The sequence below is a fragment of the Varanus komodoensis genome, unplaced genomic scaffold (assembly GCF_004798865.1).
Source record: "Varanus komodoensis strain SLA01 unplaced genomic scaffold, ASM479886v1 scaffold2, whole genome shotgun sequence".
NCBI lineage: Eukaryota > Metazoa > Chordata > Lepidosauria > Squamata > Varanidae > Varanus > Varanus komodoensis.
In genome coordinates this window covers 34,014,195-34,136,090 of record NW_025335568.1, presented here as the reverse complement: position 1 = coordinate 34,136,090, position 121,896 = coordinate 34,014,195, and the positions used below count along the sequence as shown (strand labels likewise).

Here is a 121,896-nt window from a genome sequence, read left to right as displayed (position 1 = left end):
TACATGTCTATTTGAAACAAGTGTGCTTGGGATCGCTGCCACCATCTAATGATTCCTCCCATTTTCAGTTGTTCTGTTTATTTTTAATGTATGTTAAATTTTTATATTGTGTATCAGCACTGTGCCTTATTTCACAGGATATGCTCAGAAAGGCAAGATTCACAACTTCACAGGCCACCAGAGACTCCTATATAGCGTGTACACTTCTTCCTGAGATCAGGCTAGCCCATAAATGTACCCTCTACAGGAGTGAAAACACAACCATTATGTTGTACATTTCCCCCACATCATCTGAGAATTTCTTATGTAGAGTTAATTGCAATATCAATGTGAATTGATACATTTGACCAGTTGCTACATAAATATCCACTCGTTTCCCTACAACAGACTAATAGGTAATTTTTTAAATGATTTTGAAGCCAATTTCTCCAGCATACTATTATTCTTTTCCAAGTCACGGTAGTTGTTTGCAAAAGCAAGTTCAGAAGGTCCCTATTATGTAAACTAAGCAAGAGCACATTCTAAAATGGTTAGTATAACCATAAACACATTACGGACAATAGGCCGTGCACAATACTAGCTACAACCCAACACATACTCAAATGCAGTGGGTTTTAAGTACCATCTAGAAGATTAATAGAAATATGCAAATACTTTGTTCCACAATATTTTCTTTAGGAATGAGCTAGCACATTTAAACTCAGAAATGCTGAATAGATTTCTCCCTTTTCTACACACTTAAAAGAATATGGAGACTTCACTCTGATACCCACTGACCTAAGAGCAAGGCACACTGAATTCAGGATTTGTTTCTGAGTGGACGTGCGTAGGTTTCCAACAAAATATGGTTTAAAGAACAAGTGCCCATACCTTGTTAGTAGCAGTGGATGCCACCTGTTCATCAGATCAGTTTTTTCATATAAATCAAAAAGGACATGCACACATCTGGTACGTAGTGAAATGTTCCGTATTTAAGGACATTGCATAATCCAGATAATTTGCATGAAATAGGAACACAAGATAACACTGGGAAGAGGGAACTTCTCAGTGGTATAGAGTTGAGTAACTTAGGAAACCAGGGAGTTGCTGTCTGCTGGATATGTAGATTTGCCAACCCCTGACAATAATGGAGCAAAATGACTCCATTGGAAAACTCAACAGTGGCCACAGGATTGGAAAAGGTCAGTTTACATTCCCATCCCAAAAAAGGCAATGCCAAAGAATGTTCAAACTACCGCACCGTTGCGCTCATTTCACATGCTAGCAAAGTGATGCTCAAAATCCTACAAGCTAGGCTCCAGCAGAATGTGGACCGAGAACTATCAGAAGTACAGACAGAATTTTGAAGAGGGAGAGGAACTAGAGATCAAATTGCCAACATACGCTGGATCATGGAGAAAGCTAGGGAGTTCCAGAAAAACGTCTACTTCTGCTTCATCGACTATGCCAAAGTCTTGTGTGGATCACAACAAATTGTGGCAAGTTCTTAAAGAGATGGGGGTACCAGACCATCTTATTTGTCTCTTGAGAAACCTATATGCGGGACAAGAAGCAACAGTGAGCACTGGACACGGAACCACTGATTGGTTCAAAATTGAGAAAGGAGTTCAGCAAGGCTCTATACTGTCACCCTGCCTATTTAACTTATATGCAGAGCACATCATGAGAAAGGCAGGTCTAGATGAATCACCAGTTGGAATTAAGATCGCTGGGAGAAATATCAACAACCTCAGATATGCAGATGATACCACTCTAATGGCAGAAAGTGAAGAGGAACTAAAGAGCCTCTTGATGCCAGTGAAGGAGGAGAGTGCAAAAGTTGGCTTAAAACTCAACATTAAGAAAACTAAGATCATGGCATCCATTCCTCTCACTTCCTGGCAAATGTATGAGGAAGAAATGGAGGTAGTGACAGATTTTATTTTCAAGGGCTCCAAGATCACTGCAGACAGGGACTGCAGCCAAGAAATTAAAAGGCGCTTGCTCCTGGGGAGGAAAGCTATGGCAAATCTAGACAGCATACTAAAAAGCAGAGACATCACTCTGCCAACAAAAGTGCATATAGTCAAGGCTATACTTTTCCCAGTTGCAATGTATGGCTGTGAAAGTTGGACCATAAGAAAGGCTGAGCACCAAAGGATTGAGGCCTTTGAATTGTGGTGCTGGAGCAGACTCCTGTGAGTCCCTTGGACTGCAAGGCGATCAAACTGGTCAGTCCTTGAGATCAACCCTGACTGCTCTTTGGAAGGCCAGATCCTGAAGATGAAACTCAAATACTTTGGCCACCTAATGAGAAGGAAGGACTCCCTGGAGGAGAGCCTAATGCTGGGAACAATAGATGGCAAAAGAAGAAGGGGATGGCAGAGGATGAGGTGGCTGGATGGAGTCACTGAAGCAGTTGGTGTGAGCTTAAGTGGACTCCTGGGGATGGTGGAGGACAGGAAGGCCTGGAGGAATGTTGTCCATGGGGTCGCGATGGGTTGGACACGACTTCGCGACTAACAACAACAACAACATAATGTATTTTATCTAGCTAGACTGCTTTTGGTGAAAAATTATTTTTACTGTGATACACTGGTCCATATCTGGATTAAGGATAGCAATCTCTTTCATCCTCTAGATATGAATGACTAATATGAAGTTATATACTGAGGATGTGATTCTATATCAATTTTTAAAATTTTATTAATTAGATGTATATTCCGCCTTTTTCTTTTAAAGAACTCAAAGTGGTTTACATACAACATTCTCTTCCTCCTGCTCTCAGTCTTATCCCTACAACAACCACCCTGTGAGATGATTTGGGCTGAAAGGCTGTGATTGGCCCAAAGTCACCCAGTTGGCTCCACATGGCTGAGGTGGGACTAGAGCCCAGACCCTTAACCACTATACCATACTCGCTCCTTTTGAAGTAATGCAATTATGTTTTGTCTACCATGTGAACTGCTTGGTTATGACAAGAAGGAAAGAAGTAAGATCCAGACAATAATAGACCACCTAAATCATTGGGATTTAAGTCAGATATAACTAATGTAAATCCTACTGATTTCAATGGATCTACTGTAAGCCATGGCTTAACTCTAGAACCAACCTGATGTCTCCTCCTCTCCACTCACACAAACATAGCAGTTTTATTAGTAAATGAGTAGACACCAGAACACTATTGTAAATGTAACTCAACAATAAAAAGATCCATGACACTTTTATTTCATTAAGAGAGATATGTTTTACAGTCATTCTTCACTTCACCCAACAGTTCATTCAGGCACATATCAAAGTTTATTTTTCCCAATACAGCCTTGGACAGACATACCCAATTCAGGTATAAGGTAACAAACATTACAACTTACTCACATGTATGGTCATTTAAAAGTAAACCCCACTGGTTTCAGTGCAACTTGTTCCTAGGGGGCATTAGACTGAAAGTTTCATCTCATTTCATATCTTTGCAGAAAGGGATGGCTTCTAACCTGAACAGAAACATAAGTGCCCCCGATTTGTACCACATCATATTAAGCCACATGCTCTGTACATTATCCACACAGGTGTAAACCAGTTAAATCACAAGTACCAATACAGAATCAGTTTTCCTCAGAAGAGACTTCGGACATGAAAACTTGTAGTTTTTAAAACATTCAGTGACAAGAGAGAATGAGTCAACAGGCAGAATAAATCCTATTATGGAAAGCACCTTATACAGGACATGGCTAAAACAGAACACTGCTAGTGTCCCTCTGTTAGTTGTGCAATGTACTTCTTCAGACTTACTTCAATGGAACATACGACCGAACAAGAACAGATCTTTATTTGCATCCATCACCTCTAAGTGTTTAGTCATATGCATGCACTGTACCTGTGGGGAAAAATGACACCTTGCATGCAACCACCGCTGGTATTAATTTACTGTTTAAGAATCAAATTTGTTACACATATTGATTTTTACTAGGAAACTTCTGGAATTGCACACTGGGAGGCAGTGACACATGTTATCAATCAATTCTTACATCCCCAGTTATGACAGAGCCCTTAGCTAGTGAACAAAGTTGTTAAAATTGCTATAGTAAAAGACCCACAGTTTAAAGAATCTAAAGTTCAAAATATTTTCTTTATGATTATCAAAGAGAAACTAACAACATATGCAAACTTTTAGACTTATATGAACATTTACATAGACGGTACCTATAAAAATACCTTGTGTCAGCTCTACCAGTCCTTTAAATATGGTAGACTGCCAACATTTTAAAAATAGAATGGTGTGGAACATACTCCTCTCAGAGATCACACAGGGAAGTTAAGGTTAGCAATGCTTAGCTTATTTTAAAGAAATTTGTAACGGTATTCTATTTTAGACATTCTGCACTGCAGAATTGCCAATTTCTATAATCTTTGCTACAAGATTAAACATCTAGAACTGTAGTGCAGCAATACTTTCAAACATTTACTTTGCTATAATAAATTACATGTTGGCAAAAAGATGGAGACACCATTGGTCTGCATCCTACTGAATGTGAGCGGGAAAGCTCAGTACGCTCCTTTGTATGGTGCAATGTTTAACACAAGGCAGATATAACTATAACCTTAAAATTGAGGATGCACTTTTTTCAGCTATCGTTTATAGAGAAGCACCAAATACTGTGGCAGATTGAATATCAGGCTGTTCTTATGATTTAGTTTCATCCACCAAAGATTCTAGACAGTATCATTTATGTTTATGTAAGCAGTTTGACTTTATAGTTTTCATCACACTCCTATCACCATGGTTTTGGCAGAAAGCAAGGAAGCTTCAGAATCCATTTTTCCAACTTCTGTTAGTATCATATGCATTGCTTGGATTTAATCAAAGCTGCTGTTACTTTTTGCTTAAGATCAAGAAGTTTCAGACATTACATTGAGTGGATACGCAAGCAGCCACCTTGCCATGGTTCTACCATCATGTCCAAGAAGGAAAATTGCCAATAAATTCAGTATGAGGGTTTGCAAAATTTCCCTTGTAGTTTAAGGAACATCCAGGATAGCATCTGAAGCTTCTTTCAGAACCAACAGTAGTGTTTATATCCATGGTTTTAGAACTACATTATTTAGATCAGTTCCAAAATAATGGATAAACCATTTGAGAAACACACCTTAGCAAGATTTGTTTATTTGGCAGTATTTTAGTTTCACAGTCACAGCAGCATCTGAGGGCCTGCCCCAATATCCTTGTAGTTTGAAGACAAAGTGCTAGTGACAGAAGCCAGGCCATCACATTTTATAAAAATTGCTGACTCTGAAACAGACATTTTGTGATGTTAGTGACATTTCCACTTTTTAAACCATTTCTTTATAATACTATTATTTTCCTCCCATAAAATAAAAAGTATTTTAAGTGTTAAACTATATGGATGCATGTGTGATTTTCTAGACACACATTTATTGGCTCTTTTAGAAAAGGGAATTGTTAAGTGACATACTTGCCAAACAGAACATAAGAAAGTTTCTAAGAAATTCTGTAACAGACTTCAGCAAATAATGCATGTGCTTTTAGATTTCCAAGTGTTGCCTTAGTGTACTGACTTTGCATAAGCCCGCACAGGCACATACATTTAATACTCAGTAACAGGTAATTCCATGTACAACTGTCCTATCTTACCCCACTGAGATCTTCATGCACATACGCGGTAATGTATCCACAGGTGTACCAGGGAGCATGCAAAATTGTCTAAGCTCCTGATCTCTGGCTTGGAGCACGTCTGCTCCGAAGTGCTGAGAGATCTGATTCATAAGAACATAGCACAAGAATTTTTTTCTAGCTCTCTCAAACGTTTTCTTGAGAATGAAACATACCCTGCATCAAGAAAATTTATGGTTAAGCACTAGCACTAATCTTCAGGGGAAATTCAAACAGCAGATGTTATCACCAACTCAGATCCAACATGCAAGTCTGTGCCTTCAGCATCCCTTTCAAAGCCAATGTGCCTCCCATTGGCAAGAATGAAGAAAAACCCCTTCCACACCCCAGATAAGGAGAAAGTCTTGCTACAGGCATGAGACTACTGTTCTTTTGTAATGATTCAGCAAGAAACTATTTCATTAACATCTTTACAAATTAAATATCCAGTTTTAGCTCAGCTAGACAGCTGCTCAGAGCCCTGTCTCACAACAAATTCAAGTTGACTTTCAGCACTTCCCCTTCTAGGGCAGTACATTCGACATGTAAAGCATGTTCAGAAAAGAACACTTAAATGTATTAAATGTAGGCATTTAGAAAAGTGTTAGATGGATTCAACCTTTTACTAATTAATGGCACAACTTTTACTAACTTTAGTAATCACAAATACAGCCTATAATGTTGTTATCCTTTGATATTTTAGGAGAAATATTTATATTTTGTATGGTTCAACACATGCCTCTTAGGGCCAAAACTGGATGTTCAAGGTAAAAATGAAGTTCTCAATGCTATGCTTCACTTAATATGCAAATACAGAGAGATAACACACTTGCAAGGAGACTGCAAATAGTTGCTTAACTCTTTCACTTAACTCTTTCCCTCAGCTCCTTCCTGGACATTTCCCCTCTGCCTGGTTTTTCATTTTCTCCAGCTGCACTCTTAAAACTGCAAAGCTGAGGAAAAATGTGGGAGCAAAGGAAAATTGGGAGGTGCAGGACAGCTTGATGATCCCCAATTGTTCACCTAACCTTTTGTATAAAAGCCACTCATACCTGTTTTCCTTTTAATCTGTAAACATACACATAGGACCACACATTTGGTGAAAATGCCTAATGTGGCTCTTGTAGATACAGTTCTCACTGTGTGATAAACCACTTCCATATCTAAAAAGTTACCTCCTCCTATATAGATTTTCTATGCATCTTTTCAAAATTTCTGCAACATGTTTTCTCCCAATGTTTTCATTTTCTGTGTGCAGCAAATGTAACCATATTAAGGATCGTGTCACCATGCAGACCCCATCACACTGAAGCCCAAAACATGATTTACCACTTCAGTGAGAACTGAGCTGTACACACTCCAGAAATAGCAGCTCCTGGGTAACCAGAAATAAATTTGATCCATTTTAAAATAAAAGAGTATATTAAGTTCACTGAACCTCCCACTCCAAAAATCATTGCATGTATAGTCCTGGAGAATGTTTAATTCAAATCTCAAAAATTCTATTAAGAAAATTTATCCTATTTAGCCCAGTTTCTATTTAGTCATTAAAGGCCTTGCCTCTCCTAAATTATCTTAAAAAACTAAACAAAGCGAAAATAACCATCATCCTGGCAACTGATATATTACCAGAGGCACCACCTACCATGACCTATTCAGGTGTAACCAATAATCTTTATTCTAACCGAACACATTGGATTTAGGTCTGAGTTTGAAAGAGGCTTTCAGGGACTTTTCTTCTTGTCCTTCTTCCTCTGTATCACCCCGGAAAGACGGGGTCGTGTGGATGATTTGTGTCCGGAACCGGATTTTATTGAGCCGGGGTTTTATCCTGCCGCTGCCGGAGATCTTCCTGCTGAGTTCTCTGCCCTTGCCCGGGGCTCCCACGCCCTCGCCTGACTCCCCTTCATCCCCGTGGTGGAGGTGGGAGAGCTTGTAGGTGATGAGGTTGGAGGGGAGGACCTTGGAAAGCCTCCAGCGGCCGCTGCCGTTGGGCGCGGCGCTGTCGGCCTCCACCTGCAGGGCTCCGACCAGGCTGCGCACCTCCTCGGCGGTGCCCTGGCCCAGGTAGTGCGAGGCTTTGCGGCCGCTGTAGTCCCGAATGTCCACGTCGGCGTCGTAGGCGCCCACCAGCAGCTTCACCACCTCCAGGTGGCCGTGCACGGCGGCCAGGTGCAGCGCCGTGTAGCCGCTGCTGGTGCGCGCGTTGATGTTGACGGGCAGGCGGTGCCGGTGCGCGAAGTTGACCAGCAGGGCCAGCAGCTCGTGGCGCCCGTGCTTGGCGGCCCAGTGCAGGCAGGTGAAGCCCGTGATGAAGTCCCGCTTGGACAGCAGCGCCGGCTCGCAGCTCAGCAGCCCCTCCAGGCTCTCCCAGCGCCCGTCCGAGGCGCACAGCATCCACGCGTGCTCCAGCGGGTCCAGCGCCACCGACCCCCCGCCCGCGCTGCCGCTCTCGTCCTCGGCCGAAGAGGAGGCCAGCGAGGCGCTGTCCGAGTCTCCCCCGCCGCCGCCGCCGCGGCTGCCCCCGCTGCCGACGCGCGAGGGCAAGCCGCCGTGCTTCATCTGAGGGGAGCTCCCCAGCACGCGCTCCCGGAAGTTCTTGCGCCCGCACCTCGGGGTGTTGGTGATGGGGACACCGCCCAATGTGGCCGAGGAGGCGGTGCTGGCAGGCGGCGGCGAGCGCTCTCCGGGCTGGCCTTCTCCGCTGTCCCCACGGAGCTTCTCTTCAGCCTCGGCCGCTTCAGCGCCCTCCTGCTCCGTAAACCGCGGAGCGCGGCCTTTCTGCTGCTGCTGCTCCTCCTCCTCCCGACTGCCGCCCTCTCCTCCTTCTCCTCCGGGGCTCTCTTGGCCCGGCTGAGGCACCTGGCAGGCATCCGGCGAGGGCGCCTCATCCTGCGAGGGGGCCGAGTGTCCACGCTCCTGGCCCGGAGGGTCTCCCGCGGGGGTAGAAGCGCCGGGGACGCTCCCCGTCGCCTCCTCTTCCGCCCCCTCGTTCAGCGGCTGGGCAACGACTCCCGTCTCTGGGGCAGCATCCGCGTCTCGGCGGCAGCCGCTCCTGGTGCTGCTGCCATCGCCTCCACCTTGAGACTCCGGCGGGGGACGCGGAGGCTCCACGGCCAGCTCGGCGCTTGCGGACGCGTCCGTAGCAGCGGCGGCTTCTCCTGCCGCCGCCGCCTCCCCCGCGTGGGCTCCGGGGCTACTGCTGCCGGCGCCGCCGCGGTATTTCTTGCGCAACTGCACATACTTGGCCCCAGAGCCAGGCTCCTGGCGCACGGTGGCCACGGCGTTGACCATCTCCTTAAAGCGCTCGCGGGATCGCGCGCGGCGCTGGGGATCGGGCGAGTTGAGGAAGCCGCGGAAATGCTCCAACAGGTCCGCGTTGCGCGCCCGGCCGCCCCGCTCGGCCAAGAAGCGCAGCACCGCCTCCTGGGTCAGCTCCAGCGGCGCAGCCATCGGAGCCAGAGGAGAGCGGGCACCCGTCCTCGCGGCCGCCCGCGTTCAGCGCGGAATCCTCCTGCGCCGGCTCCATCGCATCGCTGCTAGCGTCATCCTGAACCGTCCCCGCCGCTTTAGCACTCGTCGGGCGGCGACATCGCAGGGCTCAAATCACGACTCCGTCGTCTTAACCGCTGCCGCCTTCTTTTTCCCCCCGCCTCGCCTTCATTATACTCCGCCAGGCGCTTGTCTCCTCCTTTCCCACGTGACGAGGGGAGGTGCCTATTAGCAGAGCTTAAACTTGCGGATGGAGAAAGCGGGGTGGCCCCCTCAGTAGACGGGCTTAATTCCTTCCAGTGAACGAACAGCTCTAGCCACACCCCTTTTGCCGTGGTGGGCGGGGCTGCTCGCTGGGGACCACGCCCCCCGCCCGTTTTAATATCCTCCCGCCCGTTGTCACAGGCTCCTCCTTGGCCAGCATCGTTTTCGCCGTCTCCTGGCGAAAGGCGATTGGCTGAGCTGTCGTCCCGCCTCTTTCCTTGCGAAGCCGCTCCCCGCCGCCGGTTGCATTCCAGCTGTTGGGATTGGAGTGGGGAGTCCTGCCGTCGCTCCTGCTCTCCCCCTTCCCTCCCTCCTTCCCTCCGCCTGTCTGCTCTTTGGCGCGCGTTGCCCCCTCCCCTCATGTCATGGCTTCCTCGGATGTGGCCCGGCAGATGGTAAGTCCCGCGCCAGCTGGGGAGGTGGGTGGCCGGTGGGGCCGTGAAGACCACCGAGGGCCACGGCCCGCCTGCATACTTCCTTTGGGAGTGAATTCTAACCTCTCGGGCTTCCTCGCGCGGAAGGAGGCGCGGGTTTGGTAAACTGCCCTCCAGGAGCGAGCGAGGCGCGCCTCGGTCCATTGATTTCCCTGAGGGGAGGGTTTGGGTTAGGGCTGTAAACTGACCTGAGAGCAGGGCTATGCTGGGAGTGATTTTCCTTTCCAAAGCCGCCTTTGTGGCTTCTCTTTCTTGGGCTGTCCTTTCATAGCGCCCGTCAGATCCCCGCTCTATAATTCTGTTCCTGTCCCCGTCATTGTCAGAAAAGTTTTTTCCAGGATTCCCAGCTTTCTGAAGGGAAAACAGCTCTTTTCCTTAATATGGGAACCCCCAAGGTCTTGTCATGATCTCACACAGACCAAAGCTGTTCAGGAAGCATCCTCATTCTGTGCATAAGAGGTTCTGCTGACCTGAGTAAAGACTTCACTTTCAAGTAAATGCGCCTAGGATTATGCTAAGAGATTGCTATAGAATGACACATAGTAAGCTCATATAAGCAATCCTGAAGGACATCAACCCTGACTGCTCTTTTGAAGGACAGATACTAAAGCTGAAGCTCAAATACTTTGGCCACATAATGAGAAGGAAGTATTCATTGGAAAAGAGCCTGATGTTGGGAAAGATTGAAGGCAAAAGGAGAAGGAGATGGCAGAGGATCAGATGGTTGGATGGTGTCACTGATGAAATGGACATGAATTTGGGTGAACTCCAGGAAACTGGAGGACAGGAGGGCTAGGCATACTATGATCCATGGGGTCCGTGAAGAGTTGGGCACAGTTGTGTGACTGAACAACAACAATAAGCAGATACCCTTATGTGGTATGCATATTTTTATTGTCCATGTTCATATACTGCTTGTTTGCCATTGGATGCACACTACAAATCTTTGCTACCTCATCATCTTTTTTCTGAAACACTTCTGGCATATTAAAGAGTACTAGATTTATTGTGGCATCACCTTGCTTGTTCTGGAGCCCAGCATGCTTCAATAGATGCACATTCTTGCCACTCTTTGGCTTCTCTGAGACCTTTTTAGCATTTCTCCTGCATTGCTGCCATAGATCCTTAGCTTCCCACTCATAATTAGCTCTTCCTGATATACTTGTTCTAGGATTAATGCCTGTTGCTTCCTGAGATAACACATCAGCTCTTTTCTTCTAGCCTCTCTATATGACTTCTTGTATCTACTGGGCTTTTTTGGTGGGTGTGTGTGGAGCAATACCAACCACATTGATATGAATAAAGGAATTACAGCACACCCCTGTGCAAACTTGCATGGTAGTAAGCCCCATTGAACATAGTGGAATAAACTAAAGATGCATAAGATGATGTTGTAAATGCTTTATTCAGGTCTAGTACCTCACAGTATGAAAATGTTAATTACCACTTCTTGATAAGGATGTCACACTCAGGAACCTAAAGAAGTTATGGGTTTCTGAGAAAAGATTTATAGTCTCCGTGTTTAGATGGTCTTCCTTCAGTTATGGATTTTCTTTGAATTAGCCGTTTAATTTTGTAAGTACTGATTTGAAAAAAAAGTTTAGTGCTCAGCTAATCTGTGCCATATACATGGAAAACTCAGGTTGTTTCTGCATGGTTTTATTCTCAAAACTTTGAGACTGTGTATCATTTCATAAGTTTCATTGAACTTCGTTGAATTTTCTTTTAAGTATGCACAGGAACAGACAGAAATTCTTTGTATGCCTACTTGAGAACAAAGTAGATGGAAACCATTTTTAAAAGATGGTTTTCTATTTGTTAAAAAACCTCAGTTATAATACCTTTAGTGATGTGGGGTGGATTTTTTTTTTTTGTTGCTATATTTCTCCATGGAAAAATTTCCATGCATACTGTATATGTCTGTTTTTTTATCCACAGTCATCTAGACCACTGTGCTACTATCAGTCATGTTAGATGGGCTAATATGGGATATGAACTAGTATAATTTTTTCTCTAAGTCAAACATCAGCAACCCTAATGCTCAGTTGCCTGTAGGGGATTTGAAAAATAAGCCCCTTTCTGGCTCCCAGCTGGACTGGGACCAAACTTACACATGGTGTATTTGCTCTCTGTTGCTAACTTCAATACCAAACTAAAGGGAAACTAAGACAGTGATTACTATTTGTTTCACTTAAGAGCATGAGAAGTGCTGTGTTGGATCAGACTTATGAGGGTCCGGAATTCTGTTCACACAGTGGCCAGCCAGTTGCCTGTAGGATCTCACAAACAGGACTTGAGTGCAATAGGTTCTGCCTAAGTTCCCAAGCCTGTGTCCATACAGCCACTTCCATCCTTTAATGGAGTAGAATGTTCAACTATGTGTTCTGAATCAGATCTTTCACAACTTGAATTGAAACCAATTGAGTGCGTGGCTGGATTCAGACAACATGACAAGCATGGTGGGTTTTTACCTTTCTGGTCTGTTGTGTTGTCTCAACCCAGCCACTGGTATTTCAGTCATGGTTTTTCTCCATGGTAAGTTTGGCCTTTAGAAACCATGATAAGAAACAATGATTTGTTGATGGTTGTGTTGTCTGAACTTAGGATCATGGTTTCTATAGTCCTGGTATGCAGCTACCACAGAGTCTTCTGGAAAGAGTGGCAACTTCAAGTACCACTCTAGCCATCCAGCTTCTATATGTGGACCGATGATAAACAGCCAGGTGACACAGGCAAGGAATGATGCAACTTGAGGTTGAATTTCAGGTACATTGACTGATGGATACATACCAACAGTGGGAGCAAGAAAAGCATGATCAAGTAGAAAACACTTGACTGTTTGTTGGGTAGATCATGGTAAAGTGTGAACCATGGTAATTATGCAGGGTTGCTTCTCGTGTTGTGTGAATGCAGCCAGTGAGTGAAGCTGCAGGTGCTACGGTTACCTCAGCAAAAGAAAATTATACTGTTGATATAAGACATACTGGCTCTTTTTGTGTATATATCCTAACAGTGTATTCTCTGAGATGTAGTCATTTTTGTTAAATGTAAGCAAACATCATGATGTATATACTATTGTCTTTACACTTTTACAAATATTTCAACTCAGTTATTTTCATATAAAGCTTTGAATGTGTTTTAATGTGACATTTAAACTATATTGTTTGGCTAATGTAATTTTCTCTTGTTTCAGTTCCACTATTTTGTAGCTATTGGGAAAACTTTTGATAGATTTATACTGTACATAAAATTGACTCTGATGGCATTTTTAGTTCTGTTTACTCAATGTGAAATGCTTTCAGTGCCAATTAAAGGAAAATGTGTGTGGGGGAGTAAAAATGAGTCTTTCACATGCTAAATCAGATAACATTATTTAGAGCATTGGGAAATTTTCCAGTTCTGCTTTTCCTGGGAAACCCAGTATCACTGAATACTGCTCAAAAACACATAGTTAATAGGAAATCTTAACTGAATGCAAAATATGTTAAAGTCTGCATTTCTCTTAAGGCCAAATTATAACCACCTTTCAAACATTGTTATGTAAAAGGGGGAGTAGTAGAAGAGGATTGCTATAAAATGACGAAGTTGTGTGCCTAAGTACTCGGGTGTGCAGCAAATTTGGATGTATCCTAAACACTGCCGAATAAGACTGATTTTAGAAAAATTCAGGAGATGTCCAAACTGTCCAAACTGAAGCGGGAGGTGCTCTGAAGCAGAATGAATGAAATCTCAAGCCTCTTGAAACTTGGTTGGTGATTTGGAAATTAGGAAGGTCACAGATAGACAGTGTATTTCTAAACAAAGATACGTTTCCCTGCAAACTCTTCAAGTGAGGAAAACACCATGGTGGGAAGTATAAGGTCTGGGGCATTGGCAGCAGGCATGGACAGGCAGAATGTTGGGACCAGGGCACTTGTGCCAAGTAGGGTTTGGTGACAAGAACAGGTTGATGCCAGGGGGAAATGCACAGTCCAATATTGAACAGAAAGTTAGCACAGTTCACAAAACTGATCCAGAAGTCAGGCACCGAGTGGGAGGGTCAGTTGTGTTTGAGAGTAGGCAAGGCTGGGGGAAAACGGTCCTTTGCTGGGGCAGCTGGAAGCAGGAATAACAGGAGCAGGAGCAAGCAGGAACAAACTGGAGTAAGGCATGATGATGCAGAGGGCCAGACCACAAGAGCATCATAGTGATAACTTGTGTTGCTGTAGCAAGGAGCAGCAGTGCAAAGAGACCTTTTATGTTAGTTCCCACAGCCTTCAGCTGCACCACATAATTGCCCCTCAGCTGGTCCAGATTCTGCAGACACTTTCATGGTTAGCCAGGCCCTGGGCCTGACAGAGAGAGAGAATTGGTGTGTTTTTGTTATTGTAAGCTTCCAGCTTTACCACAGCTCTCCTTTCTTCCAGTTGTAATGGTTTTGGGGAGGATGTCGATGCAATGCATCAGAGGCTGCCTCTGTGTTGTCACTGTAATTTGTGACTCAGTGTCTGTGGTGGCCATAGCAAAGCTCAGGGCATCCAAAAAATTGTTTGAGAACCAACCCAAGCTTGAAACGCCTGCATCCACTGCTGCCTGTACGCTGGGTGACTGATGCTGACACCAACTTCCCAAGCAGGTTTGTGGAGTTGAGTCCCCACAACCTGAGTCAAGTTTTCCCAGCATTTTCTTCATGGCTATCTGCACAGGAGGGCAGGGCACAACCTTCTTGCTGAAGGTGGGGTCTGGCAGTTGCTTCAGTGTACAGTAGGGGCCTATGCAGAAGCTTGAGGCAATCAGGGAGGAGAAGAACTGATCTTGCCATCTCTGCTGCTTTTGCTCCTACTGCTCAGTTTAAAGCCCAGCACTGAGCTCAACTTCTCATCCTGAATTAAAGAGCAAGGCAGACAAACACCTCTTCTCTGCCTCAAGAAAAAAGAGGGAGTGAATACTCTGGAAAGTTTACGAGCAAGTAAGGTTTTATGGTTGCATAAAATACTGTTCCAACACCATGTTGTATCCCATGTTAATCTAAATTAACTCCCATTGATTTCAACTGGTCTACTCTAAGTAGGACTGATACTTATTGTTTACTTGACTTGTGGTTATAGCACTGAATACAAGCCAACTTTGTGTAAAACAGTTGCGCAGCAAATTTCCCACAAAAAATGCTTTTTGAAAAACTCAGAATTGTCAAGATGCAAAAACAGTTACACTCATCTGCCTGCAAATCATCCCTTCAAAATTGATTGCTCTGGTTGTAATAGTGATGCAGGTCTTCAAAGATCAGAAAAGTTAAAAATGTCTGGTTTCCAGTGATGCTGAATGGTAGAGATGAAGCTTTGGATTTTGCCCTGAGTCATATAGGGTGGCCTTCAACTGAATTAAGCTGTTTTCTTGATCAGGATCTGAATCAAATCAGGAATCATAGAATCACAGAATAGTAGAGTTGGAAGTATCTCATTGGAGCTACTGAGCCCTTATGTTCTACAGTGTGTTTGGTTATTGCAGGAGAGAATTACAGCACAATCCTATACATGTCTGTGTAGGACATGTAATAGTATAAAATGGTGTTCGTCTCAGGTCTATCCTGAAATTTGTAACATTATATGTGATGATTTAATTCCAAATCCAAAATTATCCTTGCTTTGAATTTTTGGTGAGGGTCTTAGTGAGGGACTTGCTTCCTTAGAACATTTATTATTGGCAACATGGTTGGAGATTGTGGATAAGCTAAAAATATAATTCATTTACACTTGCTCAGTGGTATGAAGGGCATGAAATTTAGCCTTGATGAACATATTTAATATGTTCAGTGTCTGAGGGACAAACAATTGGATTCATTTATTGAAGTGTGTTCTTACTTAAATAAACAATAAATTATTTTGTATAGTATTTCTCAAGTTTACACAGATCTTTTTTTGAAGAACTATGTAAATACTATGTGATTGTTGTATGAAGAGTTGTCTCCTTAATGACAATATTCAGGTTTGGTTGTAATGTGTGTCTTGAATTTCCTGGATTTTTTTGGCATTTTTGTTTTCATTTTGCTTAATTTATTAGTATTATTTCTCTGAAAAATACAATAAAATATCATTAAATAGTTTTCTTTTAATGGTTTAATGCACAGATATAAGTATATTAGGATTGCAGTCTTAAGCACGTGTATATCTCTTCCGTAAAAATCATCAATTGGATTTAAACACACTTAACCTTGTCAACATCAGCTCAATAAGGCTTACTAGTCACTGTGCCAAAAACTTAAATATACTTACTTTGTATAGATCATGCCCATAACTTTTCCTGGATTATGCCAAGCCTCTGAAATCAGGCTGGATAGAAGATAGAATATCAGTTCACTTTTAATGCTACATAAGCCAAATGGAGATTATCAAATATAAACATATCAACTTAAATTGAACAGTACTGACCCAATTCAGGCATAACTATAGATGATATTCCAGACACAGGTGAGCTCAGGTTTAGGCTTCATGTGCTTTCTGTCTTACAGGTTGCAACAAACCGCACTTTGCTATTGCATGCAAATTTGTTGTATTTGGACAAAATAGCAAACTGTGACTCCTTGTAAGCCGCAGTGCAAAGCTTCCTTATATCTTCTCCTCCTTTGCAAAGAAGTGAGAGGGGGCTGAGGGACATGAAAGCTTCTATGTGCTTTGCTTGCTTGCAGCAGCACGTGATGTCTTATTGTTGGATCTGAAGGCTACAGCTTCACTGTAACTGAAATACATTTAAGTTTGACCAGGGTATGAAATAGGCAATTCTTGTTCTAATTAATTTCTCATGATAATTTCTCATCTTGTGAAGTAATGGGCAATATTACTGTATATGAAGTTAAATGAAATGTTCATTTAGTTCAGTAGGAACTGCATCATAGTCTTCAATTCACTATACATTATACCCGATGGGCACTCAGGTACTTTAGATTTTTATTCCCATCAGCCCTGGAAAGCATTGCCAATGGTCAGCAGGGATTCTGGGAGCTGTAATCAAACACATCTGGTGGGCACCAGATTAGGGAAGGCTGAGAAGTATCTGTGGAGGTTGGGGGAGAGAGACTAAGTATAACTGTGTGTGTTGCAGTGCCTTGCAGAAATACTATCCCTTTTTAATATTTTTGTATTACAACCTGGAATTGATTTATTTAATTGGCACTGTTACCACTTGAGGTATTCAAATATTCAACACTTTGAAGGTGTAAAATATTTTTTATTCTGACACAAAAGTTAAGTAAACAAAATCTGTCACTTCTTGATCACACAAGTATTCACTGCTTCTTTTGTGACATCCCTGAATAGGCTCAGGTGCAACCCACTGACTCTGGAAGTCAAATGTAGTATTGTAAGCAGTTGATTGGGCTCTGCCAGGGAGCTTTTTCAGTGCTGCATAATCTCAGACAAAAAATGAACATTTTGGCTGCAGAAAATTAAGAGTGGTGCAGACAGTACTAATTGCCCTGAGAACATCATCCCCCATGTTGAAACATGGTGGTAGCAGCATCATGTAATGGGGATGCTTTTCCTTGGCAGGAACTAGAAAACTGGTCAGGATTCAGGACAAGATGAGTGAAGCCAAATACAGAGCAATTCTAGAGGAAAACCTGTTTCAGTGTACAAGGAACTTGGGACTGGGGAAAAGTTCATCTTGCAGGACAATACATCGAAACATACAGCCAAAGTAATACTGGAGTAATTTAAAAACAAGAGCCTATATGCCCTGTCAAAGCCCAGACCTCAGTCTGATTGAGGATCTGTGGGAAGACTTGGAAGTTGTAGTTTGCCAGTGGCCCCATCCCAGCTGACAGAGCTGGAGCAGTTTTGCTGGGAAGAAAGGGCAGCAGAGGCCCTTCTCCGGGAACCTTATGTGAATGATATTAGGAGGGTGAGTACCCGGAGGAGGGCTTTCTTTAATTTAATTGCGGTGGTGCCCCACCTATGGAATGCGCTCCCCAGAGAGGCCCGCCTGGCACCGTCGCTATTTGTTTTTCAGCGCCAGGCTAAGACCTTTTTATTTAAAACTTATTTTAATTGTTAATTTATTGTATTTATAGAACTTTAAATTTTTTAAGCCAAGATGTCACCGGGGTTTTAAATTTAATTGTATAATTGTTATATTTATATGTTTTATTTATGTTGTGAGCCGCCCCGAGTCTTTGTTGTGATAGGGGCAGCATAGAAGTGTTTTAAATAAATAAATAAATAAATAATGGGCAAACGTTGCAGGATCCAGATGCACAAAGCTGACAGACTCAGGAGGCTCACAGCTGGAATTGCTGCCAAAGCCACTTCTGTCACGCATTGACTCAGCGAGGTGAATGCTTATGCAAGCAAGCAGTGCCACTTGTTTTTTTGTTAACCTTTGTCCCACAGTAAAAAAAATATTTAGTACTTTTGCAGTGTTGAGTATCTTGTGTACTTCGACTGGTAACGATGCCAATTAAATCTATTTCAGTTCAAGGTTGTAACACAACAAAATGTGGAAAAGTCAAAGGGGGTGAATGCTTCTACAAAATGCTGTATATATCTATTATGTGACAGAAATCTGTGAAGGGTGTTTTTCCTAAAATCTGTGCTGGCTTTATATTGGGATATAAAAACCAAGCTGGTATTATTTAGTAGATTATAAAAACAAAGAAGGCATTTTTATATCTGGTATTCTGGCAATATTTGGAATTCATGTATTGAGTTGTTTTTTGCATAGATTTGAATCTGATTCAGTTGTACTGGCTTTGTGTAGCTGCTCCACCCATAAGATGACTAACTGGTGCCAGTTTGAAAGGACAGCCTTGAATAAATAAAACAATGCCAGAACTTTTAGTATTTTACCCTCCCATGTTTGGTTTCAACTGTTTGTTTAGCAATGTAGTATGAGGAATGTCATGTTTGATTGTACTTTGAATGTATGCAGTGTTAAGGTATAACATACCTCACTGTGAGTTCGTTTTTGTCTATTAGAAAAGATACATGATAGAAGGGTTATCTTTGTTGCCCGTGGCAAATGATTTGAGGAGTTTTTTGTAGATTCTATGAGTGTTTGAAATAGAATGTGCTGCATACAGATGTCTGTGTTTGACTGTTACGTATGCTTTCTATTATGCTTAGAAGATGTTAATAGAATTACTGATATAATTCATAATACCAAAGGCAGAAAAATATTACATATGATTTGTAGCAAGGATATTTTGATGTTCGGTCTTGTAAAGTCTTCAATGATTTCAGTATCTCTTGCTGACACTTGAGTCACTTGAGTTTCCTGATTAAAACTTGCATCTGCAAGTATCCTCTTTGGCAGAAATTCAAGGACACTGGGAACTAAACCGCTGGGAGATTTTGATATGAGTGTTACAGCATTGTTTTGACTTGAAGAATGGTTACATCAAGGCAGTTAGCCATATCATGGCATCCTGTTGTTGCAAAAATGTTGACTTCAGTTCCAAGTGAGCAGAATGTAGTACCCTTATTGAACTTTGTTTCTGCTAAGAGTTAAGTGGCGGCGGCAGGTCCTTCTCCTTCTCCTTCTCCTCCTCCTTCTCCTTCTCCATTTTAGTTTTTAAATGGGTAAGAACAGAGGAAATTTTCTCAGAGCTAGCTGTACTTTTCTAGAAAAGGCACGCAAAATACTTGCCTTAACTACATTTGCTTTAATATGCAGAAGGTTCTAATGTCAGGAATTCAAGTTTGGCTATACTTGTTCTGGAGAATAAGTTCTGGAGAGCAAAGTGGGTTTGTTGCTGAAAGTGTTGTTGGTGCTACCCTTCTTCACTGGCAGCATGAGGCAACTTTGCTACCTTTGACTTTTCTAATCCCCTCAGCTCACTCTTAATAATGCAATCCTCCATCTTATTCTTAATGCTTATGGCAGGGGTGAGCAATATACTGCACTTGGTTTAATTCTAAGACCCCTCTTCAAACAGTCAGTTCAGATCTCTGGCAAGAGTGATCTGCCCCACAACAAGTAGCCTACTGGATGGAGGCTGGGTGGGTGGGGGAGAGAGAGGCAAAAGGAGGCGGCAACAAGAGAGAAGGGCTTAACCCTACCCTGGCCCTACCCAATTTTGGATTAAGCCTCCCCACCCCTGCCCCAATTAACCCAGAAGCAATGTAGCTCTTGCCTCAGGGGCGGGGAAGATGCTGCACCTGTGCCCTACGGAAGGATTTTTTCCTGTAAGGGCATTCCTCTTTTTCTATTTAAAAGTTTGTTATCTTGTTTAAATAGCTTCTGTCTCCCTCAGCTGTTTGCTGTACAAAGGCTTAGAAACATCACTCTGAAGTGGGCTGTGTGGGAAAGTCCAACACAGCCATTTCTGTCATCATGGTGGTTGCAAAAAGTGGAGTCATGAAGGTTTCTCTCCAGTACGCATTGGGACTTCTCCATGCAATCCTGTGCAAGGGAGAGGTTCGTAGGAGGGAAACAGCTCAGACCGCCGCTACATATGAGATATGAAATGGGCCTCATCTATAATCCTATACACACCTACTGAAGGATAAATCTTGCTGAACACAGTGGGTCTTACTCTTAAGTAGATATGTAAAGGATTGTATTATGAACCTAGTAAGATAACCTCTTGGAACTAGATTTGTATAGGACTGAAGCGTTAAGTGGGTTTTTGAAAAGGAAGAAAATGCTGTCTTTTAGAGTGGTCAGGTACAGAGGTTTAAGTAAAGAAGCCAGTACTGTATGACTACAACTGCTGTAGTGTCATCTTCCAGATAAAAAAACCAGAGTTTGACTCTTGAAATTGGCTCTTGCTGAAGGTAAAATGTCAGTTTATCTTACTTGAACGTTGGTTGTTAGCTCTTGAGATATCATAAGTGGTGCAAACTGTTTTTCATAGATACATTTCAAGACTGAAGTTAATATATCACAAAAGTAAGTCTATGCAGCCTGCTAAGTAATTTTTACAACTATCGTAGAGGTTCTGTGAGCTAGAAATGTAAAGTTTCTCCTAAGTCTGTGAGATGGAATGCTGTAGAAAGTAGCGCTGTAGAATGTACTACTTTAGCTGTCAGTCACGAGTGCTCCTTTTTTGGGCTAGAAACTGTTGTTACAAGAACTTGCAATGCAAACTTAAACATGTGTATTCAGAAATAAGTCTGAATGTGTTTGTGGGACTCATTCCCTGCTCAGTGTGAGTGGAATTGTACCTTTCCTCCCATTTTTTTTTAAATGAACTGTACTTAAGTGCATTTCCAGGGCTACTTAATAAGATTAATTGATCTGAAGCACCTTTTAAGCATTTATAACTTCAGATGACAAGCACTAATCTTAATAAGCATTCTCCTCTCTGTGTCTCTCTGCCTGCATATATAGAAGAGGCTGGGTTGGCTCAACACAACCAACACTCAGACTTGAGTATGGGTTGTATTGGAATGTAGGCTGTCACTGAAATATGGATGGTTGTGTTGTGTGCACCAACAAACTATATGTTGTTAACCACAAACTAATCCATAAACAGAACCATGGATTGCTGTGGGTTGTTCATGGTTAATAAAACATGGCTTTTAGCACAGCTGGGTTGATACAACATAGCTTACCCACAGTTCAACTGCAACCCATACTCAGCCTTGAATGTTGATTGTTGCATTGTGTGAACCAAGTTACTCTGTGTGTCTTGTGCTATAATATTTGTTTATCATTTTAAAACAAAAAAGCTTCATAAATTTTGTTTTTCCCCGTAAGCAAATTTAATTGATTGAATAATTTGCTAATAATCATATGATGAATCAATTGAAATATTCTTTAATCAGGTTGCAGCCCTAGTTCTTTCTTATTCCATTGTTTTGATATTTACTTTCCATTTTTAATGCTTTTTTCCTCAGCGCTATCAACCTGATATCAGAATGAGAGCACCATCTAATCCACCAGTAGATAATCAAGATGCAAGAAGAGTGAGTAAAGAATTAAATGGCTTTACATGGCATTGTCTTTCTATTGCCCTTCTGGAACAGAAGCAACAAAGTATCCTGTGACATCTTAAAGATTCACAAGTTTATTATGGCATAACTTATAGAAGATTATAGAAGATTCTTCTATAGAAGAAGAATCTATAGAAGAGTCTATAGAAGATTATATCATAATGCCATTTTAAGGTGCCACAAAATTCTGTGTTGGTTTTGCCACGACAGACAAATATGCTACCATCTGGAAGTTGTTACCATTACGGATAATATATGATAACTGTATTACAGAAACTTGGTCAGACCATGCTTTATGTGAATTATAGTAATTTTGCCTGGAAGGTAAACTAAACTGCCCAAAATGCAGAGTCAACTAAGATATATGCCTGGAGGCATCACACAGCATTTCCTGGCATTTCTACAGCACTACTTTCTACAGAATCCAAAAAATGTATGCATTTGGAATACATTAATGCATGGTTAGAGGCATTTTTAAAAGTAAGTCACTCCACTGCTTTTTCCAAGAGGTGTAAGCTATCAAAAGTGCCTTTGCCTTGCACCCAAACTTCCTCAGATAGGATGCCATAAAGTAGATGGTTAATAGCTTTCTGCATATATCCAGCCTCACATATTTTTAAGAAAGGATAAAAAGTATTCAGGCTCTGCTTTAATTTAGAAGGAGCCAATCACTCTTGTTCTAAACATGTTACCTAGAAGTAAGTTGTATTCATCGTAATGGAAACAATTTCATTTTAGTACACTAAACATTGAGTGCAAGATGGAAAGGTCCATAGAATGGAAAAGTATTGACATCATTTCAGCCTCAAAATTAGATATGGATATTTTTTAAATCAAATTCAGCCTTAATTTCCAAGGTGGACTCAGGAAATGTGCTAGTCTCCATTGAAAACTTCACTTCAGTTGAAGTCAAGTTGATTCAGAAATGGCTTACTGTGCAATTTTCCTGCATGGAAATAATCATTACATGGGGGGAAAGGTTCACATGAGTTCTCTGTGATATGCAATGTATTTTTGTGTATGCCATGGATATATACTAATAAAAATAGTGAGGTTTGTGCTCGAGAGCGACATCTCCCTCTGTAAGGGTGCAGACCTGATTGTGTGGGTCCGCCCCCGGAGCCGGATGGATCCGGAAGGATTCCTGAAGGCTCTGGGAGTTTCCGGCTGACAAGACGGGTGCTCCTGTCGAGGCTCTGGTTGAACTGTGGAATGGGGAGATGACCAGGGCTGTAGACACGATCGCTCCTAAGCGTCCTCTCCCACCGGGCAGAGCCCGCTCTTCCCCTTGGTACACTCCAGAATTGAGGGCAATGAAGCAGGTTGGGAGACGGCTAGAGCGTAGGTGGAGGAAATCACGTGATGAATCTGATCGAACACACTTAAGAGCCCACTATCGGGCCTATGCTGTGGCGGTGAGGGCGGCGAAAGAGAGACACTTCTCCGCTTCCATTGCCTCCTCACAATGCCGTCCGGCGGAGCTCTTTCGAGTGGTGCAAGGCCTGGTTCACCCAGGGCCAAAGGAAGAGCTGATTCCACCCTCAAAGGCCCGCTGTGACGACTTTGCCGAGCATTTTAGGGAGAAAATCGCTCAGATTCGTCACGAGCTGGATTCCACTATTGATTCAGAGGTTTTAAGGGAGACACCAACGCTGCCGTCTGGTCCAGAATTATTGGATGAATTTCAGTTATTGCGGCCCGATGATGTGGACAAGGTGCTTGGACGAGTACGTCCTACCACTTGCCTTTTGGACCCTTGCCCGTCTTGGTTAATAAAGGATTCCAAGCACGGGATTGGAACCTGGATCTTGGAAGTGGTTAACGCTTCTCTGAGGGAGGGTCGGGTGCCTGCCCCTTTAAAGGAGGCGGTAGTCCGACCGGTCCTGAAGAAGGCGTCACTGGATCCAGGGATGGCCGCTAACTATAGACCAGTGGCCAACATCCCGTTTCTGGGCAAGGTGTTAGAGCGAGTGGTGGCGGGACAACTCCAAGCACTCTTGGATGAAACTGATTATCTGGACCCATTTCAGTCCAGCTTCAGACCCGGGTACGGTACTGAATCTGCCTTGGTCGCCCTGTACGATGACCTGTGCAGGGAGAAGGACAGGGGGAGTGCGTCCCTGTTGGTTCTCCTGGACCTCTCAGCGGCTTTCGATACCATCGACCATGGTATCCTTCTGGATAGGCTGGCGGGATTGGGGGTCGGAGGCACCGCTTTGCGGTGGTTCCGCTCCTATCTCAACGACCGATTCCAGAAGGTGGTGTTGGGGGACTATGGCTCTGCGCCATGGCAGCTTTGCCATGGGGTACCGCAGGGTTCCATTTTGTCCCCTTTACTGTTCAATATCTACATGAAACCGCTGGGAGAGGTCATCAGGAGGTGTGGGCTGCGGACCCATCAGTATGCTGATGATACCCAGCTCTACCTCTCGTTTTCCACCAATCCAGGTGAGGCAGTGGCTGTACTGAACCGGTGCCTGGCCGAGGTAATGGGCTGGATGAGGGCCAATAAACTGAAGCTCAATCCAGACAAGACGGAGGTCCTGTTGGTTGGCGGTTCGGGCTTCGGAGAAGGTGACCTGAACCTTGTCCTGAATGGGGTTGCACTCCCTCCTAGGGACAAGGTCCGCAGCTTGGGAGTGCTCCTCGACCCGGAGCTTTCACTTGAAGCTCAGGTGACAACAGCGGCGAGGAGCGCTTTCCTCCAGCTTCGGCTGATTCACCAGCTGCGCCCCTACCTGGAGTACGACTGCCTTGCAACAGTGACTCATGCGCTGGTGACTTCCCGTCTTGACTTCTGTAACGCGCTCTACGTGGGGCTACCCTTGAAGACGGTCCGGATACTTCAATTGGTTCAGAATAGAGCTGCCAGGCTGCTGACGGGGACTGGACGTTATGTTCACATGACGCCAGTTCTCCGTCAGCTTCACTGGCTCCCCATTGAAGTCCGGGCCCAATTCAAGGTGTTGGTAATGACCTATAAAGCCCTAAACGGCTTGGGTCCTGGTTACCTGAAGGAGCGCTTACATCCATATTTGCCCAGTCGCCCCCTGAGATCGGCGGGAGAGGCCCTTCTCCGGGAGCCCTCTGGGAGAGAAATTAGGAGGGTGGCTACTCGGAGAAGGGCTTTCTCAGCGGTGGCGCCTAAGTTATGGAATGCGCTCCCCAGAGAGGTCCGCCTGGCGCCGTCGTTATTTGTTTTTCGGCGCCAGGCTAAGACCTTTTTATTTAAGCAACATTTTAAATGCTAAATACAATTGAATTTTATCTGGCCAGGGCGGCTTATTTTATAATGTGTGTTTTAATTAAGATTATTTTATATGGATTTTAACTTGTTTTATCTATGTTGTAAGCCGCCCCGAGGCTTCGGCGAATGGGGCGGCATAAAAATGTTTTAATAAATAAATAAATAAAATAATAAAAATTGTATAGAATTTCTTTCCTCTTGACCAATTCTGTATAAGCACTAAGATCTCTACTTCTGAGTTCTCCACAAATTGCTACAACTTAAAGTGGTGAGTGCTAGGTGTGGGAAAAAGACACCAAACCTCCCTCAAGTCCATTATACACATGGTGGCATGAAATGCAAAAAACCAGTATCCCATTCGCTATAAATATTGGGAAGAAGTGAGTGGGATTCTTAAGGTTTCTTTCATTTTCTGAAGCCCAGTATGAAGTGTGAGAAGAGTGGCTATCCTACCCTGACATTTTCTGCATGTTAAGATGACTCAGAGGAGGGAAAGAGGCCTTGTCTCACTTTGAGTTAAGCTTCAGGGAAAGCAGGGGTGGTGTAGGTCCCTTGACCAATTTCCCCCTCTCTAAAGCTCAGTGTAAGGTGAAAGACAGGAAACTGATTCCTGTATCGCTCTTGTTGCTGTTCTCTTCCCTATAGCCAGGTTCTATAGGACTTGGTGTTTAACTTAAGTTAAAACTCTGGAGAGGATTCCCTCAAGAAAGGAACACAGAAAAGATGTGTAAGCAGTGATGTGGGGTTGCAAATGTTCTGGAAAAGATTGCAGTGCTTTAATTTTCTGCCAAATTTTTCCCATAAATTTAATAAGTCAGTAAAAATAGATGTATGTCATTTGCAAATGCAACATTAGGCAAGCTTGACAATTTCAAAGTATATTTTTTCAAGTGATTATGCCTAGCCAGCAAAGCCAGTGGGTTGGGAGATAATGGAAGTTGTAGGCCAAAGCATCCTGAGAGCCGTAAGTTATTCATCCTTGCTCTGCTGCTTTGGAATGCTTTTTGATGCAGACTGAAAAATTTTCTATGTTAAGTGAACCTATGCAAATCAACTTAAATTGCATTTCCTGAAAAGCTCACATCAGTTTGTTTGAGATAAGAAGGAGGAAGAGGGACAGGAATGAAAACACTAAATAAATCTTGAAGGAGTGGAAAAACAAAATTCCACTTTTTGTTCATAGTTTTCATATGTTCATCTGGAAAAGCAGGTGGATGGAGGTATGAAAGGGGTGCAAGAAAGAACTTGGATGAAAGAAAGACAGAAGTTGCTATGAAGCGTCTTGATGCACATTTAACATGCCTATCCATAAGTTTCTAATGTTACTGAACCATGGTGGCATGTTTTTCTTTCATGTGATTAGTCTGAGATCTAAGTTTGTTGAAAACCATGTCTTTTCAATAAGAAATCTGGACATCATAAAGGAGCAGTCACCATAATGCTTGTGGAACTTTATATTTGTTAACTGTTTAGAGAGTTTTAACCCTGTTTTCAGGCTGTCTATCTACAGTGGATTTTATTTAGATGGGGAAAATTGAATAGATGATATATTATGCAAGCTCTTAAACTGTTGAGTGTTATCTGACTGAGACTCAACAGTGATTCTCTACTGGCCACATAGATATTGTTTTGCAATAATGAATTCAAATTTACGTTATTTTTTTACAGCAGAATTGCCGACCCTTACCCTTATCTGGTCATGTTGGTTTTGATAGTTTACCAGATCAGTTGGTTAACAAATCTATCCATCAGGGGTTCTGCTTCAACATTCTCTGTATTGGTAAGTAATATGAGTTATTTAATAAGTAATATGAGTTATATAACATGAGCATTATGAGTTATTTGTTCTAAATGTCTCTCTTACTGAAAGGTCTGAAGCAGTGAAGGTGACAAATTGTTACCATTTTCCAGGGGATATTGCCTGCAAGATAGTTGGATGGCAGAACTAAGCTCAACTATGCTTATTTCATTTAGACCCCAATCATTTTCAGCTTTTTAAGCTTCACTTTTAGTGATCTCTTAACAGGTTACTTCTCCTATTTGGTGAGCAGTAATTACACATTAACTGAATTTATATGACACAAAAACCTACCCTGCAAATAAGCCATGGTGGGCAGGTTGTTTTGAAAAGTACCCATGTTGACCCAACAAATGATTGGGTTCATTGAGGGGACTTTGCTGCTCTCCCCTTGTTCCTCCAGGTGGTATCCCAGTGGACACCATGTGACTGATAGCCATGATTGTGACCTGATTTCAGTCACCTGCAGCTGTAATAGAATCCACAGCATAATGATTTTGAGTTTCAGCAAGGAGGAAATGTGCAAGGACGGTGCCCTTGCCTGATCCAGGCAGTGACCATGCCTTGAACATGGGGCAAAGCACTGAGTGTATCACTGGCTCCTGCCACCTTTGCAGGAGGTCTGTTCAGCAGGAAGCTGGTTGCCTGGTATGTTCAGTGGTGGCTCCCCATTCTCATGGCGATACCAGAGTTGAGCAGGATGGGCACCTGCAGCTTTTCCCGCCTCAGGCAGGTGGCAGGCAGGATGATCTGCCTCTTCTTCATCATCTTCACCACATCACATTGCATTACGTTTCTATACCACCCTTAGCCAAAGCTCTCTGGGCAGGTCACGAAAATTTAAGTCACCCATCCTGATTCACTGAGGCCTGACCCTGCTTAGCTTTTAAGATTGGGCAGCATGAGGCACTTCAGGCTATGCAGAAGCTGCCTAATGTCACTGCCTGAAGCATGGGCCATTACCACAGAATTTGTCTCTTGGCTTCCTTTCTGTGACTGGACAGTAGACTTCTCTAGCCTTGGCAAGCATGTTCCTCTTCGCTGGAGAGGCTTGTGCTCCCTTGTTACAAAGGAGCAGATCTGGACCATTGTTCCTGGTGGCTGAGGAGGCCTACTTTTGAGCTTCTGGTAGAAGAGACTGTTGCTGAGTTAATCCAGATCCCTCAGCCCTTTGCCTCTGCCTTTGCTTTTGTCCCCTCTTCCACTGCATCTCTGCCACCAAACTCTTGTTGTTCTCCCTGTCACTTGCTCTGGTCTCCTGTGCCCTGGGAGCTTGGCTGCTCTGTACCACCATGGGCATGGCACATGCTTGGGCACTTTGGAGGCTGCTGTCACGCAGCACTCACTTGGTCAGCTGCCTCCCGGGCCTGTCGGTGCTGTTGCTTAATGCCAGGTCGGTCCAAAATAAGGCAACACTCATCCATGAATTGATCGTGGATGAGAGGGCCGACCTGGCTTGTATCACAGAGACCTGGGCGGGTGAGGGGGGGGGATGTCGCCCTCTCACAACTGTGCCCACCCGGGTACCTGGTCCAGCACCGACCACGCCTGGAGGGGAGGGGAGGGGGGTCGCTCTGGTTTATCGAGCTTCTATTTCCCTTGTGGGGCTTCCTGTCCTCTCGAGGCCGGGGCTGGAGTGCCTCCACTTGGTGTTGGGCAACCGAGACAGATTGGAGATTCTGTTGGTGTACCGTGCACCCTTCTGCCCAACAGACTCCCTGCCTGAGCTGACGGACATCATCTCGGACCTGGTGTTGAGGACTCCCAGGATGTTGGTCCTGGGGGACTTCAGTCTCCATGCCGAGACGGTTCTAACCGGGATGGCTCAGGACTTCATGGCCTCCATGGCGGCCATGGGGCTGTCTCAACACGTCAGTGGCCTGACCCATGAACGTGGACACACTCTGGACCTGGTTTTCTCGACGGGGCAGGCAGAGGGTGATCTGAGGTTGAGGAATTTAAGTTTGACGCCCTTGTCATGGTCAGATCACTTCCTCATACGGTTTGAGCTCGAGAGCGGCCTTTCCCTCTATAAGGGTGCAGACCAGATTGTATTGGTCCGCCCCCGGAGCCGGATGGATCCTGATGGATTCCTGAAAGCTCTGGGGGATTTTCCGGTTGACAGGGCTGGTGATCCTGTCGATGCCCTGGTTGAATTGTGGAATGGGGAGATGACCAGGGCTATTGACACGATCGCTCCCAAGTGTTCTCTGCCACCTGGCAGAGCCTGTTCATCTCCTTGGTATACACCTGAATTACGGGCGATGAAGCAGGTTGGGAGACGTCTAGAGCATAGGTGGAGGAGATCATGGGGTGAATCTGACCGAACACACTTAAGAGCCCATTATTGGGCCTATGCTGTGGTGGTGAGGACGGCGAAGAAGAAATTCTTCTCTGCTTCCATTGCCTCCTCACAATGCCATCCGGCGGAGCTCTTTTGGGTGGTGCAAGGGCTGATACATCCAGGCCCAAAGAAAGATCTCATACCACCCTCAAAGGCCCGCTGTGACGACTTTGCCAGGCATTTCAGGGAGAAAATCACTCAGATTCGTCACGAATTTGACTCTACTATTGAACCAGATTCTACTGAGGAGATGCCAACGACGCCGTTGAGTCCACAATTAATGGATAGATTTCAGTTGTTGTGGCCTGATGATGTGGACAAGGTGCTTGGACAAATATGCCATACCACCTGCTTACTAGACCCATGCCCATCCTGGCTACTTAAGAAAGCCAAGGACGGGATTGGCACCTGGATCCTGGAGGTGGTCAACGCCTCTTTAAGAGACGGTCAGGTACCTTCCCCTTTAAAAGAGGCGGTAGTCCGGCCAGTCCTAAAGAAGGCATCACTGGATCTAGAGGTGGTCGCCAATTATAGACAGGTGGCCAATATCCCGTTCCTGGGCAAGGTGCTAGCATTCTTGCATGAAACTGATTATCTGGACCTATTTCAGTCCGGCTTCAGACCCGGGTATGGCACTGAATCTACCTTGGTCGCCCTGTGCAATGACCTGTGCAGGGAGAGAGACAGGGGGAGTGCGTCCCTGTTAGCTCTCCTGGACCTCTCAGCGGCTTTCGATACCATCGACCATGGTATCCTTCTGATTAGGCTGGCGGGATTGGGAGTTGGAGGCACTGCATGGCGGTGGTTCCGTTCCTATCTCAGCGGCTTATTTCAGAAGGTGGTGCTGGGGGACTATGGCTCTGCGCCATGGCAGTTATGCCATGGAGTTCCGCAGGGGTCCATTTTGTCCCCCTTGCTATTCAACATCTACATGAAACCACTGGGAGAGGTCATCAGGAGGTGTGGGCTGCGGAATCATCAGTACGCTGATGAAACCCAGCTCTACCTCTCGTTTTCCACCAATCCAGGTGAGGCAGTGGCTGTGCTGAACCGGTGCCTGGCCGAGGTAATGGGCTGGATGAGGGCCAATAAACTGAAGTTCAGTCCAGACAAGACGGAGGTCCTGTTGGTGGGTGGTTCGGGACTCGGGATGGGGGACTTGGGCCTTGTCCTAAATGGGGTTGCACTCCCTCTGAGGGACAGGGTTCGCAGCTTAAGAGTGCCCCTAGACCCAGAGCTGTCTTTAGAAGCCCAGGTGATGGCGGTGGCGAGGAGTACTTTCCTTCAGCTTTGGTTGATCCATCAGCTGCGTCCCTTCCTGGAGAACGATTGCCTGGCGACAGTGACACACGCGTTGGTAACTTCCTGATTAGATTTCTACAATGCGCTCTACGTAGGGCCACCCTTGAAGATGGTCCAGATACTTCAATTGGTGCAGAATAGAGCTGCCAGGCTGCTGATGGGGACTGGGCGTTGTTCTCATATAACCCCAGTTCTCCGTCAGCTCCACTGGCTCCCGATTGAAGTCTGGGCCCAATTCAAGGTGTTGGTTATGACCTATAAAGCCCTCAACGGCTTGGGCCCTGGGTATCTAAAGGAACACTTGCGTCCATATATGTCCTCCCACCCCTTGAGATCAGCAACAGATGCCCTTCTCCGGGAACCCTCTGTGAATGATATTAGGAGGGTGAGTACCCGTAGGAGGGCCTTCTCTGCGGTGGCACCCCACCTATGGAATGCGCTCCCCAGAGAGGTCCACCTTGCGCCGTCGTTATTTGTTTTTTGGTGCCAGACTAAGACCTTTTTATTTAAAACTTATTTTAAGTGTTAATTTATTATGTAGGATTTTAAAATTTTTAAGCCGAGATGCACCGGGTTTTAATATATTTAGTGTATAACTTTGTTTTTGTATAATTTTGTATATTTTTGTTTTTGTTGTGAGCCACCCTGAGGCTTTGTTGCGATGCGGGCGGCATAAAAATGTTTTAAATAAATAAATAAATTTATTTAATTAATATTCCACAGTTAATTAGTCCCAAGGGCTTTCTAAGTGGATTAAAAAGAAACAATAAAAATGATATATAATAAAAATATATAAACATACAATAAATAGTAACAGTATGCAATAAAATATACAATATGCAGCTGAGGAATCTCATATAAATAGATTACAATAGTATATTAAATTTGAAAAGTTAAAAAAAGCTACTTGACAAGAGTAGCTAAGGTTTTTTGCCAAGTAGTTTGTGGCCTGTTGGGACACATGGTGGGTTGTAGCCTCTGGTTTGGACATGATGGCAATACACCGTGGGTGACAAGAACCCTGGAACAGCCCACAAGCACTTATTTGAAAAAATAAATCACCCTGGTGAAGCAACCCCTGGTCACCTCATCCAACAAGCAACCTATAATGACAAACAAGGGTGGGCCATTGATTAATATACAGCATTTATTATCATGGTATTGGAAGAATCAAAATGCTGTTTTATTTTGTTTTCTTCAAAGCCTGTGTTGAACTACTTGCCAGAACTAAAAAAAAGTTTGAGAATTATATATAAAGAATCTGATTTTAATCAGGGTGTAATCAGGAACAGAATTTGGCAGGAAATCTTTATTAGCAAATTGCTAATAGAAGTTCAGATACTTAACAGGAGCTGAAAATAGTTGAATGAGGCTTCAGAATTCCTTGAAGTTGTTGCAAAAAAGTAGTATGTTTGAGGAAATACCCATAAAATTCAAGGCTTCCCAGCCCTGCAGCAGTACTACTTAGCTTTATCCTATCCTCTGGCCACCCAGGATCAAGAAATAGACAATGAAGCCATATCTTTATGGTAGGCTCTTTCCAAGGACTGTGTTGAAGAAATTAAAATGTTCTAACCCGAATGAAGTTTTTTAAAATTATGCCACTTGGATGGCTCCCATACTGGAAGATTTACTTTCAAGGAAGCTAAACAACTTTCCATGAATTACTGCAGCCCAGATACGATTTCCATTGAGTGAAAAGAGCAAAACTGAGGTGAAATTGAGATTATGAGGGAGAAATAAAAATGTGTAGGAGTGGGAAGGAGGATGCTAATTGGGTAATATGGGAAAATATAGTATTTCATGCATTTTCTGGAGGAATTTCTTGATCAGTTACTGCTGCAAAGGAATACCTAAAAAGTTCCTGGTATCTCTGAATACTCTCATTATTAAGGTAATGGTAAATTCATTTTGCATTCTTTTCAAATGGGAGACATTTTATTTATTTATTTATTTATTTAAACAACTTACAGACATGCATTTAATCTATGTTGTAGTGGCTCTGATTTGTGTTACAAATTTGTGTCACACCTTTTGTAATTTCCTTTAATTTTAGGAGAGACAGGAATTGGAAAATCAACCCTGATTGACAGTTTGTTTAATACCAGTTTTGATGACCGTGTGTCAACACACTTTCAGCCAAATGTAAGACTGAAAGCTGAGACTTATGAACTCCAGGAAAGCAATGTTCGGTTGAAGTTGACAATTGTAAATACTGTTGGATTCGGTGACCAGATAAACAAAGATGATAGGTTAGTATCATTCAAACATTTGTCCATCTAAACTCTGACTTCTACATTGTGTATTAGTATTGGTATGGTCATTTATTTAACATAGCATTTAAAGAAACCATAGCTATAGCTTATTGGAAAGACAGTCCTTTTTATGTGCTAATCCAGGGAACATTTTTAAAGTCATAGGAGAAAGCCTATTACAATCAATCAGTCAATCTATCAGTCAGTCATTCTTTATTTGAGTCAGCCATAGGCTTTAGGATATAAAATACAAATGTATGGAAATAAGAACAAATACAAGGTACTAAGCTAAAATTCCCTTAAAACATTCCATGATTTATGTTAGATACCAGTGCCAAAATTATTGCATAATCTGTTGTACATAGCCTCTCAAAACCTATAGATGTTTGAGCTCTGAAACAAAAATAAATCTTTTGATAGGACTGGCTAAGAATCTGGCAGGTTTCACCATGACCTGTTTATTTTGATCTGCTAAAAGAAAAGACACATAAGCAGAAACAGGTTGCCTTGGAATAGGTAGCAGGGGAGGGGTATTCTTGGTGGTCTCTGTGCATCATGCATAAGGGCTCTACACTTGCGTGTGCATGTTGTCGGGATGATTTTCTAGTTAAGCTTGTTCTGGTGGGAGTCCCTCCCCTCCTTCCCCTTGGTGTAATTAAGAGGTACTCCTGCCATTTTCCCCAATTCTTTTTTGTCTACCTTGGGTCACTTCCTTGTGATTCTAACATTTGTATTGCCGTTCTTCTTGATCTTTCTATTGTTCTCTCTGTCTCTTGTTTACTCGCTTTGCTCCGTTTTCACTCTTTCACAAAATCCCTGCTTTATTCCAAGAACAAACAAACAATGTAATCTCTTTAAAAAAAACCAGCAATCCTATCAACAACTTTTTTTTGTGGGTGGGATGTGTCCACTTTGAAAGCCATCTACCTTCCCACATCCTTCTGCCTGGGAAAGGACACCATGTGCATTCCAGGCTGCACTGCCTAGCATTCATGTGCCAGGCCCGAAGAACTGAGTGGGCCGACTTAGGGCTGTGCTATGGACCTGAGCCCTTATGGCTATCAGTTGGCCGTGATACTGCTGCCGGAGCACCCATCCACAGCTCTTCCTTTTCCGCCTTCCATTGGCAGCTGCTGGGGAAGCATTGAAACAATAACTCATGTATGATTATTTTGTAATGTTTATAAAGATCTAACGACCAAGGTGATTAAGGTTGCTGTAACTGATGTTCTTCAAGTGGTCACCAGTGTATTTATACATATGGGCTGTGCGTCTGCACAGGGCCCATTGTTGGGAAGATTTTCCTAGCTGAACTCATTCTGGTGGAAGCCTCTCCTCTCCCTTCCCTTGGTGTACCTGGGGGCTGTTGTGACCTTGGACCTGGGGAGGGAGGCTGATAAATGACTGACCCATACCATCCTGATATGGGTCCAAATTGAAACTATGGTACTGAGGCTGTGTGGGGCCGGTGGGTGGGTTGTGTGAATGCACAGATGACCACTCAAAGAACATCAGTTACAGGTAAGCAACATTACTTTCTTCTTCATGGTCTCTGTGCATTACACATAAAGGTGACTAGTGAGCTTACTTCAATATGAAGGTAGGCAGGTATCAGTGGGAGGCCAGCAAGAGCACCATTCGGCTGACAGGAGTAAACTTACCTGGTGCAGACATTGAGCAGGTAGTGGTGGGTGCAGGTTGACAGGATGGATGTCCTGTCCTGAGTACACAAAAGCCCGCTCTCTGTGCTACCTTCTCAAGATTTGTCAGTTTCAGTCCAGGGGTCAAGGCTGTATGTTTAGTGCACGTCTGAAGCTCCACGTCAGATGAGGGTGTCCAAAAGAATGTCCAGTAAACAGGTCCGGAATCTAAATACCAGTTAATGTCAACATAGTCCAGGAACACAGATAAGGCTGCTTGTTGTTTGTAACACAGAGCAACTCTGCCTGAACTAATTTATAGCCAGCTGTAACTCAGCACAGCAGGTCAATTAAGTCAGTGTGCTGTTTCAGGGAAACCTCCCCTTTCAGAATGTTTGGATTTCTGTCAAAGTCGAAGCTGTACTCCTTTCTATGGGGTGGATTCCCTCTGCCTCTGACTCCTGCTCTTGGGGAGCCACAGGGGCTGCCCCTAAAGGTCCTGGCTCCTCATTCTCTAATAGTGGACAGTCACCTGCAGCCTTGACCCCTGTGCATGATTGTGGCTGGAGCTCACTGCCCTTGCTTCCCTTGTCTGAGGAATCCTCCCCCAGGTAGGACATGACATTGGGCCACATCACCACTCTGTGGAGAAGCTGCAGTGGGGTACCAGCATGCAGCACTGAAGACATTGCCATTGCCCTGGTGCAATTAACTTGCCCCCCAAGTTTATCTGATGGCAGTTTATTCAGCATTGTATATGTAAGAGCTTGTCCCTGTGTTAGAACTATTATATTTTGCAGTCACAATGACAATGTATCAAATGACTGAGGTGGAAAATGACCGTACTGTGGGCAATGTTTTTCTGCAATAGCCAAATTATTCTGTTGTTCAATATCATATATGCACTTTTTAATTAAAGGCTCTTGCTTTGCTGAGTCCTGACTTTAATAAGTGCTGTGGCGATAGACCCAAAAAGTGATTTGACACACTTCATCCAAGCACTCTCATGGGAGTCCTGCAGGATCAAAGAGAGTAATATAGTGGAAGTTAATTACAACCAGAGCCAGAAATTGAGTGTCCTACACCAGGGCTGTAAGTTGATGGAAGTAAGGGTAGGCTACAGGTGCAGCAAAGCTTTTGGAACACAACATGGAACCAAAAAAGATTTCCCTCAGGAACTTAGACTGAAGAGCTTCCACATCTCCATTGTCTGCATCCGCCCATATATGGGCCCTGTAAAGTAGATATGCTAGAGATTTAGCTCTGCTTCAAGTGCTGATGGTCTGCACTTGTCCCTTTTGTGCAGAAAAAGCATGTCAGGATTTTAGAACTCAGAGATGTCTTTTCCACCACAAATTTCTATGGGCTGACCAAGTCCCTGTTGTCTGAAAAACCACTCCAAGATCGTTAAATACTTTAACTTGTTTATCCATAGACCAACAATGGACCCTGTGGTTTCTAGAAAATGCAGTGACTTTAGATTTGTTGTAAGAGCCAACTGTTCTTAATGACAACACTTGAAGAATGCCCTCAACAATCTTTATGCCCACTTTAGTTTGGGATAGGAGTACAGCATAATCTACATACAAAAGGCTGGAAAATAGACAGAAAGCCTATTACCATAGTGACAATGTGACTTTTTTTTCTAAAGGCATAAGCCCCAACCCTAGAAACAATAATTAGGCTCCAAAAGGCCACTTTATGCTTATCAAAAGGCTTCCAAAAGTCAGTGCAAATTTTGACTTTGTTTTTCCACTGAGCAGGTGAAAACAAATTCTGCTGTCTGTTGTAGGAAAGCAAGTATTCAAGGAAAACAAAGACCCTTTAAAAATGAACAAATCTTTAGATTTTGAGCATTAAAAATACTTGGCACAATCAAGTGAAAGTTAATGGAATCTAGTTACTGGAATGTATAATGTAAAATGTGATTGGAAAAGTAATAGCTGAGGCTCTTCAAAAACGTTTGATTTCTGTTGGTTTTTCAGCAATTCACAAATCCGCTAATGGTGGCAAGGGTCCCTTTCCCCTCTGGTGAACATGACAAATGAGACCCTCTCTTCTGTATGTTTTTGCTGCCTCCTTCTTGCTCCATTGTAACCCATTTGTAGCACCAACTGGTGCTGAGCAACATCCCCCTCGCTTTCCTCCAGAATGGCCTGTCCTTGACAGCCCTGCTCAGTTCTTGTAAACTGAAGACTGTGTCTTCCTTTATGGAATCAATCCATCTCCAGTTTGGTCTTCCTCTTCTTCTGCCTTCAGCTTTCCCTAGCATTAGTGTCTTCTCCAGTGAGTCTTGCCTTCTCATTATGTGCTCAAAGCAGAACAGCTTCAGCTTCATCGTTTTTGCTTCCTGGGCAGATTCTAGCTCAATTTGATCTCAGACCCACTTGTTAGTCTTTCTGTTGGTCCACAAGGCTCTCCTCCAACACCATGTTTCAAACACATGAGTTTTCTTCTTGTCAGTTTTCTTCACTGTTCAGCTTTCACAGCTATGCTGAGATGGTTATATACTAATAAAGAGGAGAGCTGATATATTTTAGACTAAAAAGAACTTTGCAAAGTAGCATTAAGTTAATGTTATGGTTGTTTTTATTGCCCTCTGACATTATGTGCAAAACAGTACATTAGCATGAAATTAAACTCCTGCCTTCTAATCCAAACTCAGTTTTTCCTCTCTCTTCAGCTATCAGCCAGTAGTGGATTACATTGATGCACAATTTGAGGCCTACCTCCAGGAAGAGCTGAAAATTAAACGGTCTTTATATAATTACCATGACACTCGCATCCACGTGTGCCTGTACTTTATTTCACCTACAGGGCATTCCCTTAAAACTCTTGATTTATTAACCATGAAAAATCTGGATAGTAAGGTAAGATTTTAAAATGCTTTAGCAAAAATAGTAAAATCATTTCACATAACTTATCTCTTACAGTGCACATAATGTACACTCCTACTGGATTTTTGTCTGCTGGATGGAAGCCTGTCTCGGAAGCTTTCAAGACCCCTGTGCCTTGCTGGGCCACTGCTGGTGGGGTGGGAGGAGCAACTTAAGAGATTTTCACTTCCCCATCCTGCTTTACACTGTTTCCCAGGAGATGGGCCTCTGAGCCCACCCAATGTAATGAGCCTGGTGCAGCTGAAGAAGCCTTTTGTTCTGTGGATCTGTGGCCTCTTGCATCCCGTGTCCACAGTAGCTATCCAAGAAGACAGTCCAGTGCAGAGCTCAGTGTGGCAGTGGCTGCAAGGCCGGGGCAAAATCCGTATTTCGGATTTCCCCTCCCAAGGCTGCAGTAGTGTCTGTTGTCTTGAGAGGTGAAATCTACTTCTTATATTCCCTACAATGTTTTCTCAGCATGCAGAAGATTACTCTGACCAGGTCCTTTTGAATATAGTAGGTTTATGAAAGTAGGGCAAAACAAGATACTCCAGTCTTTCATTACATTAGCATTAAGGCTGAAAAAAAAACCACACCAATTCAGCAAAAACATTGCATAGGATTGAAATGAAGTTGAGTATGCTTTCCCTTGCTGAAAGTTTATTTGAACATTGTTGGTTGAAAACAAATGTAGTAATAGTGGCTAATATGCTTCATAATGCTGTAGCAAGGCAGTTAATATCTGTGATGATGCCCATGTCTAGTACAATCAACAGTGTAAGTTGTCTTCCCAACCCATTTCTCATATGGCTGGGAAACTGGTGAGGATCCTGTAACTATTAGGCAATAATTTGGCACTCTGTTTTTGCTCTTGAATTTGTCTCTTTTGGAGCAGGAGAACGTAGGAAACATTCTATTTTTAACAATATGGTCAACTTTCCATGAATTTATGAGGTTTTCTGAAACACAGCAGCTCTGACATAATGGCTTAGGCAGCTCTGCCCTTTGTATACCTAATAAGCAGGAAAGGTAGGTTGTAGATTAATTGGGAGAGTTAATAACAGATGAGGGCCTCTCAAGCACAGCCAGGTCCAGCTCACACTTAGGAATAAACTAGATAGTGCACGTGTCACACAAGCAATGGCAACATTCTGGAAGGATGCAGAGAGAAATGGGCAATTGCAAGCACCCTATTCTAGCATTGGAAGGATGACTGTTTGAATGACATTTTGGAAATAACGCAAAGAAGCTGAAGCTACAACTGAAATGGTATATCAACAGTTGTTTATTGCTGTTACTGATATTCCGTATTTCAGGATACAAGGTAGCTTAGAAGTAACATGAAGATATATTAATAAAATTACTGTGAAATAAATTAGTCTACAAATACAGAAGACTGTAAAGTAGCAGATAGAATTCATTTATTTACTTCCTGACTTTTTTCTTTCAAGGAACTCAAAGCAGCTTACATAATTTACCTCCTTCTCTCAGTCTTGGCCTCACAACAACCACCCTAGGAGGTATGTTGGGTTAAAGTTTGTGATTGGCACAAAGGCCCCTGTGAGCTACACAGCTGAGTGAGGGCTAGGCCCCAGGTTGCCTGACTCTTAACTACTGTACCACTCTGGCTCTCAGATGGGAATACTAAAAATGGGTTGTATTAATATATGAAGCAGTCAGACCAGTTAGCTACAGAAAACTATATAGTTAAGGCACACTTGTTTAATGAAATGTGTTTTTCTTTGACTCTACCTGGTATCAATATTGGCAGTCTGTGAATGCAAGTATACTGTTAATCTTGTTAGAATCCCTGTCCACATCATACTACTATTTCAGTACAGAATTTGACTATGTATTCTGAAAAACACATCTAAGAACTAGTCAATTAAGAATGCAAAAATATAAGCTGCCTCAGTGTGCTGATTTGCCTCCCATATCAAAATGTTGTAGAGACGAATTGTACTGAAAAATAAAGGCAACCATTCAGCCAGTTAGTTTTATAGCATCATACAATTGAACTTCATATTCAGCAAGACAGCAGAGATGTGAGAGAGGAATGGAAATGGAACCACTCGGTACCAGCAAAGCTGTATAACCATGACCAGTCACTTGTATTAAAGTTTATCTTCTGGCTTTTGAAAATCCAGACTCTGTTTTAATTAAATCTGCTTAAATTTAATCTTATTTTGTAGGTCATACATACAAAAGAAAAGAGAAATTGTAATCTTTGCCTGAAGGCAGATGAGATTAAAATAGGTTTGGGATGCAATCATTCTTTCTTCCTGGGAGTAAGCCATGCTGAAATCAGTGGTACTCATATAAACTGCAGAATAAACTGCATAGAATTCTGCTTTTAATGGCAATTAGAATTAATAACAGCTCTCCATGAAGTTGGAACAGTTTCTCACATAACCAGTTCATGTATGGTTATGTTTCTAAGGACATGAAGCTGAGGGTGCATTATTACAGCTGTTTTCAAACTTTTTTTTTCTGCTGACCACTTGAACATTGTTGGGATTCTTGGCAGGTCACTTAGTAATTTTACTAACAAATCAAAGCACATTTTATTGTAATAACTGTGACATTGCCTTATAGTTGGGTGTTTCTTTTTGTGAGCAAAATTTAGTAAAGTCAGGTCACAGCCCTTTATTTTCATTTTATTATATTCTGCACTATTTTACTCAGTGCTGCTGGTTTTAATCTGTTCAATTCTATTTTGTACTATTTTGGTTTTATTTTAATTTAAAACAGCTTAAGATGTAATAAATGAGTTGTTTTCAGGAGTTTTGAAATGTCTGTTCATTTGAGATAAATACTGTTCCTTAGGGCTAAGTTTTTCATTAGCATTTAGCATTTCATAAAATCATAGAATCATGGAATAGTAGAATTAGAAGGGGCCAGAGGCCATTGGGTCCAACCCCCTCCTTGGTGCAGAACTCTAGGTTAAACCATCTCTACTGCTTTTTCATTTTACAAGCTGTTCCATGCTAATTAAAGTAGCTGCTCATCATGATTTAAAGACCAAATGCCATTAACTAAAACAAGTACTCCTTAGAGGGAGTGAAAAATTAATTTAAAAATTAAGGACAAAGTCTTGTACACATGTTTGAATAATAAATCATAATACTTCAGTTCTATTTAAAGCAATGAATTTTCTGGAGCAACAATTAATTATCATCATAAATAGTAATTACTGTACTGCAGTCCTGTTTGGACTCAACTTAGGAACATGAAGAGCTGTCTTGTGCTGAGTTAAGCTGTTGTTCAACCCTGACTGGCCCCTGTGGCTCTTTGGGGCTTTGGGCAAGAGTTTTTCTAAGCTTTCTAGCTTACCTGGAGATGCTGAGGATTGAATCTGGGATCTCCTGCATACAGAACACCTGATCTACCACTGAGCTGTGGTTCCTCTTTGTTCCTATTGTTCCCTGTGGCCATGTTTTAGCTAAGGTACTAAACTTGTACCACTAGACTGCAGGTGATGGAGTTCACATGACAGAATAAACACTTTTTATAACAGTTTTTCCCCATGTGTGAGGCAGGCATGTTCCAACATGTAAACTCTTCCTTGCAGTCTGAAGTGCTACACATCAGATACTGGTTTTCCTTCTTAGATAGAACTAGGCCTGTATGTTTGTAGTTAAACAGAGAACATTGTGTTTGGTGTTACTGCATCAGCCTGTACACATCTGTGATTCCATCAGGTAGTAGGCGGTAGCAGTCAGCAGTATGTATATTGAACACATACTGTTTGCAAAGATTGCTAAGTTCTTTAATTGCTTTTTGTTTGGTACATTTATATCCTCTCCTTATTTCCATTTCTTAACTGAAATAGCATCCATGGTGCTTTTAGGTGATTTCCCACTTGGGCACTGATCAGGCGTAAACCAGCGTAGCTTCAACAGTGCGGCTGCGTCACATACTTTGAGCTCATTCCCTGTTTTAGGGTACATTCAAATGTTGTGCTACAGACACTGCTATGAAACCAAGTTCTTTTCAGCAACAAATAATGTAAGACTAGTACATAGAATTTAAAACATAAGCTCATTTTATAAATGTGATGTGATCATAGGTTTTGATATTGTAAAATATTGTGTGCCTGAATTGCTCGTGGAATACTCATTGTTAGTGACCAGTGGATTAGTATGACAGGTGAAAATCAAGCAAAGGTCTGGAGAGGAACTTGAATTCTGCCCCTCTCAGTTCTCTCTCCTTCACCTACATCCTCATTTCTAGCCATGCCCTGCAATTCCTCCCATAAGCTTCATTCATTTTTGCTTAACACTTCCTCTTGGCATTTCTCACGGAGTACAGGTAGAGAGTAGCTCTTATGGCAGAGGATGTTGTCATAAAAGGCTCCTAATTAGCTGAAGTGTCAAGTTTAAAGGCATTGGTGTGGAGGGCGGATTTGGTTTTTGAGCTTGTGGCTGACTCAGGGGAAAACATTACAAGTATTGCGTACAAAATAAGTATTAAACTCCCAGCAGCAATGCAAACAGTCTTCCCTGTAACCAGATGGAAAGCAGACAGGAAAGCTACCTTTTTGCATTATTTATTCCCATATCAAGGATTTTCACCTGATTATGATTGTCAACATTTCTTTAGAAGAAATATGTTCAGCTCATGGGGGAGTATATTCCAGCACATTTGGCTTGTAATTGAGAAAGACACAGGAATAGGCACTGGTAGAAAGAAGCTATAAGAATTTATAGCTTCATTGCTGGAGTACAAATAAGGGACTCCATGAAATTTTGTTAGGTCAGTGGTTTTATATCTAAAGTAGATTATACAGAAAGGAGGCTCTCCTTTTCATTTGAAAAAAGAAAAGAAAACGTTAAGGTTTTTAAAGTCCATTGACAGCAGTATGGTCTGTTGCTCCTTTTATTTCAGATGTCTCTGTAAAGATAATGTTTGGATTTAATTTCTGATAGAGCTTTTATACTCTGCTTTGAATGTATTAATTTAGTTAAGCTGTAACTAGTTACAAATGAACTATACACATGGATGAAAACTTCACAACTTCTTGCTCTGGTTCTCACTGCAGCAGCTTTTTCCTACTCAGTCCAAAAACAGTTTGTCTTTTCAGTGAAATTGACTTGTGTCTAAAAAGTTCAGATTATATACCAGATATACAAGCAGATACATATCACTGCTTTGGACTCCAGCCACACATTGTAGTTTGTCAAAATTCTAACTCGTTAAGATATTTATTTCTTTTATAGGTGAATATTATTCCCATAATAGCCAAAGCAGATACAATTTCTAAATCTGAACTACAGAAGTTTAAGATCAAAATTATGAGTGAGTTGGTCAGTAATGGAGTCCAGATATACCAGTTTCCAACAGATGATGAGAGCATTGCTAAAATTAATGCCACCATGAATGTAAGTACTTCACTGATCCTTTATTAACTTTTCTGGTACTGCTTTCTTAAAGTTAGCAAGAGCACATCTTAGAGTTTCAGGTCACAATAACTTCAGGTCACTGTCCTTCAGTGGCCATCCCAAGAGCAAATCAGGTATCTAATTTTGGGTTTGATACTCAGCTTTGCTCAGATTCATACTGAGAATGGTTTCTTTCTATTAGGAATGTTGTTGGACCTGGACCCAAAGAGCCCTTGTCTTGAATCTATTTCCTAGCAACCTGGATATACAGTGGTACCTTGGCTCACAAACTTAATCCGTTCCAGGACTCTCGTCATGACCCAAATTGGTTGTGAGCCAAGTCAAATTTCCCCATGAGGGTCAATGTAAATAAGGCTAATAGGTTCTGCAGCTAATTTTTTTACTCACTAAAATTTGAAGCAAAGTGTCAAAGAACAACAAAGATCACGGCCATCTCCCCCCCTCCAGCGATTGTGCGGGGGGGAGGGTGGAGATGGGCGCAATTGCGGGCACGCTGTGGGGGAGGCGGGTGCAGGTGCAATCATGGCCATCTCCCCCCCAGCATGAATGGAGCCACCTCCCCCCACCAGCATGACTGGGATTGCGCCCGTGCAGGGAAGGCAGGCACGCTCGTGTTCGTCGCCTGATGCAGAGTTCACGACCTGTGGCAAAATGTTTATGAAATTTCATTCACAACCCAATTTGGTCTTGAACTGAGGTGTTCGTGAGCTGAGGTGCCATTGTATTTATAAGATCCCTGACTGTCCACTGATAGTAGGGTATGCGTGTGTGCACAGCTTACTTGCCAGACATTGGGGCAATTTTCTAGGGGACTGACAACTGGAGAGAGTCAGATTAGCTTTTCCTTTCCCGCCCCACATGCTGGAATACACACACCCAAATCCCCCTTGCCTTACAAAATGCTGTTGTTGTTAATGAAAATTTGTTAAAGTTGTTAAATTTAATTGTATGAGGTGGGGACAAATTTCTTCCAGAAGGGAAAGTGGGAGAACTGGGATGTGGAGAAGGAAGCAGGGTAGAGATGGTATGCTAATTTAGGATTAACTGAGGTACAGTGCAAATTAATTGGAAAATCTTACTTTATTTGAAGTGAGATGAGAAATTAACTGTCATACTTTGACTGGTTTAGGAGTTTAAAAAATTCTAAATTTGCACATTTAGATATAAATGAGTATATCTAAAATTTATGAAGAATTTTGCCTTTTGGGTTTGGCCTCTCAGTCTTTTAAGAGTCTAGAAGTGCCCTGATCTCCAGAAATGGTTTTAGCACATTCTTGTCCTCTCAAAAATGCCTCCTGGAGATGAGTTTCAGGACAAGTTAGATGTGGGAAGTGTTAATAGGATTGTCTGTCAGTTATATATTGGATCATAAGGATGAGTGAATAGGATGAGTTTTCCTACTCTGCCACTTCCAATCCGTCATGGTGGCCTGCTGCTTTCCTTGCATGATGTAGAGAATTGATCCTTTTCTACACAGCATTTGGTAATTTTTTTATTTTGGTTACCAGGAATGCAGGTTTTTTTACTTTTGTTTTTCAGGGCCACTTGCCATTTGCAGTGGTGGGGAGCATGGAAGAAGTAAAGATTGGAAACAAAGCAGTAAAAGCTCGCCGGTATCCTTGGGGCATTGTGCAAGGTAATGGATTCTTACAAATTGCTTTCCTAAGGCTGTCAGTCAGTTTCAGTTCTTTTAAACTGTCTGCTTTCTAACTGATTAAAATTACATTTTACAACACTTCGATAACATTGTTTGCCTTGTTCGTGTGTGGGCTCTGAATGAAAGAAACAGATTTTTGGCAAACTTGTGAACCACATTTCTAGTTTTTTTTAGTTAAATTGGTGACCATGAAAGTTGACAGACTCTTTCATTAAAGGGTGATACACAATTACTTTTAATAAATTTGTAAACAGTCTATCACAAATCTGGGTACAGTGAGAACATAATATACTTCCCCTTGAGTTCCTTGGAGGAAGGAAGTAATAAATAATAGGACATCATATTAGCAAAGCTGATTATATTTTCAGATGACGCTAAATTGGGATAACCAGAGTTCTCTTATCTTAAAATCTTTATTCCTGTGTAAAATAAAAACTAGCTTTTGGAAGCACCAAAGGAGCAGTTTTGGAACACTTGCCTGATTCACTACTATACTTTTTAAAACAACAGGTGTTTTATTTATTTGTAAATAAAATGAAATAAAATGATATTTAACTAATTGATGTGTATATGGGAATCTTACCTTGATTAGTTTTTTTATCAATGAACCTGTACACTCACAAAACCTGGTGCTGTACTTAGCTGTATTATAATACATGTATGTATGTACAACTCACAAGGCACAAATTAGTCAGAGAAGTAGTGCTGATACTGCATTCTCTTTTTCCTACTTATAACTCCTTCCTGAAGAGGCTTTGCAGGGAGCCTGGGGCATATTTGAATACGGAAGGGGTCAGGGAATTTCCTTTGTGAGTGTTTTGGATGCATCTTTTGGTAGGTGCTAATGGTTTATTGGTAATATTTTAAATCATTTCATTAGTGGAAAATGAGAACCACTGTGACTTTGTGAAGCTCCGGGAAATGCTGATTTGTACAAACATGGAAGATCTGAGAGAACAGACGCACATGCGCCACTATGAGCTGTACCGCCGCTGCAAATTGGAAGAGATGGGTTTCCGGGATACGGATCCAGAGCACAAACCTGTGAGGTAGGAGATGCGTGCTTTTAATGTTTCAGTTTGAAAAGCATGGATTCACTCTGTCCTTCATTTTGAACAGCAGCAGGTGAGGAAAGGCAGTGACTTTAAGACCACCTAGCATTTGAAAATCTGCCAATGTTTTGCTTGCAACTCTTGTTCAGTTTAGAATGTTGAATAGATGGAGACGGAGCCACCTGCCCAGCAGTAGTGGTTAGGCTTTGTGGAAGATAAGATGGTAGCGGCAGCACCAAGAGCTGGAGCAAAGCCAACTCAGTCATGCAGGGTTTCTCCAGTGCCTTATCCAACCCTGTGCTCCACACATCAAACAGCATGACTGTTTGGTAAGGCACTGGACTAACTGAAAAGCAAATCTGTTCCTGTGCTGCATGGCGCCCTGTTCTGGTTACAGCAGCACGCGTAACCTCGCATTTGGGCATGCGGTTCAGGTGCTGGGGATTGCGACGGATGGCACATTGGTGCCTTCTGTGGTTATGCCCCACTGAAACGGAGCAAGGAACTGACAGAAGTGGAAATTGTATATTGTAATGAAGAACAGATTAAGGAATGGCAAGTCTTTGGGTTGTTCTCTGTTAAAGTAGTCTAAGTTAATTGTATTCTCACATGAGGAGGTTATACCTAAGATGTTTTCTGATTTCTTTCAGAAGTCCTTTTTGGCAGCACCTGTTCTTCATTCATGTGCACTATCCTCTTTTCCTTTTCTTTAGTCTTTACAACTAATGTGAGTAAGTACGTTCTCTGTAACCACTCTCTCTTATGCTTTCTTCTAACTGTTCTCCTCTCTTACTAATCCCTGAAACAGAAGCTGTGCTGCTAATGGCCTTCAAGATCAGAAAAAATAAAGCAGTTACTGGATCTCTCTGACACTTCTTTCTACTGCTTAGATTTTTTGCTCTGCCAACACTGATGAGTCTTTCTAATAAGTCAAGAGAGGTCTTTCTGGGATGTTTTAGTGCTAATGGAAAATCCCAGTTGTTATTGGGCAATTCAGTACAAATATGCATTGGTAACTATGTATCAGTGTATAGGCAAGGAGTCTTAAGCATTATCTGTTTAACACTGGGCAATGATAGGATTGCCGAGACTTAAGACAGTTGCTGACAGATGCTGTTCCAGACTCTTGTTTGGATATAATCTCCAAGGAAAAAATTTCACAACATCCTGTGCTCTTGCAGTCTTCGGCAGTTCTTAGCGCTTAAAATGATTTATGCTTGAGGCAGTTGTTCCTACTGGGAACACAATGACCCTTTTTTCATGTAATGGCAGCAGACGGTGAATTAATCCATAATTTGCCACAGTACATGTCAGGAGTCATTTTTAATATTTAATGCCATCTGAAGTCTAAATCTGGATCCTATAAGTTAATTGTGGGTTAAAGAGCCCACAGTTAACCTACAATTTGTATTTAGGTTAAATATGTGGAAGGGTTAACCCCTGACTGATGCCTTCTATTTGGCTCAGTTACCGTTGTGGTTACTGTACTTCAGTAGATGGCTTACAAATCGCCTTGACAGCTTTTTAACCCCCCCCCCCCCCCCCAGAAGGTGGCTGAATGGGGCAGGGGAGGCAGGTATAAGTATTATGGGTGTGGCTATACCTTTTGGTCTGTCTTGTTCAGTCAACCCTTAAGGTTTTTATATTAAAAAAAACTATTAGAAATTCTTGTGCAGATGTAAAGGCTGGGAAGTAAACTGAGGGAAAAATTGTACACCTGCAGTAACTAGTCAGGGGAGATGTGTGGAGGGTGGCAAGGAAGAGAGAGGTTAATAACACCGATTTTGGGAGTAGCTGGAGTGGCCCCCCTTCCCTGCATTGCAATATGGCAGGAAAGAAGACTGAATGAACAGACTGGCCATGGAAACAAAGCATATATAATCCTAAGATTTTTGAAATGAAACTGGTAGCAGTTTTGATTTAAGTTTAAGAATGAGCATTTTCACTTATCAGACAGTTGAAAACTTAAAAGACTGCTGTTGGAAATCCTGGGGCTTTGTTGGTAGGTCTGAAATGTAAAGCAAGAATGAAAGCTAATAAAATAATTTTTGAAGGTGCTGGCATTTGTTAAGTAAGCCCTAGATTACAGATTTAAGAACTTGCTTCATTTGAAGTGTTTAATGTTCAAAGGAACAATACTACATGATTAAAATGTTCTTAATAAATCTTAAGAACAAGCCAGCTGCCTGTAGAAAAAGGATTGCTGATTTGACAACAATTGCATTTGTAATAACCGCTTGGAGTAAAAGTTAGTAATTGTGTGGGGGGAAAACAAACAATCTAAAGCAGCTTAACAGACATTGTAGAAATTAGAAACTCCATTTTTGTGCTGCATAATTGCCTGTCACAGACATTTGGTGCCTTAAAGTTGCCGAGCAACTTAACTTTCATGAATGGGACAGTATAACTAACACTTTTGCAGGCTTACTTCATTTCACGGGCTGTATGAGGAACTGATTAGAATCAACCTGAATAGCCCTCAAAAAGTATGTTAGATTGCTTTTTAAACCAAATGTCTGCTATTTGATTACCAGTTTTGTATAGGCTTCAAAATTGGTTTAGTTTTAGATGGCAGTCACTGTACTTCATACAGGTTTGGTACATGAACAGGAATTTAACAGGTGAGATGTTGAGATGATGAAGCCTGTTGGCTGAAAGTTTGGTTGGAGGTGGATTGTTATTGTTGTTAATTGCATTTGTCTTCCTCCCAATATCCAAAATTCTCTGGGTAGATACAGCAGTTCACCAGCAGCTCTGATTTAACTCAGCTTCGTGTCCTCTTTGAAATTTGTATAAGAAATGGATTTGTCATCTGTCTTCAGTGCTTAAAATAGCGTGCCCTAAAATGAGTGGGAAACATGTGGGTCACATATGGCCCCCTCCATATCTGTCCCACCATTTAAAAAACATTTTTTTCCAGAAGAAAATGGCACCTGTAGAAGAAATGGTGCACCCAAATGTCACTTCTTTGCAAGCAACATTTGGCCCTTTGAGCATTCCACAGCAACAAGTGCCAAGAAGGTTAAATTTAACTTAGGAACAAGCTGAATTTTACCACTATAGTTCTACAGAGTAGTTTACCTCCTAATTTTGATGTCACACTGATAATTTCAGCTTTTGTGGGGCAGTTTACAGTGTACAGCCTGCATCTTAATTCTAGAGTGCATAAACAGCCCTTGGACCTCTAGACTTTGCCCACCCTTGTTTTAAAGTAAGGACAGCAATGTCTTAAGGTGACATTTGGGAAAGGATGCAGTTGCCAAGATGAGTTTTCCCTGAAGTTCTCTTAAGCATTGGATGTGTAATTAAAAATGTTGCAGCAGGAAATATAGTATTAATTTATGCTGACAGACAAAAATACAAGATGTTATCTAGGCCCTGAAATGTGAAGCTCAGGTTTTGCTTTTAATTGGTTCTTTATTCCTCTGAAATAGTGATGACAGAACTTTTCTTCTGCCATGCCCCAGCTTACCTGACTGGTAGTAATTAAATATTTTCATTACTAGCACCTCATTTTTAGGGAACCCATCTTCATAGTTTATTGTGAGGGATTCAGATCTAGAGTACTTTATCTGTTTAAAAATGTATCAAATATTGAAACGGTTTCTAATACAAATAAAGGTTTAAATGCAATTATATCAACATATATAAGAAGTGGATTGTTACCTGGAAAGTAGTTGAGGAATCAAGAAGCATCCAGGAGAAAAATAATACATGGAAAACATGTTGAGTTACATATTTAGTATCAAAAATTATTTAGTTTTGACATTCACTGTTATGGAGTTTACACCATGATAAAATAGCCTTAGAGGCCATGTTCAAAAGCTAGTGGCACCTTCCCCTTCTGCCTTCATGTGTCTTGGCCTTTCCTTGAGGAAGTATTGGGGGAGGGGGGTGGATGCATATGTGTGTGTGTGTGCGTGCGTGCGTGCCTTTTTATTCTGTAGAGAGCTCCGGAAGGCATAATCCTCCCTCCCTTATTCTAGGTCTGCTAAGCTGGGATATAGTGACTTGCTCAAGTTGATGCACCTGTGACATTCATGGCTGAGCATTTAGACCTGAGTCTCGCCAATATAAGTTTATGATCTGCTTCATCCAGTAATTTGGGTTGTTGAGGTATTCAGCAACCCATTGCTAACCCAACCATTTTCCATGGTTTGTTATTGTAGTAATCCTAGGTTGTTTAACTTCTAAACAAGCTGGAATTCCATTCAATCATTACAGCTGGTTGAAGGTAGAAGTGATGAGAGCGGGGAAGCTGTGTATTTGCTTACTGCCACATGTCCCTGACCATTTCTGAATTAAACAATCCAGAAATTGGTGTGACATGACTTGTGAACTAGATTTAACTATTCTCTTACTAGGCATGTGATGTGATGCCCTCATTGATATTTGAGGCACTACATGCCTAAAAAGAAAAGGTTTGGGCACAGTGCTGGACAAGGCTGATGAGTCTAAAACCTAATCAGAAAAATTACCACATGTAAAATATAATTAATTGACCTGGTCTGCATGACATGATAGTCCAGTTAGGCTTGTTTTAATGTTATATGAAGGTTTCCTGACTTTAGGAATGCCTGCTGCATGGACTTGCATGACACATAAGGGCAAAGCAATTTGATGACGGGTACCATGGAAAATGATGCATACAGGTACCCAACACAATGCAACAGCCTCTGCAGTTAAATTTATCCAGGGTGGACATCTGTGTCATGTAAACCAGATGCAGGCAGAGCAGACCATTGCAAACATATTGAGCAAAAGGCAGCAGTATTTAAATACTGAGGTCCCCATACATTAACCTAGCAGGTATACATTAATACATTGCATTGATAAGTAGTATAAACATACCTGAAGTAGATTCTCTTCCGTGTTATAATTTGGTAAGAAAATTTGCATACATTTAATGTACAGAAATTTGTAAATGTTAGAACTTGAATAATGCATAATCAGTATTCTTCAGTGAGTAAATATAAAATTAAATTATATTGCAATCCTGTACACAGTTTCTTAGGAGTAAGCCCCATTGAACTCAGCGAGACTTGCTTTTAAATTGACATAGACTGGCTGTTTAGATAGTAATAGAACTTGAAGGATCTATACCTTTGTTTTTAGGGCCCCAAAAGATGATACACAGAGAAAGGTATGTAGCTTTATAGTACAGTATGGTTGATATATGGAAAATCTTAAATTATTTATATCATTATCAGTTCAGTTCATCATACTGAAGAGACAGTATGACCTTGCCTGAACTGATATAGTTCCAGTATTGATCCTAAGCTATACACAAGTCACTTTAAGTGCAACTCAGAATGTTCTTAGCCATGTACTAACTTAGCACTTTACATGTATGTGGAAGGCCCATTGGCTCAGTGGTACCTTGCATATATGCCAGGTTCAGTGAAATATCCAGTTAGAAGGATGAGGTAGCAGGTACTGGCAGAACCTTCTCTGTAGTTACCTGAGGGCACAAAGAACCAGTCCCTACTATGTGGATTCATATCCTTACCTGGAGTAAGGCATCTTCCTATGCGTTTAAATGCTAATATATTTGGCTTGTCCTAATTGGTGATTGATAGAAAAGTCTGAGATGTTGGCTGACACCATAGAATGCTTTATTTACTGCAGTTGTTGCAGTACTAACTTCTAATATCCACATTAGAACATGCTTTGTGAAATAGAAGGCATAATTGTCCTGTAAGACCAGGAAAGTTGGCAGTTAACTTCCCTATCTATGAAAAAGAATTGGTGAGATAAGTACAAAGAAAGGGCACCATCTTTCCCCTGATATAAACTGTCTGGAAGGATGATTGTATTAATTTACCCATTGAACAGTAACATGACAAAATTTCTTCTAGGGTGTGTGTATAGTTGTGCTTTCCTACTAGAGCTGTGTTTTCCCCCCAGTAATGGGATGAGCCCTGTGTCCTTTTACTCTCTAAAGACATACATACACAGCTCTGAATCTAGCACTGGGTTTTGGCCCTCTCCCCTTGGTTTTCCACCATGCTCCCTTAAAGAGGGCACAGCATGGCCTTAATCTGCTCAAATGCTTATCGGTGTCATGGGCATGGCTGTGTAATAGCCACAAGAACTAGCCAGCCAGCCAACATGTTGCAAAGGCGATTTCTGCTAGGAAGCGGGAAGAACTAGTTTCACATGCCTGACTGGCTGTCCAAAAACCAATGAGTGCAGATCTACAGAGGGTTCAGTCAATTGGTCTGCACCTAGATGCAGCCTGGATGGAGAGTGAAAAGGGGAAGAAATTAAATGGTGACCATGTCCTAGCCAAGCATGAGAGAAAAAGTTTTCTGAACTAAAAAAAGAAAATAACATCAGGAAAACTTACCTTACCTTACCTTATGGTGACATAGTTGTGGCATGAAAAGAGCATTTTAACACTAGGGTTCTTTAAACCAATTAACATATTTTCTAAATGAAAAGATGCATTTGTTCATTAATAGATGCCACGAGTGGAAGACCTGACAAAATCTCCAGCTGTTGCCATTGCATTTATTACAGTAAAATTGGAATCAGCTTTAAGCTGGTTTCAGCTTTAGGATCAGCAAGTTGATTGCCTGATGTTCTTATTGGACTTTGGAGAGAAAGCAGCTGGAGAGGATATTAAATTGCAGACATAAACTATGTCAGGAAGGAAGGACGGACAGTTCTAGCATTCTGAGAGCAGGTTTAGACACTCTGCTTTTAAGTCAGAGGAGAGATGCCAAATTGGCATGTACAGAAGAGAGGATGATTGAAAAGCCATGAAAAATGAGGAGAAAATTACAGCCTTGCATATGAAAGGGTGTCATGTCTAGAGTCTCCACAATAATTCCAGTGGGTGCATAAGGCCCATCAAGTGATGAAAGCTGTCTCACTGGGTGGTCTGCAAATACACACTTTTTAAACAACTGAATTTACTCAGACACAAATGGTTTGCACTGTTAAGCTGAGTTTGTTCCTAAAAGCCATCTGCCACGTGAGGGGTCTCTTCAGAGGCTCAAAATTCTTGTGAACCTCTTGCTCCTTCACACTTCAATCTCAACTAATTAGATCAGAATTAAGTTCCATTTCAGTCACTAGGGCTTACTCTAAGCAGGGTGCATTTAGGATCAAGGCTTAAGAACGAAATCCCTCAGATGCCAAGGCAGTGTGTGCTTTGCCTACTCATGCTTGCTTCAGTAGTTGTGCTGCCTTTACATCCCAGCTTAATAAGGTGGGCCCCTGGATGACCCGACCCCCCACTAAAAAATACTGTAGACATGGTGAGACAGCAGCCTGCACTTACATCCTCTGCAGTAGTTAACAGTGCTGCATGCGATGCCTGCCATGTGTGGATATGTTCAGTTTCCATAGCCTTCTGCTTCAGAAAGGAGATGGAGGGATCGCAGGAATGGAAACATTGGGTTGACAGCTGTTCATCTGTAATATTTGTTTTGTGTACATTGCGTGTCGGATGTTTGGCCCTACTACAAAAGGCTGAATATATTGTATCTGTCTTGCTTTTGCAAAGCTATACATTGTGATGAATGTTTTTTTCCTGAGCCTGTATTGGGCTGTATAGATTAACACTATTAGTTAAACTGTACTGAATGTTTGTTGTTTCCACTTAGACTTTTTATATATATATATATATATTAACCATGGTTGGGTGGCTATCCCAGTGATGGCGAACCTTTTAGAGACCGAGTGCCCAAACTGCAACCCAAAACCCACTTATTTATCGCAAAGTGCCAACACTGCAATAAAACCTGAATACTGAGGTTTTAGTTTAGAAAACACACCTCACAGCCAGCCCAAGCAAATATCTATATATCCTAGGCAGTGCACTAACCAGCCATGCGAAAGCTCAGACGAGATGCGGCTAATGAGTCACGGCTCGTGCTGTCATCGCCTGGTGCGGCTACCCCTTTTCGAGTATGTGCATGGCCCCTCCGTGCGCTGTGATCCGCTGCCCGGTTGCTGGGGTGATGCTGGTGTGACTTCACTCGTGTGCTGACAGAGAGGGCTCTGCATGCCCGCTGTGCCAAGCGTGCCATAGGCACACCACCACTGCCCTAATCCTACCCTGGTGCGCTCCCCTAGCCCTAGTATAGGGGTAAAATACTATTGAAAGGGGTGATTTTGAAAAAGCCTTTCTTGAGTAGGTTTTTCTGCACTGCTCATCATTTCTGCCCATTCTAAACACATTCCAACCATCAAAATCATGCCAGGACACCTCATTTTTCTAACCCTAACCCTACCCTGGTGTGCACCCATAAGCCTAATATAGGACTAAAATACCATTGAAAAGAGTGTGATTTTGTAAAGGCATTCCTCGAGTAGCGTTGTCTGCATAGCTCATCACACCTGCCCACTCTAAACACAATGCAACCTGAACACTTAGGCTTTAGTTTACAAAAAGCACCTCACAGCCAGTCCAAGCAAATATATACGGCGCAACTTGGCTTGTGTGCCGACAGAGAGGGCTCTGCGTGCCCACTGTGGCACACGTGCCATAGGTTTGCCACCACTGGGCTCTCCTCTTGTCTGAACTTGCTGTTGCAGTGGTTGGGATCCAGATCCTAGCGTAGTAAAACCAGGAGGGTTCCTCCTGCTGTGCTGATTGCTCAAGATGTGTGGCAGACAATATTGCATCAAGTACAGTTTGATCCATCTTTGCATGCTAACTTAGCTGCATAAAAACAATTCCGGCTTAAAAATAGGCTAAGTCTGTTTGTGGCAGACATGGACAGATAAGTTTATTTTTACTTGGGATCAATTAGTGGAGAAGTATTATAAACTCTCATCACTTTCTGATGTGTGTGCCAGGTAAGATTAGCATGTGGCAACTGAGTGGCAATACTTAATAATGCTGTAATTGTAACATTTGCTAGAATCTAGCTTTGGCTCTGAAGTTTTTACAGCTTCATAGTCTCCTCAGTTATTAGAATTATATATTGAGGCTGAGTAGTTATATTGAATCATGATCCATGTGTATGGATATCTATTATCAGTTAATAAATATGATGCATCAGAGGAGAAGAATAAAGGAGGGAAATATCCTGTTTGGTCCAAACAGTAGATTGCTGCTTTAGAGTAACATCTGAAGTTTCAGTGGATCTCAGATTACATCTTTTGAAATGACAAATATGCATTTACTGGATGCCTCAACATCTTTTTAAGAAGAATTTGCCTAAGTTGACTAACTGTTGGAGGTACAATATTTCTTATTTTAATCATGTGTTTTTGCAATGTCCAGTAGTTGCCTCTGTCTGGCTGGAAGTTATAATGTGGGTAAACTTTGTATTAGAACTTGCTTTGATATAGGCAGTTTTAAGTCAAATTTGTATGTAAATTGGATTATGTACAGTTAGCATTCCACATTCACAGAAGTTAGGGGCATAGGACCCCTGCAGAAGTGGAAAAACTGCAAATATCTCTAGCCCCTTTCCCCAAACTCACTAGAGCCTTCTCTTTTCACCAAGGAAATGATGGAGAGATTTCTCTCTCCAGATTGGCGGGGCAAGAAGGCATGCTTTGGAGGTCCTCCCTCTCTTCCTTTTTGTTTCCCCTCTCTCTTTATGGTGATGATGATTTTTCTTATTAGGTCTTTAACTAGATTTTTTAAATTAATTGGCTTAATGGCAGTTAGTAAAGGTTGTTCTTGGACGTTCATAACCCAGGGACTGCCTATATTTTCTGATGTACATCTTTTGAATTATCTGCCTGTTTCTTGGAAGTTAACATTCAGGCAACATAATGTATTTTTCATGCCCTTTGGACAGCTTAAGGATGGCTACTACAACATGTGAAAGATGAAAGTTCACTTCCTGTAATAGAATGAATTGAAGATTTAAAAACAGTTTCAATATTTGGGTGGATGACATACAGATAGCTCTCTTGAATGGACATAGATCAGTATTTTTTGAAACGTATATATAATGGCTATATTTAGGTTTACTCGGTTGTCTGGATAGCTACATAAGCAGCAATTGTTAGCTTTTTCATGTTTCCTTTGTTTGCTTGCTTTGTTTAGATTTTGTTTTGTTTTGCTTCGGTGAATCCACAATATAAATAAATAACTAAAAAAATGGCAGACCAGGCACTTTGAATTGTGTTCTGAAATGCACAAGAAGTTAGTGAAGCTGCCTTAAAATTCAAAAGAGATTTCGAATTAGCTATTTATATTCTTTTTGTATTTATTATATTTCTATACAGCCCAATAGCCAAAGTTCTCTCTGTCCTCTCTTTAATGCCTTCTGGGGCAGCGTGCTTCTTCCTTGTGGCCTTTAGTCATGTCTATACTCCTCATACTGCTAACCAACAGCCTTCCCCTGACTTTCCATCATTCTCACCTAGCAAGCCCATTGACTTAGGGTGATGGGAGTTGTACTCCAATATATCCGGAAGGCACCTGAGAAGGAGAAGGCTGAATTAAAATTAGATTCCACAAAATTCCAAAAATATAAGCATATTTTATGCAAAATCTAAGCAATTCTGAAAATTAAATTATACAACTTGCATAATCATAGTAAAATTTGGATTTTCTTGGAAGCAGCTCTGATTTTGTTTTTAGCTACTTGAAGACTAGGCACATGCAAATGTGCACAGGGTGTTCTGTTGTCTTTGTATTCTTCTGTTCTTGCTTTGGAGAGCCATGCTTTTTATTTCAAAGGGTTCATTGGAATAGGGTGCATGGAACTGAACACATGTGAGGAAAGCTCTAATATGGTAGTTTCTTTTAAAACCAGTATTTAGATTGTTATGACTTACTGCTGTGGGAATTCAGAGTATCAGGAGATTATTTGAAGTTACAAAATAATTACTTGATTCCCATAACTAATACAGTTTGATATTATCTTGTTTGATTTTATGGATATGTTTTGATATATGTCATACAATCATAGAATAGCAGAGTTGGAAGAGGCCAGAGGGCCATCGGGTCCAGCCCCTTGCTGTTGCAGAACACCAGTTTACACCATCTCACTCAGATGGCTGTCCGGTTTCATTTTGAATGTCTCTAGTGTGGGAGTCATGAATCGTTTATTTACTGTACTGTGTATATCAGATCTAGTTATATGCACATGCAGTCTTACCTTTTATGGTTGATCAAGTCAGCTTATTATCACAAGAGACCATTAATTAACTGCAATTATTACTGATGAGAGACCATCTCAAATGAAGCTTTTCAAAGGTGTTGGAATTCTTTTATTGAGGCCGAATACGCAATCTTGTAACAGCTTGAATAACCTGTGCTGCCATCTCATTTAATTGGCCTCAGAACTGCAAACTTATTTCATAGAGAAGGGGTTTGTAATCTTCCTATTAAGATTTAGGTCAATGATTCCCAAAGTGGGTAGTATCATCCCACTGGGGGTGGTGGAAAGATCTAGGAGGGCAGTCATTGGTTCTTTTAAATTTGCACTAGTACAATAGATCTAATACAGAGAAAGAGCTGTTGGGGTGCTACTATCATCATCCAAGAGGAAAGGGGTAGCAGTCTGAAAAAGTTTGGGCACCAGTGATTTAGATCAATTTACTAAACACTTGCCCTTTAAAAAAATGCATTGAGAAGACTGAAATCTGATAAAATATAAAAATGTGTATTTGTGTGATGTAGGATAAGCAATTGCATTGCTTCTGCCTTGTATAAATGATGGAGATTTCTTGTATTTTTGCTTCTCAGTCTACAGGAGACGTATGAAGCTAAGCGACATGAATTCCTTGGTGAATTGCAGCAGAAAGAAGAAGAGATGAGGCAAATGTTTGTGCAGAGGGTCAAAGAGAAAGAAGCACTGCTGAAAGAAGCAGAGCGAGAAGTAATCATACCTCTCTTCTACTTTGATTGCGATCTGGTGGCTGTGGTACCTTGAACAGAATAGATCATGTCTATTTAAGAAAATGACAGAATGAGTTGGCTAGGGTCCAGCAAGCAAACATATTAAAGAGGTGCATGTGCACAGCTGGCTTGTTGTTTCTGCTGCCCTAGTTTCTGCTACTAAAGAGAGACTGTCTGCTTCTTAAGCAGAGCAGTGGTTTGTCTCTTCAGGGAAGACTGCTTCAACAAGTCAAGCTTTGTCTGCATGTGTGTTCAGCTCCCCATTCTTTACTTTTTTGTCATGCAGCTGCAAACAGATATAGCCATCTTTTTTCTTTTCTGTGGTATTTTCCCCCCTAAAAGTTTTTTTAAAGCAAGATTCTGTATATTTGTGAAATATACTGCTTCTGAGCCTAAAATGGTTTTTCCTTGTTGGTCCTGTCTTGCCCACAAAATAATCAGGTTCAGAATGATGCTCAGGTTCTGATTCTGATGCAGATCTCATATATTATGCCGAGGATGAGCTCTCTCATTGGTAGGGCTCTTTCCTTACTGCAGGATCGCTGTGTATCTGTCGATTTCTGGGAGCCAGAACTTTACACAGTGTGTGGCACACCGAGCAAGCTCCCTGATTACTAACAAATAGAGAGAAATTAGATCTGAGGTGTTCAATGCCTATGGCAATGAACTATGAAGAAAGAAATATATAGAAAGGTAGTGCCTTATAGATGGTGTACCTTACTGTAATGCACCGAGAGGAGCTTCAGATGAACTATATAGATCTCTTAGGGTGTGCAAACATGAGAACAGATCTTTTTGTCAAACTGAGTTAAGAATTATACTATGACCTCAGCAAGAATGTTTGTTTTATGACCCTATTTTATGAAGTTCCAATACTTGCCATGGAAGCTGAAATATTAATATGAACAAGCTTGCTATCAGTATAGATTACAAGTTGAGGGATTGCACAGAGTTGTATTATATCTGGGTGTCCGTGTATATAAAGGGATATGAAGAATTGAGGCAGACACATGTGTGTGCAGTAGCTTGGGACTGCGAAGCTTTGGGGCAAGGCAGGTGGCACTTGCTTGACTTGAATTTTAGCAGTGTAGAAATTTACACAGTTGAATTCTGTCGCTGCTGTTGAGGGTTCAGAGTGAAGTGTATGAAAGCTACTTAGCTGCAGGTGAGTCCAAATACTTCCTATGTAAGTTCCTAAAATAATTCAGGCTGGTACTATTTGAATTCAGTGGTAGCATTTTGTCGTTTGTGGGATTGAGGGGAAATTGTAGGTTTCTAGCACCTCTTATCTGCTCATCTGATAATTTCCAGTTCCTGCTGTTCCTGGAAACTATAAGCTTTGAAAGGTTCTGTTCTTCCATAGATACCAGAGTCTTTTAGGGATGGATTCATTATGATCAGAAGAAGTGCTTTTAGTTCTTTCCTAACAACCTGCCATCCTGAATTCTTTTACATTTCAAACAGTGTAGAGTTCCTTAAAATTGTATACCATTCTGAACCTTGTGAAGTCAGAGTGGATTAGGACTGGAAAATGTTCCAAATTTAATTCCCCAACTTCTAGATGCAACAAACGCTTAGATCCTCAAGCAATTCCTATTCCCCTGCATTAAACAGAACAAAGCAAAGCAAACTATAAGCTTCCAGTCCAGAATACTGTGAAGGGCTTAAGTAGATCCATTCCTTATATGGCTGATCGGTCTCTTTTTCAAAACAAGTGCTCAAGTGCTTCATTGTTTATAGCTCCTAGAAAACAAGGCACATAGTCACTTGATGGCAAACACATGTGTTTTATTGGCGATTTTAAACAACGTATGAATTAATATTTTTCTTCTGCATGGTCTCTGTGCATCACACATATAGCCTGTGCAGGGCTTGTTGTTGGAAACAATTTTCTGAACAACTCAGTCTGGCAGGAATCCTTCCCCTCTCCCCCTGCTGGTATATTTAGGAGGGGCTCCTGCCATTTTCCCCAGTTCTTTTCTAACTACTGTAGTCAGTGCCTTGGGTCTCTCTTTGTGACTTCTTACCCATTTGCCTCTCCTGCTAGAACCTTCTCTGATACTCAGTTGATCTCTTCTCCTCTCTTTCTCTCTCTCATTCTGCTTTCTTCTTTTTTCTTGATCCTTTTTTCAGAACCCCCACTTTATTCCTAACCCCCCATTTGTTTTAATTTCAAAACAAAACAAACCCTCCTATCGTCGTCTCTCCTTGGGCTTCTCTCACTCTCTTCTCCAAATTTTCTCTCTCCCCTAATGACACTCAGTGGCCTTCAGAAACTGCATCCACAGTGGGAGCCATTTGCCCACTACAGACGGGCACGTGCAGTGCCTCTTTTGTCTCGGTGAAGACCCCCACGTGGCCTTCGGCCTGCAATGCCAGGCATTTGTGTGCCAGCCATGGAAAAACTGAGCAGGCCAACTCAAGTCAGAGATGTGGAGTCACGCTCTTTGGGCCTTCAACTGAATCATGGCAATGCCTCCAGAGTGCCCCCCCCCCACCTTGCAGGGGGCTCTTCCAGCCACCCTGTCCAGGCCACCCATGCCTGGGCATGCAGATGCAGACGAGTACAGGGTGAGGAAGTGGGCCAGGAAGGCCAAGGAGATGGAGAAGAAGAGTGACCGGGGAAGAACAGCAAGTGCCCCCGTGCTATTCTCCATTTATTTGCCAAAGCCAGCTCCTGCAGTAGTTCCTGCACCAGCTTCCATGCCAGTTCCTGTGCCAGTTTCTTCAGTTGTCCTAGCAGAACCAGCAATGATGCAGTCTTTTTCCGAAGGGGAGATTTGGAACTTGATACCCTGCCAGCCACTGATCTCCTGGATGACATTACTGTTCTCCCTGCATCAGGAGCAACACATGTCTATGCTGCCAGCAAGCCTACCAGCCGGTCCTTCTTGTGAAGCCTTCCTTCTGGTGCCATCCTGAGCCTCCAACCACAGGCAGAAGGAGTGGTCCAGGTCTCTGTTGCCAACCTGAGACCAGAATCCTTACTGGATGCCCCTGCCACCAGTGCAGTATTACTTTCCAGGCTATCCATGGCAGAGAGGTTGTGTTGCCCCATGGCTCTTGCAATAGGGACAGCTGGTCTATCATCCAGAAGAGCCGAGGGTGCCAGTGCCTCCCCCAGTTCCTGTCCTGATTCCTGCTCTGCAACTGTTTGCCCTGTCTCACCAGCTGGAGAGTCATTGTCTTTGGGTGCAGACAACTATGCCTCAGACCCAGGCTCTCTGCTGCTCCTTGATTATCTGCCAACCTCTTTGCCCAAAGTCATCATCTGAGCACAGGGCCTGGGATCCCCCTCTGAAGACCTGGGAAGTTTCTCCAAACAGGTTCTCCAGATGGTGGAGTTGCTTGGGCTTGGACACCCAGCAGCTCATCAAACCACCATTGGACCCCATCTATAACATCGTCTGGACAGAGAATTCAGTGCCCATAGCCATTCTGTTCCTTCCAGTCCTCCTCCAATCAATCAGTGAGGAAACTATAGAAGGCATTGGTACAGCCAGCATCCTGCCATTTGGATATTGCCATCCACCCGGACTACTGGCATTTCCTCCGGTTCCAGATTGGAGCAATGCCTATCAATTCTAAGTCCTTCTTTTTGGCCTCTGCACAGCCAGCCCCTCATGTCTTCACCAAGTACATAGTTGTGGTGTGCCCACCTCTGGCTTCATGGGATTCAGATGTTTCCCTACCTGGACAACTGGTTGCTGGTTGCCACATCCCAGGATGAACTTTGGTGTTTGATCCAGATCACTTGCCACCTTCTGGACTTTGCATTAACACCAAAAAAAATCTGTCCTTTCCCTTTCCCAGTTGATCCTGTGCGTTGAAGCAAGACTTGACCCAATGACAACATGGATGTTCCAGCAGTCAGGGCAGCGGTGCTGATCGACTTGGCTTTGCAGCTGCAGATTGAGCCAAGGACAAAGGTGTGGGTGCAGCAGCTCATGGAGCCTATCGCAATGATGGTCATGGTTGTTTCCTGCATCAGGCTATGGATGTGGCTCCTGCAGTCCTAGTTTGTGTGTGCCTACTGACCCCAGGGCAGCTCAGTTCAGAAGTGGCTGGTCCATGTGAGCCTTGCCTGATGGACTTGCCAGCCAACCCAACAGAGGGAGTTGTCTCTGTACTGAAGGAGCTGGGGCCCATTATGACAGTGGATGTGTTGCTCTGTGCTGGCAGCAGACCCATGGAGCCTGGACTGATCAGGACTACAGGGAATATATCGAGCAACTTGAACCCCTCATGGTCCCAAAGGCACTGATCATGTTCTAACTTCATCTCCAGGGCAAGCTCGGCCAACACTATGTTTTACCTGAACCAGCAAGGCAGCATGTAATCTGTTCTCTTGACTTGGTGCCTCAAGAGAGGGATCACCATCGTTGCCTTTCACCTCACTGGAATGGATGACATTACAACAGACCCTCTGAGGAGGAGGAAGACGAGGGGACCCATAAATGGGAGTTGCACCTGAAAGTCCTGACACAGCTCTTCGAGACCTAGGGTATCCCATAAGTAGACCTGTTCACACCAACTGACACTGTGTGCAACACCTTCTGCTCGTGAGTCAGAGTCGTCCACGGTTTGCTGAGAGACACATTCCTTCCCTGCTGGTAGGGAGCCCTATTCTATCTGTTCCCACTGTTCCTGCAGATCACCAGAGCCCTGGCAAAGATACAGAGGGAAGGAACTTCCTGCATCTCATCACACCATGGTGGCCTCAACAGATGTGGTTTTCCCACCTACTCTGACTGTCCAACTGTGACTTCACCTGGCTCCTGTCCAAAATGGACATAATCTCCTGGAACTGGGAATGATTCATGGCATGGAGGATCAGCCAGTAGATCAGGAGGTCCCTTTCTGCCCCAAGATGCAGGGAATCCTGGATGTGGCCCTGCAACCAAACACAAGGCATTCCTATACAGCCAAATGGAGTAATTTTGCCTCCTTTTCCTGGGGGTGAGGAAGCCTTCAAACCTCACTGCGTGTTTATTCAACAAAGGCTTAGCGTCTTCCATGTGCTGCATTTCAGAGGCACTGAAACAGTTCTCCATTAAAGTGTATCTGGCGGTGTTCTTGTCATTTCATGGGATGTTCAGTGGCTTCCCAGTATTTTCACTTCCATTGTTTCATCGATTCCTGAGAGATTTATGTAACCTGGTCCAGCACACCTGTTCCTTCATGCTGGGATGGAGCTTGTCGGTGGTCCTGCAAGCCCTCATGAAACCGCACTTCAAGCCTTTGGCAACTGTGGACCTACATCTCCTCTTTCAGAAGGTTGCATTCCTAGTGGTGAGCACCTCAGCCAGATGGGTGAGTGAACTCTGCGCCCTGTGCATTGACCCATGATTCCTAACATTCCATAGGGACAAGGTGGTCCTACAGACTGACCACCCATTCCTTCCAAAGGTTGCATCGCACTTCCACCTGAAGCAGGACATTGTTTTGCCAGCATTCTTCCCAGTGTCATCTAGCCCTGTGGAGTCAGCCCTGTATATGCAGGGCACTGGCTTTCTCTTGGTTCCATACCAAATCCACCGGCTGGTCCCAGAGACTCTGTGTTGTGTATGGTGAGCAGTTCAGAGGGGAGCTGAATAGTCCTCAATGACTTGCATGCTGGATCCTCAAGACCACCAGACTGGCCTACCAGCTGTCCAAGCTGCAACTTCCTGAGCAACTGAAGGTGCATTCTGCCAGGGCAGTGGTGGCATTTCCGTGCTACGTGCCAGAATCCTGCTGCACAAACTACGCAGAGCGGTGGCGTGGTTCACTCCATCAGCCTTCATCCAGCACTACCAGCTAGATGTCTGTGCCAGGCAACATTTCTCCTTCGGCTGAGTGGTCCTTTTGGCGGTCCTCTGATGATGATACCTTCCTGCCCCCGTCTGGAGCTAAGCTCTAGTCACCCATATGTATGTGCAGAAATCATGAGGAAGAAAGTACGTTTGCTTGCCTGCAACTGATGTTCTTTGAGCGATCATCTGTGCATGCACACCACACACTCACTGGCTCCATGCTGGTGTTGACAGCCTCAGTCCCAGTAGTTTCTTGGCCTCTGGGCCTGTACTGGAATGGAACAAGGCGGCTGCTTACCAGCCTTCCTCCATGGTTCTGGGGCTACAACAGTCTCATTAAGAACTGAGGAATATGGCAGGAGCCCCTTCTAGATATTCCAGAGGGAGGGGAGGGGCTCCTGCCAGAATGAATTTAGGTAGGAAATGTTTCCTGACAACACACCCCACACGGGCACAGAGCTCATATCTGTGAAAGCACAGATGACCACTTGAAGAACATCAGTTACATGTAAGCAACCTTACTTTCTACGTATTGGGAAAGTCCTTTGGGTATGTAGAATCCATCTCATCTCCTGGGAGCCCTGGTTTGCCGCCTAGGAGAACACATGAAATTACTATATATCTGCTGGCAAATTTCTCTGGATTTTTTTTAAAGGTTATTGAAAACAAAACAGCATATTATAGTGGATGGCATCAGAAGATGATCTAACAGGATGAATCGGGGCCCATCTCCTTCAGGTTCAGCGTGAATTGTTGACCTACAGTTACATTTCACTCCAAGTTCCATCTGAATATTGAAAGATGGGCTGATAAAGGCAAAAATCCATGTTGTTTAACTTGTGTAACAACCTGTCCTCTATTTACTAAGAAATGGAAAGCTGAATAGGGAGTATTCCCATAGAAGGTATCTTCATTTGAAAAGCTTAATGAAAAATCTTTGCTAATTTTTTATGAATAAAAGATTGATTCTAAGGCATTCGGTCTTGTAATTTTTTTCAAGGACAAGGTAATTGATATAGTAAGCACTCAAAACACAAAACACAGGCGAGTATTTGGGAAATCTCTTTGTATTTAACTTGTGATCATTGCCATTGCTAGGCTATGTGCTAGGCTGCCCCCTTGTGGCAGAAGTGACTTTTTCTTTGCTTGACTTTAGCTACAAGTGAAGTTTGAACACTTGAAACGCCTCCATCAAGAAGAGAGGATGAAAGTGGAGGAGAAACGAAAGCTTCTCGAAGATGAAATGATTGCATTCAGTAAAAGGAAGGCTGCCTCAGACATACTCCAAGGGAAGGTGCTGCCAACTACACCCATCGTGGGATTAAAAAAAGAGAAGGATCGGAAAAAGTAAGTAGCTGATTCCAAAAGTATTTAAGTTGAGGGTAGGGGAAAATATTCAGTTCAGACAAATCTTTTAAGCAATATATTCGGATTGCAAGTATGACAGTCAGTAATTTTGTTTTAACTTGTTATCAGCCACTTTGATGAGAACTCTTCTATTTTTTTTCCCAAAGGGATCCAGGTTTTCGGCTCGAGCTCCTGTGCTTTGATGTCAGAGATCAGGAAGTTGTGAATATACAGGAAGAGAGAGAAAAGTTAGAAAGGGACAGAATGACTCACAGGGAATACCAGCAGTAGTATTCGGACATGGCAAGCAGATGTTGTGGTTAGAGTATGTTAGTTTTCAGAGAAGTTCCAGAAAATAGATCTTTACGTTCAGTATGTCTTTCATTCTTGAAGAGTGTTTCAGATTCCCAAAACTCATAAGAGCCTTTGTAGTTTTCTAGTCATGACAGAAGATACTACAGAATTAGAAATAGCCTACAACGTGTATTGTCATATGGGGTGTGCCCACTGTTGTACTCCATGTTCTCCTCAAAATTCTAACTATTATAAAATGTAACATGTAGTGACTTAAAGTCAAAAACGGTCTTAAAAATCTGACAAAGTCACGGGGTTTACCGAACCTGTGAGCGGAGTTGCAGGGACAGGCAAAGGGAACGAAGAACAATGGTGGCCAGGGCAAAAAGTGGGGGATGCTTTTTTATAGCTCTCCGTATCATAGTGGCATTTTTAAAGTTTCCCTCCCAATAGGCAGAACAGTTGCTTTTTCTGCTTTATGTCCTAACTGGAGCAGAAAGAATCTTTCTCTGGGGAATAATGGGACAGCTGGAAGTCCCAGCTACTAAGCTGTTTCCGATTCATCTCCAGAATGTCTGCTACCCCGCCCCCCCAGGTCTCTCACGCCACCACCATTGGTGGAGAAGTAGCTGTGCAACACGTTCCCTCCAGCCATCACCATCGAGGGTGGGTGAGGTGTAGCATCGCATGGTAGATGGCTAGAGTCGTTATCTTACAGGCAGGCCCAGAAAAAGGGCAAATGTCCCTGCAGATGTAACATCAACAGATCTGGGTATGATTGGCCCATGGATGGGTGTCTATTTGGGAGCCTCATATATGCTGCCTTAATATAAATATGCATCTGTTAATATAAATAAATAAAATGGTATTAATTATAAATGATATAAAATGTTACTCAAAGTATTCATTTATATAATATTTATTAAAATACGCTATCAGTATAAATGAAATACGGCCAGGGGCTATTCCAGGTACATCACTGGACTGTGTGCCTATGTTAGTCACTCATTAGCAAAGACTCCCTTCCTGGTTATCTGCAGCAGACTACTCTTTGTGATAGGCAACTGGGGGACCAGCCATTTGCAAGTCTGGTTTAATCATAACTTCTAAAAAGTTACATAACTCCCATTTTCAATCATTTCATTGATCAGTTTAATTAAAAACTTTCAGATCCAATGGTACTGGGTGTTATGTGCAAACGGAAGCACATGTAATCACAACTTTGTGACCAATTTCATGAAGAGACCAGATTTCCCCTTGTTTCAATCATTTCCATTGTCCTGTTTCATTACGTTGGTAGGATTTGAAATTTCTTTCCAGAGAAAATAAAAAATCAGCTTGATTATGAAATGCCAGTCAATACCTGGCTTTAGACTTAACAAATCATCACTGCCATGAATGGTACTTAGGCTGCATTGATGTGCGAGTAAACCCCCCTAAGGAGACAAGTATAGGATCATGCTGTTAAAGGCATTGTAAACAATGCCTAAAAACTAATAGTTCAAAGCATGTCCCCCTTTCTGAAATAAAAAAGATGCATAAAACCATACCATGTGAATTACAGCAAATAGCTTTGTCCATGTGCGGTAGTTTTGTCCTCCTTATCACCGTCAAAGATAGCACATTATATCTCTAATTTAGATTTTTGTGTTGCTTATGGGTTCTGAAACAGGACCCATAAATAAAAAGGCAAGTACAAAGTTTTAATAATCTGTTATGTATTAGTTCTATCTGTTCCCCTGAGAAAATAAGAGCTCTTTGAAAAAAACTGTGCATTGGAATATTGACAAATAGCTGAGATTATCAAATTTTATTGGGGAAAAATAGAATTAATTGAGAATGGTATATTTTGCACCTTGCTGGAATGAGAAACTGGTCGCTCTCCTGCATTCTGCTGTTCTGTTGTGTTTGTGAAATGGGCTGCTAGTGACACAGGAACTAGCTATTCCTGGGATAAGCATGGCAGCAAGCCCCATTTTCAGGATGGGCAGCTCAGCAGAGCAGCCTTATTTCAGGAACTGCTGCTCCCAGTTGTGTTAGCAGTCTGGTCCAACAGCACAGGGGCAGTGTGCTAAAGTGCACTCGTTTTTTCTCTTTCAAGTTATCTGCGTTTTGTTTTAAAAGTAATCTTTTAAAAAATGAGTATGACACATGATTGATAACAACCTGAATACTGTATTATTATCTATCACATTCACAATACTAACCAGCTGTACTTTTAGGAATATCAAATGAAAGACTTATTCAAATTTGAGTTGAAGAATTGGAGGGCATTGTTTGTTAGACGATTGTTGATTTGTGTAGAAAATGCAAATGATACAGGCCTTTCTGCAATAGAGCACCTTAGGCTTCAGGTTGAGTTTATCCTCCCTTCACCTGGAAAGCTAGCACATGACGGAAAATGCTGAATGAAACCTTTTTGCCCAAAATGCTTGTTTGCCTTGTGCAGGGAGCATTAAACATATGAGCCCTTACCTAGAGCATGAAGCAGTACAGTTTAGGACAGTATGTGCCATGTGCTAGTTCTCTATGTTTGAATCACTTCAGGACCTTATCCATTTGGAACCGATCAAATTAGATGTGGGCTACTTGAAGATAGGAGCTTTAATGTTGTAAAACAGTTTTCTTTCTTGTACAGAAACTCAAACTAAAATAACCTTTTCTATTTCAGCTCTGGCTTTATGTGAAAGTGAAGAAAGAAGAAACTGAGCAGAGTTCTTTAATGAGAAAACTTGGCTTCCTCCTTTTTTCCTGATGCAGGCTAACTTAAACTGACCACTGCTTAACAAAGAAAAATATATTCAACTGTATAATCAGTATTGCATATTGTACTGTAGGTAGCCATTGCATTAATATATTTAAATGGACATTTATTTTAAGCAGCTGTTGATACGCACTTAAAAACCATGTAGTTGTGGCCAAGTTACATGCACTTTGAGTGCTGTACCAAAGATCACTGTGCCATAAAAGAGTTTTAATTCAAGTTACAAATACTGTAGTATTATTTCAGTGAATATATATTGCAACTGTTTTAAAGAATTGGTACATTTTTTGTTAACTATACACCATTTAATGTTACTTTTTGAAGCATTTATTGTATAAAATATGTAAACAACTTTGAGTAGCCACTTTCTTTTTCTGAAAATGTTTTTGTACATGCACTTTCTAGTTTTGTGATAATAAAACGCTTTTGAATTAAAATGTTTGTGGTTGCTTCTACCACTGCAGTATTCATGTGAGTATATGTATCATCTAAAAATACATACTGAGAACTAACATGCTTAAAAGATGTCTTCACACTTCCATGTTTCATAACTTAACAACATCCATACTGTGGAACCTGGGAATTTAAAATAAAATAAAATAAAATAAAATAAAATACAGTTTGTTTAATGAGAACCTTCCACTTGTAACTTGATATATCAAATTCCTTAGAATGGGAAACTTCCTTTAATCAGATTGCAGTTTAACACTGCAAGCTTATGCATGCCTAGCATGTAAGCTGAACGACTTCTAAGCAAGCAAAAATACAATTGTACTTCTAAATGTAACCTCCATCTAATTTGCAAATTAAAATGCTATTTAGGGCAGGCAAGAGTTGCTAATTTCTGGTGGCTCCTGTTTACTAACTAGCATCAGCTGCTGTATGTGTAACCCCCATGGATTTCTGTTGACCTTAAAAAAAGCTTATACAAATGCACAACAGGACAAATAAAAACACATTTGGTTAAATATATAGTAATCATTGTGCTGTGTCATGTAGTATTAGGTTCTTCTATACAAATAGAATTGGGCATATTGTTTTCCATAATTGCTTTTATAAACTAGAAGTGAGTTGTGAATGGTACTGCCGATAGTACATAAGTGCAGAAAGGATGAGAGAAACACATACTATGCAAAAACTTGTAGGATGTGCGAAAGACAAGATTGGACATTTCTAGATCCTTTTTTTCTAAAATCTAGATCAAGTTTTCTAGAACCTAGATCCTAGTTTTCAGCCACTTTCACTTGGGATGTAAGATTGGTGTTAATGTCTTGATTCTTTCAACTGTGTGTACTCTTGGTTTCGCCAAAATTTTCCCATAGAGATGCTATTTTTAATATTGCCATCACATTTATATCCTGTCTTTTCCTCCCATGAGCCCAAGGCAACATACATGATTGCTTAGTTGATTTTATTTCAGTACCACCCAGTAGCTGAGCCTCTTCTCCATTTTATCCTCACAACATCTCCGTGAAGTAGACTAGGCTGAGGGTTTGTGACTGTCCCAAAGACTCCCAGTGAGCCTTATGGCCTTGAACCCAGGTCTTCCTAGTCTTCAAACTGCTACACCACACTGGCTATTACTGAAGCTTCTGGGAAACAATTAGACTGCTTAATGTGGTTTTGCTGCCTTTCCTTATTACATGGTACATTAATCTAGGATATTACTACTGTGACTTATTCCCATTTCTGTATATCTTCTGGTGAAAATCTCTTTGAAAATGACCGGGAGGCCCAGGAGATGCTGTTATTTGGCAGAATACTCTGTGTTGGTTTTGCTGCCACAGGCTAACACAGCCACTCCTTTGGAAATAAGTCTTCTATATTGTAATCACAGACCTAACTGAGGTTGTGCTCTTGGGTGAGGCACACTTCACCATCCAGTCATTTCGGGGGAACCAGATGAACATTATGTTCTGGATGTGTTTCCACCTGCTCACCAGCAGTGTTGTTATTTTTATGTTCCGTCATGGCAGTCTAACTTACGGCAACCCAATGAATGAACCCCCTCCAAAATGTCCTCTGCTTGACAGCTCTGCACAGCCTCAGTTTTGTCATTTTCCCTTCCAAGGCATGTTCTTACTTGATTTGCTCTAGGACGCAATTCCATATAATTCACCTGGGAAGACCTCAGCAGTTATAGGCAGCCTATAAATACATGTATAAACAAACAATTCTGCAAGAATTTTGACATTTCTATGTGACCTTCTAAGCAAGCTCGGCGCAAATAGGTAGAGCTACATTAGGTAGTTCTAATGTAGCACTTGAGGAAGCAATGGCCAACAGATAGGTGATAAAGCAGGAGGTAGGTAGATTTTACACAGGGATTATTCCTGTGTAGATTTGCCCTAGCCACTAGCTGGTCCCAAAGAACACTAAAAACTAATTCTCAAGCACAAGGGATTGTTTTGGGAAGCAATTCTGCAAACTGCATAACAAATTGCACCTAATTTACGAGAAGCTTTTGAAGCAGTGGCGCTGTGTCGATCAAGGGAACAGGAAAAACTCACCAGTCTCCTGTAAGTCCCCTTGGATGAGGTTGGATCCGGGAGTTTCATGTAAGCATCTCTTTAGCCACTGCCTTGTTTTATAAATCCACCAAGTGACATCGTAAAGATTACAAAGTTCAGTTACTATTTGAAAATAATTAATTCTCGACACATCAAGGAATGGGGAAAGGTAGGACCATGTAAGTCACCACATTTTCTCTCTTGCTAAACCAGTGTTGCAGATTGCAAACGTCACATGTGGATTGGACATTACTCTTCCTTTGTTTTTTATTGTAGGCTTTTAGGAAATGCAATGCTAATTAGTGTTTTCCCTGGGAAATAATTGTCTCTATTTTACCGAGTAAGTGGGAAGAGATTATTGTTTGATGTATAGTTAGTCTTTGGAAGGCAGCTGTATTATTTATATAGAAGAAAAATTGTAGTTGTACCACTGCTGAGGGAAAGCCGGTTCTTCATTCGGGACATTTGGTTGCAGATGGGACAAAAGTGTGATAAATTAAGGCAGGTGGCAGAGAAAGCTTTTGTGCAGGCTGACGTTGCAGAAACATGGTAATAGGTCCTGCTTCAGGTCATTGCGACTATTGTTGGCAAGATAATCACAGTGCCTTCTATTAGACTTCACAGGAAAGGAACACCTGAGCCCCACCACTATCACTGCCATCATAAAAGGTGGGCTGCATGTGCTTAATTTTCTATCTCGTTATTTAAAGAAAATGGTATGTGAGTAGCAAGTGAGCCATTTTTTAAAAGAATTAACAATAAGCCATTTAATACATTACGATTCCCTGGTTGGGTCTTCTGTTCCTAAATCCATGTTTCCTTGGAAATCTGATGTGGAGAGGGAGCACAGAACTGAGAATCTTTGCTGTAGTTTAAAGAACAAAATGCTGTAGGTGAAAGCACAACAATAGGCAGAAAAGAAATTGACCTCCATGTTTTATTCTCTTTCCTGAACAGCTTTTTAATTAAGGATCACTCACAACTTTGCATTCTTCCTGACCCTCTTGTGATTGTCTCCAACTCCAATAACATTTCATTCCAGTGTTCTGCCAAATGCTATGTTTGGGGCGTGAATGACTTTTAATAGATCCCTGCAATTTTCTCCTTCCCACTTGCTCTATCCCTTGTCAAGAACCATCTCACTGGAAGGGGGTTGTCTCCTTTTATACATCATTATATGAATTCTGACAATGCCCTTTGCTGGACTTAACCACAGAATTACATTCCTGTCACTTATTAAACGATCTGTGTTGCAAACGTAAGAACTGGACAGCTCATTTAAAAGATCTTGTAGGTTTAGGGTCTCCACTTAGGTTCTTGACATATCACACAGAACCCAGCCCTCTCCAAACCAAGCTTTAGGTAGGAAGATTAGCATGGTAACAACAGGCATGGGTGAGTTGTGTGTAGAATCCTGCTGAGCTGGTGTGCCAGCAAAACAGTTTCTAATGGTGAGATAAATGTGAGCATCATCCCATGCTTCCAATCATCCCTAGTTAATGTTTAACGAGGAGGTGCACACTGGTGTAATAATGCTGTCGACAGATCTCAAGGTAGCCTGGGAGTTTGCCAGAATTTCTTGTTCAGTTTCCTAACTTCATCTTGTAGAAATAACTACAAGGACTGCAGTTAAAATTCTACCATACAACATTGTTAAAGTCATATAATACTCCTAAGAAACTGAAGTATTTGCATTGAATAATGTTGCCTATTTGAATCCTCAATTGGTAACATAAGATACATCTATTATTACAGGAATTATTACAGGAAAACTATGCAAAAAACCCTTTTTAATGGTTATATTTTACAAATTGTGATTGCACTTAAGTACAGTATTTGTGTAACTCTTTAGACATGTTTACAGATTTTAGGAATGTTTTAAACCATGAATAATGGCCTTGCAGTGCTATATTAGGTAATTTTTCAAGCAGTCTTACTAACAGGAAGCTTTTCAATGAACATTTTGGACTTTCATACCCTAGCAGGTGAATACAAAAAACAGAGTTTATATCAAACAATTTAATTATAACCCCTTCCTTTAATTGTTATTTTTATGGTTATGTGTGCAATTGAATGGACAGCACTATTAAATGCAACTTTCACATATGTTTAGTTTTATACAACATTAATGATATTTCATGGTGGAATTCTGATTACCACCCTTGAGAAAGCAAAGCTGAAATGTATTTGGCAGAAAAAAGGAAGAAAAACTTCAAGCACATGGGAATTTTTTGGTTTTATAACATATGACTGCTTTCCTCTTTTTCTGTTTCTGGTAAAATAACTATGCCCAGAGTTCACCAGCAGATGCTGCTCAGTAGCTATTATCAGTCTGCTGCAGAAGGGATAAACCCACAATCAAATGTCCTAGATAGTCATTTTCTTTTTAATTAAAGAAGCTTATGTAATATACATTTAACTTTTGTATATTATGTATAAACTTAAATATCACAACCTTTTTCATCCTCTAGCTCTAGGAAAAATAATTTATTTAAAAAAATAAAAGGGTTCTTCGGGCATATTTTAATTTTCAGTAAAGTTTTCAGTTTGGGGGTGCTGAGAACAAAAATGAGGGGGATAGAAAGCAACCTGACAAGTCTTTCTGTGTGCAAACGTGCCCATGGCAAGAACACTTCTGGATCTGGAAGAGTACGTGCTTTGAATTCAAAAGGTTCTAGGTTCATAATGCAGCATTTCCAATTTAAAGAAATCTTATGGATTTATGCTCTAGAGAGCTGTTTTCCAGTTATGTGTTTATTTCTTTTTAAATTTACTAGCCTCCTTTTATTGGATAAAGGCAACCCTCAATTATTTATAAAACAAGAACAGTGAGAAAGACTAGGAAATCAGGATAAAATAGCCAGTTTAAGGAACGGGGTGATGAAAACTAGTAAAAAGTCTAGTCATGGGATGTGTCAAATGCCTGAATTGCTGGAAGGTCTTTGCCACTCTATAGAAGACAACTAGTTAGGGGGTTAGGGGAACTTCTCTAGGCAGGCAGCTCTAGAACCTGGTTGCTGTCACTGCAAAAGCTTTCCAAGCCAACTTTCCCACATTTCAACCCCACGTACCTCAGATGGTACAGGACGAGAAAAGAAATTGGACATCTTCATGTGTCTGAAATTTTGGAGCACAGTGGAGGCTTCCTCAGCCTGAGAAGTGTTGGACCTTAAGCATGCCAGAACTACCTGATCTTTTTGCATTGCATTTTGAGAACAAAAACACTTCTTTCCACTGTGATTTGGTGCTCCTGTTAATGTAGCTCCAGTAAAAGTAACTGACGCTGCCATCTGTGTGTTTTTGTAGGGTCAGTTTCAGTCTGCACCTGATGACAAGGACAAATCGCTTGCCACACTGCAGGCCATCCACATGATCGCTCAGTCCTTGCCCTTCCTGTCTCGTAAATGCTGGTGGAGGAGGTATAGCTGGCTGAGTTAAAGGAGCATCTTTGCATGAAGGGGTGGTTTCTCCTTAGGGAGGCAGTTGTGTAATCAGTACAAAAAAAAGCCACCTGTATGCAAAAGGGCTTCACATCACAAAGCACCCAGCTGCAAGTGCTGCTTCTTTAGGTAAGGTCTTGAGAGAGTTACGGTAGAACAACCCTAGGCACTCTTGGAGGATACTAATTTTCTGGACTGGATTGGACTTCAGCCTGGATTTTGATATGGCTGTGGGATTGAATCAGCCTTGGTCACTTTGAAAGATGGCTTTTATTGGGAGAAGTGTGAAGGAGTGCAACCCTCTTAATTAAAATTCTGCTTAATTAAGGTTCTGCTTAATCTCTCGCTGGCTTTGCTGTCCTCCTTAGGCGACTCCACAGGTTAACAATCAACCTGTGTAACAGTGGTCCTGGCCTTACCTGAAGGGCCTATTTTGGTGAGTTATATTGGGTGGCTATTCCTTAAACTATGGGTACCAGCTTGTCTCCACTGTTAATATCTCCACAAAACTATGGAGAGTGGTCATTAGGAGATATGAAACATAGGTCTAGTTCCCTGTGCCAACAGAAAGGCCTTGAAAGTCCTACATCAGTGTTTGGACTTCATGATGGGCCAGGTGAGGACCAGTAAATTGCAATTCAATCCCGGCAAGATGGAAGCCCTCTGAGGGAGAGGTCCATGAGTCTGGGTGACAGGGTCTTTGCCTGTTCTCTGTTAGGCTCCTAAAACTCTGAAAGATAACACTCATAATCTAGTTTGAGAAATAAAATAAAAATCAGGAGGGGACAGAGAGCCTGGTGCATAACAAGGGAAGTGTTCAGTAAGTGACAGATTAGATACTGACACAATTTTAAGGGAGATAGGACTGATCATGGTCAGAATGATTGTGTTTATTTATTGACTGGAACCCCCTTTCCCAGAGCAGCTCACATATGAAACAACAAACAGAAAATGCTCATGCTTTTGATGGTAAGCTGAACAGTAGTAGAAATCAAGCATGGGTGTTGCGTGCAAGAGAAGAACCTGTGAGCAAAATAATTAAGGGCAATACATTTGTTTTAGCAAACAAATTAAATTTGCAGAAGAGAAAGGTTAGGGAAGCTATGTATATTGAGAAGCTTAAACCCAGCATGAATGCTAAAGAGGAAACTCTGGTTTTGTATGAAGAGTTTTAGATATGTGAGCTGTGCCTCAGTTCTGAGTATGCCTTTAAGGTGTTAAGTCCAGGTGTTTGAGCTATGTGTTAATTTTGTAATTGGATACTGGCAGTTTCTTGGGAACGCCTTCCAGTCCTTGTTTCAGTGACAGAGGCAGCCACGGAGTTCTAGTATGCAGATGTTTTTTTTTTTTAAATCAACAATCAGAAAGTTTACTTATCATAGGAACAATGAAAACAGCTTCTAGCCTATCACAAACATTTTCATGTTGGAAGGCATGAATTTATTTTTCTACTGGGCATTTGGGTGGTTTTTGAACACTTCTTTTGTTGGATTATTATGAAAATGTGCAATAAAATCACAGGTACAGGACAAATAAACCAGAGCCAGACAAAACTGAAACTATATTACAATCAGTATCTAAAAACTCTTGGGAAATACAGCCTTCACATCATGCCCAAAGACTCAGGTTGGCACTAGGTGAGCAACATTAGGGAGGGCATGACAAAAATGCCAGCAAAAATGCCTTTTTTCAGATCAGTACTTGCTTCACTTCTAATGGTGGGAAAACCTACACAAGGAGGAGGATGTCCACATCCAGGTTGCTCAGATCGGAACACCATGGCACATACTGGTCCTAAGCTGTGAAAAGGCTTCCTAAGACAAAGCCAGAGCTTGGAATTGTGCTGGACCAGAAGCAAATGCAGTGCAGGCTAGATTCTGTCTGTAACTAGGAATGATGGTGCTTTAACTAAATCAATTGATGAAACCGCTATTGGCCTCCTCTGCTGTTGAGGCTCTGCAGTGAAGAAACATGGCGTCTGGTCACCAGGCTGGAACTCCCTTGTCACCTCTGTTGATCAAGATTATGGAACAAGTCTCCATGCTCTCTCTGTGAGCAAATATATAAATCAATGGGTGTTATTGTGTGTGTGTGTGGTGTTGTAGAGGTGGGGACGAGAGTTCTCTGTGAAAAATACAAGGCAGCAAAGCAACATTAGAATAACATCAGAATTACAACTAAAAAGTCAATTCTAAAAACCCGAACCAGAACTTAAAACATTCAAGTAAGCACAGTTCAGGTGAAAACAAACCAGATCAGATGAACTATATGATTTGCATGTCTGATAATCTAGGAAGTTCCAGTACTCAGTATTTAAGTTCGGAGCAGTTTAGCTCCCATCATGATGAGGTACTGGAGGCTCCTACCAAGCAATTTCTTTTCTGCTCCATTTTGGAATAGATATTGGGTTGCTAGGTAACAGTTTCCATGTAGCTTGCTCTTCATCAAGAGTACTAGATAAAAAGAAAAAAAAAATAACCTCCTACTGGGTCAAGTTATTTTAGCGATATGACAAGGCAAATTAAGTTAGGAATGTAGTTCCCAAAGGGAGACTATTTTAATATATTATCCTTGGCTAGTTCTGATCCAATTTATTTATAATCTGTCAATACATTCTTTTAATCAGCTGATAATCTTCCCTAAGAATTTTTTTAGCGAAGGTGAAAATCATGTTCTACAGGATTTATGGATGGATAATTCTATAAGATTTCTGTCTCAAAGAGTCAGATCAGAAAGCACAGTTGCCAATTAACTTTCTTAGAAAAATATTATGTTTACTTCAGTCCGTGTTTTCTTAAGGACCAATCATGCTGCTGTGGTTCTATAATAATTAATTAAACCATTTACAAACATCACCCAAGGGGGTACATACATTGTTTTCAACTTTGCACACATGCACGCCCACATACACACAATTTAGCTTCTCTTCTCCTAGAGCTCTTGTGGAAGGAGAACATAACAAATCTCCCCCCTACAAATATTTCATGATCAAAAGCCATGTATATTATCGAACTAGAAGACATTCAGAAGACTGGATTTGCTCCTTGCAATTCTTAATAACACACACAAACAAGGTTGGTTAACTGTTCAACACAGGCTCAGTGGTCATGGAAAAATATGGTAAACTCAACAGCTTCTCATGCAACCTTTGGTTTCCTGGAACTGAGAGTCTAAACACAAGCCAATGATCTGAAACCTTTCTGATAACCTCTTCTTCTCAGCTGTTAGATATTATGTTTTTCTCAATTTGCTGGCCTTTCCCCTGGGGCTGTCCAACACGTCACACTTCCACCTTCCATTTGGAAGGGCTTCAACCAGTGGAGGCTGATGGCACCAGTATCAGCAGGACTGGGTATCCATTTGGGACTTTAGTCTGAACTGCAAAGGAGCTACCCATTGCACTGAAACCCTGTTTCCAAAAGAGGCTCAGTACCACGGATAGCTGTCTGAAAGTTCGGACTGCACTGCCTCTCTGACATTGGAACCACCCACCCCGACTGGCCACAATATATTGTAGGAGGGACCGTAACTCACTGGCGGAGCGTATGCTTTGTTCCCAAGATGTCCCAGATTCAACCTTGGCATCTCTAGTTAGGGTAGGAAAACATAGAAACAGAACGAGTCAGAAGGGGTCTCCCAGGCCATCTAGTCTGACCTCCGGCACCAGCCAGCTCCGCTCACGACACGCCCACCATGTGCATGTTCAGCCTATCCTTGAACACCCGCACCGATGGGGACTCAACGAGCTCTCGTGGAAGCCCATTCCACACCCTCGGGGTCCTGACTGTCAGGAAGTGCTTCTTGGCATCCAAATGGAACCTTGGCTCCCTGAGCTTTGCTCCGTTGGAGCGCATCCTGCCTTCCTCTGCAGGGGAGAACAGGTCTCTACCCATCTCCATGTGACATCCCCTCACATACCTGTATGTCGCCAACATATCCCCTCTGAGTCTCCTCTTCTTCAGGCTGAAGAGACCCAGTTCCCTCAGTCTCGCCTCATACAGCATCCCCTGCAAACCGGCCACCGACCTTGTGGCCCTACGCTGCACTGACTCCAACCTGTAATGAGGGGCCCAAAACTGAACACAATACTCCAATTGTGGGCGCAGCAGAGTCGTCTAGAGTGGTAGTAATACCTCTCTTGATCTAGAAGCCACACTTCTGGCCATGCAACCAAGGGTGGTGTTTGCCCTCTTGACCACCGCATCACACTGCTGACTCATGTTCTCTCATGATCTCCCGCAGGTCAGTGTTGACAATGCTGAGCCAGATGACAAACTGACTTTTAGGGGCACTTGTCCATCATTTTAATTTGGGGAACCATGGATACATTTCCAAGCTACTGGAGGGTTCCCTGGAACACAGTTTGAAAATCATGCTTCCATACAATACCAATACAAATTCCTGCTATCTTGGGTCAGCAGCATTATAGTATTCCCAACTACTGTGTATGGGTGTGCAGAGCGCTACATATGGGACAGTGAAGAATGCAAACAGGAAGAAAATGGATTTGTTCAAAACATAGCGCTGGAAGATTGCTTTGTAAATACTCTAGACTAACAGAAAGACAAAGTAGTGGGTTCCTCATCAGAACTTGTCCTGGAAATGAAAATAACCAAACTGAGGCTGTTGTACTTTCGGGCACATCATAAGAAGGCGAGACTCACCAGATGAGACTGTAATGCTGGGGAACGACAAAGGCAGAAGAAGCTGGGGAAGTCCACATATGAGATGGATCAATTCCTTAGGGGAAGCCACAGTCTCAAGTTTACAAGAACTGAGCAGGGCTTTCAAGGACAGGATATTTTGGAGGTCATGGAAGGGGCCATGAAGGCCATCCAGTCCAGCCTCCTGCTGTTGCAGGACACCATGTTATACCATCCCACTCAGATGGCTGTCCAGTTTCTTCTTGAATGCCTCTGGTGTGGGAGAGCCCACCACTTCTCCAGGCAGCTGGTTCCACTGTTGTGTTGCTCTGACAGTGAGGAAGCTTTTCCTGATCTCTAGCTTGGACCTAGGTTGTCACAACTTGACTTGATTATTCCTTATCCTACCCTCTGGTATCAGCAAAGAAAGATCTTGACCTTCCTCTTTGTGAAACCCTTTGAGGTACTTACAGAGGGATAGCATGTCCCCCTTCAGTCTTCTCTTCCCAAGGCTGAACATGCCCAGTTCTCTCAGTTTCTCCTCATGGGGCAGGGTTTCCCAACCCTGGATCACTTCAGCTATGACTGCACCGCTTATACTTTCTTTCAGCCTCTTCCCTATCCTTTCTTCAGATCCTTCTTTCTGCTTCCTGCTTGCACTGCTGAATCGGTGCTAATAGATGGGACACAGGCCAGCTGAAGTGGCAAGCTGCGCTGTTCTGCTGGCGTCTCCGCTGTGCCTGCTGCCGATTCAGGCCATTACTCAAACAGTACGTCCCAGTTCAATGGTTGATCTAATTGACTTTTTTGTTTCACCTCCCAACTGAGCAAGGCAGTCATAAAACAACTCTGAAATATGGATGTTGCAGCCAGTGGTGCAGAGGGAGAACGGATGCAGAATGCAAAGTGGTGAAGCTGTGAGGATCGGACTCCTTGGGCCGCTTGAGCGTTGCTGCTGCTTGTTTAGGTCCGTTCCTGGCCTTGGTGGTCTCATTTTAAAAAACTGTATTCCCTGAAGGCACTGAAGACCAGGATCTTTGTCAATCTGAAAGCAACCTTGTGCAGTATTTTTGCAAAGGGAAAAACTTCCTCCTGCAATTGTGCACCCAAGCTGAGGGGTGCATGCTGCCCCATGTCCATTTGATGAGTGTTAGATTGCTATTCTGCTGGTGGTAGCAAAAAAGAAAAAGAAAAAAAAGCAATATTTTCCAAGAAAACAAGTTGCTCTAAACTTTAAACTTTGTATATAGTTGACCAGGCTTCTAAAGAACACAGCATCTTACAAACTGCTAGCAGAGAAATGCAGGGTGGATGCACAAAGAAACAATGCCTTCTATTGTTTCCTGGCGCATGAGTGTGCGTGCACACGCATGCATGCACATTATTTATATCAAACAGCACATTATCTAGAACTGCAGGTAGCCAACGTTCAAAGCTGCCTTCGTTCACCAGGCATTTCTCAAGCTGTAGTCCTCCTGTGTGTAATATAGAAATATCTCTTCCAATGTTCCAGCCATCTGACTTATCCAATGTTTTAGATGTCTCAGACCACTGTAGTTCCAAGCATAGCAAGGACTTGTTTCAGTGCTGTTGTTAATTGTGTGAAGTGAATAGCAACCCTGGGGCCTGGCTTTTGCATCACCTTGAGCAGTGCCGTGGATGCCTGGGGGAAGATGCCATGCTTTATTGATCCCTTGTTGAAACTAATTATATAAAAAGCCCCTTCCAGCATATAGAAAACTAGCACATCAGGAAAAAAAATGTGAAGCCTTTTTGCAAGCGAGGATTTTTACTTTTGCAACACGGGGAAGGATTTTTAGAAAGCAAGCAACCTTGTACAACCTGGAGTGATTCAGGATCAGCTGGTCTGGCTTTTCACAGCAGCTGCATCCCGCTGAAACCCATGAGCCCAGCAGGAGCAGGTGCTTGCTGACGTTTCCTTCAGCTTGTCCTGCTGCATGGAAGGCCATTCCAGAGGTCCTCCTTTCCTTCTGGGGTTATTTCTCAGGGTCTGGAAGAAGACCAGGCAGCACCGTTGGGCACATGCAATATGAGCAGATGTATTACATGGCCAGCTCACCCACTTTCAAACCTAGCAAGGAGTTCAGAGACACTTACCTGTGGCCAAGTGTAACATGGCCTTGGTGTTCCTCGCAACATGACTTTTAATGCAAGGGAGACTCAAGGTGGCAACAAGGAGCAGGGTCTTTGCGGAGGTGGCTCCCAGTGATGGAATGAGCTCCCCACCAAGAGCTGCCTTGTGCCAGCCTTACTACCTTTTCAGCACCAGGTTAAGTCTGTCCTCTACCACAGGGTATTTAATTTGTTTACTGGGGCTGTGACAGCCGCCCAAAACAGGGTTTAAGCTTTACTTTGTTTACCTTATCATTACTTTCATATGTGTTTTAACTTTGGTTTAAAATTCTGCATTATTTTAAAATAATGTTGCAATGTTTTGTATTTTACTGTATTTCTTATGTGTTTCTGTAAATCACTCAGGGAGTTTTGGCTATTGGACAGTATATAAATTAACTAACTAAATAAAGTATATGATTTGGGCTCCAGACTACAACTGAAGTTTTCCCTTCCATGGGCTACATATTTTAATCAAATTGCAAGTATAGATCTTGGCAGGGCTGGTAACCTCCTCCTCTTTTCATTGCTCCAAAAGATGTCAAGCAGCATCACAAAATGAGAAGCTCACCTAACAATCCCTTTCATGCATGATGCCTTACTTGAGAGAGCAAGGCCTTCTTTGCCTGCAGGGGCAGAGCATTTTTTGGCCGGCCACTGTCCCACCTTCCCCATAGCCAGTGTGGGAAGAACTGGCTGGATCCCTCTCCGAGAGCACAAATGCCCCTCGATGGGGGGGCAAAGGGGTGTGCCTAGAGACGGGGAGGAGCCTGAGGCCTCCGACCTACCTATTGACTCTTCCTGCAGGGCTTTACCTAGATGGCACAAAATGCTCCACCGCACTGCAACCACACCTCTCCCTGCCCCCTGGAAAAGCCACCTGTGTTTGGAGGCACTTGCATTCAAGGCAGGGGCTGTTGGATGGGGCCGTGAGCATTTTAAGCATGTCTGTTTTTTCCCTATAGTATGAAGTTGTATTTCCTGGACTACCTTCCAGAAACTAAATGGGAAATTTGAGTTATGTTTATTAGACTATGATGACTGTTTAAGTGGGATATTAAAAAGGCAGAGTTCAGAGTAACATATTGGATTTGGCATGATTTTATTAAGTGCAAGGCAGTGTGGCGGCTCATGCTCTTTCCCTTTGCAAAATGCACCTCAGGATCATTGCTCAGCCACCGCTTGACACAAATAAAGAAATGTCTGAATTTGGAGCACTGCAACAGCTATGGTTAAGACAGCTGATAAGAACTGAGGTATTTATTGATATTTGGGGCTTTGAGCATTTGGAATACCTCTCTTTACACTGCAGGGTTCTGAGTAGTCATGGCATTAATTTGAAAGATATTTTGGCTAATACAGAACAATACGAAAAATAAAAAAGGAGAATTCATGCTCCATTCAATTAGAGGTGGATTTGAACGGCAATAAAGAGGATTGGCCATAAAGCTCCATCTTTTATGATGACTGAGGATGTGAAAATGGAAAAGCTCATCTGGATGAGGCCATAATGAAACTAATGCTACAGCCTGTATCCTTAATTGAAACGGATGGCTCCCTGGGTTCCTGGGAGGCGCATGGCAGACTTTTATTGCTCCCCCATATCTTAGCTATTACCATGGAAAGTGCAGAGGGTTTTATTGATATGGGGGACCATTCTGCCTTATTTCTCTCAAAATGCTTTTTAGGGAGTTGACGACTATAATGCCCTGGACCTTGACTTACAAACATACAATTGCCTGCCATCATGATCCAAGTCGCTAAGAAAGTAAAATGTATTTTCACTAATGGTGCATTTTAACAGGTGAAAAGCTCTTTGGGAAATAAACTGAGAAGGCGTAATTTTCTAAAAGCAGCTGTCTGATGGATTCATATAGCAATGGAGAAGATGGTAAAATATAGGAGGATTTTGCATATTAATTATACCATATATAAGGTTTTGCTTTTGAAAGCCCAATAAGGCTAATGAAATGGTAAATCACTTTGTTTTCGTGTCCTCGTGGCATTTTGCAGTCATTAAGCTGTTAGGGAGGGGTGATTTTTGCTGAGCTGTGGGCTTGCTATACCACTGACCGGCTAAGACCGCAACACACACACTCACCCCGCCTCACTGGGTCCAGTCAATGTGGACATTTCTCTCCAAGTCAGGTCACCATGAGAAACTCTGCAGAGCCAACTTGATTCCTACCTTGTTCTGCTATTTCTTGCCTGAACCATTAGCACACTGCAGGTCAATGGTTATATAGGACATCCCTTCTTCTGCAGAGTAAAATACCAGGACTGACTTTCATATACTCATTGGTGTGCCCAGCTTTGGTCACATCTGGAATTCTGAGAAAGTCTTTGGTGCTTGCTCAAAGTGATTGCCGTGAGGATGCGGCTCGCCCATTCCTAAAATGGCTGCCATGACAGGCCGGGCCAGCCACAAAAGGTAAAGTGGTGAGCTTAAAAGAACCATAATACATCCACGATCTTGAGCTCAAAGTCACAGAACTACTCCTTTGACCCCAAAGAAAGACAATTGGCAGCATTTCACTTGGGAATAACCCAGTCTTCTGGTTTCCAGAAATAGTACTTTTAAAAAATCTGAAGAAATAAAAAAAAAAGCAGAAGCCTAGCAAGTGCTGAGAGAAGCAAGCTCTGAATGAGTATAGCTCCTGGGAACATGAGTGAGTTTTATTGCTCTCCTATTCTGCTTGGGGACCTGGTTGGTCACCATGTGAAGAGATGCACTTTGGTTTGATCCAGCACAACTCTTCTGATATCTCCCACATGTGTCTCCTTGGACTGGTGAGGAACTGCCCTCATGCCCCTTCCTGCAAGCTGACCCAAGAGCCTGGACTGGATTCATGGATCCCTTTCTTTAAAAACTGAGCTGAGGGTGAGAGGTGGTCCTGCTCTGGCCTCTCCAAACAGCTGAGGAGCTTTTTAAATGACCCTCCCAGCTGTTTTATCAAGGGTATCCTCCACCCGGTATCCTCCAGATGTTTTGGGCTACAACTCCTGTAACCACTGATCATGCTGGTTGAGGCTGATGGAAATCAAAGTCCAAAACATCTGGAGAGCATCTTGGAAGCCACAGAGAAAGCATCCTCCCCTTCCTCTGTGACTTACAATAACTGTGAAGGTGGGCAGGGAGAGGGGGAAGTCCCGATCCACCCAGTGCTGTGCTACCTTGAGGGCAAACACCGTGCTGACTGTCTCTAGCCCCACTTCCTTGTGCCCTCACCTGGTGGGGAACAGGAGCATTGCTGGGCATCTGTTTCCTGCTGGCTCGGCTCCTCCACTTCCACACCCACCACACCTGGCAGGCCCTGATGTTGCAAAGAGGAAGAGGAGTGAAGGGAGCTAAAGCTGCATCTGGAAAGGCAAAAGCAGCTGATGGAAAGGGGAGTGGACAGGCTCCTGTCTCCCCAGGTGGAGGTGCTCTCGGAGGCAGCTGATTGGAGCACTCGTGCAGCATCACCCACCATGGGGCGAACCACTGGGTGGGGGGAGGGAGGTGCTTCCCCCAATCTCTCCTGGAAAAGGCACAAGGGAAAAGTCACCCCCCCTTCTGCCAGTCAGTGTGATCATGAGGTACTTGTGCTACCTGATGGTGGGAAAGGAGGCATTTGTTCCTGTGCCTCTGGCCCCCTTTCCTCCTTTCCCTGGCTTGCTTGGGGTGGTTTGTAAGCCTCCATGGAATGGGGACTAAGCCACTGCCGCCAATGGAAGCAGCAGCAGTTTCAGATGACCCTCCCAGACACCCCCAGAGGTTTGGCATGCTGTGTGAACCCATTCATTAAGTTCTCATCGTAGCCTATTTACAGGTGGATGGCGGTAGCAGTCAAAGATTCTTGGGCCCGAAATTCCCATTCCTGTAATAATGAGAAGGGATGCCAATACGGAGTTATGTTAATAACCAGTCATGTTTTGATTTAACCATAAAGTGCAACATTTTGACAGGCTTATTTTGCCTAGAAATATTCCAGATTATCTGTATGCAAGCACATATTGGAGTGGCATCTTTGTTTGCAGGGTTATTTTTAAACTTTCCAGCCTCTGTTTTGAATTAAAAAACCCTATAATTCTCTAGAGCTTTTTCCCATGAAGGCAATGTTTTTTGTTTTTTTAATCTGTCAGATTGATGGCCAAGAATATGGATTTGGAATAGTTGTAAACAGTCCTTCCCAACTTTATTTTGGCAGTATGTGTGTCTCTCTCCATGTCCTTACCATTTCATTATACTCTTTCTTAACCAGGAGGAGAAGAAGAAGAGAAAAGGAAAATCCCACTATGTGGAAATGTTCACATTCATTATCTATAATCTATGGACCGCAGAAAGGTGAAAAGAAGAATGACCTTGTTTCCTGGGGGATTTCCTACAGGTCCTTTCATGGCGAAGTGAGAGCCTGAACAGAGTCGACTGTCAGATGGTATTGTCGGCCTGGATTTACATTTGGTAAGAAGGGGAGGCAACATTTGATACAAAGCAACCCATCCCTGCCCCACTTCCAGAGAGAGAGAGGGCCTCTCTTGGAACCAGGCCTGGCTTCCTGTCCCTCCTGATATTTATTCTGGTTTAAGTTTTTTTTAAAAAAATTGGTCTGGGTATCTGTTTTTCTGCATAGTAAAGTGCTGCACTTCAAGTGTAAACCTTACTTAGGTTCAAAAGAGTGTTTGGCAATCCAGACTCCATCTCTACCGTGGGTTCTTAGGCAAATGCCTTGTCTTTTAGTCTTACAATTTTGGCTTCTGAGAAATTAGCGCTCTGTGGGCGGCCATCCCCACCTCGGCAGCCAAGTGATAGCTGGGCAATGGTGCCCCATGGCAGCCATTTTGCGAAGCCACCCATGATTCAAACTCCCACGTGTGTCGACTGATTCAAAAAGGTCAGGGACTCCTACCCCAGCACCAGCACCAATCAAATAATTCACAGCAGTTATATCAGTACTTGCTGGGCAAAATGAGCAGTTTAGTAGAAATGTGGTATACAAGTAGAGCTATAAGTAATTATTTCTCCCCAGCGGAGAAAGTAGAGCATGTGTTTCTGTGTTGTGTGCCAGAGATTGTTGTGGAAAGGATTGCTAGAAACTTGAGCCTGAATCTTATTCTCTCTTTTCACAATTACAGGAAGCTGTCAGTATCCTTCTTGAGAGCCCATCCATGGCAGTTTGGGGATTTTAGGATGTGGAAGAAGCAGGAATAATTTTTGCTCCATTTTATTTTATTTTTCAGCTATGACTTCAGGGGCTTCAAAGAGCATGGGAAATGTACAAAAACCTTCATATAATTTAGGAAGGTTTCCGTGTGTTATCTGTATGATGAGGACAAATGAAGGTTTCCACATTGCTATCTGTATGATGAGGACAAATATTGCTTTATTCTAGATATCCAAGTTATCTATGACTGCTCTGGAAACAGGAAAGAGAACTTTGGATTTCACACATGCTGCTAATTTGATGATGGCTGGGCAAATAAGCACCTGCTAATCTGAGAAGTGGAACATGTCAGGGACAGCAAAGATTGCCCCCCCCCCCCCCAAACCTCTGCCTATAGTAAAAGCAAATGATGGAGCAGGCATTGGAAACAACAGGATTGCATCAATGGCTGCCCTGTAATTTTCCACACTTACCTTCTAAACAGGAAATGTGTTGGAATATGGCAAAAATCCTGTAATTCAGCAGGTTGGGCTTGTTTGCTTTTTTAATGATTGTAATTGGAAAGAAAAACAGGATAGCTTTGTCTTGTCTATTTGAAATAATCCAGCAACCCTTGCCCGTAGTTGAACCGTTGCACACACTGATGATTTTTATGAACTGGAAGCAAATTCCACTCCTCACATTATCAAATAACCTCATCAGAAGTTAAAACACCCTCCTCCAAACCCCACCTAAATTTGCATTTAGATTGTTTGGTGCCAACATTCTCAATAAGATACTTTTCAGCTCTGTCAAACAAAACCTGATTGTCATTTAGCACAGTGGCAGTCAATTTACATTTCCATTAACGCAGATTCCAGACAATTATCAGAGGAAATAAAAAGGAAAAAGAATCTAATAAAACCAGCCTTCCCTCTGCAGTTCTTGTGGAGCCCAGAGGTTGAACCATGAGAAGAGCAGGAACCAGGACTGTTGGAATATGAATGGATTGTGGCAAGACTGAAGAGAAAAGTACAGGTGGGAGATGATGCAAGTGCAGGGAAAAATCTTAAGAAGCCATTCCTTGGGAGGACAGCAGAGAGAAGCAGGAAGAGAGTCCAATGCTAAATCTAGGTCAAGAGCTGAGAGCACATGCCCAAGGGAAACACAGCCAGAAGGGGGCTACGGCGATGGACGTAGTTTTAGAAGTATCATGGGGAACTGAGCGCATATTTTCCTGTCCTGAAAGCAAATACCTTGGAATGTACCAAATATATTTTGAAATCACCTTCATTACAGTTGGGATTAATTTCTCTTCACTTAAAGTGGGGCACAATGTGAACAGATTGTGATGAAAAGCCTTTTCAGGAAAGGCCCTCCATTTCGGAAATTGCCTCCCTATAAAGGCTTACCTGGCATCTACATTACTACCTTTCTGTGGCTAGGTAAAGACCTTCAGGACTGTTGCTGTTTTTGTGAGGATAGAATGGAGTGGAAGAGGACTGCAGAAGCCAACCTGGGTTCCTTGTAAGAGGAAAAAAGGTGAGATATAAATGCAACAGCAACAACAACAATACATGCTATTTATCAACCTAGAGCAGCATTTCCTCTTTTCTGTCTTGTTTTCTCTCACCTGCTACCTGATTCCTCTAACAGGAGATGTTGGGATTGAAGCTGGGACCTTCCAGGAGCCAGTGAGGTGCAGTAGTTACAGTACTGGGCTGGAATTCAGGAGATCTAAGTTCTAGTTCCCCTTTGCTATAAAGCTTATTGGGGTGACTCTGGGGGGGGGGCAGCCATGACCTTAACCTACATCACAGGGTTGTTGGGAAAGCAAAGAAAGAGAAGAAAGATTATGTAAGCTGCCTCAGGTTCCTAGCAAAAGAAAAAAGTAGAATATAAGTCATCATCTTTATCACCATTCTCACCAAAGCAAGCATTTTGCCACTGAACTATTATTCTTTGCGAGTTATCTCTCCTATCACCACTATACAAGGATTACTGGGGTATGGGAAAAATGTCTGGAATAGTGACACTTTTCATGTGGCAATAAACTCATTGCTTTTTGATGAAAGTCCACCTACAAGATGGTGGCATCAAAAATTGGTGTCAAGCACACTGATATGCATAGAATTGTCATCAAATTTTAGAACCAGATAGCACCCTAAAGATACTGCGACAGGCCCAAGTGATTGTGTGCAGTTCTACATACAGGTGTTATTTATTTATTCATTCAATATTCATTTATATTTCACCTTTAATGTCAAATATTTTAGATCTTTATCCTGCTTGTTATATAACCTAAGAGACAAATCAATGGTGAGGAACCTCTTTCAATCTGAGGGCCTCATTGCATTATGGAGAAGCTCATCTGGGAAGTACAAAGGGTGAAACAAATGGGGTGAGGCCAAACATGGTATGTATTTATTTTTCCCACCTTTTTTTTTTTCCTTTCAAGGAACTCAAGGTAGCTTACATAAATTGCCTCCTCCTCCCAATCTTATCCTCACAACAACCTGTGAGGATGGTTGAGCTTTCACATTAAAGGTGACACACAAATAAATAAAAATATGTTGTGAAATAATAAATAATAAAAACTATTACGTGTAATGTCTGCTCCACTAAAGTATCCTCTACCCCATCCCCATCTTGTTCCCATTGATTAAAGAAGAGAGCAGAGCAGTCCTGTTACTTGCATTTCTGTTTGAAAATGGTTGTATCGCAAACAGGAAATAGGACCGTTACCAAGTATATTGAAGAATCTGCTTTAGCAACAACAAAAGCATGCAAGAAAGTGTGAGAACTGCTGATAGCGAGACACCAATAATCTTTTACTGCATGGAGCAGACAAACATACAGCCAGGATTTCCCAGCTGTAGAGTTCAAAAGCAATAATAATTCTTGTCCTGGCCGCCACATGCAGTTGGACTAGATGTCTGACAGGGAAGCTCTATTCATATCCAGTCCACACTTTCCTGTAAATCAGTCTTCAACTTTACTGAAAAGGCAGCTTGAAAAGCAAGCAACTCATAAAACACGGAGGATGAAATACTGAACTGCAGAAAAAGGAAGAATGACAATTGACTCAGGTGAGATAAAGAAATGGCATGGAAAAGGTGAAAAGACAAGGTCCAGGTTTGCAGAAGCACTGGGACCCAAACAAGTCACCATGGGTTCTTTAAGCCATGGGGTGTATGACTGTGTGTGTGTGTGTTGTGGGGGGATGCCATTGTTTAATCACTCACCCAAGCACAACTGTTGTGCTTCTGGTTTCTTTGAAGATTGTTCCCTTTCCTGTTCCCGTCTGAGTTCGGATGACAATTACCCATGTCCACATGGATGATTAGGCAAATGGTGGTCATATTGATCAAATAGCAGTGATTGTGTGCATCAGGCAGGCCTTCCAGCTTGTGGCTCAGAACCATGGCAGAGAAACAGGCCGGAGGAAGTTTTTGCTTGAGGAAGAACTAGTGCAAACAAGATTAGAAGCCCTTCCTAGGATCAAGTAAGCAGTGCATGATAGCAGGTAGAAAAGCCTGACTCTGATCTGGCAGAACAATACAGAGAAAACTAAAGCCGTTCTAGATGCGCAAAGTAGTCTACAGGCAATATGGCGAATAGGCCAACGGCCTGTTGGGGCAGAACAATTCTGGAGCGCTATGTGGAGGAAAATGCTACAATTACCATAGCGTGCTCTCTCTCTCTCACACACACACCTGCACTGGCACCCTCTCAGGGTCCATGCATCCATTCTGAAGTGTTGCAACTTTGCATGAGCTCAGCATGACTTGCAATGTTAATTTTCATTTCCCCACAATGGCTACCATGATTCTGGAGTAGAGTTGGGAAAACATAAAAACGGATGAGAGGAAGCAAGCCGTAAGTGCAGGGCTTATGAACCTTGCTCACTCAGTACAGGTGGCCATGTTGTTGCAGACACACCTGCCAGGACTTTAAGGTGTTCTCTGGTCCTAATCTGGTCAGATCCGAAGGTTTCCTGGCCTTCCTCATCTTTATGTTCCATGTTTGCAGAACCCCTTTACTACCATTTAGTCCATTCCCTGCAAAAGCCCATTTTCAGCACTCTGTCATTAAAAACAAATAGAGGACTATTCTGTTTACGAAGAAGCTGTAAAGGAATCTGTAAATACCCTGAAAATAAATTTTGGGATAGATGAAGTACTAACATGTGAGGTTTCTCCAAACTGTGTCATACGCTGGCTCTCCTGGTAGAACAGATCATATATTTAGCTTGGCGCTGTCTAACCTAGCATTAGGTTGGCCAGTGCTGAAATGTTGTGAAGGAACTGCTGGGGCCAGGAAATGCTCTTGGAACCATAAAATACCTTCACTGCTGGATCTCTTTGAGAGGAGAGTATAGAAATAGAGACGACATAGATTCAAACAAAATAAATTGGTATGCTGTCACAAATAAAAGCCAAGTCCCTTGCTGGAATCAAAACTCCCTGAGCTACACATGCCCATTCTTGGCAGTCTGGCTACTTCCTGTGTACGCTTTTGCCTCTTTTGTAGCTGTGTGTTCTAATTTCCCCATGCAACATGTAACATGCCCCGGATATTTGCTAGAATTCTCCTATGAAACGGCATGCAGCTTCTAGATGATCCCATGAAACGGTCACTGTTCCTTCACAGAGGTTGCTCCAACAAATTAGATGGATTATAGTTCCTCATGTCTGATCCTTGTGAACGTTTTTGACCCTGCTAGCTCACACAATTCAGCACAAATATGGAGATTCATAAACCAGCTGATTGAATAGTTTCTGTCACTATACCACAAGAACAATTTGGATAGTGTCTCTGGAGTTCAAGAACACTACCTTTACCTGCAAAAGGTCCCCGTTTCAATCCCTGGCATCTCCATTTAAAAGAGTCAGGTGGCAGGAGGGTGGAAAGATCACTGCCTGAAGCCCTCAATAGCCACTGCCAGTCAGAAAAAAAGAGTACTGGTTCAGATGGACAAACAAAAGATGGCCCCCTTCCTAGGCATTGCTGCCAAAATGCTGAATATCTCTGCTAAACCCTGTTGTCTCAAAACCACAAGCCCAATTTTTTTCAAGTCTGTTGAATTCTCCAGTGGGATTTTAGAAGACTTTGCTTTCCCATTCCTACCACTGCATCTTCACTGCATCATTTTCATGGCTCAGGGAGGTTCCCAGGAGCATTTTATGGTTACCTGGAACCTTCATGCTACTGCACATAAGCAGATAGGAGGTGAGGCTTGTTCAGATCACAATTTATTCAAATTAATGGCAATAGTGCTATGAGGATCAAGCATTATGGAATACCACTCTTTATGAGAAAATCGTCTACAAATTAGAATATCTGAATCAGTTTGTTTTTCACAAGATACCTTCTGACTAACTAAATTGGGTCACATACCTCTGATCCTTTTTCCCCTTGTCATGGATGACACACTGCAACTGTTCTGACATAAGCCCCAGAGGTCAGTGGGAATTACTTTTAAGTAATTGGATTACAGCATTAAGAACTGATGAACTATGGACTGAATTTGCTCTTTGCACTGGGATTGTAAACCAGGTTTGATATTGGTTTGCGATCTTGGTTTGGAAGAGAAATGCAAACCATAGTTAATTGGTTCAGATGAAATGATGAGCAATAATTCCCTGTGAACCAGAAAGCAGACCACATGGGATCCAGAGTGTCTGGTACTAATAAAGGTTTCACATGATGTGTACACGGACAATGCTGGGTTTTGGACTGCCCCTTTTCTGTTGGTATTGCTCTCCAACCAAGTTAAAAAAAAATGCTCCTTCACTCAGGTTACACTAATGGCTATTTTATTTAAAGGATGAGAAAACACAGTCACTGTAGTTCATTTGTACTCATAATAACCATTGACATTTTCTAAATCATATATTGACATCCATGTGTAACAAAACATTTTTCTGAACTGTGCAAAGTACAAAGGGTTTGTTCAGTTAGCAGAAATGTTTTCCAGTACAATAAATCTGGCATTTTACAAAACAAGGCTGCCAGGACAATTTGTTTGCAATTTTCTCTCATAGAAAATGCACACGCACACGTGTGCACACTCTTTCCCCTCCCCATGCTTTCTGTCCTTTAAATGCAGTTTCTCTGTGGATGACCGTAGGTGTCAAGTCTTTTCCATGCCATCTGAGATGACACAGAGGTCACTGTCTGAAGTTCTTGGCTTATCATTGCATCGTACATTTGTGCTATTTATGCAGGACCAACAGACCACAGGAAACTGTTCCACGCTACCATGACGAATGAGAACTAAGAGCTAGCAATACATGTTTTCAGAGCATAAAACAGTAACAAACAAAACAGAACAAATCAAATCCCAACCATCTTTATCCTCCAATGAAGTGTAACTGATGGGTTTGCCGCTGCTACTGCTGCTGCTCTCTCTCTCTCTCTGTTATCCTTGTGGCCAAAACCCTTTAAAAATGACTCCCAGACAGATATTTGTAAATTATCAGCTCATGTACTTTATGTTTTGTACTAGTGCAGATCCGGCATTGATACCTGCATGCAGACATATGCAGCTTTCACCAATGAAAGCTGGCTATGTTCCTGCAAAGGAGTGTGTACTGCTGTTGTGTGAATACACCTTTGAATGGCTGGATGAATACACTATGCAAGTACTAAGGTTCTTTGCTGTTATATATTCCAAGCACAGCAAAGAAACCAGGTGAAGATAAGAGGTGGCCTCCGGTTTATCAAATAACGAGCTAAGCTAGCTGCACGCAAGAGCTTGTGTGTATCTGGTAGGTTTTGTGCCTTTTTTCCTTTAAATAGCAACCAAACCTTCCAATCTCATATTATTAATTGCTCCTGACCCTCCTTTCAGATTTATCCTGGAAACAAAAGTCTGAAGTCCCCTAGGCACATGGAACTAGTTGCATAGTTCTTTGGATTCTGGCCTCTGTCACTAACACCTCTTATATAAGATAGACACTTTGTGTAAACTTTAGGAGATCAGTGGCCATTGCATCTACAACAAGTAGTCACCACTTTTGGTCCACTGCAGAGAGCTGTCCTTATTAAGCATATAACTAAGTACATATACTGAGCTGGAGTTGTTTGGGCTTTAGTTTAAACCACCACCACCACCAACAAAGAGTTATGTTTCAAAAAAGCAATTTCTTTATTTATCCAAGGAATGTTTCCATGCTGAAGCTGCATAGAAGTACCAACTCTGATTTGGTCCAATTAGATGCAAGCAAGATGCTTTGCAAGAATCCCAAAGCAAAACGGAGCACAGACTGCTGCTTCCTGCCTATCTCCTTCCCTTCGTCTCTTCTGGGATAGAGGGGCTGGGGAAGGAAAGGACTCCATCAGGTCAAGTTCCCACCTGGTAGGAGGCCTGACCCCCATGTTCTCTTTGCTTCTGCCAGGAGAAAAATATGGCACTTTTACAATGCAAGGCATAGATTGGGCATGACCCAATTAAAATTAAGGAATAAACTACATATCACATGCAAGCATATGCAAAAATACTCCTGTGCATTAAAATAAAAGCCAGTCTAGGATGGTGGGGTTCAGAATTAGAATAAGGAGGTGAGAGAGTTTTATTCCTTTCACTGCCTGCTGCAAAGTTTCTTTGGATTGCAGTCCAAAGCAGCTCCCTCCCCACTTGGATGCACGATGCATTGCTGAAATCCTGTAGAGAGCAGGGAGTCACTGGGGACAAACCAGCAGGCAGGCAAAGGGTTAAATGACCCCCCCCCCAAACCCCTCCCCTCTGAGCTACTTTTTGAATAGCTTGGTTTTGTTTTTTGGATGCCTCATGGCATCCAATATTATGCTAGTCTTTCCCTGTGGGATAAACTTAGTTGCCTGGTGAAGCTAAGAAATAGGGCACAGGTAGCCGTATTATGGTAAAGGGCTGTCCTAGTATTACATAAATAGATGGTAAAAACTCAGAAAGGCTGCCCAAGAAGGAGGTTGGATATTACCTGGACTTGGCTGGGGATGAATTTGGCTTGGGTAAAGGGTCAGAGAGTTTGTCCAGAGGTAAAAATAAAAAATAAAAAAGTCCTCACTGGCTTGTAACAGCACCAGTGTCTCTCGAGTCCCAAAGAATTGTCAGCAATCTTTTGAAATCCCCAAACTAGATATTAACAATCGCTTATGTACAAAACAAATCACTTATTTAATACTTTGTCTGGTCTCTAGTGCTGGTGCCCATCCCATATCTAAGCCTCTTTCACCAGCTACTGGGTGGTTTTAAACTATTCTAACATTGCTGTTGGTAGTGGAAAAGTCTCAGCTTGTGGAACTCTGAATTATAGTAGCAAAATTTCTTAGGCCCAGAAAGATAAGCATTTCTTTTAAACCAGAAGTCCAACTGGTGGAATTGCCCTGTGAAGGACCAGCTTCCACACAGGTGGTGGAAGCAGAAGGGACAGGAAATTCCTCTTACATCCATAAGGTTTAATGTGCAGTTTCCCTCTCGGTGATAAAAGTTTGATGGGAAAGCAAAACTTGTAGTTTAACACCTTCCAGTGAAAACAATAAGATGCAAAAGTGCTTTGTTTTGGCTGAGGTCATGCCTATTTTAGAAGTAGGAATATTGCTCTGTGCCTGAAATGTGCTGCCCAAAGTCATGCTTTGGGCCAAGATCACGAGAAGGCTGGTTCTAATACCGTAGAAAACCCCTTGCAGGATCAGTACCTAGATCAACGCGACACTAGGAAAACGGGAAAGGCTGCTGAGAAATTTCCCAGTCTTGTGCTGGGGTGCTAATCTGTTAATTCCAAGCAAGTAGGCCTTGGAGTACCTGTATGATGACTGAGAATAAGCGCATGCACATAACTGGGCCCTTCCCCTTTTGGAAAGACAGGGCAAACAGCCAGCTTCCTACCTAAAGCTCTAGAGCAATGCCCAATACACAGGACTGCACAGTAACCACGCAGAAGACATGAATGACAGCTGGAACATGGTTGAACTCACATTTACTTTTGCACACGTCATCTTTTTGACCTTTGCATCACAGAGACTCTTAGGATAAAATATGTATTGCATTCTTGCTTCAGTTACTTTATTTCTGCAGAACAGCCAAGATTATCTGCATATTTTCATTAGGGAAAAGTTTTGCTTCCGACTGTCTGCCTCCTAGCATCTTGCCAACGGTTCAGCCCTAAATATTTGCACACGAGTATCTGCCCTTAGAGCTAGTACAAGGATTGGGTCATTGGCTGTGTAACCTTAAAATAAGTAGAGCCAAAATCAATTATTTTAAATTTGGAAGGAGCTTGTATGTCTGGGACCTGTCTGTTTCATACAGTAAGGACATACATGTAGGACAAGTCATACATTGTAACATAATGGGAATATTTTAGATGATGGGCACTCCCTGAACGAGGATGAGCACACGGATGGCTAAAAATATTCTTCCACCTCCTAAAGAAATGTTAACAGCTGTCACGGCGGACTTATTACAGGTTAATTTTCTTGTTTCCTATTTATTGCACCTTTAAATTCCTAGTAGCTGGAAGCTTCTATTGCCCAAAATAGTTATTTTGTAGCTTGACCCAGGTTAGAAAACTGAACACAGAAAACATTTCTACAATAACAAATCGCAGAGCCATCCTCCCTCTGATGTTACGACAGACACACAGAGAAAAAAAATCCAGAGCTCTGTGCTTGCAGAAACCTGCAGTGTTCTTTTTATTGCCATGTAGAAGTCAATTAAAATGAATCCTCCTGGAAAATCTCCCAAATCTCCAGTAATTAGCAGTGTCTAGACAGAGTACTGTGCTTTGAAGAGGGTTCTGACACAACTTATTTGGGTATGAGGGACAGGCTAACTTATTTAGCAGTGTCCTGTAATTTTTTCCCCACATGGTGGCATGTAGCAAGCAGTAAAAGGCTTTGATCTTCAGGGATCTGGCATTGGCTAGAATAAATGATATAAAATATACATAATAATATCTTTTAATACAACAGTCCATAAAGGAGTATGTAAGTATTCGAGTTTGCCAACAGAAGGTCATTCAGTAAAGGAAAACGGGTTAAATTCAAAGATGCCCTTCCGCACACAGATGGTGCCTTCTGCTTATGGCAGAGAAGGTTCCCATCTCATGCTGTGGCCCTGCTTTAGGAAAGAGAAATAAAATCCGCCGATGTTCTCATCCAAGTGCTGCTGCAGCACGGACCTACCGCGCCAGTTACAGCGTTACGTGATTTCTCACCCTGCGCTTCTGAACCCTGTGCTTGTTCAGGTGATGAGCACCGCATGCTTCTTTGGCTCTAACTCAAACGTTTTACCCATTTGCTATCTCTTCATTGTGGATTGGCATAACCCACCGCCATCGCTGACCAAATCCAGAGATTCTCTTCCACAAACAGAGCAATCTTTTTGTGCGCAATTAGCTCGGACAAGGTGCATCTAGAACACACTTTCCTCTGGGGAAGCCTGTTCGTGCAGCTAACTGCGCACCAAACTTGTGCAAGGGTTGCACATCTGTGTGGACTGAGAATTACACATGCGGTCTGTTTTCTTCCACTTGTGGCACTTTCTATATCCTAGAGCAAACTGTGCTTTAGTGTCTTTAAGTTCCGGGCAATGGTTGGCATTCTAAACCACACATTTCAGAACTGGGGCGTTGGGTTTTGATAGAAAGTGTTTGCAAAGTCGGGATTTTCTTACCTATATGCAATATATAACATTCCTTGTATCAGAAAAAGTACAGTGTATTTTTAAAAAGCCCTCCTATCTGAAATGTTGATATAGTAAAGCAACTATCAAAATTAAAATGCTGCAAGAAAAGGGGCAAAGAAGTATCCTTCAGTGAACTAAGGTCTCATATCATTGTTGAGGGTGGGTCCAGCATGGACGGATATACAAAAGAAACCTTTGATGCCTTGGAGGCCCGCTAAAATAACTTTGGAGATGTGATAACAATAGAGAAAGCCAGAGTGCAGTGCCTTTTTGCTTGTCATGAGCTGATGATGACTTGGCTGGTATTCTTAAGCAGCTTATTGTGAGGTATGTCTAGAAAGGAGCTATCGTACTGTTTTGGGCCCCTAAATCTGCCTAGCTGGACAATATGTGAATATCACTGGGTTTATACTCTGTATACTTCTTTAGTCTCAACTGCAGAAACACACTGTTCTATTGTTCAAGAGTCACGTCGCTTGTCTCCTAAAACTCAGTCCCTCTTGCATAGGCCAGTAATAAGAACACTGCAGCTCAGACAAATAAATTACAGCAATATAACAAGTTTCTTATTTTTTAAAACATATTTTCTCTATCATTTACACGAAGTATAGCGGCTGGACTTTAGCTTAAATACATCCCGGATGTGCGTCCTCTCGGTCGTTGATTCCAAGTGGAAGGCACTACCCCAACGTACTGCTGCGTGTGCGGTGCACCGGTCCGAAAGCACAGCAAAAAGCCTCATCTCCGAGGCGGATCCTCAAAGAGCCTGGGGAGTCTTTGGAAATAATAATTACAGTTCTTATTATGGCAGTAGATATTATGAAAATTTCCCTTTGCTGTTGCTTTTTTGTGCTATGGAATTTCCTGTGAAAGGTCTCTAAAGTCCAGAATGCAAACCTTCAGAAGCTCTCCACAAAACTTCCTGGAAAGAGACCGGACCTACCGTTCCGCTGCAATGTCCCTTTGTACCAACCGTCCTCTCTTTTCTTGTGGACAAATACAATGTCACCTTCTTTCAGTTCAATCTCGGCCTCACTTTGCGGGGGATATGGGACCACAACACGATACCTGGAAAGAAAGAAGAGAATACCTTACTGCAGATGGTTGCATCTCGGAGGTGATGAGAGCACCACACAGCAGCCATGATGACTGCGGAGTGACAACACAGTGGTGCAGAACCTCCTCCGGCATACCTACTTCATGCGATTATGCTGGTGTGTGTGTGTGCATATAGTGTGAAAGCTGGGGTGGTGGTGAATGCATTGCATCAGGGCCCTGGGAGATCTGCTTGGTCAGGAAACCTTGGACCAGGTCACAGACTCTCAGCCTAACCTACCTCACAGGCTTGTTGTTGTGAGAATAAAATGAGGAGGGAGACTGTGCAAGTTTTAGAACTCCTGCTCTTGGATTCCTTGCAAGAAGACGAAAAGGCAGGGCATAAAGATAATGTAATATCTGTTTATGTTGCATTATGTTTAAATGCAACTCTTTTTTGCTACGACTTTTTCTTTCCTGTGAATTTTGTTAGTCTAAAGGCTAATGAAATTCAGAAAATGACCCTGGGAACCTGTGCATGAAAAATGAGGTGGTCTGACTTTTGAGAATTGCTCAGGGAGTTGATGCACTCGGGGGAATGAGATACAGAGGTCTAGGGTACTTACCAGTTACAGCTTCACCATCTGTTGAAGCTGACACAAAAAGCATAGTAAAAACCATTTGGTGAGTTGGCATTTCTAATGCTGGAAGGTGGTTCTGTGTCTTTGATAATGAAATGCTATTTTTCCTATTTGAATTTTCAGAAGAGAATATATTTATTTGTATCCTGTCCTTGGTGTTGTGCTATATGCCATTGCCTGTTATGCATTTTTTAAATTTCTATTGTTTGTTCTGTTGCAGGCATTCCCTGAAGAAAGAGAATTGTTCTCCAAAATGTTGGGCCAGCACACAATAAAGCAAGCCCTTTTGTGATTGTTATTTCTTTTGCTTTTTGGACTCGAGTGCCTCTCTATTAGTGTTATGTTAAATATTTTGTGCAACCTCTATTAGGTTATAATGTAACTGAGTAGACCAGTGGCCTAGATTTATTACTGTATATGAAAAGTTAAACATGTGCCGTTACCTTGGTTACAGTGGCTTATGAAGAGAGGCTTCAGGCTGTTTAAAATGTCCAGGGTGGGGGAGAAGTTACTTTTGCTTCAGAAGGTCAGGTAGGTCAATATAGATGCTTGACCATTAGAAGTTCCATAAAGAGCACAATTGGCCAGGATATTTGCAGAACTTCAGGGAGAAGCCTGTTATAGACTAGCCTGGTTCACATCACATGACAACTGACAAGAGATGGCCAAGGTGGTTTGTCTCAGGCTGGATTGCCATGATGTCTGAACCCAGCGCATGAGGCCTCCTAATGTGATCTGCTAAGAATGCACAAGCCACCCTGAGAACCCAGGGCTAGCTGGGGTGATCAGGATGGTTTATTTTCAAAGTGGCAAACTGTGATGTGTGAACCCGGCATGATGGCTCGTGCACGGTGTATTGGAAAGGGCTACCTGGGCAGAGCAGAGAAAAATCTTACCACTTGTCACATTGCTAACCATAGCCTCTCTCTTCTGTCTGGAAAGTCAGTCAGTTACGTCTAGTCAGTTTAGTGTTCAACTTGCCTTCTTAGACAATAGCACCTTTCCCCTCATCGCTGAAGGACTGTGCATATCCAACAATATCCACCCCTCCTTTAGAGAGAATAGCTCAAATTCACATTTCAGTTGCAAATATTTACGAAGACATACCGCATAACTCTGATAACTATGCAAAAGTGCAATAGTTACTGTGCCTTAGTAAAGTTTTGCAATTCTCCCTGAAAAAAGGGAATCTATGGAATAAATTCTACTCCATTAATGAGCATTTGCAGAAACGACTGGGAGAAAAACCACAGCAAACTGCTGAGTGCCTGGTGGCATATTTTCAGGGCAGCTTATCATGACAAGCAAACTGGCTCACTGCAGGGACAGCGAGAGTGGCTGCCAGCGAGCTGGGAACAGAACAGGAAACTGGCGGTGGGCTGCTTGGAGCTGGGAAAGAAAGAAAAAGGCAGGCTGCGGAAACTGTTCTAGAGGGAGGCCTGGAATCCGGAATTGGTGACTTATGGAAAGCAGGAGGCCAGGCTGTGAAATTCTGTTGCTACTTCAGGTAGGTTGCAAAGATGAGCACCAGGGGATTCAGTCAGAGACTGGACCAGATTCCTGATACAATATCATAATTCTAGAAGCTGGAGGAACATGAGGAGCTGAAGGCAGAGGGAGGGAGCAAGGGGTTAGTTGAGGTAGAGTTTATGGAACTTGGATCTGGTATGTGTAACAGGGAAATATAGAAAGTATTAGTAGGGAGGACTTATTGGTATGATAACAAGGATATTTAAGTACATTTAAGCAGTCCCATCCTATAATTTGAGAAACACACTATCTTCTTGTGTTTATAAATACCTTAACTATTCTCTTTGTTTTGTTCATCTTTTCTCTCTTGGTGGTGTCATTCCTGTGCTCCTCTACAGTTACCTCTCTAGTGAAGCATTTGAAATACAAAGGATTGTGGCACAGAGTTCCACAGATCCAGTCAGAAAGCAGTGGAAAACCTGCATGGGCTTGCAAGATTTGGTGGCCTCAGCACTGGGATGCCCTAGGGAAGGGATGTTTCTCTATAATAGATACAGCTATTTAACTGAGTGAATATGGCCAGAGCTGTATTTTCACAAGGCCCTCATTTTGTCATCTTTGTATTCACTGCTCTTTGAGGAAGCACAGAATGGCTTGCAGTGGCCCCTTCCCTAGGCAAGGGTTGGGACCAAGTCCATTTATTTCCAATAATACAGCTCCATAAGGTGCTTGCTCGGTCAAAGGATGGGTCACTACAACAGGGTGGAGAATAATGTCACTTATCAACATGCTAAACTTTGTAGAAGTGAGCCAAGCTCTGAGCATCCTGAGGAAAACCTGTTCAACTTGACATAGCACAGTTATATAGAACGTGCTTGCAATCCACCCAGAACCAATTGGTCCTCTTTTCCCGCCACCAGTAAATCTGCTTATCACATCTCCCATGCACGCAAAGGCAAGTTACGGGGGCTGCAGTGTGACCTGCAGGCCGACTATGAAGAAACAGTCCATCAAACCTGCACTGGCTGCTATACTTACCTGAGGAAGTGTTACCCATTTCACCCATTATGCAAATGAATGTTCACATTATTTTAGACATGTTGCTTCGGTGCTGACTAATTACATTCTAAGACGAGTGCAATTTTAGCTAAAATGACACCAGGTTTCAAAACTTGCAACTGTGAATGGATATGCATAACCAAACGTACAAACTAGGGTATATTTATTGGGCCACATCATCTTGGCAAAAGCATAACCAAGCTTTCACCGTACTCAGAGCTCTTCATATTTATGTGTGATGTAGTGGCAAAAACACTCCATGTTGGCTCAGGTTCTCAGCATGCTCTATGAAACAGATGGAGAATCGCACTTCATAACAAACTTTCCCAAAAGGAACTGTGTTTATTTCCCAAAAGGAGCTGTGCTTATTACAACAAGTGAAACCTTAAAGGGATGCGTGCGTGCGTGCATCTGCATATACGCGCATACAGGCACAAATGGGCTTGCTGTTCTCCAAAGCTTTTCGTTGCATCTGCCCGTGTATGTTTGCAAACTATAACAAAATAAGCCGTTAGGCCTTCAGTCTCTATGCTTCAGCTCCAGTGATCAGCCAGACCAGACAAAAGCAGCATTCAGGGGCAGGCAGCGCAAATAGCCTTTACGCATAGCGGGACTTCCTAGGCAACTTCTGGCAGCTCTTGCAGTGGTGAAATTGGCTTATCTCAGTTGTCCTGAATACAACGGTTGTGTGTTCAGGAAAGTAGCACTGGAAGGAAGCAGGTGTTAAGGAAGGAAATGAAATGCTGCCTACAATGCGCTATCGGGAAGGAAATGTAAGCTCTCAAAGCTGATGGGCTCCATACATATAATCTGGTATAGAATACAGAAAGCCCAGTGGATTCTGAACTAGAATGGAAATCAGTTCTTTATGTAATGCTTAAACAGTTTATAGTTCATCAAAATATGCAGCAGGCGACAACAAGCGAAGACTTTGAGACTTGGAGAAGCACACAAATGCACACCCTTCCCTAAATGCTTTTCCTTCTTAAAATGCATTATAATTTAGACTTGCCAATTTAGGACAGTTTGAGTGACTCCAGTTCAGATTTTATGCCAGGGCATTTACAAGACAAGTCCAAACCAGACACAAGACCTCCAGCCTTCCTTTCCTGAGTGCCCAGAATCCAAGTCTTCAGGAGGGGAAGTCCTGAAATATGCTTTTCAAGCCCCAGTGCAAGTTGGCGGAGCTTCTTTCTTCGACTACATTTTTGTGCAGGGGTTACAAAAAACAGTGCAGGGGGACAGTAGGCGAGGATGCGGATGAGGACAAGTCAAGCTCTCCCCTTAGTCCCGAGCATTTACCCCTGCCGGGCAACACTCTCTAATGCAAGTGAATAAAGAGGACAGCAATTTCCGTTTGCATTGAGATGGGGAAGCCACAGAGAGGGCCAAACAGGGGCTAGGAGGGGAGCTCAAGCCCCACTGAGCCATCTCCCAGTTTGTCGAGTTTTTCCTCCTACCTCGATAGCAACGGCACCTTATCATGCAAAACCAGCCGCTGGCTGTGGCCCCTCGCCCGCTCTGCCCCAGAGGATGTCCTCTTATTCCAACTGGAACTAGCATTTCATTCATTTCTTTGAGGTTGGGAAAAATGTCTCCTGAGATGAACACTTAGATCTACTTGATTCCCGCCCCCCCCCCCGCCCCTAGTTTTCAAGGAAGGATTCGGGTCAACTCCAAGTCAAGTTCTGAGGATTGCTTTTCAAAGCTCAGGAGTCCCTCTTTTGGACCAAGCCCCTGTGGCTGGTGGGAGCCGCCCCATGACCTTAAATGCATGTTTTTCTCATTCACATGTAAATTGTGTAAAAAGGACACACTAGCCAGCATAGCCCATTCTTCAGAAGCATCTTTCTCAGCTGGGCCGACTCCCGGTACTGCAATCCAGCCATGCTTGGTGGAACGGGTGGGTGGCCATGCACACCTCAGTCCTGCCAATTGTGCCCCCATTCCTTGTTTTACATTTGGATGGGAAAGGCCTGCGCTTAAAAACACAGTTGTGTTGCCACCGCATGTAGTTTGGGACTTAGTCATCCTAGTAAAATGTGACATCTTTAAGGAACATTTGGGACACATGGTGTGGACTGGACACAGGCTGAAGGTTTTTACATATGTAGTTTGCAGAGGCGGAAGTCCCCTGTTCCACCAGATGTGAAATGCAGCATCACGTGTGCATTTTGTGCATGTGCTTAAATAGTACTTCTGGAGGACTTCACTTCTAAGCAATTTGGTGATTTAATTATCACAAATGGATGTGGAATGAACGTTCAGACAAGGGTTTAATGCAGCTGCTCAGATGATTCCAGGGCTAGGCATTATTCTTCTTAGTATGCAGAGGTAATTAATATTCCCCATTTATAGGCATAAAGAACCATATGATCTGTTAGGGAATGCAGATAAACCAGTGATATCTAAGTTAATTCATAAATCAATTAGAAAACCATGCCTGCTGAGTATAATTAAAGTTATTTCAATTAAGGTTATTTCCCTGACTTAAGACCATGGAGATCAAACGGCCTAGAAATCAGAAGCAAATGTTAAACTGCTGCACAGCACAATTAGCACTAGTTGTAATATTTTAGGGATCTATCTGCATAAATCCATTTGCACTTCATTGTTATAATATCACGCAGTGAGCAAGTGGAAGGGTGCTCAAGCTATGTGCATGTTCTGCCCCGTAACTTTACAGTTCTGCCTTTGCTTAATTTCCATTTTCATCATCAGGCTTGGTTAAAAAGAATGAAAATTCACTAATAGATAGGTTTTCTGGGGTTTGTTATTTATTTATTTAATTTCTATACTGTGCAACAGCTGAAGCTCTCTGAGCAGTTCACAAATGTAGGCCTCTCTGCTTTTAAGTCTGGGAATGTTCCCATTGACTTGTCTTGGGAATAGTCAAACAGAACAGCCTTACAAAGAAATCTGCAAAAATGTTTGTGCTAGACCTCCTGCCCAAACATTTTTTGGGTTGGTTGTCATCTAAAAGTGAGGCAATGTTTAGAAATCTTGTGTGCTTGGAGGTAATTGCTGATTGGAAACGTAAATGTCTGCCGTAGGACTTTTTGCAGGTTATGTGACGGACAAAATATACATGAGGTTAAATACAGTTTTTGCATTTAATGTGCATGTTCTTTAAAATACAAATAGTGTGTGTGTGTGTGTGTGTGTGTGTGTGTGTGTGTGTGTGTAAATAGAGGAAAGTTGAAATAAATTGTAATAATTAACGGGACCACAATCAGATGGCCCTTTTCTCCTCTGTCGATGAACTACGTGATGCTATTTGAAGTGGGATAAAAGCACCCCACTAGAATGCAGGAAGGACTGATACCATTCTGGCACCTGACCACCACACACCACACCACACGCCATGCCACACCACAGCACACTGAATGGGCACATTTCAGTGTAACTGTAACCCAACAATTGACCTAACATTTGCCATAGTGCCTGAGGTGCCAAGTCGACCAAGAACAGGAGATATTTTACCAGGATAGGAGATAATCTTGTCTTCCAAGGCTAGGAAACATTCAAGCACAACTGTGCTGGCAGTTTGGTGCTTTTCTTCCTTTATAGATATAAGCCCTGGTAACTCCTGCTTAGAAATCATCTAATACTGATAGTAGGCTGTTAAATTTGTGTTGTGTACTGTAGCTAGTGGAAGTGACTGTGGCTGTAGATTTTGCTGAAAGCTGGTGGAAAGAATGACGAGGGGTTTTGGCACCAGGTAGACTATTTCCAACATCCAACGTAATATTTGTTGTGATGTGACTCACACACAGAGAGTGGGAGAGATAGAGCAAGAAGGAGCAAGAGAGGTTCTAGTAGGCAAAATGCTACTACTATTCTATTGCATTTGGTTAAGCTTACTAAGTAGACATATCTAGGATTGCACTGTTAGTGAACCGGTCTTCCAAGCAGCATGATTCTTGCAATGAAATGAACATTAAAAATAAATAAATCTGTGTCTGCTGGCATTGCTAGCATGCAACGTAAATGAGCGAGGAAGGGGAAATGTCTTGCAGGGTGTTTGTGTTGGGCTGACATACCTTTCTCGAGACAACGGCTTAGGTTCTGGATGGATGGTCGCCATTGAAGGTGGCAGCTGCCTTATGGGAGAAGGAATTGGAAAATTCAAATCCAAGGAGCCTGTCTTTCTGTGCAGAGGTTCCATCTCCATTGCTCCTTGCATTTCACTTTCTATTGGGCACGAGCCAGCTCTTCCATGGCTCGAGAGGGAGGATAGTTCGGGTCCCATGGCACCCTGCAGTATGCCCTCCATCACTGCCAGGGGGTCATGTGTTGGCGACATCGACGGAGGAGAGCGGGATTTCTTTTTTGTTGATGCTCCTGCAAGGAGTTTCAATAGTCCACTTTTCTTCTCCTTCTGTGTAAAGATCAAGGAAAACATTCAATGTGAGACCTTTCGAATCCATGATTTCAAATGAATGCCACCTATATTGTACACCCATCATCATCATCATAGTTGCAGATTTCTATTAATATAGATGTATAAATTTTGCTAAGGCAGTGTGGGAAGAAACAAGAAAGTGAGCAGCATTTGCAAACCACCTTTGCTAAAAGAACAGCATCGTTATGTGTTGCAGAGGTGATGCTGTAAGGACTCATCTAGAGGGAAAAATGCAACTCTAAACAGCTGGAATTTGAAAAGGCAATATTATTTGAAGCTACCCATGGGAAAACCAGAGCACTATTTGATAATTCCATCCTGACAAATGAATGTTTAAGGTTTTGCTGCAGCAAGAAACTGAAATGCCGTTCCAAGATTGCTATCACTTTTGGATGATCTGCTTATATTTCAGCATCGGAGGCCTTTGTGCCATCGGTACAAAACAACAACAAGCTTTTGCAAGAGCCAATGCTGTCTCACCAGGTCTAAACTGCAGCTAGGCTGAAGCCTTATATAAATATTTATTACACGTTGGCTCCAAGGTGCTCAGGTTATCCTCCCCTCATCCATTTAATCTTCACATCAACTCTATTATAGGTCCAAGGTCATCCTAATTTGAGCCCAGGTTTCTCTAATCCTATTCTAACACCTCACCACTATGCCACAGTACATGAGCTCATTTGCATGCAGGGTTGGCAAATGTTGGGTTAATTAACCTACTGTTTGCTATAGTGCATGTCAGGCATTTACCACAGCCTTTTTGAATATTCATTCTCTGATCAGGCCAATTGGGATTGCTACATAATGTTCAAACTTAAACACTGTACATCTATCATAGGATAAACAACCCACAGTTAGCCAAATGACTACATTAAGTATAGGCTAACTGTGGGTTACTTAATCCACAATTAAACTGTATTCCAGGTTCATATATCATTCTAAACCACCCAGTGGTGCATTGTTCACCAGCAGTCTATCAGGCTCCCTGCATCCTGTTGTGATTTCAACCTCAGCCTTTCCGCCCATTCCCTGCATAGTTCCCTTTGTGGCAAAATCAGCGTTCTGTGATCACTTGTTCCCTTACTCGACAGCAGCCTTTTTACTGCTGTCCACTGTATGTTGGGGTGCATTTTGCTTTTGCTGGCTACTGACCAAAAGTTGCCCAGTTCCTCCTCTACCCCATGCCAATTATTATTATTATTATTATTATTATTATTATTATTATTATTACATTTCTATGCCACCCCTTGCCGAAGCCTCGGGGCGGCTTACAACACAGTAAAATACAATACAAAAATAACAATATAAAATTAAAATTAATAATATAAAATAAATAATACACACACACACACACACACACACACACACACGATATAAAAGAAGTTAGAAAAGAAAAGAAAAGAAAAGAAAAGAAAAGAAAAGAAGTCGCCCTGGCCAGATAAATAAGTAAATATTGTTAACAATTAAAATGACGTTTAAATAAAAAGGTCTTCACCTGGCGCCGAAAAACAAATAACGACGGTGCCAGGCGGCATCAGCCTGTGCTTGTTTTTCTAATAGCAACTTTAAGCTTTGATGTGCCCTCTTATTTCATAACACATAACCTTCTTTCTTCATCTGCCTGGGCAACTGGTTTTGATCATCCCCCTGCCCCATAATATGACCGGAGAAGTGGCTCTCACTCACCCACTTCCCCTGTCCAGCTCCCTAGCTGCTGGACCGCTTGTTTTCTTAGCAGTCTTTCCCCGCATCAGCTAAGCCACCTTTGCAAAATCTTCCTTCCTGTGGACTGTGGAACCTTTCCAGACGAGGCCAGCCCAGGTTTCCTCCATCAACTTGTACCTCGCCTCTACTTTCACCTCTATCATACTGGTGGAGTCATTAGAAGAGCTTCCTTTTCACCAGTCCTTCCCGCAGAACCGGATGTGGTCTTAGCTATCTCAAGATCTGCTGGCCTTGGCATTTCAGTTAAGGATTCTGACCCCACTTCTTCTTCCAGTTCCGATTTAGAGTCTCATGCTAACAATCTTAGAAGGCTGTATTTGGGAGAAGCAGACCCAGGGTGTTGCTCTGTGGTCTCGTGAGAGTTCAGGAGCACCTAGGCAGAAGCTACAAGTGCTCCAACTGTTGCAAGGCCATGGGACATTTTTAAAGTAAAAAAAAAAAAAGAAAGACGATTCTTCAGCTACCTCCCACACTTAAAAGGGACATGCAATATCCTTTAAAATGTAGCAGCTAGCTGAGTGATCTTTTACTTTTCTTTTCTGTAAAAAGTACCCTGTGCACTTGCAGAAGCACAAGTCTATTCACAAAGAGGCATCTCCAGGCCAATTCTCTTGAACTCTCATAACAGGAGAAAAAAATTGAGGCAGATAAAACAAAGCCTCTTTCAGAGAGAAAGAGAAATTCCTGGAAATATGGAGCAGAGTTCTCTAGTCTAGACAATGTTTTACATTTATACGAGTTTTATGTTTTGTTTTAATGTTTTTATTAAAACATTACTGGGTTATAGAACATGTAGGAGGAATAACCTCATGCCAGACATATTAGAAAGAAAGAAGAACATATGGTTGAATGTTATCATTACATGATAATATTAGAGGATTGAATAAGCAAAGTCTAGTCCTCCACAAACTTATCTAACTGGCATCCGTCCCTAACCCTTCTATATGTTATCAATTTTGTCATTCTGGTTATTTGCCAGATCCTTTCCAAATGGCTTTAAACTTAGGAGGAATATTTGTCCTTTTCCCATTTGCTGCCAAACTATTCTAGCAGTTCAATAGAAAGATGTACAGTTAATTCAAGTCCACATATTTCAACCTCTTTTCAGATCACAAAAAGCAAGGGTAACAGAACCAGTAATAATTCATACTCAGTGTTATCTTGAAGAATTTGAATTATTGCTTTCTACTAGATTTGTACTGTGAAGAATTGTCATCAAATGTGGCTAGTATCTGTTAAGTAAGTGCAACATCTCCAACAGCCAGCTGAGTTGTCATCACACACACATATTAAAAGGCGTTAAATACCACTGATGTAATGTGTTGCACATATTTTTTCAACCATGTTACTCTTTAGAGGATCTTAACTCTGATTCATACATTTTTTGAAACTGACATCTTCAGATCACTCTTCTGCTTTCTTTGCCATTGCTAAATTTCATTCTTTCTTATTTCGTCCTTTGGAATAAATGGCACAGATAAGACAAGTGGACAGTCAAGTGCACTGTTCAACAATATTAAGATTTCTGAATCATTAATTTATTAAAATCCTGTACCATATTCATTTAAAAACATTGTTAGCCACTCCAACCTGGCTTATACATAATGATAATCCATGTTAACCATAGTTAACTCATGGTTTGTTGCATGATCAGGGATTTGTTTGGAAGATGATCAAAATAACCATAGTTTGTTTTTCTAAACTGCTTGGTTGTTTAACTTTTCCTTCCACTGTTCTCTCCATGTCTCCCAAATACCTTTGCAATGTTGTAGCACCGGCGTGTAGGGCAGCTGGCTTTTTTACTGCTTTTGCCAGCCATCCCTGTGGCCTGGGGAAGCAGCTGATGAACAGTTAAAGTTCTGAAATGACATGTAACGACAGCCCATAGTTCTTCCCAGCTCTATGAATGGAAGAAGTGGAATCTGGATCCAATCAAGCCAAAGCTTTCCTTAGAAGCAAAAATGACAAACTGAGACAGTCCTATTTTGGGCATAATGTGAAAAAGCAAGACTCACAGGAGAAGATAATTGTGCGAAGAAAGTTGAGGGCTGAAAAAGAAAAGGATGGCCAAATAAGAGACGGCTCAACTGCATAATGGAGCCCCAACCTTGAATTTGGGACAGCTAAGCAAGGGTAGGCTACTCTGGGGGGCTTCCATTCATACTGTCCTCATGAATTGGAGAAGACGTGATGGCACGTAACAGCAAGATGAATTGTGTGAAAATCAGATAGAAGTGTCAGAGGATCGACCATATGCCACATATCCACAACTGCTGCATGTTTCTGGTGGCTAAAATATTCTTATAAACATGCTCCAAGATGACTAGCTTTATACTAAACCCCATGATGAACCACAATAGCCATCTCTCCAAACTTCTTCTTATGATTTGTTCATATGAAGGCATATTCCCAAGAAGGGTTTACTGCAGAAGGAAAACTTACAAGTTCAACCAGGTGACTTTCCTCTGTCGGGTGATTTGGTGAAGGCACCTCAAGAAGATGTCAGACACTTCCACTCTAAATCTGACTTTCCCCATTTGGTACCCTCCAGGCCCAGCTCAGCCATCCCAGCCAGCATGCCTGGTCCCCAGAGTTGAAGTTCAGCTTCTGTCATTCCTGATGTTCATGTCTCCTGGGTGTGATGGGAGCTACAGCCCAACACATCTGGAGGGCACCAGGTTGGGGAAGGCTGTTTTAAATCATAAGGACATTTTAGCAAAAAAAAAAAAAAAAAAAAGGCATTACTAAAGTTCCGAAGCGGCAGAAAGCGTCTTTTAAAACAGAAAGATGATATAGATCAATTTATTAAGATAAGGCTTCCAGTCTTTTTCAGAATATATTCCTTTGGAAGACTTTCATCCTACGCTTAGTTTTTGAGCAGGCAGAGTGCATATTTTCAGAAGAGCGAGCTCAGCCATGAAATCAATTTTTATATTAATTAGGAAGCCTGCATGAAACATAGCCACAGTTCTCAAAGTCTGGGTGCTGTAAAAACATGAACATTATGAGGGTTACCTAATGAAACCAATGACTTAAAAGTGTGTTTGAACTGTTAAAGGAAAGAGGAGAAAGGGGTATATTTAAAACACCAGAAAAAAAATGAACTTTTGCAATCCTACTGCAATGTTGGTATCAATACATAAAGTTTTCTAAGTAACAAAAATGAAATTAACATCCAACTGGCTAGATTACTGAGTAGAACCCTTCTGATTCTCAGATTCCATGTATGGAGAAAAATGGTTTATTTGCCACTTGGATTTAAACACCCACACATGAGGAAAGGAGAAAAGACAAATAAAAGCCTCAGTGATAAAATGCAGCTTGATAATACGTCAACTGCACACTTAAAAGCTTGGTTTAATTTCCTGATTTTCACTAGAAATGGACTTTTTATTTTGGAAGCAAAACAGATATAACCACTTAGCTTTACATTCTATCATCTCCAAAATGATAGAAACTTGAGAAGAATAATTCCATAGGAAAAAAGAGAAATGTCTGAAATCTAGATTTTTGTAGGTGGTATTTATTTCACGCATTCATCCTCCTCCTCCTCCTCTTTTTAAATTTTTCATGGGTAAAGCCATTCCCCCACCCACTGCCAGATCCTCATACCGTCAGTTCTTACAAATTAATAAATACCAGTCTCTCCTCGGAAGTGAGCGCCAACATTCCCTTTAGCTATTGTTACCCACTGCTGTATCAAAATGAGCTATCCGGCTTTCCTTTCCAGCAAGGTTTTCTGAGCTGCTACAGAGATGTATAAGTGGGCTCTCTGCTCAGAGATAATGGCAAAATGAGACAATTTGTCACTGCCGCCACCATTTTGCAAGCCAGTGTGCGGTTGCACACACTACCTAACATCAAACCTGGGCTTGCCACCGAGGGTACACTGAACGGGTGGCAGCCGTCTTTATGTGAACATATCTGCAAAACTGATATTCATGTGCTAAACCCCTTTTATCACATTCATATTCCACATTCTTAGGTGTACTGCTTGATGGTAATGTAGAGAAATATAGGCTCTACCACAGTCTTACAATTGTTCAAGGGTGCCCCAAGCTCTTGATACATCCCCTTTCTTGTCTAGCAGGTTGGAATAAAGAAGAGGAGCCTGTGGCCGCGAGCCTGTCGAGATGAACATTTTGTGCCAAGGTATGTCTTTTACTGAGCTTTGATCCCATTTTGAACCTGAGGCTTTCTGTGGTGATTTTGCAATGGGAAACGAAGGGGAAGGTAATGAGGCCAGCATTCTCATTGTGATTTGGCAATCCATCAGCTTTGCCCTCCAAGTCCTGCATCCCCACAGCTGTATCAATTGCGACCAAGAACATACATTGTTCTTACAAGAGATTCTGGATGATTTGCAGGGTCCATGATGAGTTGGATGTAGGACTGGAAGAATATACTTGCAGAATGGGACTTGCCCATCATCTCCTCCCCACTGCAGCCCCACACACCCTCCCAATTCTGCTCGGGAAAGTATGCAGCGAGGAGCAGAGGGGGACGATGCCCTATTCCACAAGTGGTATCCTGTCATGGGTGGAAAAATGATGTGGGATTTGACCATTTGTCAGTTTCTCTTTAGTGGCTGGACCTAGAAACATTATAATCTGCACTCACGGGCTGAATATGGGTTGAATGTAAGTTGTTGCTGCATTGTGGGTTATAGAAACATGAATTATCATGTTTTTCAAACCAGCTACACCAACAAATGATAGTTGGTTAACCGCAAATATTCCATGACAATAACCCATAGTTTGTTGTTGGGTTATGAACTGTAGGTATAAACCATGGTTTATTAGCACAGTTGGTTCAGAAAACATGATAACCTATGTTTCAACAATCCATAGTTCCAACAACAACCCACACTTGACTCATAATCAACCCCTTGAGTGTGGGTTATCATGTCATCTGAACCCAGTCTGAATTTCTTCATCCTAGCAGTCGCACAAAAATACTATGTGAAAGTATTTATCAGCAGTTACCAGATGGCTGCTGCAACATGTAAAGCACTAGTCAAAAGTTTTGGATGCAGGTGGCACAGTTGTCCATGTAAGTATCCTACATTCAGTTTCCTATCTGTGAAAAATTCTTCATATATTTTCTCTTTAGGGGCCCTCCTAGTACATTTTAAAGTGTGTATCTGAGCACATCACGTATGAATTCATACAAGCAGTGCTTTTTTTTTTTGTCATAGAATGCACCGGAACAGAGTTCTGGCACCTTTTTTCAACAGATTTTTCAAGTTTTAAAAGTAACTTTTGAAAATTTGATGTTTGGTCCACATGGATTTGAATCACCCTGTCGAGCGTAGCAGGTTGGCGGCAAAATCATTAAAACGGTGCATACGGGCCGCTTGTGTGTCGAATCTGATGCATGTGTACTTCGTCTGTGCTGGTTGTGATGGTGCTGCTCGGCTTGTGGTGCTGCTTGGCTTGTGATTGGTTGTGTGGTCGCCTACTGAGTGCTTACTGCGGACAGCGACCATTATGTTTCGTTACACAACTGACATGTGTGGGTGTGTGCACAGTGATTGACTATGTGTAAAAGGTAAATAATTTCATGAGTTCCGGCACTCTTTTTCTTACAAAAAAAGCACTGCATACAAGTATGAATGTATGAATGTCTGCAAGAGTCTGAAGACATGCTTATCACAGAAATACTCCCGAGAGCCCGAATGGGTTAGTCTGCCTTGGGTGGTAAACCCTAGGTTTGTTGCTGAGCAATCTGCCCTCCAAGTATTTCAGAACTGTTCTCAACTTGAAGGAGGGAAGGACCATCAAAACATCTGCGTACTAACAGCTCTACTATGTAAGTAAAAAGGAGCAATATGTTTATTTAAATCTCTTGTTCATGTGAAGAAATTTGCGGGGGAGAGCTATAATAGGACTGTAAACAGTACTGTAAGAAGACTGATGAATGTAGTTCTTTTGTTATACAAACACACTGTGTGACTGATTCAGGCTGAGTTTGGAAAGAATTGCTGAACATAAATATATTCAGGCAGTCAAAAAAGCCAGCATTGCCTCAGGAAGGCCATTTCCCCTCTTCAGCTGAAATAATAGCCCAGGGCTCTCTCTGTGTTTATTCACAGAAAAACAAAAAATATGTTTTATTTTTCTGTGTGTACCTACACGAAGGAAAAGCACAATTAAAATGTGCATTAAATGTGATAATACTTTCATTTTTATTAATGATAACATAAGAAAGACAAACAGGTAATTCCTAATCAACCTTCCTTCCCTCATCCTTTCAAGCTCACCCTACCTGTGCCTCTCAAATGTGCCTGATTATGAGGAGCACTCTGCATTTTGCAAATGTCATCCCCTCTCAACATGTCTCAAGAGGTGTTGAGAAGTGTAAACGACAGGGCCTTAGTTTCAAAGCCTGTAGAAACAGTTTATAAAAAAAATTAAAGGCAAAAGAAATAAAAATAGACTACAAGGCCTCTTTGCCATCAGGAGCACCTGAGGAGGCTCCAGCTAGCATTCAGCATCAGTGGCCAGCTCTAGGCAGTGAATCTGCATGTCACTGTGCCCAGATTTGGTTCTCTTTTAGCGTCCACAGTTTCCATCATACTGCAGGGCAATAGGCCTGATAAAGCATTTGTGTGTATCACACACCATTCCAGACACATGTCACTAATTAAGGAAGATCAGCACCCATAAGGGAAGGAACAGGGACAAGGACGGAGGTCCAGGAAGAAGGACTGGGTAGATGCTTCCACCTGTGGAAAAACTTCACAGGAAAGTATATGGATGTCAATGTATGTGCTAGAGGGCAGGAAAGGGCTATGGCTTCCGTACCTTGTATACTCAGCCAGAATCCAACACAAAGTTGAATTAACCCCTTAAACAATGGGCTTAAGCACGTGTACGTCATGGAATTGCATGTAATTGTCACACGTTCTTGTTACATGCTACAGCCAAATCAGAAGAGCTTTCCATGTAGGAATCCTGTAATGTGCCAAATGGATCACAGATGAATAGCAAGTTCTATCCCAAAATGTTTTTCTTTCACACTGCTAAGCTTTATGCTTTGAATTCTAAAAAGCATGGTATACAGCCTCTTTGGATGATAATAGGAAAACCCCCTCTGATAACATTCAAGAAAATTTCCTTAGTAGGTGTAGCTTGGCAATAAGTCCAAAGTGGCATTTTCAGCATTTACATAACTTCTGAACTTCAAAAATGTTTAAGAAAAGTCATTGTTAAAGCAATGTCATATTGTATTTTTAAGCAAGTTAGAGCCAACAAAGGGTGTGGTGTGTGTGTGGTTGCAGAAGTCTGCTTTATGTGAGTTTGAACGATCCTATGTTTTGACAGCTGGGCTTCATATGTTTGGCTGGGTTAATTGCCAGTCTGAGAAATATTCACCAGCTGATCGCCAGTCTTTGGTCCTTACGCACTAAGGCTGAACAAGAAAATGGTAAGGAAGATCCTGAGCAACAGATTATTCCTCTAGAGAAGTGTTTTATTATCAGATGCTTCCATGACTACAAAACAATTGAAACAAAGGAAATTTACAGGTCACAGACCAATATACAACCCAAGAGGGAGAAGAGCCAATAACCTGTGTTAAACCTAAGAATGTCAGTCTATTTGTGTTATTGATTGGAGTAAAAGCAACCTCCGGGATGCCTGCTGAAAGACTTTTAATGCCACCTTCTCAATGGCGGCTTCTCAAAGAGGCCGAGGCACTTGCGCTTCATTGGGGAACCTGCTCTACAGGAACCATTTGATATGCTGACAGATGCAGTGCATCAGTATTAATAGGGCTGCTTGTAGCACTATCAGAGTCAAGGGGTTGTCAGGCTGATAGACCAAAAATATGGTAAAAGCAAATGCTCTTTCTGAAAACTTCGATATATCTAAGCTATATTGCAACAGCAGCAGATTTTATTTGTGCTTACAGCTTTAGGCTCCGAGTTGTGCAGCACTGGCCTAATCAGGTTTTCCCAGAAGTCTCCTTGAGGTCAATGTGACCTAACGCATGCAATTAGGGTTGTAACCTGCAATACTGAACTATGTCATGATTTCAGTGCAATGTAAGTTCATTTGACTGTTGGTGAATTATTCCTATGTCATTTAGTCGTAAAGCACCAACAAACCTAAAAATGTCTAGGCACTTTATAATAATAAAAAAACAAATGAAGGTCTCACCACCCTTCAGTAATGATGGAGAGGAGGGGAAAGGGATGGGGAAGGAAGAGGAAAATGAGCAAAAGTTTATTTTAATGTCTGTAACTGATTCCCTAGTCGATAATGATAGGGAAAGTCAAAACCAGAAGAAGACCAAGTATGAGATGAGTCAATTCCATAAAGGAAGCTGTTGAGGACAGGACGATTTGAAGCCACTCATTCACAGGGTCCCATAAACTGGAGATGATCGGACAGCAGGTAACAAGAAGAAGAATGGCAATGCATCGTCCTATAGGGGGATGATTACTACAGGGATCAGATGGAATCACTGAGTAAGACACTTCAGCGAACTGAAGTGGGACAATGGACAATGGAATGGGCTCTGCACCTCACACTACACACGGCAGGGGAAATTAGCCAAACATACTCCTTTACAGGTATTGAGATGGCTCAGGAAAAAAACAAAAAACAAACAAAAAAAAACAAAACAAAAAAAGGGAGTGGGATGGAAAAATGATTCCCCCCCCGCCCTCCAATGGACTTCTGGAAATTTGTGGGGAGGAGAAATGTGTACTTTCCCTGATCCCTTCTGGGCTTCACATCTCCAGTCAGCTCCATTTCCTCAGTTAACTTGATGTATCAACAGAAGCCTGTGCAAACTGTGACACATCGAACTCATTGCAGGCTTTCCACTTTGCCTGCTGCTTTTCAGGATGGGAGGGTTTGCACAAAACATTAATCCCTCCAGAAATTTTCCGTGTGCATTGCAGGCACGGTGGGGGTTGCATTGCTCTTGCCCCTCCTTCCTTCCTTCCTTTCTGCCAGGGCGCCAAGGGGAGTGGAATGGCAGCAGCCCACCACTGGCACGTTTGCCCACCCGTTCGCTTTCCTGCCCTGGTCTCTCTCCCGCTGGAGAACTTGAAGTGGGGACAAGAAGGGACGGGCCGCTTCGCACCGGGCTGGCAAGCCCAGCTCTCGGTGCCCTGCTGCTCTGCTGGGTCCACAGCAGCAGAGACTTGCAGAAGCCCATGCACCCCCTCCAGGGTAGAGGCTGCCCACACCTCTGCGCGCTCATCAGCTGTGCAGCGCTGCAGCAGACGGTTAGGGAAGAGGCAGGGGGCACACCTGGCTCTTCCTGGGAGGAGGCCCAGCTGAGCTCATGGCCCTGGCCCCAGAGTGCCCCCCCCCCCAGATGGCACAGGGCCTCCAGCAGGAGGGCGAGCCAACGGTGGAGGGCGAAGGGGCAGGAGGCTGAGCCGATGTCTCCCACGACTCTTTTCCCAAGTCCTGCCTGGGGTTTGGGAACGTGGCACAGGGCAGGCACCAGAGAATGTGCATGGCTGGGGGGCACATGGAACACGTGTGTTTTCTGTAATCCAGTGTGCTTCTTATAATGGCACCAATTGGAAGCTGACCTTCAGAGTGTCCCCAAACAATTTTTAAATTGCGGTCTGTGTAGCAAACTGCACCCACCGTGGCACACCATTTTTTAAATGCCAGAAATGATCTGTATTAAAGCATAGGCCAAAATAAGGCAGACTGGACTATAAAAACATATCAGCTCATAGAAAATGCCCCTAAAAATGCCATGTGAAAAGCCAGGGAAGTACAATCGCCCGGTGCCGCTGCAAAGAAGGTTGTCTGGCTGTGCGCCTTGATCTGAGGGAATGATGGGAGGCAGATTAAGAGCCTCTCCCATATACCCGAGAAGCACACGTGGGAGGGCTTGCTTTGTAAGATCTAGACTGTTTAGGGTTTCATGCAACACCCCCTTTTTTCCTTGAAAATGTGCTTTCAGGAAGCTTTGGCCACTTCAGACCCTGATCCAGCAAAAGAGCATTATCTGAGTGTTCTTTGTCTCATGTTTCATGGGAACCAAAAGGCAGCTATAAGAAAAAAGTGACACGCCAGGTTTCTAATGAGTCACGTGACAATTTCAGAGCCAAGATCGTTCTGGAGTGGGGAAGGATGCGGGCCATGTGTTCTGGAGAGAGCCTCATATGTGTATTGAAAGGAAATGGAAGTTTAGCAGTACATAAGTAATACTTGATCTTTTTTCATTGCAACACAAAACTTGGCAGCAGTTACATTTCTATAGTTAAAACAAATTAGAAATGAGGGGAACCAGGGTGCGCAGCTGCATGCTATTTGGTAATGCTTATTTTATCATCTTTTGGATTTGAAATCCTTATTGTGACTTCTTAAATACACTAGTTCCCCAAAAAGGCAGGAATCTTAATGTACAAAACTGAAATGAAATTTCAGCTTGAAATAATTTAAGGTTAAACATACTACTTGTTCAATTTTGTCCTAAGCATCATCCACGCTCACTGACTCAAAGTGGGCCTTGGCTGAAAGCTGTGAGAATATACTCAAGGTGCTCATAATGAATACATTTTTGATGTGAATTTGAACATGCATACCATATTATATTAAAATGTTGGCTATTTTACAATGTTTCAGGAACAGAAACCTGTATTCCTCCTAGCGGCTATGTGCAGATAAAAGTAATCCTTTCCTTTTGAACAAGCATAGACAAGAAATAGTTGAAATACAGATGTTCATACTAAGTCATCCTTGTCTTCAGGATGTATGGTTACACAAAGATCATATCAGCATTTTGACTCGAGCCAATTTAAGTGAACAATTTGGGTGAGGTTTAAAAATGTTCTTTTATTGAAAGAGAGGGAGGATAATTCACATTTTTCTACAACAGGAACATGAAGAATACAATCATAAATTTTAACTGGTAGTCATAACGCACGCCAACAGTGAAGGGATGACTGAGAATATGTCTGCCCATCTGTTGAAATTTCTCCCGATATGCCAAATTGCCTATTCAAACTTTTATTCTGCATTATATAACTAATACTACAAGTTTAAGATGAAAGAAAGCTTTTATAGCCTTGCCCTGTCAGTCAATGAATACTCCATGGTTCAATTCCTTTTGAGGGGGGAGTCACATAGGCGTGTCCAATGTGCCGGCTTTGTTACTTTCTTGATTGTCCACTTCATGAGATTTTAAGAGCAGGCTTGTTTATATGTCTACATCTTTTATCAATAGACCTGTTGGGCATTTGATTAGTTTCTTATTGGGGGATAGTCATATTTCTGAAAAGGTGGCCTGTTTTTCTTTTAGCATGTCAGTCTTCAGGAAGAAGATTGGTAGCAATGATAAACAGAATGTTTTAGATAAATAATTCTGCTTGTTTAAATGTTTATGTAGTGTTTATTTTATTTGTGTCCTGTATTTGATTTGTTATTTCTCTTGTAATTAATTTTGCCTCACAAATAAACTTTACCGGTACTGAATGGCTAACCTATTTCCTGGGAAGTCTTCCCTCCACAGTGTACAAGGCCAGGGTTACTTACTGTTAGCAGCAGAACTCTATTGTGTGCTTTGGGTCATTCTATGGGTCACAAAAAATGGGGCATAATAGTTCATCTACTTGCCCTCTTGGATGCATACCCTGAATGCCAAGGACAATGCCACCTGGAGCCAGCCTCTTTCACTTGGCTGGTCTCCTAGCCAGGTCACTGAGAGCTGAGAGAGCGGACGAAGAATGCATTCATGCTCTCCTGGAGCGACAGTCAGCAGAAGAAAATGGATACCTCTAATGGTGATGGGGGCAGAGAAACCCATCAAGGGCAGCTACTGGGGAACAGCGGTAGGCAAAGGCAACACTGGTGGAGGATCTTTCACAGACAATGACAGTGATGCTGAAGTGAATGCTGGTTAAGTACTGTGCAAAAGAAGGTGATGGTAAAGCACTTCTGAATATTTCTTACCTTGCAAAACCATAATGGAACAATCCAAAATGTAATAAGAAAAGATGAGACTCGCAGGCTAGAATGGACCCATCCAGCTACTGGGAAGGGACAAGTACAAATAATGCTTTTGCTAATAATGTTACTAGATCAAAATTGAAAGGAGTTCTAGTGGCTGACACACACAGGGTCAAAAAGAAAGTCTGATGCTGCAAAGCACATATACCTGAAACATGGAATGTGAGAAGTATGAATCAAGGCAAACTGGAAACTATAAAACAAGAAATAGAATTGCTGGGCATCACAGTGCTTGGTGTAAGTGAACCAAATTAGACTGGAATGTGGCATTTTCAGTCATCGGACAAACTATTTTACTCTGGAAATGACAAACTCAGAAGAATTGAAATGGCTCTAATACTGAGGCAAGATGTAGTGGAGGTACTATGAGGCCATAATTCAAGGTCTGGATGAATCATATCACTCACAATTCTTGGAAAACCTATCAACATAACCATCATTCAAGTCTATGCTCCAATGACAGATGCCGAAAAAAGATGCTGAAATCAAAAACTTCTATACAAGCGGCCACGAGAAAACTGAAGATACACCAAAACAGGACACGCTGATAATCAGGTGACTGAAATGCAAAAGTAGGAAACAGAACAAAGTCAGCGCTAAGGAAGAATTCAGCCTAGGGGTCCGAAACAAAGAAGGAGAATGACTCTTGGAATTCTGTGAGGCCATCCATCTGTTCATTGCAGATACATACTTCAGGCAACTGGTCAGTTGAGTGTACACACAGATATCACCAGATGGCCGATGCAGAAATCAAACAGATTGTGTGACAGAAAGTAGGAAAAGGAGACTATGTATTCTTGCTGCCAAAACAAGACTAGGAGCAGATGGTGATAGTAGTGACTATGAATACAAAAAAGCAGAGTAAAGCTGAAAAAGTTCACTAATGGAACCATACAGCCAGAATACAACTTCAATAACATAGAAACAGAGCGAGTCAAAAGGGGCCTCCCGGGCCATCTAGTCTGACCCCTGCCTCTATCTGGCTCCGCTCACAACATGCCTACCATGTGCATGTCTAGCCTATCCTTGAACACCCTCACCGATGGGGCTTCAGCCATCTCCCATGGAAGCCCATTCCATACCCTCGGGCTCCTAACTGTCAGGAAGTGCTTCCTGGCATCCAAATGGAACCTTGGCTCCCTGCGCTTTGCTCCATTGCAGCCCATCCTGTCCTCCTCTGCAGGAGAGAACAGGTCTCTACCTACCTCCGTGTGACACCCCCTCACATGTCTATATGTCACCAACAGATCCCCTCAGAATCTCCTCTTCTCCAGGCTGAAGAGACCCAGTTCCCCTCAGTCTTGCCTCATACAGCAATCCGGCCACCATCCTTGTGGCCCTACACTGCACTGACTCTAATCTGGCTATATTCTTCCTGTAACAAAACGAAAAACCTCAAAACAATAAAGATAAACTGCAGAAGACGAGAAATTAATGAACTGTTAGAAGCAACAGCATATCTACCACTTCAGCAGTGACAGAGGCTGATGGTTTATGGAAGCTTACTCAAAATTCACATCAAAAATCAAATGTGTATTTCTCAGAAAGAATAATTAGGTCCTTAAACGATCCAATGTAATTTACTTCATTACATTATGCTACTGGAATACTATCAGTGAATTCAAATAAGCAGTGTTATCAATTATTTACCAGAGAAACCAGTAAATAATTGGTTGATATGAACCATATCATGTGTTGCCATTACCTTACCAGTCACCATTTAACCCAGTTGAAAACAAATCTCATTTATTTATTTAAAACTTTTCTAAATGTCTACCAACTAGTGGTAGTGGCATTTGGTAGCGGTATTCTATCCACTACCAAATATTTATTTATTTATTATTTATTAAAACATTTTTATGCCGCCTCATTCGCCGAAGCCTCGGGGCGGCTCACATCAATAAATTAAAATAATTATAATATAAATTAAAATATAAATCTAAAATTAAAATACAACAGTACAGTATAAAATAAGCCGCCCTGGCCAGATAAAACCAATAATGTTAACAGTTAAAATGCCGCTTGAATAAAAAGGTCTTCGCCTGGCGCCGAAAAACAAATAACGACAGCGCCAGGCGGACCTCTCTGGGGAGCGCGTTCCATAACTTAGGTGCCACCGCAGAGAAAGCCCTCCTCCGAGTACCCACCCTCCTAATTTCTTTCATGGAGTGTTCCCGGAGAAGGGCCTCCCCCGCCGATCTCAAGGGGCGGCTGGGCATATATGGATGCAAGCGCTCCTTCAGGTAATAGTCACGGGATGGTCTTACAATAAAACAAAAGTAAGTGTTTCTAACACATAATAGATACCAACTCATGGTCTTTGGGCTGTGGTTCCAGATAGTCCTTGACATACATAGCTAGTAAGCACTAGGTAACAGAAATGGATGCAATCTCTATTCTAACGAACTGAAGCTGATGTGCAGTTTTAATCAGCCCACCCTGGTTGTGCATTGCAGTATCAACACCCAGAACTCTGGCTTGTCTCTCAGTAAGCAACCAGAGTTTGGGGTTTGGACATCACAGTAGTGTCCCTGCATCATGGACTGCAGTGGCCAGGTAGCAGCCAGGGAACCAGCACACTTACTTGCTCTTCATTTTCAACAACCCCCAGTTTGTTAACACTATTATCCATTACACACATTGCAACAACGCACAGTTGAAGAAACTGCAATGGCGATGAGGAAGCTGTAATGCTGTGCCTGGCCGGGAGCTGACAGAGAGTTCTTATATGGCTCTTCTAGATTCAAGCTTACAGGGAGATTTAGGGAAAATGAGCGGTACATCAGAATTGTCTGATGACTCTGGGAAAGACTGAGCCCATCCCAAATTGTGGTAGGTGGGTTTTGATCATCTCTAACCCGAGATTATCTAATGCTGGCTTCCATTCCAATTTTCATAAAAATGTTAGAACATTGAAAAGTATTTTGAATCTTTGTAGCTGTTTAGTCTTTGATTAGGTTGGCAGGAGTCAAAAATTGTGACTAGAGCACTGAAAGCATCTCTCAGCAAGTAGTAATATAAACCCTGACCAAAAATAAGCCAAGGCATGGGAATCTCAAGCACAGTAGGCTAAATGTGGCCAATGTACGGATCCACATCTCGCCTGCCAAGCTTCTTCCCCTCCCCATTTGCCTTCCCCTCACAAGTTGGAATTAAGATTGCCGGGAGAAATATCAACGACCTCAGATACACAGATGATACCAGTCTAATGGCAGAAAGTGAAGAGGAAGTAAAGAACCTCTTGATGCAGGTGAAAGAGGAGAGCGCAAAAGTTGGCTTGAAACTCAACATTAAGAAAACAAAGATCATGGCAACTGCTCCTATCACTTCCTGGCAAATAGATGGGGAAGAAATGGAGGTAGTGACAGATTTTATTTTCCTGGGCTCCAAGTTCACTGCAGATAGGGACTGCAGCCAAGAAATTAAAAGATGCTTGCTCCTTGGGAGGAAAGCTATGACAAATCTAGACAGCATACTAAAAAGCAGAGACATCACCATGCCAACAAAAGTTCATATAGTCAAGGCTATGGTTTTCCCAGTTGCAATGTATGCCTGTGAAAGTTGGACCATAAGGAAGGCTGAGCACCGAAGAATTGAGGCCTTTGAATTGTAGTGCTGGAGAAGACTCCTGCAAGTGCCTTGGTCTGCAATCAAACCGGTCAGTCCTAGAGGAGATCAACCCTGACTGCTCTTTAGAAGGCCAGATATTCTAG

General features: G+C 42.4%; 3 protein-coding genes across 5 annotated transcripts in view; 1 reads left to right on the top strand and 2 right to left on the bottom strand.

Moving 5' to 3' along the window:
* Positions 1-3,183: 3,183 nt before the first annotated feature.
* SOWAHC (sosondowah ankyrin repeat domain family member C) lies at positions 3,184-9,100 on the bottom strand. Its single transcript, XM_044428542.1, has one exon. The coding sequence runs from the start codon at positions 9,098-9,100 to the stop codon at positions 7,328-7,330; it is 1,773 nt and encodes a 590-aa protein (XP_044284477.1). The 3' UTR covers positions 3,184-7,327.
* Positions 9,101-9,656: 556 nt separating this feature from the next.
* SEPTIN10 (septin 10) lies at positions 9,657-67,777 on the top strand. 3 transcript variants are annotated; one of them, XM_044428718.1, is made up of 11 exons: positions 9,657-9,798; positions 21,651-21,719; positions 26,662-26,773; positions 32,494-32,689; positions 37,016-37,202; positions 42,428-42,589; positions 44,150-44,246; positions 45,148-45,316; positions 56,988-57,120; positions 64,092-64,282; positions 64,450-67,240. In XM_044428718.1, the coding sequence occupies exons 1-11, from the start codon at positions 9,769-9,771 to the stop codon at positions 64,571-64,573; spliced, it is 1,470 nt and encodes a 489-aa protein (XP_044284653.1). In that variant the 5' UTR covers positions 9,657-9,768; the 3' UTR covers positions 64,574-67,240. The 3 variants fall into 3 exon arrangements, with proteins under 3 accessions (XP_044284653.1, XP_044284652.1, XP_044284651.1); XM_044428717.1 differs by lacking the exon at positions 64,450-67,240 and adding an exon at positions 67,248-67,777 and having other exon boundaries at positions 9,659-9,798; positions 26,665-26,773; XM_044428716.1 differs by lacking the exon at positions 64,450-67,240 and adding an exon at positions 67,248-67,777 and having other exon boundaries at positions 9,659-9,798.
* Positions 67,778-93,122: 25,345 nt separating this feature from the next.
* Positions 93,123-121,896, bottom strand: part of SH3RF3 (SH3 domain containing ring finger 3) — a 258,330-nt gene continuing 229,556 nt past the window's right edge. The window contains exons 9-10 of the mRNA XM_044429559.1: positions 104,110-104,447; positions 93,123-96,929 (exon numbers count right to left, since the gene is read on the bottom strand). Of these exons, the coding sequence (XP_044285494.1) occupies positions 96,761-96,929; positions 104,110-104,447 (507 nt within the window). The 3' untranslated portion in view covers positions 93,123-96,760. The remainder of the gene's footprint in view (positions 96,930-104,109; positions 104,448-121,896) is intronic.

Coding starts and splice junctions, on each gene's coding strand:
- SOWAHC (XM_044428542.1), bottom strand. CDS start 9,100: ATGGCTGCGCCGCTGGAGCTGACCCAGGAGGCGGTGCTGCGCTTCTTG.
- SEPTIN10 (XM_044428718.1), top strand. CDS start 9,769: ATGGCTTCCTCGGATGTGGCCCGGCAGATG. Junction 42,590..44,149: donor AAATTAATGCCACCATGAAT/GTAAGTACTTCA, acceptor TTTGTTTTTCAG/GGCCACTTGCCATTTGCAGT. Junction 44,247..45,147: donor TCCTTGGGGCATTGTGCAAG/GTAATGGATTCT, acceptor TCATTTCATTAG/TGGAAAATGAGAACCACTGT.